We start from the raw sequence: 121,896 nt of genomic DNA on the forward strand, positions 1-121,896 counted from the left end.
GGCCAGGGAGTGTTTAAAAGAATACAGTTTCCGTGTAATTATTTTGGGTGTAAACTAGCCAGAGAGCTGGACAGCAGGAACTCAGCCCGCTGCTCCTTCTACACAGATCTACAAATAAACTAGGCTCCAGAGTTGGTTTACTCCAGTAGATCTGGTCTAGTATCTTCAGTAATGTCCTGGACCTCCCCATCATCCTGTGGCAGCTCGTCCTCACACTGGTGTCGAGAGATGGACAGATACCACACACCATTCATGCTTCTGTCGCTTTCTCTTCTGCTTTCTGAAACAGGAAACTGTTTCCCAAGGATCCGCAGGACAGGTGCTCTTTGTTGCTCTTTAAAAGAGTAGATGCCCCATCTGTGTTCAGAGGAACAGCATGTGCTAACTTACGTATGGTCGTCTGAACAAATCACTGGCAAAGGGGACTATATTGTTAAACTTCGCTTGAAGAAATCATGGGTTACCTTTTGGGATGAGATTAATTTCTGAAACCTTATAGTTATTAAGCAATAGAAAAGGTAGGGACCAGTACGATTGGCTCAGCAGATAAAGGTATTTGCTGCCAAGCCTGATGACCCGAGTTCAATACCCGAGTTCCACTGATGGAAGGGGAGAACCAGCTCTCCAAAATTATCCCCTGATTTCTACAAATGTGCACTCACACGCACACACATATACACACATGTAATTTTAAAATTTTGCAATAGCTCAACAAGAAGTATTTCTTATTATTTTTAGCTAAAGGCTGTGGAAATTTCTCCCTGTGTTCAGAATAGAAATCAGGACTTATTTTCCCAGAACATAAATGTTGATGGAGATCGACAGACTTTGCTTTCCGTGACTGAAACTAAAAATGTTATCTCTGTGAGCCTCACTAGGCTCCTTTGTAGCTAGGGTGAAAACTTGCAACTAGTCTTCCTCCAGACAGTGAATCAAAGAGATTCAAGGAAATAGAGACTAAACAAAATCAGCATTCTCTGGCTGGGCTGATTATAGATATGGCTTCTAGGAGCAACAGCATTAAAGAGCCCACTCACGTCTGATAAACAGACACATGGACTTGGCCACGGGAAGAGACTCTCAATTCCAAACCTAGAATTTGAGTCATAATCCCAGACTTGAATGACATAAGTCATTCAATGACATAATCCTTCTTGAATGACAGAAGGATCCCACAGTAAGATCAAAGTGGATATAATAAATCTTCATCATGATCCTCCCCAAAACAGCTGCCTTCCACTGACCAGGATACATGTGTACCTAGATGTTTGGGGGATTAGGAAGTGGGCCCAGTACCAACACTATTCCCTGTGAAGAGAGAAGGCCAGTTTCCATCAGAGAAAGTATTTACGGTCAGAAGGGTAATAAGCTGTGTTTTGACGAGCATTTGTCTTCATGGGATTCAAAGATCTCACGGACCCATGCTCCTCTCTCCAGCTCCTGAGGGTGTAAAATGGAATACATAAAAAACAGAGACAGCCAATCCCCATAATATCTCTCAGGTCCATGGAGTGAGTAAGGGCCACAATGGGCAACTTATCAATGGTTACCTCAAGGAGCTCTAGATGTTCGGAATGGTACCTCCCAACCAAGTCCTTCTCCAGGAGCGTGTCTGAGATGATGGGCCTGAGTGATGCGCAGGTTGCGGCAGGTAGCACATACCAGTTAAACTCTCTAGTTCGGTTTCTGAATACGATCAGATAGGTTGAGGAGCGACAGTGTGTTATGAATGTCATCAGACCTGCTATTCCGCTTGGCTGACAACAGTAAGTATACAGACTGCCAGACACGTCAATGAACGCACATATCCGCCAAAGACTTGCTTTCCCCATTTCAACACCTAGAACACTGGAAGAACGCTATCTGTCTGTTTGTCTGGGGTAATGGTTAATTTTTCCCCTCCACAGTATGAAGTTACTTCTCTGATGCTGTGCTACAGTTCAGTCTGTGCAAACCCAGATCTTCACACAGGATGTTTAGACAAGGGACTCCAAAAGGTTAAAATGACACTCATCTGGGTGAAATGGTTCACAACTGAGACAAAGACATATCTCAGAAAGCTACAGAAGACTTGGAGAGGAGGTCGGGAGCACATCCTCTTGCCTATCTGCCGCATGCCTGCCTCTCTCTCTGCAGAACAAGTTGCTCTGCCTTTCCTGAAAGCAGTGCAGCCCGTGCCAAGTTTTAGACAGGTAGAAGGCACCTGGATGTGTGTCTGATGGAGGCATGGCCCACCGGCCCTCAGCTTGGAGAACAGAGGTCCAGAGGTAGTCCAGACTTCAGTGCCGGCTACCCTACCACTCAGTCCCTGTCAGTCAGCTGATCCAAGGAAGCCTGACAAGTGTCTGGCCTACCAGGATGTGGTAGGAAATACCCAGTCTTTAGAGGACCAGCTCTTGGGTTTGAGCCTCAAGGCCAGTGGACCCTTCATATCTGTGTGTTCTGCATCCATGGGGTGAATGGCAGATTAAAAACATGGGTTTTTTTTTTTTTGAGACAGGGTTTCTCTGTGGCTTTGGAGCCTGTCCTGGAACTAGCTCTTGTAGACCAGGCTGGCCTCGAACTCAGAGATCCACATGCCTCTGCCTCCCGAGTGCTGGAAAACACGTTTTTAAAATTGCCTCTGGGGCCCAGCATGGTCGTACACACAGTTAATTCCAGCACTCCCATACTGAGAATTGTCCAGAAGCTCTCTGGCCATCCATAAAGTACAACAGCAGAAACAACAAGAGAAATCCTGGGGTTGAGAGAAAGTATCAACTCCTAAAATGTCTCCTAGCCTCCTCAAGCAGGCCATGGCCTCTGTGTGCCCCCTCCCTAAATTAATCAATTTAAATGAAATTGTAGTCATTGCCCACATACTGAAAACGCGCAGGCTTGTTTCACATTTTGTCACCTGTCTGTCCCCACACAGCGCCGCACGACACCTGCACAGCACTGACACTGCATAGGATTACAGTCGTTCTACAAACAATTTAGCGCTTCCGGGAAGAGGTCCCAAGTCACACACAGATATTGGACTCTATTCTGTACGTGGCGGGAGCACCTGTGGGCCTGGTCCATTCCTCAGCGAGTAGAGAGGGGCAAACACGGTGCTTGAGAGTTTGGGATTTGGATCTCATCTCCACCGCTCACAGGCGTGAGGTTCTGGGCTGCCACCTGGCCTGACTTCCCTTCCGTGACGGCCACTTACTATAGGCTGCTCGGGATGTGTTATTTTATGAAAAGTGTGTGGTGTGGCGTGCGGTGCGCGTGAATGCTGCATGAATATTCACTATTGGCTCCAGCATGGAGCACGAGTCATAGCGCCAGCAGGGTCTTCCGTGTTTGCCCTCCCCTTCGGCGTTCAGGTTAGGGTCAATGAGAGGAGGCTTCTCGCGGGTCCTGAGGAAACTCCATCACCACTCGCTGCCTTTCCACTCCCTTCTAGGAAACATATGAGTCACATTAAATCATGAACAGCTTCAGGTATCAACTAGGGCGCTAGCACACCAAAGTTAACAGTGGCAGTTCCTCAACTTTTGCCAAGGAGTCTACGCTGAGGTGTGACGTCACAGTCCTGTGGCCCCTCTCACCCTGCTTATGCCGCTCTCAAATTGCCAACTGGTGGTGCAGACTCACCAGGGTGGGTCAGGAGGGAGTTGGGAAGGGGTAAAGGGTCTAGGTAAGCTCTTCTGGCTGGGAGCTTCTTGCTAGGACTCTGGGCTGCGGTGGCAAGAGCTCACTTTGTCATGGCTGCTCTGAGAGCCCTGTGGGTTTTCTGGGCCCTTTCTTCCTATTTGCTTTAATCATTTCTTTCTGTCATTAGTGCCCCACCTGGGGTGAATAGCATCTGTTCATGTCTTCTCAGGAAAAGCCACACAACACTAACCTAGAGAGTCCCAAGATGGGCATGGTGGGACACACTGGGAATCTCAGTACTCAGGAGGCTGAGTCAGGTGGATCTCAAGGGCCGTCCTCCAGTGGGTGACTCAGCCAAATCCCATAATGTGAAGCCTGGCCACGTCAATAAGGATAATTTCCCCCAATTTAAGTTCAAGTAATTAAAAGGGAAAGCAGGAAAGTTACTGAGTCGACAGAAACGATTGGATATAAAGTCACAAAGGCTAAGTGTGGGGTGGCATTTCCCGTGTAGGCCTTTTCCACTCAACAGTGTCATGCCATGGCCGTTGGGCTAAGGAGGATGGAACTATAGCCATGCAGTGCCGCAACTAGGAACTTAAAGGCAAGAACTCCTAGATTTAAAGGCCGTTCTTTACAAACTCTTTGAATGGAGTTATTTACATATAAATTTTTTTTTAGGCTAACAGATTCATCACATATAGTTTTGAGCAAGTAAGTAGAAGTCAAAGGCACAAACCCAACCAGCTGATCTAGGATTCTCTAATCCTTATGAGGTTTGTATAATAGTTCGCATGATACAATGGGAGAAAAAAAATAATGCAGCAGAGGTAAAAGAGACCTGAGAGGGAAAGAAGAGCTGAAGTAAATGTTTGGGGAGAGAGAGAGAGAGCCTTAGGAAGAAGAGTGGGTCATTTACTTACAGTGACAGGAGAGGAGACTAGGCCACATACCAAGGCTAGGACAGGTGGATGCAGAAATGTTAGTCTGAGGAAGTCCTCCAAGAGACATGGAAGCAACATTATCATTTGAAGGTGAGAACGGGGCAGGCACTGGAAGTATGAGAACAGACCATTCAGGAATGTCAGGTTGGTTTGATGCTCAAAATCAATCTCCATAGGTTGTTATGTTAACAAGATGGGGAGCCAATGGTCATCCCCGTAAACAAGCCAACAGCATCTGAAGAAATTCAATACTCATTTATGATTTCAAAGAATAAAAATACTTGGTGATAGAGCATGTGATAGTATGTGACAAGCTCAACCCGCACCCCTTCTAGTCTGTCTCACCGTTTGGGCAATAACAGCATAAGAACTTGCAGACAGAAGTTGGCACAAAAAGGAGCCAGGCGGAGCCTATCTGGAATAAAACGTTAGAAATAACCATTTGTTCTCGATTCTTTGCCCTATAAATAGTTTCTTGAGCCTTTGGGGGAATGAGATACTTTCTGGCCACATTTTCCACACCTCTTACAAAAATGAGTCAAAGGGTGCAGAATTGACCAGAGGACAACTCCTGTCCATCTTTGTCCTCTGGGTGTTCATTCTGTTTCCTCTCTCAAAAATGCAAGCTTGTTGACCATGGTTTTCTCAACTTCCCATTTTCCCTCCTTCATTTTGAACAAATGAATCTGAATAAATCTAGGCTCCTAGGAAGAAGGCAAGCTTGCAAGTTTGCAATGTCCTGTTTGTTTTTATCATTCACATCTATTTATGATCCTCCGGCACGTTCTAAAGTAGAGTATGTTCTTACTGCTGCAAGGTCAGCCACAAAGGACAGCTTTTGTGAGATTTTGTCATTTGCCCCCCAAAAATTTGTAAACAGAAGATTTGCCTGGTCTGCCTGGAGAGAGGGAGAGAAGTCCAGCAGTAGCTGTGCAAACAGCTGCAGAGGCCCCCTTTCTTCAGAACGGAGGAACGCAAGAAACTGCAGCTGAGGTATCCAAGGTCTAGCTGATAGTACACATCTCTACAGCACCTTTTAAACCTCTCAGGCACTGTCAACATAGAAAACAAACAACCCTTTCCAGTAAGCAACCCCTATCTAAATTATCTACCTCAAACACAAGGAGCTTTAACCTGAAATCTTGTTCCTTATACATGGACCTCTCAAGAGGATGGGTTGCAGAAAATATGCTCGTTTGAGCCGGGCAGTGGTGGCGCATGCCTTTAATCCCAGCACTGGGGAGGCAGAGGCAGGCGGATCTCTGTGAGTTCGAGGCCAGTTTGGTCTACAAGAGCTAGTTCCAGGACAGGCTCCAAAGCTACAGAGAAACCCTGTCTCAAAAAAACCAAAAAAAAAAAAAAAGTGCTCATTTGGGCTGCCATTCTCTCACTGAAAAGAGTTACACTCTTAACCATCCATTGTGCATTGAAAACACCAGTTCAAAGCTGAGCCTGTCATCTTCCCCTTGGTTCCAGCTCAAATTTTCATAATTCCTTACCCAGACCAATTTCCTTGATATCTAAGATAAAATAAATAAATAAATAAGACCTTTCGGTTGAAGAGTAAAAAAATATCTCATTTTGTGAGCATCTTTGGGGTCTTCTGAAGGTCACAGACAGGATTAGTTATGACCTTACAGTCAAGTTCCCTGAAGGCTCATGCTTGAATACTTGGTGCGAGCTGGTGGTAAAATTTAGGAGGGAGGTCCTCGACCTGGGAGGGGGAATACTGAGAGCATACAGAGCAATACAGTTTCTTGCCCAAGCTTTGTGCTTCCTGGCTCCCTCTGCCATGGACCAACCCATTCCAACCACCACATTTTCCCTGCCATGTTGGACCGTACCTTCTAAACTGTGAGCCAAAATGAACCTGTCTTCTCTCAACCTGTGTCTGTCAGCTATTAGGCCACATGAAGAGAAAAGTAACTAATACACAGGTAGAGAGAAGGAAGGAGTAGGCCATGTTGGATTGATGCAGGCTCTCCCACAGATAACAGCAATGCAAGTAGACAAGCGCTGTCCTGGATATACGGAGCAAAAGAGGACTAATAAGGATTTTGTCTTTGCTTTAGCAAACAAGTGAGCACCCTCCTCTCACGTTCATACAAACTTTTCCCTTATCCTAGTGTCCCCTAATGTCTGCAAAACTTGCCTGTAAAATTCTCTTGACCTGCCTTCCTCTTCTGTGATGTGTAGTTCTTGGGCTTTTGCCCTCAACACTCGAGCTGAAGTGTAAGATAAACTTCTGGATACTAAACCAACGTCCCCAGCACTTTCCAATGATTGAATTTTTAAATGATAGTTAATTAATTAGACATATTTACTCGGTAGTGTGGAACAGGTGTACGTGGACACTGAGTAATGGTTAGCTCAGGGTAAATGGTACAGCCCTTAAAGCAGACTTTTATTTATTCATTTAGGTTTTTCTTTTTTAGGGGTGGGGGTTGAGACAGGAATTCTTTGTGTAGCCTGGGCTATCCTGGAACTAGCTCTGAAGACCAGTCTGACCTTGAACTCATAGAGCTCTGCCTGCCTCTGTCTTCAGAGCACTGGGACTAAAAGCATGCGGCACCACCAGCAATCTTACCTCTCTGTGTGTGAGATGTATTTAGAATCCTCTCTAATGCCTATTTTGTTAACCACAGCCATCATACTGAGGTATTTCTCAATCCTTACCCTGCTGGACTAGAACCTTCTCCCTGGACAGGGCTGATCACTCTCCAGAGGTAATTTTTTTTCCTCCCAAACTCTTGTTCTTAAAGTCTGTCTGCTCTGTTTCAGTTCCTTCCAATTGTTTAGGACTGACCCCCAGAAACCCTCACTTACTGTCTCAGGGGCAACTCAAATGGCACAAGTCTCCAAAATAAAACTCGTCCGGCTGTGTGACCTTGGGTATGGCAGTTAATCGAATAAGGCCTCGCTCACTCTCTCCCTCCGTTGTAAAATGAGTGCACTACTGATAGGCACGGACACAGAACCTTGGCACGGAGATTAAATGGCAGACTCACATGTCTTGAGACCCTGGCACACGAAAGTGACCTACAAGTGTTAACCACTACTCCCTCAAACTCATTCCCTTCTGTAATTACCAAGCAGACTTAAACCCACCACCCATGCAAGCTATTCAAGAAGCTTGACACCATCCCTCCTGAATGCCATCCTGTCCCTGCCCCACTTTCTCAGTACGTCCTTCTTCCACTGCTTGATACCTTCAGCCTCATCATCCCTAGGCCCTGAAGCCATGCTATCCCTGATACCACTTGTTTTCACACCCTTCTGAGCGCATACTTTGAACGCTGCCAACCTCCCCTTAGGAACAAAATCCTAACTCTATAGGGCCGGGTCTGGGTAGCGGCGGTTGCTTTCCCTAAGTTCCAGCACGCTGTCCTCCAGGGGGAGGTGATGGTACAATGCGTATGGCCCAGAGGGTCCCTTCTTTCTCTAATTCTGTTTTTATCTCGCTCGTCATTTTCTCCGGAAAGTCTTTCCGAACTTCCAATCCGACAAGTCAGGTCCTCTTGCTTTGATAATCATACGCTCCTGTGCCTCTCTACTAACGTGAGGTTTCTGCAACAGAAAAAAAACAAAAAAAAAACCAAAAACACAACTTTCACTTTTCACACACCCGACCTGACGGGTCAGGCTGTGAGAAGTCGAAGAAAGTGGATCCGAGCAGCGCTTCTACCGAGAACGAAACAACCGGGTTGGGGGAAATTAGCGTCAGGGGTTCGGAAGCCCAGTCCTCGGAGGCCGCACAAGGCTTCCTCCAGGTCCGCATGGGTGTCCTTGCGGGCGCACAGCCGGAACCCAGGCAGTTGGGTGAGCGCCGGCACGGGTGAGGTCGCAGCAGGGAGTTTAGGAAACTGCACACGCTCGCCCTCCGCGCTTTGTTTGCTGTAGCAGCGGGGTGAAGTCCTGCCCGGGCACGATGGCACCACACACATGCACCCGGCGAGCCCTCGTCCAGATCGTGAGCCCTAGAGACCTGCTCTCTCCGCCACCACCACCGGCGGGAAGGCGCCCAGCGTAGCCCCGTCACACGCTGGGTCCCCGGCGCGTGGCGTGGGCCGGGCGTGGGCGGAGCCAAGCGCGAGCGGGGCGGGGCCGTGCGCAGGAAGCGCTTGGAGGCCCGAGCTGTCCCAGGGTGCCCCGCGCGGCGTGCACTCGGGTCGCTGCCGCCATCCTGCTGGCGAAAGAGAGGCGAGAGACAGAGAGGCCCGCCCGCTAGCCGGCCCGGCCAGTGTGGGCCAGTGCGTGAGGGCGCGGGGGGCCGTGTCAGCGCGACGCAGAGCGCAGCCGCCACCGCCAAACGGACATGTTGGAGCCCCGCGCTGCCGCCGCCTCCCTTCCCTCCTCCGGCGCACGGGACTGAGTGGGGGCCCGCCGCTTCTGACTGCGCTCGACCGGCCCGGCCTCGCCGCTTCGGCCGCAGCCCCTTCCTGCTCGGCCTCGGCCTCCGCCGCTCGTCGCCTCCTGTCCTCCTCCTCCCCCCCCACGCCCCAGGCCCTGCCGGCTCCCGGCCCTGCTCCGCCGCGGCGCGAGGTCTATGTGACCGGCGGGCCCGGAGCAGCCGCCGCCGCAACGCGAACATGGACGCCGTCAACGCCTTCAACCAGGAGGTGAGGGGTGCTCGGGGCAGGGCTGCTACGGGCCAAGCGGGCCGCTTCTCCCGCTGCCCGAGGGCTTTTCGAGCACCGACTCGGGGCGGGGACGCTTCCTGCCCGGGGTTCCGGGACGGCGGGCCTGAAGCTGAGGAGAGGTCGCGGTGGGGGGCTGACCCCGCGCCCCTCCCCCGCCATGCCCCCTTCGCCCCCTTCCGGCCTGCGCCGGCCCCGGCTCCTCCAACGTGGCCCTTGTGCTCCCGGTCCGGTTATCGGCTCGGCGGGGCCGAGGTCCCGCCAGGGGTTGCAGCGGAGCGCGGACGGGAGGGCGGGCTTAGGGGCGGGAGTTCCTGCGGGCTTGGGGGCCGGGGTGGCCGCCGCCGCCTGCGCTCTCCTGTTGCTCAGGCCGCCGCGCGTCGGCCGCTGGACTCTGATCCCGGCCGGCTGGCAGAGAGAGAGAGTTAGAGAGGGTATCTACTACCCTCCTCCTGCCTCCTGGCCTGACACGCTCACAAATAAACATAGAGAGGTGATTCCTTAGCCTCTCGAGTCTGGAACGTACCCTTTCTCAACAACGTGACACCTGAAAAGTTGAATGGGAGAGCGGAGTATTTGCCCCGCCTTAGTCGGCGAGAAAGGCTGTGAGATTCTCTGCTTGCTCACCCTCGCACTCTCTCTCCTCCCGGAGTACTTAGTCCTCAGCTCCATTCTTCAGGAACGTTTACACGTGAAAACCTCCAAAACCGGGAACAAAGCTGCCTGCCGCCTTAAAGCTCTCTAGTACTGTCTCCGATCGTCCTAGGTGCTGCTTTGGGAGCATAAAGTCCATACCGTCTTATTTATCTGAATGGGTTTGGGAGGAGGAGACGACCATTGATGCTTTAAAACGCAGTTACAGACTGGAAATATTGTGGGTTGAGTTGGATTATGTTTCCCGTTTCAAATACTAAAGATAAACCAGCACTGAAGAAATCTGATGTCTTAGTTTGACATGTGTTGATGTGGTGTCAGAATTTGCTCCATCGCACGATAAGATTTCTGTGGCTGAACTTGCAATAGGATTGAGGTGTTACTCCCCTTTCGATTTGTAGTGACCTAGTAGGGGACCCTCCAGTTAATCCCGCAGTTGAGAATATTTATTGCTGTACAGACCGCCCTCCCCCCGTACCTCAGCTGATGAGTACACGTCTTCACAGACTGCAGCACTGGCACCTGGTGTTAGAAAGTGAATTGAGGAGGTTCACTAGGGGTGATTTTCAAAAAAGCCAAATAATATTTCTAGAATTTGGGTTGCCAGAAAATTGGTAATAACGCTCCAGATATTCCAGAGTTCAGCGTTGATTTTGTGGCATTGCCTAGGACATTTGTCTCTTGGAGGGCAGTGTTTCAGTTCTTTTTCCCAAATCCCCCCCCCCCCATGGTAGCAGGTGCCTGGCAAACCGTTCTTGAATAGATGGGAGTTTACACAAATGCCAGAGTCGTTAAGATTTCAGGCACACCTCCCAAGATGAAAACTAACTTGTGTTTTTAATGAACAAGGATTTTTTAGTGTGCTTTTAAAGGCCAGGAATATTCAATCCTGATTTAAGGTATTGTGGAAGGTGATACCAAGTACTTTGTTAAGGTAGCAACATTAACCTCTGCATTTAGGCTTTGTAGAATACCAGGAGAGTAGTCAACAGATTAAGACTTAATGGCTGCTAAACCTTCTAAGGATAATAGAGTTTGAGGCTTAGAATGGATATAGCCTGAAACTGCAATAATTGCTTTGAAATACCAAACTTAGGGATGTTTGCACATTGAGAAGGGGAAATGATATTTTGACCTTTTAAATGGCACAATGAGCATTTTCTCATGTTCATTTTCCTTTTATTCCTCGTCTTTATGAACTTGAAGCCCAATTTGTTAGGTGTATGTTTCCAATGCCAATTGTTTCTGCTAAGTTGCAAAATAAAACCTAGTTCTGCCTTTTTGATTTGTAGTACTTCTTTACTATTTCTCCCTGTTCAGAAACTGTTACTGACTGGGTCCTTGTGGTATTGGCTCTCTCAAATCTAATGTTTTCTTAAACATGCTCGGCTGTTTTTTCTTCAGTTGTCTCTTTAACCCTGAGAAAAATCTGTTTTGTCACTTAGGGGTCTATCTGATAGAACTCTAGCTAAGTTTTTCTTTTGGGCTCTGTGTGTGCCGGGTATCCAGTAGGTGTCAGTGAGAACTTAGAAGGAGAAGGAATGGTATCAGTTAGGATTTCAGAGAAAGTGAGAGACAGTTTGAAGGGGCAGCAGGTCTGAGATGTGAGAAGTGGTTTGACTCTGGGAGCTGCCGGAAAGTAAGGATGGTAGTTTAGAGGGTCATGTTTAATGCATTTGAATTTCATGTTTAGGCTGTGGGGAAACATTGAAAGTTTTAAGTAGTACAGTAGCAAGATTGTGTTTAGCTTGTGGTGGTGTGGTGTTTTGTGGGAGAGGCAGGTGTAGTTTGGGAGAGGCATAGAAGGATATGGGCCAAAGGAATTCATGGACCTTGGTGTCTGGTAGTTGTGTAAACACCTTTGTCATTGTGTTCTGTATGCTGTGGTAGTGACGGTACTATCAGTACAAGTCAGTCTTCAAAAGTATGTTTAACGGAGATCAACATGGATTTGGTTTTGAAATAGGTTAAGTTGCTCTTGTGTGGAATAGTCATGGATCTTTTTGGCAAGCAATCGGGCATGTAGTATTTAGAGTGAGAAGTAGCCAAAACAGGGACAGCCTCTCTCAGATGGGTGCTGGCAAAAATTCCAGGGTGCAGGGGAGAGAACGAAAATACCTACTCTAGCATATTTGCCTTGTTACGTACTTTATATATGTCTAGTTTAACAGATACATCTTTCTGCAGCCTTGCACAGACATCCAGCTACATACAGAGAAGCTGGTTTTCTTTCTTTCTTTGGAGACAGGATTTCTCTGTGTAATAGCCCTGGCTGTCCTGGAACTTACTTTGTAGATCAGGCTGTCCTTGGAGAGGCTGATTTTCAAATATGTTGAATAATAATTCATACAAGGGCACATTTCTAAACTAATGGCAGAGCCAGGGTTTGAAGGTAGATCTCTCTGCTAAACTGATAAGCTTTGTAGACTACCAAGGGAGTGGTCAACAGATTAAAGATTTAGACCACTGAACCTTTTAAGGGAAATAGAATTTGAAGTTTAGGGTTGAATGGATAAGGAAATATGAGTCTTTGGTGGTTTGGTTTTAAGCGTTTAGAGGAAACGGCTGCTTTATGGGTGGGAAAGGGAGAGAGGCTAACAGTATATATACTAGAACTGTTGAATGGCAAGCTGTGTGTTTATTATGCATACTACACCATAGGATTTTAGTCTTGATAAGAAGGTAGGCTCTGTCTGAGATTGGGCGGTTGGAGTAGTCCAACGCATATCCTTGTCTCTATTAGATAAAAGGAGGGGCCTCTGGTGCATAGACAGACAGAACATCAGTATTACTTGAAATCAACTGTAAAGGAGAGAATGGAGCATATTCAGGGAAGGTTAAGAAGTAGTAGTTTTAAGGCAGCAAGAGAAGGGAGGTGAGGGTCAAAAGGAAAGGGACAGATTGTGAATGATGTCAAGAGAAGGAGGTGAGGGATAAAAGGACAGGGACAGACTGGGAATGATGTCAAGGAAGTCTGTCTTTATGATGGTGAAGAAGAGAGGTGATGTTACCAAAGGCACTCATGATCTTGGTATTTGGGTGCTTTATTCTCTTGAAGACACACCTCTAAGTCTTGAGAAAAATGAACCAAGGCAGGTCCTCTATAGCCAGTACTTTGTGCTCTACTATGTGCTTTTCCTCAATGTGAAAAGTTAAAATTTTGCTGGTTTCTTTTTTTAAGATTTATTTTTTTTTATTTATTTATTATATATACAGTGTTCTGCCTGCATGTGTGCCTGCAGGCCAGAAGGGGGCACCAGATCTCATTACAGATGGTTGTGAGCCACCATGTGGTGGCTGGGAATTGAACGAAGGACCTCCAGAAGAACAACCAGTGCTCTTAACCTCCAGGCAATCTTTTCAGCTCTCTTGAAGTTTCTAAAATTAATGAAAGTTATAGAAATTCTTAGCCAGGCAGCGATGGCGCATGCTTTTAATCCCAGTACTAAGGAGGTAGGAAGTTACAGGATTTTTTAATCCTTTAATTATAAACTTAGGCTTTAAAAAGTAACATATCCTGGCCTCCCCATTTATCTATAATTTTAAGATCTTTAAGATATAAAAATATAGAAAACAATTTTTAAATGAAAATATGAGTTATTTTCAATTTTAAAAAGTCCCTTTTCTCATTGTCCTCACCCAAGTGTTACTTTCAGCAGAGACAAGCAAATGATGAAATCTGAGACCTGTGAACAATAAAGACAGAGTCTATGTGTGTACTTGTGTTGCTTATTGTGCATATTCGTAAACATGCTCACGAACTAATTCTATAGAGAATCCATGTTTGCTGATAAATTGCAGTAAGCTTTGTTGAGTGTGCTCCTGTGCGCATCCACTCTGGCAGCTGTACTCTTCAGTGTGACTCCTTTAGTAATAAATGTGAAGGACCACAGCAAACTGTGTTTCTGTATGTGTTAGAAATTTAAACTGAGCATACAGCATGGGGACCATTGATGCAGCTGCAGCCAGAAGCTCTGTTGAAAAAGCTCTGAATTAAAAAGGAATACGGATTTGAACTCAGACCGTGGAAAGGGCTTTCTGAGAGTTTTAGCAGCGTACAGTGAGGGAAAAATGAGTAGTTTAGTCCTCATTTTATATTTAAAGTCAGACAAGTTAAGCTGTGAATATTTGTTACGATGTTCTACTGTCGGTCTTAACTCGGCACTTACCTGAGTATCCTGGTAAGTAGGGAGCTTGCTGCTCCTCACTGTAATTGCTGGTCATGATTGTTCAGTGGAATTTAGATCTCTGATGAGGCTATTCCTGTATTTTAACCTGCTATGTGAATCATTCTTTTTTGAGAGATCTGACTTAAAAAAAATTCAAAATGCTTTTATTGTGTGAAGGGATAGAAACTATTAGTTTGTTATTGCATCTGACTGCAGGATGCTGTTATTCTGGGGTGGGGGGGTTGGATCTTTTTACAGTTTTCTTCTGTTCCCTATTCTCCTATTTATCCCTAATGTTTGAGGCAAAAATATGTTCCTCTTTAACATTTTTGTCAAGTATTTTATTCTGGAAAAAGTTACCTACATAAGTAATTGATTTAGAGATAAAGTTAAGAGTAATAGAAATGTTTCAACTGGGTGGTGGTAGTGCATGCCTTTAATCCCAGCACTCAGGAGGCAGAGGCAGGTGGATCTCTGTGAGTTCAAGGCCATCCTGGTCAGCAAGAGCATGTTTCGTGGTAGGTTCCAAAGCAACAGAGGCCCTGTCTTAAAGAACAAAAAAAGAAAGAAAGAAAGAAAGAAAGAAAGAAAGAAAGAAAGAAAGAAAGAGAGAGAAAAAAAAAGGTTTGTTTTCTAAATACAGTGAAATAGAATTGGGGATAATCTATACCTGATCATAGAAAGATGTCAATATTGTGGTTTTGTTTCTTTAAAACCAGAAACAAATTGTAGGTCTGTACACATTTATATCTAATTTTAAATATACCTTGATAACAGTTTATTATATACCCTGAAGCATTTGTGTGGCTTGCAGATTACATTCCTTGCTTTATAGTTAAAGCTCTTACTGGTGTGTTTATTTCCCTTACCATGTAGCGCTCGCTCATTAGTCTGAAAAGCAGTGAAACTCGGGGAAACATTTAAGAATTGAAAAGTAGGGTTGTTTTTATCAGTGATAAGTGATCATCAGGTTCATTAAAATTGTACTATCCATTTACCTCTCGAAAGTTCTCAATTGTGTTTGGATAGTTGGAACATCTTGGTATAATCCATGCGATCACTAATCTCAGCTGGAACAGACCCTAGATGGGCAGAATAGTTGACACTCAATGTAGTTCCCCCCCCCCCCCCCTAAACATCCATTTCCACAGAATCATTTTTCAGACATAATAGATACTTGGATAAAAATGACCAGAGAAGAAATTTGGCTGGGCATGGTAGTACATGCCTTTAATCCCAGAGGCAGGTGGGTCTCTTGAGTTTGAGGCCAGCCCTGTTCTACAAAGTGAATTCCAGGGCACCTAGGATTGCACAGAGAAATCCTGTGTCAAAAAGAAAAAAAAAACACAAAAACTTAGGCTTTTTACACATACCAGTTACAGGTAAGTATCACAGTGGAAAGTATGGTTGGTTAGTACCTGATACGTATTTTTAGAGTAGTAAAACTTGGTGTGTATTGAAGCAGTATATTAAAAATGACTAATGAAAACTCGAGAGAGAAATTGGGGTTCAACCTGAAGATCCAAAAAGCAAAGCAGCCACCTACTGGCTTTTACCTCAATCTCAGTTTGAAATGGCAGTCCTTCTTCCAGGAATCTCAGAATGAGACTGACTGAGAGCTGTCTCCTTGTGGATTTTAATCTTCTCTAGGACTGGGATTAAAGGAGTACACCACCTGGTTTCTATGGCAACTAGTGTGGCTACTGGGAATAAAGGTGTGTGTTACCATTGCCTGGCTATGAGGCTGACCAATGTGTGGCTGTTTTACTCTCTGAACCCCAAGCAAGCTTTATTTATTAAAATACAATTGAAATGCCACAACAGTGTGTTAACTGTTAACAGTGGTTGTTAATAACATAATAGTATACTAATCTCTTCAGGTTTTAAGCTTATTTTATCAGTGGCTACTAAATTTAAGCTTTACATATTTTTGTTCAGTAGACAGTTAAATGACTAGATTTATCTTATCTTTAAAGAAAAAATGAATTACAGAGTTGTCCATAAATGAGTAGGTGAAGAGACAGGAAGTCCCTGCTTGCCGCTAACAATGTGTAAAAAGGCTACGTGACTGTAAGATTGAGAAGTCCTAACGTCATCTATGTGTACAGCATTGATTTTAGTGTCGGTTGTCGTCTTGGTCAAAAAGTTACCCTTACTGGGGTCTGTGGGATGGCTCAGCAAGTGAAAGTACTTGTTCTTGAGTGTCATCTGGGTTTAATCCCTGGAGGCTAAAGTAAATTTGAAAAGAGCGAACCAAGTCCATAAAGTTGTCTGGCCTCCACATACGCTCCACACATCACACACATTTGTTCTTTAATTCACTGATGATTTTCACCCCGAAGGCATATGTCTGCTTCTACTGTGTTTATTAACCACTACACACTTCTACATAAATTCCCGGTTGCTGTTTGTCATTTAGTAATGACTATCTGCATATTTTTGTTTATGAACCTTTAGTTTTAAAGCTTAATATTCACAATATATTTGTTCAAAGCTGGTTCTGGCTCTTTGAAAATATATTAGAAGCATAATCTTGGGGAGGAGGCATTCACATAGCAGCATAGTCTGAATATTGTTCAAGCACACTCAGGTTTATCACAAAACTGGAGACACGGAACCCAAGCAAACCTCAGTTCTCTATCCTCGTACTTTGAAAGTGAATGCATTTGAACTGGCAGCTTGAGGTGGGGAAGTAGGTATTTCCTGATGAATTTGCACTGAGTAGATTCATACTAAAGGCATTGAAGTATTGGTTAATCTTAGCAGTAACCATTGCACTAGTCTGTAAGACTTAGAAGTCTCCATGAACGAGATAACTAGGGTGAGGTGGGGGGTTATTTTATTCCTGATGTTATTATTGCAAATATATAATGGTAAAAGAAAAAAAAACCAAAGCTTTATTGTGTTTAGACCTGATCCGCTATATCCCTTGCTATTCTCCCTGGTGTCATGGTCCCTCTCTAAAGTCTGCTGCTGTGTTAGAGCAGGACTTAGCAACTTTGCAGTCTGTCATTGCCCTCTGAAAGACTTCAAGTCTTTCTGTACTTTATCATGAGGTTTCCATTTTGTCTTTTCCTTGTTCTTGGTCAGCATTAATTTTTAACTGAAGCAAAATTATAAAACCCTACCTGTATAGGGTGTTGTTACTACATTATTATTATACATGTCTTTTAAGTTTTAAGTTTTTTGTATTTATGTGTATAAGTATTTTGCTTGCATGTATGTATGTGCATCATGTGCACAGTACTGGCAGAGACCTGTTAGATTTCCTAGAACTGGAGTTACGGGTGGCTGTGAGTCGCCATGTATGTACTGGAAACTGAACCTGGTTCCTCTGTGAGAGCAGCAAGTGCTCTTAACCATGGAGCTATATAACTCTTAGGAAGCAAGGAATTTTTTAAAAATTAATGTCTGGGCTGGGGAGATGGCTGTCTTGGTAAAGTGTTTGCTATGCAATCATAAGGACTTGAATGTGGCTCCTAGGACCCACATAAAAGCTGGGTTTGGTAGTACATGCCTGTAACCCTAGCACTGGGGTGGTAAGAGCATGAGGATTTCTGAAACTTTGTAGACAGCTAGCCTTGCTGAACTGGTGAGCTCCAGGTTTGGTGAGAGGCAAGCTCTCTCTAGAAGGTGGAAGGCATGTATTGTTGACCTTTGACTTCCACATATATACCCAACATACTTCATTCATTGATTGGTATGGATGATTACCTGCTATGTGAGCTGCATCTGAGACTGGAGTCACAGACAGTTGTGAGCCACCTTGTGGGCACTGAAAACTGCGTACCTTTTTTCCCTTTGCAGTTTTGACTGGCTTGTAACATTGCAGCCTAGACAGTTTTTGAGCTTGTAGCATGCTTGGCTCTGCCTCTGAAGTTCTGGAATAACATGTGTGCCACCATTGTGACTGTCCAGATTTTTATAAAGGCCCACCGTTGTCCAGTATTTTAAAAACCAGTTAATTGTATATTCTTAGAATGTAGTTTTGTTATATAAATTATATTTCAAAACTTTAAAAACTCAAAAATATTACAACGTGCCATTTCACTGTTTTCTTGCTTGATCTGGTTTTCTGTCAGATTGAAAACAATATCTATTAGCCAGCTTCATGACTTTGTAAATCCTTTGATGATTCTGAATCTAAAGTTTATTCAAAGTATATTATAAGAAGTTACCAGAGGAGACACTTCGAGGAAAAACAGGAGTGGAGATACTGTGCTTGCTCATTAAATATCAGCCATGTGCTATAGCCAATGCTATATATCTGTCTAATGCTTTTAAAAACTTTAAAACTTTGTTTTCTTCTAGTAAAATGATTTTATATCCTTAAATCAAATATTTTTCTCTATTGAAGTCTAGGAGGAAATATTTCATGAAAATATTTCTTCATAGGTAATTCTATTGAGAATTATGAGTTCAAGTTCACTAGTGAAGCTAATAATAACCTGATCTTGAAACCTGGTGCCGTGTTAATGAAGTAGAGCAGTGGCATGGGTAAAACACTGACATTTTAAGAAATTATTATGTGTGTATGATGGGGTATGTGCAGGTGCCACAGTGTGCATGTGGAGGGCAGAGGCTTGGCCATAAACACCTTTACTTGCTTACCCATCCTGCCAGCCCCATACATTACTAGGAGCATCTTCTGGCACATTTCTTGAGCAAGTGAAAAGTTTTGGATTGACTGCATTTTGGTGAAAATGGGGGTAAGGAGTGGAAAAGGCCTGGCATTGGAAACTGGGACTGAATGGCTAAAATCTTGGTGAGGGAAGTGCACTTGTTTCTGAAGTGAAAAAAATGAATGCAGGATAGATTTTTGGAAATTGTAAAGGAGGTTCTCCAAAATGAAGCATAAATTGGGGGTATAGTTTAGGGCAGCTCATCGGAAATTACTTTGAAAACTAACTAACTTTTACATTTACATGAGCTTATTTTGTAAAATGTTTCTCTGAGGTCTAGAATTAGGAAATTTGATGCATTTGTGGGAAACTGAGAAGTGGAAAGAAATGTAGGGAGGAGGATTCTGGGCGCTTGGGTTTAGGGAGGAAGGTTCTGGAGAGCATTATGTGTATCTTTACTGTAAAAGTGTCTGGTTTGAAATGTGTGGAAATCTGAGGACTTGGTTTATAAAGAAGTTGGTGGGGAAATGCACTATTTACAGCAAACTAAAGGTCTTGGATTGGAGTGCATCTTGGTGTGAGAATTCTTGCCAAACGTGGAGTCCCAGGGGTGGTCCCTAGTACCAAGAACAGAAGGAAGGGGAGGAAAAGAATTCAAGACGTTGCTCATGGGAACAGTGCAGTAATACAATATCTTTCTCCTAGTTATTTTAAATTTTTTTTTTCTGTTTATGATTGGCCTGTCTACATACCTTGCTCTAAGCAGTTGGAAAAGGATTGGTTTAAACATCTAGGCTTCAAGGGATTTGACACCAGAAAATGGAATTTACACAAAAATAAGATACTAGTACTTAAAAGGATCCTTCCTTTAATACACAGATGTCAATAAAATACACTTAAAACGGTAGTTTCCCATATTTGTGTTCTATATCCGCAAAGCTCTGGTAAGATTTTAAAGAGAATTTTTTTATTGTAGTTTTAAAAAGTATTATTAAAGCTTTCCAAGTATAGCTGGCAATATATAGCTAAGTTCAGTATTGTAGCACTACAACCTTCCAGAATTTCCAAGCAGTTTAAATTGTTAACTTCAAATAAAATTTATTCCGCGGACAAGTCATACCTGATACTAATGAGTCTCTATAGTTGGCCTTTGATTAATTGATTGATTGATTGACCGACTGACTAACTAGTTTTGGGTTTTCAAGATGGATTCTCTCTAACAGCCCTGGCTGTCCTGGAGCTCTTACTTTTAGGTAGATCAGGCTGGCCTTGAATTCACAGAGATCTGCCTACCTCTGCTGGAATTGAAGGCCTGCACACTCATTTAATTACGTTTAAAATACTTTAAAAAACAGACACGGCACATATCTGTAGCTCCAGCACTCAGGCGGAGGCAGGCAGAACTTTAATTTGAGGCTATCTTCAAAGCTAAACCTTACCTCAAAAAGAGAAGTTTTTGTTTGTTTTGTTTGGATTTTCGAGACAGGGTTTCTCTGTAGCTTTGGATGTCTCCTGGAACTAGCTCTTGTAGACCAAACTGGCCTCGAACTCACAGAGATCCACCTGCCTCTGCCTCCCAAATGCTGGAATTAAATGTGGGTGCCACCTCTGCCCTGCTGCCTCTGCTTTGTGTGTGTGTCTTAGACCCAAATTAAAATTAACTTCTGAACCCATTAATGTAACGTTTTTTATTTTGAAACAAGTGCAAATTAGGGAAATTTAAATTAGAAAATGAAAGGGAAATGAAATCCCACTAAATGTTATACCTGTTCATTTTAAGTAAGGTGTTTTAGTATTTCTTTCCCTTCTGCTTACATTGGGATTTTTCCCCTTTGAAGACATAGTCTCAACTGTGTTTCCCTGTGTAACGGGATTGTTTTATTTCTTTTCTGGATAGTAACTGCGAGAACTTTGGGAGCATATCATTATTGCCTTGGGTACATTTCTGGAGGTAGAATTTGTTGAATGTTATGGGGTCTTATTTGTTTTTTCGTTCTGTTATAACTTCATATTTTTCTGAGGAATTGAAAGGCATCAGCTATGTCTCACCACCTTTTGACTTTATGCTGGACTCACCACTATAGATAGATGAAGAATTATAGTTCATTTTAATTTTTATTTTGAGTTTTGCTTGATAGGGTTGCTCGTTTATTTACTGTTCATTGATGTTTCCTTTGTTAATCGAGTTTACTGTAGTAGACAGTTTCACTGTCTCTTGAATCTTTTTTAGTTGTGTTCATGGAAAGAAGGCATGTGCCTACAGCATGTGGAGAGGTCAAAGGACTTATCTGCAGGACCCTTGAGTCTAGGGCATCAGACTCAAATTCAAGGCTTAGCAGCAAGCACTTTTCCTTGGGGGACCTTCTCACCAGCCCTGCTCTTAATAGCTCTGTACACCAGAGTCATCTTTCAGTAGAACAGCATAGTAGTGCTTGTTTTTATTGTGCTTGCCTTCCCCAACATTAGGAAGAGTACTTTCTCAAACATAGCTTTGGTAAATGACATGTTAAAGCCCTAACATGAAACTGTGTCAGAAGGCACTGCACGCTACCCTTCTCCTAATGGTTCTAGCAGTAAGTTTGTGAAATTGTCTTTGGGTCTAATTAGCTGGATAGGCATTTTTCCAGAAATGATTGTTACCTTTTGTTAAGAAATGTCTGTGTCATTTTGTTTGTTATTAAACATCCCAGTTGTGTTGACTTTAGTTTTTGATTTGGTGTGAACTAAAGCATCTGATACACTGAGTCAATGTACAAAAGAGGAGAAAGAGTGGAATTGAATGCTCTTGATGCCTGTACTTACTGAAAAGCTTCAGCAGCTGTCTGTCACTCTGAATGTCTGTGTGGCTCTTTTAGAAGCCTGTGGGGGTTAGAGGACAATTTCCAGGAGTAAGTTCTCGCCTCCATGTGGTTCTGGGGATCCAACTCACTCAGTCTTTGGTGACATGTGCCTTTGCCATCTCACTGGGGTTTCTTTTTTGCTTTTGTTTTTTTTTCCTTAAAATTTATAATTAAATAGAAATAACAGGACTAGAATGAAAAAAATGCTTTGTCATCTTGGAGTTTATATAATAGGAAAGGAGAAGTAAATTTGAGAAAAACAAATATTTTATGTTTAAGGGAAAGAGGTTGGGCTAAGGACCTTTTGAAAGAAACGCAAGAAGGAAAAAGTACTTAAGGAATTTAAGAATTAAAGAAATGTTCAAGGTGCTGGGGAGATGGCTTCATGCTTACAGTGCTTGCTGTGGCAGCACGTCCCTGAAGCACTGTGCAGGAGGGCAGAGGCAGGTCCGTCAGCTAGTCTCCGCATTCAGTGAGAGTGTGTCTCAAACAAGCTGTAAAGGACATTTGACTTTGACTTCTGCCCTCGGTGGCATACACACACATACATGAACATATACACACCTTTCTTTTAAAAATTAAGAGTGGGGCTGAAGAGGTGGTTCAATGTTAAGAGCATTTGTTTTTTTCCAAGGTCCTGGGTTAGTCACAGCACATACATGGTCGTTCACAGATGCCCATAAATCTGGTTCTAGGACACACATGATACATACTAATGATACTCATAAACATTTTAAAAATTAAGACTGCTATGTAATTTCTTGAATGTTGTTGGTTTTTGTTTTGTTTGTTTTTTTAAGACAGGGTTTCTCCGTGAAACAGTCCTAGCTGTTCTGGAGCTCACTCTGTAGACCAGGCTGACCTCGAACTCACAGAGATCCACCTGCCTCTCTGCCTCCTGAGTGCCAGGATTAAAGGTGTGTGTCACCACCACCCAGCAAGACTGTTATACAATACCCTACTTATTTTCATTTTCTTGATGGCTTAATTTTCAGAGTAGAACTTATAGAGTCTGTGCCAGTTCATTTTTATTTTTTCCAGTTCTGTTAGATATCTAGTCAATGCTAGTTACCAACCATCAGAACTTTCTCAGTAGCATTTATTAACATGAAAAAGATGTTTTCTCAAGTGAAGACTGCTTAACAGTTTTTTTTTTTTTTTAAGAAAGACCATTGAGGGCTGGAGAGATGGCTCAGTGGTTAAGAGCTCTGCTTGCTCTTCCAAAGGTCCTGAGTTCAATTCCCAGCAACCACATGGTGGCTCACAACCATCTGTAATGAGATCTGGTGCCCTCTTCTGGCCTGCAGGCAGAGTACTGAAAATACTGTATACATAATAAATAAATAAATCTTTAAAAAAAAAAAGAAAGAAAGACCATTGACTGACTTCATCCTGAATCAGTTAGAAAAATAGAGATCAGATGAAGTTATCAAGTAGTTTTAATAAACAGCATTAGGATTAGGACTATCAGTTGAGGTCATCCTAGAAATAAGCCCCCCCCATATGACTTAGTCTAAGGCATACAAAGTGAGCACATAAAGTGAGATGAAAGTTGACTTAAGTAAAAAGTGATTTCCAAACACCTAAATAGATAGATTGGAGAGACTCCTATAAAAACCCAGCAAATCACCATGAAGATGGGGTTTTGTTGGAGGTGATGGTGGAAAGCAGTCCGGGGAGTAAGTTAATCACAGATGTTAGCAATGTGGATGAACACTGTTTTATTTAAAACAATGAGTACACCTCTCTTGTTTTTATTGTGTGCCAACAGTGTGCGATTCCTTGAACCTGGTGCTGTTACCTTATGTATCAGAAAACTGGGGGTTGAATGGTCTCTACATGGAGTGATTATCCTGGGTTATCTGAGGGGAGCCCTGTATAATCATAAAGGGTCCTTATCCAAGAATGACAGGAGACAGAAAGAAGAAAGGGCAAACAAAGATCAGAGAGGGAGAAGGCACTGTGCTGTGCCTTGAGGGTGGAAAAAGAGGCCATGCACATAGGCATGTGGTCAGCCAGGAGAAGCTGAAGTAGCGAGGAATGAATTCTACTCGAGTCTCCGGGAGTGCAGCCCTTCTACCATTTTGATGTTGGCTAATGAAAGTCTGCCTTCCAAAATTCAGGGCATGGTGGGCAACTTAATACTTTGTCACATGAGAGATCCCCACTCTACCTGAGGCTGAAATCTAGGTCAGTACAAGCAACACTGCTGTAACCCCTGATACTGATTGAAGAAGAGTTACTAACTAAAATCTTGGTACTCCTGTATTTTCACTATAAAGATTTGAGTGTGGCATTTGGGTACTATCACATCAGTATAAAAATAAAAGCACTTGGTTCTGCAAACTTGAGGACCATGTGGAAAGCTGGTAAGATTGTGTAAGCATGATTGTGACGCTATTGCTGTGGTGAGTGGAGAGAGGGGCATCCCTGGAGCTTGGCTGCAGGTTCACTGAGGGATCCTGTTTCAGGGGAATAAGGTAGGGAGTGGCAGAAGAGTGTTCTGTGACCTATGTGCTCTGACTACACACACACATACACACACACACTCACCCACCCCATAGTCACATGCAGGTACACAGACAAAACTAATCATTTTTTAAAAATTGGAAAACAAGATTCTTGGGCCGAAGAGATGGCTCAGCGGTTAAGAGCACTGGCTGCCTTCCAGAGGACTTCAGTTCAATCCCCAGCAATCACATGGTGGTTCACAGCCATTTGTGATGAGATCTGATGCCTTCTTCTGGTATGTAGGCGTACATGCAGGCAGAACACTATACATAATAAATAAATTAACCTTTTAAAAACATACCAAGATTCTCAGGACATTATGTTGCTCATTTACTGAGTGCTTATATGCCAGGAGTTAGGCTTGGGATATATGTACATTGCCTTATTTAGTTTTGACAACCTTAGGAAGCAAAATGAGCACTATTAATATGCTTTTTTCAAATTAAAGAAAAAACTTGTGGTTTGGAATGGTTAGTTAGAATGACATGTATTAAGTTCATGTGTATGGAATTATGTTCATGCTGTTTGTACAAGTACGTTGGGAGATGACGCCTAATTAGATGTGGTTGGGTTACCAGAAAGCTGATGCCATCATCATGAAACAGGTTGTTAAGCTGTTTAGGCTGGTCAGTGGTGGTACACGCCCATCACTTGGGATACAGAGACAGGAGGATCTCTATGAGTTGAGGCCAGCCTGATCTACAGAACTAGTTCCAGAATAGCCAAGGCTACACAAAGAAACCCTATCTCAAAAAACCAAGCACACACACAGCCCTGAGAGAAGAAGAGAAGAAGAAAGCTTGATCCCGTGCTCTCCTCTCTTTGTGCTCTCTCACTGTCTCTCCTTTGCCATGAGATGCCATGGAACAACACCAGAGAGGGACACCTTGAACTATCCAGCTTCTGGAATTGTAAGGAATTTCCTGCAGCTGGAAGATTGCAACATGAGAATTGTCTTCAGTTCGAGTGAGGCCCTGGGTAAAAATAAAAGTTCCTTAAAAATTACACAGTGGGCTGAGAATGTAGTTAGTTGCCCTGCACACCGTTTCAAAAATTGCTTAGTGTGGAGTATTCTGTACAGTTACAGAAAACTAAGACATTTGCCAAGGTTTGTGCAGTTAGTAGAATGCCATTTGCTTTATCTGATCCACAAGTGTGAATGAATTCCAAAAGAAGCATAGTCTAAATTCTTGTGTTCTTTGTCCTAAGTCTATTTACAAGGCAGGGCAAGGAATGAGGCTGAGGAGTGATCTTTGTGTCTCAGGCTAGCATGAGAGAAGACCATGTCACAGGTAGCCTTTCCTAACAGTTGATAGAACAAAGAGTGACTCAGCCTGGTTGGTGCAAACGAACATTAGGAAAGAGAAAGAACCACTCCTCATTCTGGTGCTTTTGAGGTCTGCTGCTAATCAGTGTAAGAGGAGTTCATGGCTCCTCACCCTTCTTCGTGGTTGGCTTTTCCCATTGATAAATGAATGAAAATGCAGGCCTGTAGGGGGAGGAAGCTGTACCAAGTGATCTGTGAACACTCACTGTTCACAGGTAGGTAGCAGTACAGACTACAGATTTAAAGTCCAGTCTTTTAGCTCTTAGTTCCTCAGTGTCTGATGTTTTTCCATATTAGACAATGTTGGAATAACAGTTTTTATAATTTTCACGCTTTGTGTTTAAATTGGTTCATTTTTGTTTTTCCCTTGAGATTTGTTTGCCAAGACTGAATATTGGTTAGAAATAACCAGTCTTGAGTTTCTTTTGTTCTCTCCATTTTAACATTTAGGCTTTATTTTTCTCATTTTAAAATGCCTCACCATCAGTGCTTTCCTATTTTTTAACCACAATCCACAGGAAGACTTATAATTTACTCTTAGAGTTATGTGTTAAGTGCCCACAAGCAAAAGTGCAGATTTTGTGAAACAGGTACATTTGACCCAGTTCTACCTCAGAGTCTATTAGTTTTGCCTTTAAAATCCTGGAGTGAAAACTGTAGACTGTTCCAGAGGGTGAGGCTTCACTTGGCTGTGTGTTGGGCAGTGCTGGGACTCCTGTGAGTGGTGGTATGCAGGCAGCCTGCTCAGGCTGCTCAGTGTTTGAGAATCTCCCGTCCCACCACCAAGTGCTTGAACGTTGTTGATCTCGTATCTCATTTGTAAGACAGGCTTCTTTTTTTCTTGTCATTATTCCCTAAATAGTGCATCTCAACACTTCTTTTTACATAGTACTTGCTATGTATTAGATAGTATAAGTGGTCTAGAAATGCTTGAAAGTACCCCAGAGAAAATGCAGCGTCTATGCCATTTTCTATAAGGGACCTTAGTGCGGAGCCAGTGACACAGGATGCATGCATTAAGTGCATTAGTTGTGACTTCAGCCTGTAGCTTGGAACGCAGCACAGTACGCTGAACTGGTTCCAAGGTGTCCTGGTAGTAAGCTGACCTCCTGAGCATTTGCTTTCCACTACGCGCTGCACTAATGCTTTCATGCTTTCATATTTGCATTCCACACTTAACTTTTCTTAAGTAAGCAGAGCCTGGCATGATTTCCTTTCTCAGCATTAGCCAAACTTCGTGGGCAGTTAGTTGATTATTGGGTCTCTATTCTAACCGAGAATAACAAATTATGAAAAGTCAGTAGCTGTAATCAAAGTTGGGGATTGTCACAAGGCCAGCCTTTTTAAATCTGAGAGATTCCTCAGGCAATACTGGTGACCCTGACAGATTTTTTGTTTAAGATTATTAAATTGCAACTTGACTCTAGATGAGGAGAGGAAGGACTAAGTAATAAGTCATTTACTTTAGATGAGAGAAGCTTCTTGTAAATAGAAAACAGATTAACAATTTGTCACTTATTTTTATCCACTTCCTATCTTGAGACAAGGTCCCACTAAGTTACCTAGGCCGGCCTTGAACTTGTAACCTCTTCCTTAGCTTCTCAAGTAGCTGGCATCATGGACTTTTGTATTGGGCTTGGCATAATTGATTTTAATTAAAGAAAACAAAATTGAGATTGGTACACGTGAGGAAGAGTGGACATAGAAACCGGGAAAAGAAAAAAAAGACAAACTAACAAGGACAATTTTAGATATTTCCATTTAGGAAGTTGAATTCATAATAAAATAACCTTTAAATCTCCAATTTTGAAGCATTCCTAAAGCGTTCTTCCTCCAATTACTTCAAATTCACAACTCTTAAGACTTAAGGAGAGTTGTTAAAGCAGAGTCAGAGTCCCTGGAGACTCTGCTTAACAGTTCTACAGTATAAGCTAGGCATGACGGACACACTTTGATCCCGGCACTGAGAGGCAAAGGCAGGTGGGGCTCTAATTTCAAAGCTAACCTGGTCTACTCATTGAATCCATATCAACCAGAGATACACAGTGGTATCTTGTCTCTAAATAAATAGTTTTGAAGATGGTCTTACTGCCTCTCTCTATGCTGAGTTTAGTGATGTTTGAACTTTTGAGTGAAAAATTAACTCCCCAGTATATTTCTGCTTACATGCAATCCTTACGACTGAAAACTCGTGTCTGGGGTCTTCAAGGTAACTCAGTGGGCAAGGGCTATTTAAAGGCATTAGAGAACCTGAATCTGTCCCTGGTATCAAAAGTAGAAAGAGAAAACTGACTACCTAAAGTCCTCTGTTGTCGGACCTCTTCCCCCACCACCACATGTACCATGACGTGCTCACACCTGTATTCATGCCACATAAAAATGCACACTAATGAGCAAAAGCTTCATGTCCTATATGAAAGAACAAGGTTTGGTTTGTGTTTTAGCCTTAGAGTATCTGATAGTGCTAGGTGCTTTTTTGAGTTTTAAGATTTCACTTTGCTCTGATGTTCCTTTGTGCAGCTCATTGTACTTTGTTGTATTTCTTAACTTTCAGTAGACTCTGGGTTTCCTTTTAGCACAAACTCTTCAGCTTTCTTTGGAAGATACTTGTTTCAGACACGAACCTGTTAGTAGTGTGTTAAAGATCCATTTGCATATCTGCTGGCTGTTGAGTGCACAGACCACATTCTCTTTTGTTGTCAAATGAATGCAACATTCAGGGAGGAGAGTATGCCTGCTTGGCGTAGATTTTTTTGTTGTTGTTGTTGTTTTGTTTGTTTGTTTTTTTGTCTCTTGAACTCCCTATCATGGTCAGTGCTCTCTGCATAAATGTAGTTGATAAACAGCATTGGATGCACCATTAGGAAGTATCGACTTCAGAAAAGACTAGATTTGACCACTTCAGTTCAGATTCACTTCTTGGGCATCACCTAAAATGTGGAACCTTTCTAAGAGTCATGTGTAAACTGATCTTGAAGGCGATGAGGTTACCCTGCTACCTTATGCATGCTAGATGTGGAAGTAATGCTTTTCTTCCTTAGGCACCTCTTGTTACTCATTTGCCCAAATGTTGACTGTTGGTATATGATAGCCTGTGCTTTTAGCTTTAAAATGACAACGATGGTTTGTTTTTGCTTGGAAGAAGTAGCAGTCTTGTACACCCATTGGGCTTTATTTTAAAAGAAAACAGTGATTTGCTTACTGTTGATAAGACTTAATATGTGCAGTGAGATTCATGTATGAACTTTGCTGCAGCCCTTTCCCTATTTTCAGTTACATAGATGGGAGGAATAGTAAATGTGCTGTATGTTTATGAATCAGTTTTAGAGTTTTTAAGTTGAAATACTTAAATTTGTCGTAGTTCGCTGATTTGATTAGCTTCACTCATTACTGTGTGTTTTCTACTTTCCCATTTAGTGTTATTCTCAAGGAGAACATTTTTGAGACGGGGGGGGGGGGGTATTTGCACATGCACACAGCCAGTAGAGGGGGCTGGATCCCCTGTGGCTAGAGTTGTGAGTCCTTTTTTTTTTAAATCTCTTCAGAAAATGAATTTGTATGTGAGATCTTAAGTTATTTCTCCCATTTTCTTAACATTTATAGAAATTTTCTAGCTTTTTCTGCTTAGAGTATCTGAATCCTATATTGGCTATATCCAGCATCCCATGCCTTTTCTATGTGTAGGTACTCACTGTCCCTAGTTTAAAGAGCTATGATATTGTGAGTTTTTAGGACACACCGCCAGGTCGGGCTTAGGAAGAGACTTGTTTTTTAGACTGATGTTTATGTCTAGTCAGCCTGGTATGAGTAGCACAGACACACTTGAAACGTTAGTGGTAGCTGGAAGGAAATGGAGATAGCTCATGGGAGGTTGATGATGCTCACAAAACCCTGAAATGTGCTTGACAGTCATTAGACCGCTCTTCAAGTGAATGTTGTTACCTAAAGAGTGTGTGAGTGAATGTGTGTAGACATGTGTGCAAGAGAGGACAACCTCTCATGTCTTGCACCTTCAGTCTTTCGGCTTCTTTGAGGTTACTCAGTCTTTGTGCTTCAGAACCATCTCCCCAGGCATGGGGACTCTATCCTTGGCTGACCTGGAGCTCATGGGGGTCTGTCTGCCTCTGCCTCCCAAGTATGGAGAAGATTAAAGGCTCACTGTCATACCCAGGCCTCATTTCCTCAGATCTTAAACTGCCTAATCTCAGGGTTTATATTTATAACCCTTTTGGACTCTGATTAACATCTTAGTTGAATTTAATTTATTGAATGTATAGAAATTTAATTTGGGGGGAAGATCAGTGCATGTTTGGGGATCAAGAGGTTACCTGATTTCTGTAATGAGTCATTGGACTGGTCTGACTATGAGTGCTCGGCCAGGTTTCACATGAAGTTTTGATTCTCACAGATACTTGAATCTTTTGTAATGGTGTTTTAAATCTGTTACTTGACTTTTTACGTGTTTGTCTGAATGATCTTAAGGTTATTGAAAGTCCTTCAAAATCTCAATAAAGATTTGGAATTGAAATTACACTAAATATTCATAAAAATCACACTACTGCCAGACTCCGTCCAGAGGAGGTGTATTGTTTCCCTTCACGGATTTTTTGGTTTTTTAAAAGACTAGTTTTGTAACTTTTTAAATGTTTTTGCCTTTGTATTCATACTTTTCTTCTTTTCTTCGTGGTGAATAGTGTATAGAAAAGTTGCTGATGTTGGATATGTAGCCAAAGTGATAAATTGTAGCGACAAAGGCCAGTGGATATAAATATCTTTGTAAAATGGGGGATTGACCCCTGAACTGACCTTTATTTCTTGTTTTTTAAGCTTTTTTCACTGATGGACATGAAACCTCCCATCTCTAGAGCCAAGATGATTCTGATTACTAAAGCTGCTATTAAAGCTATTAAGGTAAGAATATTTAATTTGGAAATACTTTCTAAGTGTTTATTATTGGCAGGGGTGAGGGGCGTGCCAAGTGAAGTGCTTTCTGAAGCCTGTTCTCCTTTTCCACCTTGATGTGGGTTTCAGGGATCCAGCTCAATTTTCTGTAACAAACACCACACCCACTCAGCCATCTTGCCAGCTCCGATTTTGAATTATTTAAAATATTCTTAACATCAGAATTTATCTCATGAGTTAACTTTTGCCAGAGCTTTGTGACTATACTATTTTAGTCCTTACAAAGCAGCTGTGAGAAAAGTCAAAATGTGGGCTTTGGGAAATGAAATAAGTTAGTTACCCGAGTTAGTTTTAAATGTTTTACTCATGTGGCGCTAACCTGGTACTTTGCTTCAGGAAGGTTGGTCAATTAAGAAAGCTCATTCTCTTTGGAATGGAGTATGTTGTTTCTGTTTTGATTAATTCCTTTCTCAAGATTTTTTTTTTTTTTGCAGTTGTTGATTTTGAACTATTTCTAATGGCTCTTTGAGTTAATTGCTAAATTTTTAAATTAAAATTTTTAAGGTTTCGAGTGCTCTCACTAACTGGGGATGTAGAAATGTATAACCTGGCTGTGGTTTCCCCTTTTTCAGCTTTACAAGCATGTTGTTCAGATAGTAGAGAAATTCATCAAAAAGGTAAATATTTCATTACTACCATGTTCATTTTGATATATATTCACATGTTGTATGGATTGAGATTGGATGTGTGCTTCTAAAAACACTCTAGAAAAAAGTAGTTACTGGGGTTGGAGCCATGGCTCAACAAGCTAAGAATACTGAAGGCTCTTCCACAGGACCTGGGTTCGCTCCTCACACCCACATGGGTGCTCACACTCTTCCATAACTCCAGTTTCAGGGAGTCCTATGCATTCTTTTGGCCTCTTCAAGCCCCAGACATGCACATGGTACATAGACAGACGAAACTCTATACACATAAAATGAATATTTTTAAAAAACAGTAATTGAATTCTTAAACACAAAAGTTTTACAAGGTATTTTTTTCATATTCCATTCCTTGAATGTTGTAGAAAAGCTTGGCGCTCAACTTCTGTCAAACCTGGCAACAGAATTTGTTGTCTTTGTGTTGGGACCTTTCCCCAAGCCTAAGGGCCTGCCTATTTCATACCCTTTGGCCTATCCACTCTGTTGACATTTAATTCTCCTGTGAGTTTTTTAGATGAAGTTACTTTTTAATTTAATTTAATAAAGTTACTTTTTTTCCCTGACTTTTCCCTGTTGCCATCACATTAAACTTTTTTAGTTACATGGTTGTGTCTTATCTTAAAGTGTATTTAATTAGCCCATCTTTCTCAGTAGAGAGCTGAGAATGATTTCAGACACCTTAATCAACTGATCTGCCTTGGGGCCATGAAATACAGAGTAGCTGGCTTTGTCAGTTAGAAGCTTCTTGGAGCAGCAGGGCAAGGGGCAAAGAAGTAAATTGGGAGAACATTTGATTGCATGTATGCGTCTGCTTCCAGCTACTACAGTGTGTATCTGAGTTTGCCTAGGTTTTGTGTGTGTGTGCATTTGTAAGGAAAACGGACACAGTACTGGTTGTTGACGTGCCTTTCCTACTGAATATATTATGAACACCGACAAAATAGCCCTCTGTGTGATTATTACTATGATTTACTTAGCCAGTGAATAGTTATCTTTCAATGAAAATGCTTCAATAGCTAACCTTAAAGGAAAACATACATGCATATTTTACTTAGCATAAATTCTTAACGGTCAAAGAAGGCTTTATTTTTGTTGCTGAATTGTTTTCCCAAAAGGCTATACCTTTTCCTACAGGAATGCCTTTAGTGTTTTGTTTTTCCTTCCTTCATCCAGTTTATAGACTCAAATGACCTTTCCTTTTACTTTTTCTTTGTTTTGTTTTGTTTTTGTTCTCTTGTAAACCTAACATGTTTAAAAGTATTTTTTAGTAATTTCAAAAAGTGGAAATCGTTGAATCAGAGATTCATTAATAATAACTGAATTTGTAGGAAAGTGGGATGGTAATGGTCTCTGGAAAGTTTTGGAAAGGAAGCCAAGGATCTGGGGACAAGCCCTTGAAGTCTGAGATAGCAAAGAATGTAACTGTCCATAGACTTGAAGTTTGACAGCTAGTTAGGTGGCTGGAACACTTAAGTAGTTTCTACACAGTAGATGATGGGTGTGTGGAGCTGCTTACTTGTGAGATAATGGGTGTCAGATATGTTTTGGGTCTCCCTTTTGGGAGGTGGGGAGACAGAGTTATATCCCTGGATGGCCTAGAACTCACTAAAGTGGAACACACTGAGTCTCCTAGATCCCTCCTGTCTCTACCTCTGGGGTGCTGGAATTAAAGGTGTGCGCTACCACACTCACTGGTTTTCCTTTTCTTAGACTAACTGTGTACCTTTAACGTTGCAGTGTAAACCAGAATACAAGGTTCCAGGATTATATGTCATTGATTCCATTGTGAGACAGTCTCGTCATCAGTTTGGAACTGATAAAGATGTTTTTGGGCCAAGATTCTCTAAAAATATAACTGCTACATTCCAATATTTATATCTTTGTCCATCTGAAGATAAGGTATGGTTAATCACTTCTAAAATTTTGCATTCTTGTTGGGTTTATTTTATTTTTATGTGTTTAGATTCATGTTATTTAAAGCCTGTTGTGTTATATGGAAATATCTTCATGTAGTAAATTCTTGAGTCTTAAGTTTAATTTCTCTGCAGTGGTCATTTCCTAGTCTGGCTTTCTTGTGAAATGGCAAATTCACATGGTCTTTGCACAAGGACTTTTCTCATGTTGAATTGCAGAATCTGGGAAGAGCAGTAATTGCTGGAAGTGTGGTGTGAAGAGTTGGCTTAGTGGTGGTCTAAAGTTTCAGTTAGGCTAGGTAAAGTTCTAATATCTGCCAAACATGGACTTAAGGAGCAGCTCATTACTGGAGAAGGTGTGGTTGGTATTGGATGTTCTTGCCATAGTGTAAAGAAGCCAAAGGGTTTGTGCAGAAAGCACTGTCTTTAAAGACAATATCACTAGCTGCACAGGATGCCACATATCATAGCAGGTAGCTGCAGGAAGATCTGCTAGGAATGGTAAGCCTGAGCTACTGCGGTGTCCTTGAATGAGAAACAGCCCTGTAGTGGAGAGAATACTCCTCCCAGTTTGCTACTTTATCTAGAAGGCCCAGAATTATTCTTCCCAACATGTAGGAATGTAAGTGATACTAATCTGCAGTAAGACTGTGCGCGCATATGTGCACACAGACAAAGTGAACTGTAGAAAGAAGGAATATGACAGTTACACGTAAGTGCTCTGAATAGGAGGGAATTATAGCAGTTTTATTGAGTACTTACATAACCTCATGCTTTAGCTTCCCTGAATTCTGAAAGAAATTATGAAGCAGATGTAAACATGAATTTGTTTTAAGTTTGATCAAAACACAGAGAAAGAATGCTTACTTCCTCTCTCAGACTTGAGATTCAAAGAAAACCCTAAGGTAAAGGCCAGCAGACACACAGGTTTAGTTAGGAAACAGCCCTTTTCCAAGGCATCTTTTCTGTCTGCCATAACTGTGGCCCACTTTCTCAGCATGGAATCCTGGGTACAATACTTAGTAATGAAAATGGAGACAGTTTACATAAAGAGGAACACTGTGGGTATTAAGAGTCTGTGTGTATATTCTTAGGCTCTTGAAGCATAATTTTATAAAAAGATCTCTTTGAATAGGAGTTAAAACCTGTACCCATGAGTAACAAAATTTTGTTTGGATCTCCTTCATATTTTCTTGGCCATAAAACGTCTTTTTCTTGTTATCAGTCACTTTCTTAAAAACTGGTTTGTTTTCATTGTTTTTGGTGCTGTGGTGTTAGGCCTCAAATTTGCAGTCTTCTTTTTTTGAGTGCTGGCATCACAAGCGTGTGTGACCACATGCAGATATTCTCCTAAATGATTGACTGCCTTGGTCATCCTGCAGAAATTCTTCACTTCATGAACTTTTCTAAGATGATTGAGTTTTGTCAGTGTTATCCTTTTAACTCGTGTAAAGAACAGTGCTATCGAATAGTGTATGTCTTTTTATTTGCTCTGTGTGTAGTCTGTCTGTGTTCTTTCCTTAGAGTATAATACCACGGAGGAAAAGTTAATCTGAGTTCTTTAACTGGAGAGTGATTCTGATGGATTTTTTCCCCCTGATGAAACAGTAATGGTTTCTCTTTACAGTCAGGTATATATGTTTCTATAAATATTTATTGTATGTTCATTTTCTTGCATATAACAGAGTAAAATAGTTCGTGTGCTAAATCTTTGGCAAAAAAATGGAGTATTCAAAATTGAAATTATTCAGCCTCTTTTGGACATGGCAGCAGGAGCCAGTAATGCTGTTCCAGTAGCAGAGAGTGTCACCAACAATGAAGGTACAGTGGGTCTGACTGGAGGAGAGTTCCTGACAGTGCACTGGTGTCTGGCTCTTTCCCTCTGTTTGTTTGTTTTGTCCTATTCTGGTTGGTGGTTGGTTGGTTTTTGTTTTATTGTATTTTATTTTATTCTTTATATGCCTGTCTGTTTTCCAATGAGAGACAAAAAGAGTGTGAATTCAGAGAGGGGAAGTAGGGAAGATCTAGGAAGAATTGGGAAGAAAACCATAATTAGACTGTATTATATAAAAAAGCTTGATTTTTTTTTTAAAAAAAGAAAACTTTAAAAGGAATTGAGTTTCTGTACATGAAAGGTTTCATTTCTGAATTGATAGACCTTTCCCATAGGAAGGAAACTTGAGTTTGCATTTGGAAGGTAGTTTTTCTCCTATAATTCTTTTTTTCAAATGAGAATGTGTACACATACCCCTACCTTACTAACGACAAGTTAAACTGAACAGAATTTTGTTTTAGCAGCAAAACTTGAAAGGTGTTTTAAACCGGGGGGGGGGGGGGGGAGGGTGTTGACTTTTAATCTTGGTTGGTTGGTTGGTTTTGTTTTTTTTTTTTTTGCGGCCTAATGCACTTTGCTTTTTAGGCTCACCTCCACCCCCAGTAAAAGCCTCTTCTGAACTTACACAAGCTCCCACAAACTCCATGCCTGCTGTACCACAGTTGCCCAGCTCTGATGCCTTTGCTGCTGTGGCTCAGCTGTTTCAGACAACTCAAGGCCAGCAGGTAAGCTGCTTAATGCTCCAGTGGCTTGCAGAGCTAGGTTCTGTTGGTGCTGTTTCCCATTGCTCCTTCATATGCTCCTTGATGGGAGAGTATCCTTCGCTAGGGAGCTAATGTGATGAGTTAGAGCTAAGAAGGCAATGCGGATGTGAAAAATATGGATATGGTAGTACTTCTTTGAAAGACCTTGAGCTGTTGAAGTGGCAGTTGTTGTTGCTCACAATTCTAGTATTTCGGATTGATTCAGGATTATATGGAGTGACATTTTCTGTATTTCTAGAAAAGTCGCTATTACAATTTCATGTGTTTTCTCTTTTCTTTGAGCTTTGTTTGTCTCTTTGGGATTATCAGCATACATTTGAACTGTAAGCAGTACCCTGTAATATGTTCATCCACAAATTTAGCCACTAGTGAAAGGTGGATTCTTTGTCCAGTTTACTTACTGCCTATGCAGTCCTCTGAGATTCTTTCCTTTGTAGTAAATTAACTTTGATGATGATGCTTTGTTGTGTGGTTTATCGGTTTTCCCATTCTTTAAGCTGCAGCAGATCCTTCAGACTTTTCAACAGCCTCCAAAACCACAGTCTCCCGCCCTTGACAATGCTGTGATGGCTCAGGTTCAGGCTATCACAGCTCAGTTAAAGACAGCTCCTACACAACCACCTGAGCAAAAAGCTGCTTTCCCCCCACCTGAACAAAAAACTGCATTTGACAAGGTACGCTTCTCACATCACCCCACTTGTCTGTCTTACTCATGTGCATTGTGGGCTCTCTTCTGCAGTTTCTCTGGATTGTTTGTTTTTGTCTGTGGTTTGAGTTTTCTCCTCAATATCAAAATGTTTTTTCCTGATTACACGTGTCATGCAGGCTCACTATAAACAAGTTTAAAGAATAAAGAACAGCAAACAGAAGGAATTTCTTCACTAGCCCCACTTGTCCTTAGCAGTGATGCTATCGGGTTTTGTTGTATTCTTTTCCAGAAGTAATATACTATGAGTCTGTGCTTTTGTTTTGATCTTTATCATTAGGTCTGTGTACATTCTGCGTGAATTAAGACTCCAGTAGATGGAGCCCTCAGATTATCTGTTTTGCTACTGATAGACATTTGCTGTTGCTGCGATAACTGTAGTTGCCATGTCTGTGATGTGAGTCCTGGGGTGACCCCAGCATCTCTCTGCCTACTCGGTGTGCCTTGCCATCCTTAGCTCTGTTTTTGTGTGATTGGTACCAAATATCAAAGAGAACAAATTGAAAGGGAAGATTAATTTTGGTTCCTGGTATCAGAGACTTGAATCCATGGTTTGCAGCAGGACCACATAGCAGATGAGCCTCTTCAACTTAAAGTGGACAGGAAACAGGGGAGGGGGAGAAGGATCCTGGAAAAACATGCCCTTGGTAGCTTTCTTTCAACTAAGTGCCACCTTCCAAATTTTCACTGTCTCTCAAAAAGCCTACCAGCTGGGAACCAAGTGTTGACTTGAGCCCATAGGGAGCATCTCAGAATGAAACTTAATAGGCATGTTTAAAATACTGCCACCAGGGGTGTGGGTAAGCTGTGGGTGAGCTGTGGGGTTCAATCCAGACAGCTCTACTTTTGTCTTGTGTTTTTTGTTGGGGTTACAGTTTAAAATTTCTTTTTCCAGTTTCATAGTTTAAAAATAAAAAGATGGTTTTAAAATCATAGCATTAAATGGCATGTTTGAATTTTATCTGCCAATAATTAGTAATCAGTGTTGTAGGTAAATGCCAGTTTTCATTATTTTAGCTTAATGATTAATAAGTGACTACTGATTGTAAGAAAGACCGGATTAAATTTTGAGTGGAAAAGGAATAAACAGGGCTAGAGAGATGGTGTGGCTAGTAAAGTTTTTCTGTGCCAGCATGGTGACCCAAGTTTCCATCCTAGTATCCATGTAAAAGCTGCATGGAGATTTCTGGTCGCCCAGCTGAGCCTGTGAGACATAGAACAAGACAAAGACCAGGTGATGAAGATACCGAGCACAAACCTGTCTACACACACACACACACACACACACACAGAGAGGAGGAATGTATATTTGTAGGGGAAACAGAATAGAATTGTAAAGCAAAAAGAAGCTGTTCCAGGGTGCTTTGAAAAGATGTTTGTATCTGTGTTTGAAGTTCTATTTCCGTGAATAAATGAACGTAAGTTCCTGTGTGGTTTCTCTTTGGAAATCTCTCTGTTCCTTATTACCACCACCACCACCACCACCACCCACTCCACCCTCAGGAGAAAAGCTCTGTATTCTAATAGTTCTCTACTTCCTGTGTCCTGTATTTGTCTCTCTAGTCCTTCTGGAGTGAAGTCTGTTTTACATTATCATTCAAGGGTTTTTTAAGTGCTTCTATTTTTAAAGTGGCTAATTTACCTCTTTTTTTCCTATAGTCTTACTTGTTTTCATGTCTGATTTTTGTTTTGGGGGGGTTTCTTTTTTGTTTTTGTTGTTGTTTTGTTAACACTGCCTTGTCACACCGGTGTTTATTTCTGCATCCTAACAGTTAAAGAGATGCATATATCTGGTGCTGGGAATTGAACTCAGGGTCTTAGCCAGTGCAGGTACCTGACCACTGAGCATATGTATACATGCTTTACTTCCAAATGTCCCTCTGCTTAATTATTTTTCAGGCTTACTTGGGCTATTCCCGTCTAGGTCCTTCGTATAAATCATAAGTAGTATCTATGATGGCTGAATGATTGGATAGGAAGATTCTTCTTAGATTTATTTTATATGTATAAATGTTTTGCCTCGAAGTATATATGTGATTCGTGTGCATGTCTGGTGCTAGTGGAGGTCAGAGAGGGCATCAGATCCCCTAAAACTGGAGTTACAGATGGTTGTGAGTCACCATGTGGGTGCTGGGAACTTGAACCGGGTCCCCTGGAAGAGCAGTCATAGCTCTCAACTGCTGAGTTGTCTCTACAGCTGTGTGAGATTTTTCTTAAGGAGTTAGTGTAAGAGAACATTCCGAGGAGCAACAGACTAGAAATTGAGGTAGAGTTTTGTGCTGTGGCTCTTGGGAAGCTTCTTCAGGACACCCTAGTTCTTGTTGGGAAGATTGAGTCCAGAGCCCTCTTACTTTTCTTTTGATTAAGTGATAATGTGATCTCAAATATTTTACCTTCACAGTGATAGCCATATCACTTACAGCTGTTCTCTATATTAGATATCTAAGTTTTAACATACATCATCCATCAAAGCCTGCTTATTGGGTGGACATAAATATACCCCTTTAGCTTTGGTATGCACTGCTCCAGAATCTCCATAGTAAACCCCAATGTTTTTCTGGCTTTCTTTATATAGGCCTTACTGCTTTCTTGTTTCATTATCCTTGGATTCCTAGTCTTTTTAATGTTCCTTAGCGCTTTGAATTTGATAATAATGCCATAGAGAAAAGGCTGATGTTTATCCTGTTGTAACTGGTTACAGTATTGAGTGCTTAGTTTTCTAGGTGATTCTCCTGGGATTTCTAGGTAGTGCTGAATCTGATATTCTTCAACATCTGCTCCTGTTACTTTTCTTTTTACACCAGTGGTAGGAAATACTGAGCAAAGACCATGGCTATGGCAATACTTAGCTTGCTGGTTTAACTGAAGTAGTTGTTATAGTTCCATGAGGTTTTCAAAAAGGAATTCCTCTGCTGGGGAGTGGAAGTATGGCTGTGTATGTGTGTTTTCTGTGCTCTTTTATTGAGCTAAAGTCTGTTTTCAGCTAGGCACTGGGAGCACTTTTATTCAGATCTTCCTACATCTTTCATTTCCTCTAAACCATTGAAAATTAATTCTTTTGCTAAACTAGAGATTCTATAATTGATTCAAGTCTTTCCAGATCAGTATGTATGACTATTAAAACTTAAATAATGTATCTTATTGGTACCATAAGATAAGTTAATATAATATACTATAAATTGCAAAGTACCTGAAGTACAGAAAACAACTAGTGTTTTCTGAATAAAGAAATTTGCTGCCGGGTGGCAGTGCACGCCTTTAATCCCATCACTTGGTAGGCAGAGGCAGACAGATCTCTGTGAGTTAGAGGTCAGCCTGTCTACAAGAGCTAGTTAGTTCCAGGACAGTTAGGGCTGTTACACAGAGAAACCCTTGTCCTAAAAAAACAAACAAACAAAACAACAAGAAAAAAATTTCTGTATCATATACTCTTCACACTGGGTTTAGTTCTGTGTACTGTCTTGTCTCAGGAAAGCCCTTCCATTCATGACTTTGAGTATAAAGTATACCATAAATCTGTTCTAGGCAGAACAGTGCAGAAAGCATGAGTTAGGGGGGTGGGGTGGAAGCTATGGGCACAACAGACCCGGCTGGAAAGAAACGTATAAATATAGACAAGGAAACCAAGGCTCAGGAGGTTAAGAAACATAAACCAAACTACAGTTGGTGAATGTTGAATCACGGTGGACACTGATAGATATTTTGTACTTAAAATGCCTGTGCTCAGCTTCCAACATGCAAATATTTTAAAAAATAGATCTATATCACAGGTTTTTTATGATTGCAAAATATAACTGTTCAATGTTGTACATTCCCTGTTTTTAATGAGATTAATTTTTTATATATATGCCTGCCATGGTATACATACATGTGGAGGTCAGAGGACACTTTCTAGGAGTCGTTTCCCCACCCCGCTTGGTTGGGTTCCAAGGATGGCACTTAAAGGTGTCAGGCTTGCATGACAGGCTAACCGTCACACTGGCTCAATAAGTTTTATTTTAAATTACTGTTATTTTTAACTTTTTATCTTAAAATGCTATTATTTTTATTTTTAAATTACTGTTCTAGATTTGTGAATTTCTGGATTATTTGAGTTTGTTTTTAAATAATTATTTTTATTTTATGTGCATTGTGTTTAGCTTGCTTGTATGTCTGTATGCGGGTATCAGATCTTGGATTTACAGACAGTTGTGAACTGCCATGTGGGTCCTGGGATTTGAACCTGGGTTTTCTGGAAGAGCATTTGGTAGTGCTCTTAACCACTGAGCCATTTCTTCAGCCCTTATTTATTGTTTTTAATGAAAGTTTCTGGTAATTGGTATAAACTGTAAAGTTTTGAGAAAGAAACTGTTCTAGTAAACCGCTAAGAGACTTCTTTTGTTCCTGTCCTACACCATAATTTTTTCTTTGATTATATTAGTATATTCTTGACTGTGCAGTCTGTGGATGTAATAGGTCTAGCTGCCTGAAAGCACACACCTGTTGGCATGTACACAGAACTCTAGAAGCTTCAGTAAATAAATATTTAGATACATAAGTGTATAGCTGAATTTATTATGAAATAAGCAGTTAATAATTGGAGAAAGTAGAATTTAAATTGTATTTTTCTAATGTGACATTTGTGTCAAAATTGTCTCTCATTGGACCAAACTTCTCAGGACGTAGAAGAGAAAAAGAAACTGTACATAGTGTGGTAGGGACGTAGCTGATGCAGACATCTGTTACTCTGTAAAGTTTTGGTTTGGTGACTCAGTCTGTATTTTAAGTGGAACATTGCCGTACACATTACAGAAGCTGCTTGATAGATTCGATTATGATGATGAGCCTGAAGCTGTGGAAGATGCAAAGAAAGAGGATGCTACTGTCACCGCTGTAGCCTCTGCTGCTGCTGCTGCTGCCCCTTCTACACCCGCTGTGGCAACACCTGCTATTGCTGCTGCTGTGCCAGTACCCTCTACCACCTCGCCCCCTCCTCCACAGGTGCCATTGTGAGTCTCTTCTTAATTCTTTGATAGTTGGTAACAATTACAAAGCATAATCTAAGTAACAGTTAGGGCTGAAACACATTTCAGTGGGGTCTTTATTTTGTAAACTTATATTAAGACAATTTGTATCCTTTTTAGAGTTAGAATTTTAAATGTGGCTGTTATGTTGGACAATATTTGTTGATTATCTGTGACTCCTGAGTGGCCTTCTGCAATGTAAATGTGACTAAGAATCTTAAATGCTTTTGAATAAGTAACTGAAGTACTCACCTTGTTTTAGTGGCTATCCTGGGGATGGCATGCAGCAGACAGCCTACACACATCAAAGTATGGATCAGTTTCCACCTCGGATGATGGGAATGCAGCAGGATACAGTGCACCATCAGGTACTGTATCCCCTAATCCCCTCGTGGAGGGCCATTTGTCCTATTTTGTGTCCAGGCGGGTCCTGCCCAGCTTATTCGTCCATGCTTGGAGGGAAGCGTGAGGATTAAGAAAGAGACTAGAGACAACTGATAGAGCCAGGAGGGCATCTAGGAAATACTGAGATTCGCCTCGTGTTTATTCCTCATAGACTTTATATACCGTGTTCCAAAGAGGAGGGGGGAGGCAAGAGGCTTCTTTACCAAGACGCAAAGAACAAAGTAATTAACTTTTCAATACCCAAAGCATCAAGCAACCACACCCTAACATCCTGGTAGTAGTAGCCACACCCTGGGTCAGACCTCCTGTTATATAACCTTAAAGGTGCGAGAATAGGTCTGAACTCTCTGACCTTTAGTCAAGGGGAAATGGATCCACTTTTGTGGGCTCCCACAATGTGCAGGCATTTTTCCTGTCTTGAGTTTTATGAATTCAAGATCTGTTTTTGGAGACCTGTTTGTACCTCTGAGCATTGTTATTACTGTGTAATTTGCTAAGGAGAACTGCAGCACCACTGAAAGCTGTGGAATGGCAACAATTTTGAGTTGCTTTTTATCTTAATTACAAGTTTATAAACACAACATGCTCATCTTATAATAATAGATATTTTAGTTAAAATAGTTTAGTGACATTACAGTTCTGGTTCCTTTGCTGTAGTCTCTTTCCTGTGTGCTCTGCTGTAGAGTACTTTAAGCATTGGTGTTGGTAATATAGACCGTTGGTATTATGCAACAAAAACATATAGCACACTGGAGAGTTACAGAAATTAGGGGTTGGGTTATCAAATTTATTTTGCTAAATTCTGTAAGCTCACTTTGCTATAAATCTACATTAGGGGTGGAGTGGGGACTTTAAAGACACAGAGCCCGTACCCACTACCTTATAATCATTTTAGGTAATCTGTGAAATTTGTTTTTTTTTTTTTTTTTAAATACTACAGTGGTTTTTGTGCACAACCAGCCTTGGGAAACATTGCTTTATAGCCTGTGGGAAGGGTGCCTATATACAGCCTTAAACTACCTGCGAATTTTCTTGTCTATTATTTCCAGATCATTCTTTTCATTCGATGACATATGGCTGGTACTATGAGTTTAGTGACTTATTTAGGAGGCCTGTTCAAATAATGAAGAAAACACATGAACATACTGCCAGTTATTTTATTACACATTACCACCAATTTCTGTTTGCTGGTTAGTTGATTAGTGTTTCAAGACAAGGTTTATTTGTGTGACATCCCTGATATTCCTGGAACTCATTTTGTAGATCAGACTGACCTTGATCTCAGAGATCTGCCTGCCTCTGCCTCCTTAGTGCTGGGATTAAAGATGTGTACTATCACTGCCCAACTCTACCAACAATTTCTAAATTCTTATAGAAAGGTATTTTGGGATGTGGTTAGTTGAGTACAGTCAGTTGATGTTGGAATTGTACATGAAGAAACGTCAGCTTGTTCTTTGCTCTTATATTGTGATTTTCACTTGAAATTTTAAATACCCTTTGGTAGATTTTTTTAAATTGCACACATAGTCAGGAATGACATTAACACACAGTCCCAGGATTTGAGGTACTGAGACAGGAGAATTGTATGTTTCAGGCCAGCCTGGGTTATACTGTAAGACCATTTAATTTGTTGTTTTGTTTTGAACTTGTTTCTGAGACAGAAACTTGTTTCTGTGTAGTTCTGTCTGTCCTAGAATTCCATTTTAAACAAGCTTGGTCTCTAACATATGACACTCAGGTGTATGCCATCATGCCTAGCAAACAAAATATTTTTTTCCCAGGAATCTAGAAATTGCAGCCATTTTTTTTCTTCTGTTATAAAAGCTTACTTACTGTTAAAAAGTTGAAGGAAGACAATTGGTAATCGAGTACCTCTTTGGCTAAGGGCTAGCCTGTCACACTGCTACCTTGGGTAAATAAGACAGTATCTTGAATCACTGTTGAGAATTGTGAGTCTTAGAACCTGTTATCAATATCATATTTGAATATGTAACAGTGGTTTTGAGAAAAGTTAGACATAGAGAAATTAAGTTGCTTTTCTTAATTAAAATTTAATGAAGTTTTATATAAAATAACTTCAAGGTTATTTTTGGTTGCTGTTACTTAAAATAGATTTAACTCTTCTTTAAAATGAAAGGTTCCCCTTCCTCCTAATGGACAGATGCCAGGATTTGGACTTCTCTCTGCACCTCCATTTCCTCCCATGCCACAGCCTGGGATGGCCCAACCTGGGATGCCGCAACCTGGGATGCCACAGCCTGGGATGGCCCAACCTGGGATGCCGCAGCCTGGGATGGCCCAACCTGGGATGCCTCAGCCTGGAATTCCCCTAACTCCACCAGTACAACCAACTTTCCAACCTACTTTTCAGCCACAGAATGAACCCCTTTCACAAAAACCACATCAGCAGGTAATAGTTTCTTAGGTTGATTTATATGCACATTCCTTCTTCTTTGTCTGCTGTTTTGATTTTTCAATATGTTGAAGATATTTGGGCACTCATTAACTCTTTGTTCTAAAAGTTGAGTGGAAGTCGCACACCACAGTACTATCAACTGTGAGTGCTGAAGCTAGTGTGTGTTAGGCGCCTAGTTCACAGTGTTTTATGGTGTTCTGTTACAGTGTCGTTTGTACAGAGTAACTTCCCCCTCGGTTTGCATAACATCAAAAGGTTTTGTTTTTCCCTCAGTGGTGGCTAGTTAGTATTTGGTCTGACTAGAAAATTAGTATTTCTAAGATTTTTGGCCTCTTGCCCTTATGATTTCCAGATTTCTCATTTTCTGATTTTTTTTTTTTTTTTTAAAGGAAATGGAAGTAGAACAGCCTTGTATCCCAGAGGTTAAGCGGCACGTGCCAGAGAGCAGAAAGTCAAGATCTAGGTCAGCATCCAGGTAACTTACAGGAAGCTGCAGCTGTGTGTCAGGAGACAGAAGAGTCAGTTATACTGCTTTCTTTGGTTCTGTGTTAAGATAGATAGGGTCTCACTCACTGTGTAGAGCAGGCTGGCTTAAACTCCGAGCAATTCACCTACCTTACCTTCTGTGTCCTGGGATTAAAGATATGTCCACCATGCCTAGCTTGAGGTTTTTCTGGTATTCACGGTGTTAACCCTTGGTCCATAAGCAGAAGGCGTCAAAAGTAATGTTGTTTTTTATTTTTTTAGTTCCATGTCGAGTTGTAGTTAGTTGGTAGAGTGCTTGCCTAGTGTGCTTAAAGCCCTGGACTCCATCATTAGCACTTCAGATCTGGTGGTATGTACCTATAATCCCAGCCTTTGGGCATCAGAAGTTGGAGGCCAGCTTGGGATATATGAGACTCTGTCTAAAAAGACTCAATAAAGTAAAAATGTCTTTAGATCCAAAACTCTTCACCTGCATTTCATTTGAGTTGATTTAGTACCTGTGAGTATATGGTTTTGTAGGAGTTGTATGTTCAGTGTTGCCAACAAAAGTGGAAATGTCACAGTAGTCACAGTTCAAGTGTTGTTTTCAATTGCTAAAGAGAAGACATTTGTAGAAGAAGATAATAGTAGCAGCCATGTTTCCAATCCTGAGGACTGGCTTCTTAATTGTGCAGATGGAATTGTGGGCAATGTTGGAGATGTTCAACAGAGTACAGTCACAAGTGGTCTAGCCATGTTTACTTTTGTTTAGCTTATATCCACGCAGTCCCTGTTACTGAGTTCTTGTAGAGTCAAACATTCACTCACCTGGTGTGTTTTATTTTTCAACTTAGTATGTGCATCTTTACCTTTTTTCTTTGTGCTTCCATCTCATTAATGAAAATGTATTAGGTCACCAAAAAGAAGAAGATCTAGATCTGGCTCTAGGTCTCGGAGATCCCGTCACCGACGTTCTCGGTCCCGGTCCAGGGACAGGCGCCGGCACTCACCTCGGTCTCGATCTCAAGAAAGACGGGATCGAGAAAAAGAGAGGGAACGGCGACAAAAAGGCCTCCCTCAGATCAAATCAGAAACTGCAAGTGGTAAGTAATGAACCTTTCTGCGCACTTAACTTCTTTGTCTTTTCATGGTGTGGGTTAAGATGTTTTATGACTTAGCAAAGCCATAAATCAAACTTTATCATTATGATTGAGTTTTATTCTGAATAGTGTTTCCTCATGTCTTCCTTGTGTACTGCATAGTCTTAGTGCTTCTTTATACGGGAAGGTGTCTTTCCACTGGCATACCTATGTCCCTCTTTGATAAAGATTTAGCCGTTTATAGATTATGTTAGCTGTGTTACCTCTTGATTTTCACCATTTTTCAAATATGAATAGTAGAAATACTCTTTTTGTAAATCATTAACTATTACGATTTAATTGATAATATTGATCAGTACGTATTTACAATGAGACTCATATGTAGGAAACACCATAAAAGGAAACTCAGGTTAGGAGTGGGTGCCTGTACATGTTAATGGCTGGGTTGCTTGGTAATAGAGACTTAGATTCAAGTCATGAGTGACAAATCTTCACAGTGTACAAGAACATTCTGTTCTTTGCCGGCAGATAGTGACAGGCAAGTCACTGCTCTTAAGACCTGGGTTTTCATGAGCATTTTAGGTCTAGTCACAAAGTAACCATTGTTTTTCCAATTTAATGTCCTGGTTTAATTTCTAAATACCTAATTTTCTAAACTCTTTAAGTGTCTATAATTTATAAATGGATATTCCTATTTATATTTTGGCATTGTAGTGTCACGTAGAAATGACATATAATGAAATGCTGTGCTGCTTGGGATAAAATGACTGTTTTCATCACTGATTTATTTTTAGTTTGTAGTACCACACTGTGGGTGGGACAGCTGGACAAAAGGACTACTCAGCAAGACGTTGCCAGTCTCTTAGAAGAGTTTGGTCCTATTGAATCAATTAATGTGAGTACTACTCCCTTAAGGGTGCTGATTAAGATGTGCCCAGTTGTTGAGACTCTTGCACTCTTAGGTGGAATGTGCATAGGCTTGTAGGAGGCAGCTGCAGGCTGGGCTGCTCCTATTCACTTTAACATCCTCTGTAGTTGTTGTTTCTTGCACAGCCATGTTTAAATTAAAATGTCTTTCTAGAAAAGTATGTAACAAAATTTGCACAACTCAATTAAAACCAAAATTGAATGAGTTTAACCCTCCAGGTCTGTCTCTGAGGGTGGGAAGTCCACCTTTGTTCGTCCAGCTTTGTTCGCACTTGGCAGACCTTGAATTCGTGCGCACTGTTGGGGGGGGGGAGGCTACGGCTGGGGTCTGTGCCGGGGTCTTTGTCTCTGTCACTGCCTTGTGTAATGCTGAAATGTTTTGGACAGATGATTCCTCCCAGAGGTTGTGCCTATATCGTAATGGTTCACAGGCAGGATGCATACCGTGCCCTGCAGAAACTGAGCCGGGGAAACTATAAAGTGAACCAGAAATCTATAAAGGTACATTTTTATCATTTATAAAAGGGTTTAATGCAGAATTATATGAAGTTTTGGGGGGGTTGTTTTAACTATAATTTTGCTGCTTTGAAATGGCTTGAAACATAAAAACCTCCTTAAAAATCCTCCTAAAAGCAGTTGCACATTAGTTGACATACAATTTTATGTGACAATTTTCTTAGTTTCTTTTTGATAAGAAAGTTTTTTTTTCATGCAGTGTATTCTGATCAAGCTTTTCTCCTCCCAGATCCTACCCCACCCCCAATTCCATATCCTCTCTCTTTAAAAAAACAAGCAACGACCCAAAGGGGAAGCACAGAAAACACGATACACTCCACAGATGCCGAATCCAGAACACAAAAGCAAAAGATCAGTGAGACAGAAATGCCCAACAAAGCAGCTGAACACCAAGTTCCCCCAAAATAAACCCAAACTTGTTTGGTGTTGGCATCCACTGCTGGTCTTGTGGCCTACCCTGAAGTTACTATACCTAGGGAGACTCCCTTGGAAAGGGGTTTTTCCTTTGTAAGAAGATTTCAATTGCAGATGATTTCTGGATTAGAGGTGGGAGCCACGTCCGCTTCCCTCTCTCATTGCTGGCACCCTGTCTGGCTTGAACTAGAGTCTCTAACATCCTTCCTCCTTCTCTTCCGCATAGTTCCCTGAACCCTGAGGGAGTATTGATGAAGCTTCCCATTTAGGGCTTCTGGGTCTCTGTGTTATCTCCCATCAATTGCAAGAAGCTTCTCTGGTGATGGCTGAGAAAGGCACTGATCTATGGATATACAAGAATACCATTAGGAGTCATTTTATTGTTAAGCTAACATAACTCTTTTTCTTTGGATTGTCAAGACGGGGTTTCTCTAGCATTGGAGCCTGTTCTGGAACTCGCTCTTGTAGACCAGGCTGGCCTTGAACTGACAGAGATCCACCTGCCTCTTTCTTCCAGGTGCTGGAATTAAAAGGTGTGCACTACCACCACCTGATGCTAACATAAAATTCTTAATAAGATTTTTTTTCTTAATAATGTGCTAGGAATTTAACCAAGATCTTAATGTAGGCTAGATAGATAAGCACTCTGTCACTGCCTCCAGCCAGCTTACTTATTTACTTGTGTATTCATTTAGAAACAGGTCTCAAACTGGCCTTGAACTCAGCTCCTGATCATATCCACTTCCTAAGTACTGGGATTACAGCATGCAATACCACATCTATCTAGTTTTAACTGGAGCTTTAAAGATAATATTTTCTAGTAAAATTTTTTATATAAAAATATGAATGTTCCACAACTTAAGGTTTGCCACCTCTTCTTTGAATTAACTGTTAAGAATATCAACAAACATAAAGAAAAATACAAGCACACAAACAACCATCTCTGAGGGGTCCAATTCAGTGTTGCCCTCTATTAGCACCTTCGTCTACCCTGGTGTATACTGTAAAAAGATGTTGCCATATCTGTAGACCTTGAGTGGTATCCAGTGCAGTGGGCTTCTTCTTGATGAACTTTTTCTTTATTGTATGCCGGCTATGCTGGGTGTGAAGAGATTTCTATCCTGAGGCAAAATGAGAAGACAGAAGAGCCACTAACCTGTGTCAAGGAGTCTATAAGTGCTATACGGGGACAGCAGTTCAGAGTGCTCACTGCCTGCCTTGTTCAGATGAGTAGAGTGATGGGGATGGTGAACTCTGAAGACTTCTGACCCACTTTTCTTCTCCTTTCTTTGTATATTTTCACTGGTTATAGATTGCCTGGGCCTTAAACAAAGGAATAAAGGCAGATTATAAGCAGTATTGGGATGTTGAATTGGGTGTTACTTATGTCCCGTGGGACAAAGTCAAACCTGAGGAGCTGGAGAGTTTTTGTGAAGGAGGAATGTTGGACAGTGACACACTTAACCCAGGTAAAACAATGTTTAACTTCTTTCACAGTTCATGGTTATGTGACAACTTTATTCTTTGCACTAGGAAGAATTTTGGGTGATCTTAAAGTTCCAGGTATAAGCTAGTCTCTCTGCTGTTAATTAAAGATATAGTGACTGTTATCTAAGATCTTAGCAGGAGAAATACAGACCCTGGTAAAATTCTGACTGTTAGACTTAATAATTAGAACTTTGCATTAAAAATGGACTACTTAGACTTCAGTTGCACATCAGTGGTATAGACTGAGAATTAGGAGATACCTGTAAATCCAGAGCCCTTTGAGTACTAGAAGCGTTTCAGGGTGCAGACACTGATTAGAGATGCTTACCAGTAAGATACAAGTGTTTAAAGCCCCGCTTTGATCCCAGATATTTGTGGTGATGCTCAACTCTGCGTTATGTTTTAATTCATGCTTTATAATAGTGTCCTTGGAGAAATTTAAGCATCCCAAGAAAACACACACTCACACACATGTATTAGACCAGGAAGTTGAGTTGCTTGTGGATAGTAATATTATAAGTGCCAGGTTATTAGTAAGATTGTGGTGGAGATAATGGATGTTTAAGAAGTGTTAACTTGTCAACCAGAGGGAGGGAAAGTGGTATGATGATGCTGAGATGCCCACCCCCTTGGATAATGCATGCTTTCACATAGGAGGAGCTAGATTTCTCTTCAGGCAGATGAGCCTACCATGCCCAGGTATGCGCTCTTGGCCAGGATGAAAAGAATAAGAAGATGGGATCCTGGAAGTCAGATCCTAGGAAGTTTCATTGATGAGACAGAAAGTTACTAATCACAGTTAAACCCCAGAATGCAAAATGGTTTTTCTTGCCTAGAAGATAGTTAAAGAGGTGGAAGGGTGTTGTAAGAAGGCTGCTAGCTTATTTTCCTGGCTGCCCGGCTGCTTGGCCCATTAGCTCCAGCTTCTTATTGGTTAAGTCTTACATCTTAATTTAACCCATCTCCATTAATCTGCATCATCATGAGGTCATGGCCTACCAGCAAAGTTCCCGCACATCTGTCTCTGGTGGCTCCATGGCTTCTCCCTGACTCCGCCTTCTTCCTCCCAGCATTCAGTTTAGTTTTGCCCACCTTGCTAAGTTGTACTCTGCTATAGGTTCAAAGCAGTTTCTTTATTCATTAATGGTAATCACAGCACACAAAGGGGGAATCCCATATCAGAAGGGTGTCTTCAGTACTTTTTTAGTGTTAGGGAGTGACTGAAAAGACAGGTGTTAGAAGTGAATGTGTATGGATCCATCCATTCTGCTTACATATTTCTGTTGTCAGTTTGAAAAATTACTGGAAATTAGTGTAGGGATTTCTTTAACAAAACTATTATTTTCTAATTTTCAATTTTCATTTCTATATTTAAAGTTGTAAGTGAAAATGCTAAACATTTCTTGTTACATTCCTATAATTCATTCATAGATTGGAAAGGCATCCCTAAGAAGTCTGAAAATGAAGTTGCTCAAAATGGAGGTGCAGAAGCCTCCCACACAGATCCAGTGTCACCCGTACCTAAGCCTTTGCCTGTGCCTGTCCCTCCTATTCCTGTTCCTGCGCCTATAACAGTGCCACCTCCACAGGTAGGGCTGTCGAGAACATGATTTAAAGCTTCAAGGGTCTGGAGGGGTTGCTTTTTAAATCTTACTGTTCTGTCTAAAAGTGAATACTAGTTTTTCATATTTTGATATATCACCTCTATTTTTGAACAACTTTTTCCCATGAATGTCAATAAAACAAGAATTAATTTAGATTGTTTCACAAGTGTTATTTGGATGACTCAGCACTCTGACTTAGAGTGTCTTAGATATTGAAATCCAGAACCTCTAGTAATTTGTGTTGTTTTTGTTTCTTATTAGACTTTCATTCTTTAGGGAGTTGGAGTTGTGGTATATTCTAAACTCAGATATCCATACCCAAGTCCCAGCTGCTTTGTGGAAAAAGGATTTTTTTTTTTCTGTTTGTTTGTTGGTTGTTTGGGTGGTTGGTTTTCAAGATAGGTCTTACCATGTAGCCTAGGCTGCTCTCAAACTTGAGATTCTCAAGTGCTAGGACTACATGAGCCACTGTATCTGCCTTACTGATAGTTTTTAAACTAGAGTTCACATTTGTTAGGTATTTGGTGTCACTGGATGCGTATTAACTCATTTAACCTCATGCTTATTTTATGTTGGCATGTTCTCAGTTTAGAACATGTAAAAACCAGGAAGGGAGTACAGATAATTAGATTTGAGCATTGTTTATCTTAGCCTACTACATAAGTTGCCAGCTGTTCTTTCTTAGACTTGTATTTCCCAATTTTTAAACAATTCTGCCTTAGAATATTTTTAAATCTCTCTTATGCTGTCAGAACACCGATAGAACCCAGTGAAATGCAGTGCAAATGGCCAACTTACAGGAAAAATCAGAGCTTAGATTTATAGCATTTAGGTAGGCACAGGTTACCTATCATCTTTTTAATAAATGTAGTGGTATAATAAAATTTTTAAAATACCTGCTTTTCTTTTCTTGGTGCACATACACTGTATTTGAGAGTAGCTAGATACGTATTTGGCTTTTCTTTCCAGGTCCCACCTCATCAACCGGGCCCTCCTGTAGTTGGTGCTCTCCAGCCTCCTGCTTTCACACCTCCCTTAGGAATCCCCCCTCCAGGCTTTGGCCCTGGTGTTCCTCCTCCTCCACCACCATTTTTGCGCCCAGGATTCAACCCGATGCATTTACCACCAGGTACACTGACCCAGCTGAGAATACCGACAGTTTTGGGCTCTGATAAATGATGCAGAAGGCATTGACCTGATTTCTCTTATTCTAGGTTTTCTTCCTCCTGGACCCCCACCTCCTATAACTCCACCAGTATCCATTCCTCCTCCTCACACTCCACCAATAAGCATCCCAAACTGTAAGCATGTCTTTCCTCTGTGTTGGCTTAATGTCTTGGAGTTGGGGTAGGAGGGAAAGTGAGCACATAGTAGGGTTTGTAGTCTGATTAAAGGTTGTTGACCGGAAACATACCTAATTACTCAGCTTCACATGTCAATGTAATTATATTCCTTAGCTGCTATCGCTGGTATAAGTGAAGACACTACAAAAGACTTATCTATTGGAAATCCCATTCCAACAGTGGTGTCTGGGGCTAGAGGAAACGCCGAGTCTGGTGACAGTGCGAAAATGTATGGCTCTGCTGTGCCACCTGCTGCACCCACGAATCTGCCTACCCCTCCTGTAACCCAGCCTGTTTCACTTCTTGGTAAGTTATTATTTTTTTGTTGTTAGTTTTTTTTGCCCCTTCAAGTTTGGCTTGGAAGATCTTAAATGGTTTGTGCAGTTGCACTTCACCAGGAGACGTCTTCATGGGTGCCATTATGACCCAGTTGTCTTCAGCAAAACATTTTCATCTACACATGTTAATTTGATACAAAATAATCAATTAAAGTAATTTCTGTGAAAGAAATGGTTACATGTTTTTAACATGATTCTAGACTTCCAGCTCCGAGCAGCTGGTTTCTCATATATAATTCTCTGTTCTTATTCCTCTAAAAATCCTGGGAAAAAAATTTTAATATATAGACTGGCAAGTCCATAATCTATGATAATCTTAACAGACTGGTGTTGTTTTCTGTGTGAGGGTTGTACAGTGAGGTTAGAACTGAGGCCATTCTCACCGGCTCCTGGGTTTCCTTCTGCTGGAGCTGCTCCTTTCCACAGCCGCATCGCTGCAGTCAAAGGAGGTACAGCCTGGAGGTTTCCCAGTTACACTTGTGAGGGTGTACTCTAGTTTGCTTCAGTTACATTAAGTACATGAATAGTTTTTATAATAACTATCTTTTAAGTTAAAAATTGTATTTGGAGTGATATCTCCAAGTATAGTTCATATTTGATTCTCCTAATGGGAAGTTAATGCTTCTGAATGAGTCCTTTTTATTTTCAGAGTGTAAGTGTGTGCACATTTGTTTTCAGAATCTTAGATTGCTTTAGGAAAGACTCTGTTGCTGACCTGAGGTGTAGTGGTTTCAGGTAGAGCACTTTACTTTATACCAAAATCTTTTGGATTGAAGTTTTTACTTTGTACCCCATAAATAGTGAAAATGCCAATTTCTTTTTAAGATGAAGTTTGGACTGCTCTTTAGTGTACATAATGAATTTACTTTTAATTTCCTTAGTATACAGAGGAAGGACTGTTTATTAGAGGAGGATTTGGGGAGATGAATTGTTTAATGAAGGATTGGTTCAAAACTTGCACTGTATGGGGATGGCATGGAAGGAGGCACCACTGGACTGGGAAAGAAGGGAAACCTACATTGCCAGACCTCACTAGGTTACAGCTATTTTTTGTATTTATAGTGTAGTTGCACAAGTATCTCATGTAGTTTTCTGATTGGCCCTTTCCTACACACCCTCTCCTCCCATACATGTCTCTGCCTTGGAACAGAATCCTGTTACAAAATTGTGTGTATTTGTCATTTTCTTTGGACTTCATAACTTCACTGAATAAGTAGAAAGATTTCATGGTCTCCAAGAGTTTGCTAGCTACTGCTTGTAAGTAGTCCTGTTTGGAGCGAGTACCTGCTTCTATTTATTTCTTACTACCACCCAACAGACACTTTAACCTTTGCAACCAACGTGAAAAAAATCAAAAGTTGGTAAACTTAAAAGATTAATTTGGCATGTGCAACTTTGCTGAGGAGCACTGAAGTGTTCTCATTACCTCACACACCTTTCTGTGTATTCTTCGCTCACAGGAGAGTTCTTTGATTCCATAAGTGAGGTGGGATAGGTAAATGGGAGACTTTTAATGTGGGCTCTTTGATTTTGGTTATCTTTGTCTATAACTTTTAAAACAAAATTGGAAAATGAAGTGTTATTCAAATCCTGGAAGGTTTAAAATCTGAATTAAGGTAAAAACGGAAACTATTTTATTAAAATCAATACTTAATAAACTAACATGGACTAGTCTAGTTCCAGTCAACAGAAGGAAACATCTGGAAACGTGCTGGGCCTTGTGGTACTGTATTCCCAGAACTCGGGAGGCTGAGGTCCATGGATCTTGAGTTGGATGCCAGCCTGAGCTACGTAGCAAGCCCCCTGTCTCTGAGAAAGAAATCTTGAAAAAAAAAAAAAAAGATAGTCACATAAATCTTGACCTTTGAGAGAAATGAGTTTTGGTTTTCTTATTAATACAAAGGTCTAATATGAAAATATTTTTGACCTGATTTTTACATTGTAGTAAAGCAAGCCCTTTGAAGAGGTGAATGGGTTTCTTGAAACCCTGAGCTGCCATTGTGCTCATTCCAAGGCTTCTGGCATGGTGACCCTAGTCCCTCACAGTCCCACCATTCCAGCATTCTTCTCTTGCCTTTAGTTGCCATCTCACACTGTCATCTGTCACAAGAGTCAAAAAGGAATCTGATTCCTGCAATATTCCTTGAACATACCTGTCACCAGTAAATTTCAATACGTTCTCACCCATACCTCTGCCTGCTTGAGAGGGTGAGCTTTTTTCAAGTGAGGTGTTTTTCCTTTTTTGTTGTTGTCGTTTTGTTTTTGTGTGTGTGCAAAGAAAGGAGAATTTGTTCAAAAGAATCACAATTCTACCACTTGGGAACACAAGAATCACATTATGGTATCACAGTGGACTGGGAGCTGGTTGCCAGTGTAGTCCTCCTGTGGGAGCACTGAGATTAGGTGCTCCCTCTCTTATTGGTGCTCTAATTTGTACTGTAAGTCTGTAGAAGGAGATGCTGTGTTGACCAGAACACCTTAAACCTCTAGAGGCTAATGCTGAAGTCCCATTTCTTCGTCTGTAAAGGGGATACGATGGCATCGACACACCAGGGTGTGGTGGTGATTCAGTGGCTAACATACAAAACCGCCACCTAGGAGGCATTTAGTGAACAGTGGGTGCTATCACAGGTAAGAAATGCCATAGGTGTGCTTAGGACATCTAGAAACAAGTATTTGTACTTCAGTCTGTGCTGACACGGCTGAGCTCTGACCCATTATAACCTCTGGTTTGCTCTCAAGGAGAAAGCAAGATTTTTGGAACAATAGTCTTTGTATAGTTAGTTGCTTGTGCGTTTGAAGGAAGATAAGACTAGATCACAAGCAATCAAATTCCATTGTTTGATTCATTCAGAAAATATGTTAAATCATAGCAGCGTTTTACTTAATAGCACAACTCAGTATTGAAGGTCTCTACATAGTAGATACCAAATAGTTTCCTTGCAGTGTGTCACAGACAGTGTTTTTCCAATGTGTGCCAGTATTTTTGAAGTGACACACAAGTCTGTCAAATGTTAAGCCGATCAAAATTTCACACTGAGGACTGATTGTACTGGGAAGACGATGAAGTGCCTGGTGCTGCTGTTGATTTCTGTCATCAGATTGGAGTTTAGGAGTTTGTAGGTAACTCACTAGTGCTGAGCTGAGGTCACACACACCCCCCAGTAAATTGAATTTGTAAGAACACAAGCTTCCATCATATTTTTAAAAATATTTTGATTCTTTGAATAATGATCATCATTTGAAAATATAAATGACTAGGCATACAACAAGTATTCATTATTACTTGATTTTAAAGGACACTGTATTTAGTTAGCATCTCATGGGCCAAAGTAACTGAAACAGTAGTGGTTTTGTCAAAGCTAAAGATGACATCTACAGTTGTCAGTCATCTAGGAGAGAAGATGGTGACAAGTGGCAGTTCAGTTCATCCTTTTGATTGTATGAACGTTTATGTTTGCCTTTCAAATCCGTTGTATGATATGTATTGCTAATATTATGTACAGCGTATTTATTAAAAAGTTAATTGTAAATGTAAAGTTTGGGTTACTTTGGTGTTCCAAACAATAAAAAAGTACACAAAAAAAATGTTTGTTTGTGTTACCTATCTGTCCTGTGTTACAAGGATATCCAGGGTATGCTTCAGACACAAACTGCCAGGTGGCGTGAATTCCTCTGTGGAAAGTGAAGCCACTTCCTGACACGTGCACTTACTTGTTAATTCTCAATATGAAGATATTGTCACCTTCTCACCTTCCCTGCTTTTGTCACACTACTGCAGATGGTGAAGTTTGTAAATAAAATTTGACTTCTGAGAATAATCTTACAAATGGGGGTTACTTTTTCTCTGCTGTAGGTCACAGTGGTTTGGAAGCCAGACTCAAATGTTGATGGCCCATTAGTGGAGTTGTTGGTCCGTGGGTTGGTACACTTGAGTCCCTACCTAGCTACAGCAGGCATTTAAACTGATCTCGGGCACCACAAGAAAAACTAAAAATTAAATTGTTTAGTAAATTATACTAAAATGTCTTTGATTTTATATTATTAAGTTAGGAGCCCTAAAATGTGCCTAGAAGTCTTCCCTACGTTTTGCTGATTATTTCAACATGGGTATTTGATTTCTGATGGTTTAGCTTTGGATTTCTCTACTCAGTCACTGTCTTGAAGTTTATAATTTTTATAGCTAATAATTTAAATTAGAGCATTATAGCACCAATCTACTAGTTGCATACTAGTTATAATATTAAATAACAATAGAAAATTAGAGGAATTACATGGGTTTTCTTCTTTTTTTGAGAGTAATGCCTGATTTATAAAAACAGTGCATTTTGATACTTTTATACTGAACTTTTGTATGGTTACATTAAATTACAAGCTGGAAGGATATGCCAGAAGGCCTCTTGACATTGTCTTCTAAGAGTGTTCTTTTCAGAGCATTAGAAGTACCTAAATTGGTGTTCTAAACACTGTAATATGTTGTTCCTCTAGTCACTAGTATCACATAGAAATGACTTTGAAATATTCCTTACAGTGCCTTCATCTTTATATATAATATTATTCAGTGGATGGACTGGATAATACAAAAGTAATGGTTAAATCTGTAGCAGAAATTTGCCTAGGATATGAATTTATGCATGAATACAATATGTTATTGCAAAAGATGAAGCTCTTCAAACAGAAAGTGAGAAAAATAGTATGTGAAACCTCCAAGGGCTTGCACATTGTCTCCATGTCTTCTGAGGCTGTCACTAGGAAGTCCAAGGTGTTGTTCACTAGCCTGAAGAGAACCTGTCATCTTGTTTCTGAGGGACGTTTTCAGTAGAGTAGGAGGGCAGAAACTTGGGAATCTAGATAGGTTTTGATAGACACAGATATTGCTGTGAAGAGTTTCAGGTAAGACTTGTCTGGCTAACACTAAAAGACTGTCTACAGAAAATTATGTTGAATACTAGCCAGTAGTGTAATTCTCCATTAAAAGTCATAGATGTGTCTATTGGTTACCATAAAGTAGTTAGCAAGTAGCACACGAATTATTTTAAAAAGTAATAAACTGTGCAAACTAATAGCTATACAAAGTCTATTGTCTATTTACACAAAATATTTTGTGTAAAACAAAAAAATCCAAGCCGTCTTTAAATGATTACTGTCTGATCAGATTTCATTTAAAATTCTTGAGTCCATATTGACAAGACTTCTGAGTATACCTTCTTCCTTAGATACTCTTAAAAAAAGTCTCCCATTTCTCCGAAAGATTTCTGGTGACATATTAAGGTCCTCTTTGTAACAGTAAATGGAATGTGCTTTCTCTTACTCTTGACAATGACCTTCAGTTTTCAACAGCTTCCAACATGGTCCACTGTGAGCATTTCCTGGGAGTGTTCTCAAAGTAAATGTTCATAAATATGAATTGTTGAATCTAGGAGGGAGGAAACCCATATTTTGGTTGTATTGTTGTGTCAGGGTTTTGAAGGTAGGATATCAAAAATAAAATGCCTTTTGTTGGTTGATTAAATAAATACTTATTTGTATATTTGCCTTCAGATAAGGCATTGGTTGAGAAGTTAAGGGTTGTTGGTAGTGAGCTGGAGAGAGATGTAGTTCAGTACACTTGACTTGTGTGTACTAGTTCTTTGGTTAGATTCCCAACAGTACACATAAAGATGAATGAGTGGCCGATAGATGTTTTCCTCAGGTGTAAAAAACCCCCTCCGTGTGGAAAATACTACAGTGACCATTCTCTGGGTTAAATTAAAGCACAAGTAGCAATTTCAACTAAGAAAAAACTTAAAAAGTGCCGTAGTTTTCAAAGTTCAGGATCTCCCAGATTTATTATGTTGAAAAGATTCTCACCATTTTGGGACCCATAGCCTGTTCTCATCAGCAGTATCTTCTTGATGAGATTTCTCATCACCTCTGCGACCACCATTCAAGTGTCAGTGTTACTCCTGGGTCCGTGTCTTACTCTTGAGAACCTACTCTATATCGAGTATCCCTTCAGGTGCTAAAGATAGCAGAATGAACAAAATGAGATCTGTCTCTCTGGTGTTTATTCCTTTGGATAATAAGTAAACTAATATTATCACATGGAGTCATCCAATGAAGAGAGAAGAAAAGTAGAGGTGTGTTAGGGGTGAAAACATTGAAGATACTGAAATGTGTCATTTGTTATAAGTAAGATGGCCAGAGTGGGCATTTGGAGGAAGTAACATTGAGAAAGAAACCCAAGTAGAGGAGAGAGAAAAATAAGCCACGTAAGTACTGAGATTTGGCATTTCAGGCACACCAACAAAAGAGAGAACCTGGACTAAGAAGCAACTTTACCTGGAGGAGCCACGAGGAACTGGTAGAGCTGGAAGAGAGCAATCTCAGGCTGACCGATGAGTGTAGGGGAGTTGTGGGAGTCAGGGCACGCAGGGCAAAGCAGTGCTAGGTTTTAAAACAGGCTTTTTTTTTTTTTTTTTTTTTTAAAGGAACAGTCTGGGAGCTGATACAGTAGTTTGTGATCTGAATGCATTTTAAAGGTAGGCCATTCAGGACTGCCCACTTTTTAAGTATGTGCTATTAAAAGCATCAAAAGTGTACGCTTGTCACATGTACATGAGCAGTTGGCACTATGACTTTGTCATTCTTGAGATGCACAAATCTCAGGGGTGCTGGCTATTTTAGAGTGTGAAGGTCATGTTTACATGCTCTTTTAATTTTGTCCAGGTGCAAGTGCCAAGTACACTGAATAAATTATGAAGGGGAACACTCATACACCATTAGATATGGGCAGTATTTAATGTCACAGAGGCCTGTAAGTTTCAGAAACAGTTGGTATATGGACGTAGCCCTAGAATCCTTAAAACATTTCACAGTTGAGACTGTGAGGCTAAAGAACATAGATTGTACTTTAGCTGAGGCTAAAGAACATAGATTGTACTTGGCAGAATCTCTAAGCAATTGGTGCACATTAATGAGTTGCTGGAGAAGCAAAGGGAGGAAAAAGCTCCCGGGGTCTCAGTGGCAACAGATGATGGAATTAAAGTCATAGTAACCTTGCTGCACTGGGAGCCTGGCATTTAGCCACTTCATGTACTGTTTTATCCAGCAGAGGGTAGAGAAGGCGTAGCCAGTGGACTAGAACATGGAGAAGTAATCTGGAGGCCATGCAAGGGCAAAGGGGGAAAAGATAAGCTCCCAAATGCCATCACTGTTGGCTTTTTTTTTTTTTTTAAAAAAAAAAAAAGCTTGGTATGGTGACCTCATGGCTGTAATCCCCAAACCCAGGAAGTAGGAGAATCAAAAGAATCCTAAATCGGAAGTCAGTCTGGAGCATGAAAGCTGTCTCAAAACTAAGTGCTGAGTCTTGGCAGCAAGCATTAACAAAACGAAGGCTCTTCGTGACTTGAGAAAAGTTCACTGAAATAAAGGATTTAGAATCCTGATGTAGGAACAGGAGAGAGAATGGGAGTGAAGAAATAGAGATATGATTTTTTTTTTTAAATCCCTGGGGAGAGTTGCTTTATAGGAACATATGGTAGATGAATGCTGAAAGATGGCAAAGAAAGTGAGTTTCTTCATTTTTATTCCTAAGTAGTGGGTGAATCTGGAGAAGCTAGTATGAGAGAGAAGCAAAGGGTAGTGTAGGGTAGCTTAGTAGAGAAGTGAGAGTGGGGCCAGCATGGAGCAAGGGGCTTTGATGTGGCACAGATAGGCATAAAACTGACACAGGGGCAGGTGGGAAAGTAACAAAAGGTGGTTTTACAAAAAAACAAAAAATACAATAAAACAAAATGGTGTGTTCATACAATGGAAGAATATTTGGTATTAAGTACTTGTTCGTGCTACAGAACTTGGATGAGCCTTGGAAAAATGCCAAGTGGAAGGAGCCACTCACAAAGGACTACGTATTGTATGACGTATGATTTCTTTTCTTTTTCTTTCTTTCTTTTTTCTTTTTTTTGAAAATGCTGGTTAACAGCCAAATTCACAGAAATAAAAAAATGCCTGGGTGGGCTGGGGAGGGGGAGATGATTCATAGAGTGGGCTTTCTTCTAAGGATAATGAAAGTACTCTGAATGTGCAAAGGCTTGAAGTTTCTGTGTGAGCACATTTAGAATGTGGAAAAGTTAACCACAAAGCAAACCAGCTATAGTTATAGTTAACCTATGAAATAGATTCCCTGGATATGGGACTATGAATTGACTGGGAAAATGGAGAGTTGTTGATGAAAGAAAAAATGTGTTCTTTAATTTAATTTGAGTCTTTCTTTAATTTGAGTCAGTTGGCTTGGGGTGAGAAGGACTTGACTGACTTCCATGCTTAGGCCCAAATTTAAATTAGTATTGGGGGTGAAGGCGTAGCTGTGTGAGGTTCTGTGATCAGTCTCCAGCATCACAAATTTTTTTAAAAAAATACCAGTGTTGGGAATTTTCTAGGAATTTATGATGGGAGAGAATTGAGGACTAAGAGGAAGGAGATAATTGAGGAAATCTCAGAGAGGAGCCTGGACAGGTTGGTTGGGATTTGGATTGAGTGACAAAGCTTCCATTACCTGCTAGAGGTGAGACGGTGGCTGCAGTGGAATAGAAGGCCATGTTAGCCAAGTAGAGATTGAGGGACAGATTTTTGGCTGTGTACACTTGCGCTTCTGGTTCTCACCTCTGCACATGGGAGATCCGTCTGCTCTTTAAAGATCCATTTATGTTTCATGCCCTCTGTGGAACTCTGCTGAAAGCCCGTGTGTGTGTGTGTGTATCCTTTTCACATCAAGTGTTGAGAGCAACCTCCTGATATCTGTCCCTTAGTCATAGATCTCTTCTGCCATTGTGGTGGTGTCTCTGTCTTCATTTAATCATGAAGCAGCCATTTGGGGGATCATTAGGAAATTGGTCAGTTTGGTGGTATGTTTTAAGTTAAACAGACTACAGAGAGATTGTGTTTGTTTTCCCACCACCACCACGTTAACCCACATTGCTGTAGAGCCCTGGCTAGTCTGGAGTCCAGCATCGTTATGCCTCTACAGTCTGAGTTCTGGAATTACAGGCAGGCAGTTCAATGTTTTGTTTCCAACCTGCTCCCAAGCTTTGTTTTACTAGGAATTTGTGAGTGTGATATGTTAGCTCCCCAGGTCTGAGCTTTTTGTTTAATGTTGGCCAATATTAATGCTGTGACTCTGCTCTGCCTGCTGAACCCTAATCTACCTATTAGGGTAGGGTCTGGACGGCCGGAAAACAAACGAGTAGTCTCCTGACAACGCCTATGTGTATACATGACTTTCTGCCTACACATGCAGCAAGGTGCTCTGTTAAAATAGGACATTCCTCACTGATCTCCTAAAATTGTTCTTTCTGCATTCTTGATCTTGCATTGACACCTTCATCCATGCAGAGATCTGTGTTTCTTAATTCCAGAACTCAGTCCTGCCCACTAGCTGCCCTCAGTGTGTCTCCTACCCTAGTTCCTGTCTTTTGTTATTCTTGGAGGGTAAGAACCTAATAGCCCGGCCCTCTTTGCTTTCTGTATACCACTTACCAGAAAGTTATCAAAACCAACGGGATCATCCTCTGCTCATGATCCCTCTTTGGTTTCCTCCGTTAAATAGGCAAAGACCAGATTCTTTATTATGGCATTCAAGGCCCCTACATTGCCTTGGCTGACCCGGTCAGCTTCACAAGCCTTGTCTATGGGTAGGATCTCCTTCTTTTGCATCTGAGGTCGTCCTGCTACCGTGCACCCTCTGCCTCATGGGAGTACTGAGCTGTTGTGAAAGCTCCCAACCCCCTCTCCTACCCACACTGGTTTTGTATTTTGTCTACCTGTCCAACCCAGGCACCCAGGAATCTTATGTGATTCCTATTCAGGTCCGCATTGTTGGTTAGCCCAACCCTCTCTATGTCATTTGTAGCAATTGAAATGTAAAGTTTTTAATCCTCAAACTTGAGTTAATAGTAAAGTTTTGGTTTATTAGTTTTTTTTAATTTATAACTACAAAACTTACCTATTCTAGATAACCCTAATTAAACATAATTATGGCCAGCATCTTTTTTACTTCATGAATCTATATTGCACTAGTGTGTAATGCCAGCCTAGATTCCCTAGCGAAAGTTAACATCACCTGTGTGCCTACTAAAAGATTCACCGTATACATTTTAATAATATCCTTTATTACAGAAGCAGTACAATTTTATTGCAAAAATAGCAAAAGGAGCTGCAGTTAAAGGGGTAGGGAGCTGAGTTTACCCAGTGTCTGAGGGCCAGTGGTGTATGTGATCTATAAATGTTACTTCTTCCCTGTACCCCACGAGGACATCCTTTCTGACACATCTTCCCAGCTGATAAAATAAAAAGGATTTGGTTGTTTACTATTTAGAATAAATACCAAAAAGAAAGATCCGTGTGTAGAAAGTAGCTTGGGCAGGTGTTTTGTGTCTTTTTTAATTGTACTTTATGGGAGGTTTAAATACATAATTACTGCAGACATTGGCCCAATTTATTCCTGCATCTTCAAATCCACCCTATTAAAGACTTGTAAGTGGTCCTAGGGACAGTCACTTATATTTAATAAAGACTCTCATTTTATCCTCTGTGGTAGGGAGTTGGCCTTCCACCCACTGTGCTTGGTGCTTAAGGACTCTCCGTTGTGCGGCATGAGGTCTAACTTTGATTTCTCAGACTTGTCTGAGTACTTAGAGCATTTTGAGATTGTCCCTGTGAGCCTATAGATGAGCACGGGAAGATGCCACAGCAACCTAGCAGTATGCATTGGTTCTCTTAGTTCTTGAGAACAAACTTTTTCTAATAACTGTACTGCAAGCACTCGCTGCGTTTGCCACTTGAATATTTTAGTCTTAGTCTAGTTGATAGTCTGTCTTATTTTTATTGTCTAGGATTTTCTGGTGGCATTCTGAAAGTCCTGCCAAATTTACCCATTTTACAGGGCTTCTCAACTTACAACCTTACATTGGATGTGTTATTGGCCTAAAATTCTTCTCAGCTACTAAACTTGACTTTAAATTATAATTGATATTGGAAGAACACGCATTTAAAATATGCTTGGGCTGGAGAGATGGCTCAGTGGTTAAGAGAATTGCCTGCTCTTCCAAAAGTCCTGAGTTCAATTCTCAGCAACAACATGGTGGCTCACAACCATCTGTAATGAGGTCTGGTGCTCTCTTCTGGCCTGCAGGCATACAAGCAGACAGAATACTATACAATAAATAAATAAATAAATAAAATAATCTGCTTGCTGGGTGGTCGTGGCGCACACCTTTAATCCCAGTACTCAGGAAGCGGGGGCAGGCAGGCAGATCTCTGAGGCCAGCCTGGTGGTGATCTCTGAGCAGCAATTTCCAGGACTGGCTCTAAAGCTACTGGGAGACCCTGTCTCGAAAAACAAACAACAACAACAACAAAATTAAAATGTGTTTAGTCACTAAGTAAAATGTGTCGAGTGATAGTATCTGCAGTTAACCTCAGCTGGCCCTGAACTCTAACATATTTTAAGTGACAGGTACAGGTCAAAAGTAACTCCAAGCGTGGTGATTCACCATATTTAACTCCAGCACTGGGGAGGCAGAGACAGGCAGATCTCTTTAATTTGAGGTCAACCTGATCTACAGAGCAGCAAATTCCAGGACAGCCAGGGTCACATAGTAAAAAACCGTGTCTTGAAACTCCCCCCCCCCAAAAAAAAAGCAACTCCTGACTAGATCATCTTTGTGTACTCAGAGGACTATGTTGTTTAAGTAAATATGTGGCTGAGTTAAAATATTGGAAGCTGATGTTCATGCATCGAATGGGCTCGTACATGGTTTACAGCTGAAGTAGGAGTTTTGGTTCCTTCTTAATACTGGTGCATACAGAAAACAGAGGCACTTGCAGGACTTGCTAGTTTTCTACAATACTGACTCAAGTTACACACCTAAAATTAACAGTGTATTTCTGTCACAAAGGCATTTATGACCATCGTCAGCTGATGGTCATAACCCCAGTCTTCCTCAGAGACTTCGATACATGGGCAGATGATGTGACTGCTACCTGTTACTATCTGGAGCCTTTTATTTTTTTCTTTCTTTTTTTTTTTTTTTTAAAGATTTATTTATTATGTGTACAGTATTTTCAGTGTTCTGCCTGCAGATGTGCCTGCAGGCCAGAAGAGGGCATCAGATCTCTTTACAGATGGTTGTGAGCCACCATGTGGTTGCTGGGAATTGAACTCAGGACCTTTGGAAGAGCAGGCAGTGCTCTTAACCGTTGAACCACCTCTCCAGCCCCTCTGGGGCCTTTTCTAATGGCTTTTTGATCATAGTGACTTGCTCTTTGTATTTGAAAAGAAATAGATGTGGCATCTGTTTATCAGGACCCGAAGAAATCCTTGTTTTTCCCTCCTGTAAATGCTGGGTTGAACTTACATAATTACAGGGCCAGGATGAGCAGGCTCCCTACAAACCAGAAACTGGCAGCAAGCTAGTGACTCTAATCAGTATCAGCATGTCAGTCTCACTGACTTTGGGAAAAGAGTAGAAGGTATATGGCCAAGGATCGATTCCAGCCCTCATGTTGACCTAGTAGATGACACTTTGAGCAGGGCCTAGGAAAAAAAACAACTAAGCTTTCTGTTCGTATGGATCTTTATCATAGGCCCTGGAGTGATGGTGGGTACTGCATGATAACTACATAAAGTAGTCTAACAGAGTGGGCACATTAAGACGTGGGATCAGGTTGTACACTTGAGAGAACACACCCCGCTGTCGTGACATGCTGACAGTGAATATAGACTTTTATCTCATTGAGACCCAGGACTGTTAGATGTCACAACTTCTGAGAGAAGACTGACAAGAACTGCAATACTACAATTTCCTCGTTCAGTATTTCTTGTTTTCTGCCTGAACTGGGTACCCAAACAATGAGTCTACCATTGCTGACCTTGGTTTTCACTAATGTGACGTTAGTTCAGCATGAATTCAGAGCGAAACCAATTCAGGACTAAATTGTGTTTTTCTTTACACAAGAGACAGCTAAAAATAGTAACATTTTTTGTGTTATTTTTCAGGCACTCAAGGAGTTGCACCTGGTCCTGTAATTGGGCTCCAGGCACCATCTTCTGGTCTTCTTGGTGCCAGACCTGGCATGATCCCACTCCAGCGCCCCCCAGGGATGCCTCCACCTCACTTGCAACGGTTTCCTATGATGCCACCTCGCCCCATGCCACCGCACATGATGCACAGAGGTCCGCCTCCAGGACCAGGGGGCTTTGCTATGCCCCCACCTCATGGAATGAAAGGGCCCTTTCCACCACATAGCCCTTTTGTTAGGCCTGGTGGAATGCCAGGGCTTGGGGGCCCAGGCCCAGGCCCAGGAGGACCAGAAGATAGAGATGGAAGGCAGCAACAGCCTCAGCAACAACAGCAGCAGCAGCCACAGCCGCAGCCGCCACCACAACAGTCACAGCCACAGCAGCCACCACCGTCACAGCAGCCAGCACCAGCTCAGCAGCAGCCACAGCAGTTTAGAAATGATAACAGGCAGCAGTTCAATTCAGGTAGAGACCAAGAAAGGTTTGGAAGAAGATCTTTTGGAAATAGGGTGGAAAATGACCGGGAACGTTATGGCAACCGTAATGATGATAGAGATAATAGTAACCGTGAAAGGAGAGAGTGGGGAAGAAGAAGCCCTGACCGGGACAGACACAGAGACTTGGAAGAGAGAAATAGGCGCTCTAGTGGGCATCGGGACCGAGACAGGGATTCTAGAGACAGAGAATCTCGTAGAGAGAAGGAAGAGAATCGAAAAGAGAAGCACGAGCTAACAGACAGGGCAGGTGGTAGCAAAGCCAGTGAACCTCCCCTTAGCCAAGTGGGAAACGTAGACACTGTTTCAGAACTTGATAAGGGGGAGGCTGTGGCCACAGTGGTAAAATCTGAAGAGTCACCTGCTGAGGCTACCTCATCCGTTGAACCCGAAAAGGATTCTGGCTCAGCAGCAGAGGCTCCTCGCTAGAGACTGGATATGACAGAATGTGGCAGTGACACTTGGGTGTAGAGCTGAGGTGTACAGATGCTGTATAATATTTGCTCCTGCTACATTACCCCACAGTAGTTGATGGGGACTGTAAGCAATTTGATTGCTTCCCTTCTATTTAAAAATAGCCACAAAATAACAAAAAATACTGAAAATATATTACCCTTTTTTGCTGTAACTTTTTAAAAGTTTTGACTTTTAAAAGTTTACAAATCCTAATTAGAAGTGCTCTCTATTTTTTTTTTTAATTTAAGACAAGGTAACGGTGAAAGCTCCTCAAACAATAGGGATGTTTTTAATAAACTCTATTTTCGTAACAAACTTTAATGTGTGCTATTCTTCATACACTGCATTAAGGTGGAAAAGGTTGTTAACAAAGTTTGAGCTGTTGATAATGTATTAGAGTCTAGACTTTTGGGGAAAAAAGACACATGAATTCTATTTTAATATTTTAATCATAGTTTGATTATAAGGTAAAAATTAGTGAACTTAAATGTTAAACTAAGAAACCTGTGTTCTTTTTTTCCCGTTGGCTTTGTGGTAATGTTATCATAATTAATTTGTAAAGAGAGATTTGCTATGAGAAATAATTGGATTCCCAACATTACACATTACACTACAAATTACCTGATTGCCTGGGCATCACTTATTTAGAAAGTTGAGTGTGTTGTTTATAATCATTCTGTTCAAATTTCTAAGGTATAAGACGAGGTTAATGTATGCAACCAGAAAGCATTTTTATAGACTAGGTATAGTGTAACATCTCTTGTAAGCTTTGTTTCCTTCATCTTCAACAACACAAGAGTACACAGAGCTTTTTGCTACTACATACTGAGACTCTAATAGTATTGAAAAGTGCTGACGTAGAAGTCAAGGACTTAATGTTAGTCAGGTATTACACTTCTCAACCTTCCTAATGCTGTGACCCCTTATGTTTTGGTGACCCCAACCACAGCATTATTTTTTTGCTACCTCATAACTGTAGTTTTGTTACTGTTTTGAATTGTAAATATCGGATGTGGAACCCACCCCCCAAGGGGGCTCTGACCCACAGGTTGAGAACCACTGATTTACATTCTGAATGTACTTTTTCCTAAACTTAAGTTAAGGACAAGCACAATGACTCAGCCAGTAAAGACACTTTCTGCCACCCTTGATGGCCTCAGTTTGATCCCTGGGACCCAAGTAGCGGAAGAACTTGTTTTCCTCTTGTACACATACCCTAAATATTGGTATGTGTGCTAAATTTACCTAAAAATAGGTAAATGTGATTTTAAAACAGCAAGGTCCTATGAAACATTCCTTTTTGTATGATCTCACTTGAATTTTAAATGCAAGATTTTTGTGATAATGGGGAGACTTATGTCTGCAGCTGTTCCGGGTTTAGTTTTATGCTGACCCTACTTAGATTTTTTAAGTTTTTGCTCTAGAATACTTCTGAAAAAATATCCGATTATCCAGTGCCCAGATTTCAAGAATAGGCTTGCATTTCCAAGTAAAAATACTGAGAAATGACCCCTAAGCAGAGCTTTTGTGACTACACCAGATGCTTACTATCTGCATTTGAGTCACCCCACTCAGCACCACTTGAGAAATCTGACAGTTACCTCGAACTTCAGCAGAGCCACCTAGGAGCACATTCCAGTTTTCAAGCTTGGAAACACCAAAATTAGTACTTTCCCAATTTAACAGTCTCCCAACGACTTGTATTTTAAAAAGTATGTGATTGTGAATGAATAGGACTATGACTTACACCTGACTGTCAAAAGTATTTCAGTTGAATGAACTATTCCAGATTGCCACTTTTTCCTTTAAAAAGTTTTTAAGGAAGGCTTCCTTTAAGCCAGTTTTTCCTTTAAAAGGAAGTCTTGCTTGGGTACGCATGTATACAAGACACTCAATTTCGTTAACTTGTGTAGTAAAGTCGGATTTAGGCAGAACCTCCAATTTGGTTTCCTCTCCCTCCCCCAGTGCTGCTGATTTTTCCAGAGCACCAAAGCTTGGCACCAGCTTCGCCTGGAAATTAGAGTAGGTAATTGCCTTTACAATTTCAATGCACGTTATTAAAGGGCTTTTTCTTAAATTATAATTTCTAAATATTTTTATTTTAAATAGCTATTTTGAATCTAAATGAAGAGCTTTAGGTAATTTCTCTGAAGCTACTAATGAAGGGCAACATATTTTCTAAGACCAAGTTTGGTTTGTGCTACCACAGTGAAGGCCAGCCATACATTGACAGTACCATACAAAACACTTTCAAAACGAAGTACTATGAAAGTTAGCATCACTCACTCTTGATGATGCTTAATATATGTAAAGCACTAACTGCAAGTTTATATTTGTGTACATTAATAGGCTCAAAATAAGTGTCACACATGTTGTTTACTCACAGGTTTAAATGAGAATTAACTTGAGTTTCATACCCATGCGTAACTAAGTTCAGAAAATAGACAGGAGACCAGCTTCAGTTTAGTGAGTTATAGAACTGCACACATATCCAGAGCATCATCAATCAGTTCTCATTACAAGTTCAGCAATCAAAGAAGAGTCACACAGTTACACTTTTAATATTACAGTTTAATGTTCTGGGTTTTTTTTTCTACAGTTTAGCAGGATAGCAGATGAGTTTGAGACTCAGCCACATAGGGAATGTTTACTGGGCAATTCCAATCACACCACAGGCCAAACGGCTTCCGGCATTTCCAGTCTTTGTACTCTCATCATTTCCACCTTTGCCCAAGTCATCTTCTTTCTCATGGACCTTTGAAAAGAATAGGAACATTTAGCTTTGGGCAATCAAGTAATTAATTAGCACTTCTTTCTGGCAATACCACAGACTTAAAATTGTCACTGACATTACAAAATGTTCAAATCTATTAGTAAATTAAGCTAATATTTATACTAGTATTTAAGAGCAAAGAACTAAGTTTTTCCTTGCTAGTGGCAAAGACATGTTACCTTTAAATAATAAGTATATGTTACTGTTTCTAAATGAAATACTGAAGACTCAAGTGACTGTACCAAGCCACATGGTGTTATCCTCACACATATGTACCCCAAAATTTCTTGCTATCAGAATCTCATATCAATGAACTACAGGCCTACAAATAAGAAGCAATTCTAAATATCTTCATTTAGCAACAAAATTTTAAATCTTATTTTTTAGAACATTTATAAATGACTGTTCTGCTTCACCAATAGGGCTGAAGAAAATTCTAAGGATAAAGGGTCAGCTGAAAGGAAGTGCCTACTGAAAAGGTAGCTGCCTGAGCTGGGCAAGAGCCTTTACTGCTTGTTCTGCATGAACCAGATTCAGCTCCCGAGGGTAACTTGGGAAGACGGCTCCCATATGGTAACCAAGCGATGATAACCTACAGACCTGAATATTGACATCCATCGCAGATCTTACACTCAACGAAATGTCTTAACTGTAAGGGGGCAATCATGGCAAGAAAATTTGGCTGTTTCTTCAACTTAGACTCAGTCTGATCAAATGTAACCTGCTTTCTACTACATCTCAGCAGAACAGTGTTAATGGACCTAGGCAAATTGACTTCACTATCATATCCAATAAAACCTTTTTCCTATTCTGAACTCTTAACAATTTATGTGATTCTTTAGAAACGAGTCTACCATCATGAAGTAATGGAAAGGTATATAAGCACGTTAGAAGAAATCCTACATATGTTCTTAATACGAAAACTTACCACCATTGTTCGGCCAATGACGGAATGGTCTCCTGAGAGTGAGATCACACGATCTTCAATGGACACATTGGCCACACCATCCTTTCCAGCAGTCACATTGCCCAGGTCTCCCACATGCCTAACATGAAAACAGTATCATGGGTAAGCACTGCTCCTACTTCTTTCACATCAGCAGAGTTCAGGAGCTAAATTACTAAGAAGTGCACAATACATAACCAACATGACCACTTTTCCAGATTGACAGCAGTCTGGAAACAAATTTTAAAGCATGAAATCTTACACTCAACGAAATGTTTAACTGTAAAGGGGGCAATCATGGACACCCTAAACACAGCGATCAAGTTTAAAAGTATGCTCTGGGAAGAGCCATGATCTGGGACATACTTCTCATTTCAGGGATTGAAGCAAAGGATGAACTCACCTGAGTTAAGTTAGAATACTTAAGCAAAGCTTTGCTCCCTCCCAGGCCTCCAGTTTAAAAGCAAGCCAGTCCTTTAAATTAGGACTTTCCTGAGAGGTTTCACATATAAATGGAGTCTCAACTAGCTTCTGCATTAGTGTCCTGTTACACAGTGACTTGACTAGTGGCTGACAGTACTGTTACCCTTGACATTTTCTGTATTAGTTCATCTTCAATAAATGCTGCAAAACTAAGTCATATTCAGAGACTCCATTTGTCAAGACCTTTACCCAAAACAAACCATTCCAGCACTTGGGGAAGTTGGATGAGTGCAAACAAATACAAAAGCGGAGGTAGGGAGACCACTCGGTTGTCTCACAGGTGGCCTCTCCACTATCGTGCACATGGAGCATGCTGCTCACCTCTCTTGATCCGCTGGTCCGCCATGTTTCTTGGAGTGAGGATTAAAATGAGGCCCTGCACTGGTACAGCCTATCCACCAGAAACCAGCAGTTAGATTATGAAGCGAACGCCTGTATGTAACAATATAGGTATTTTCACCACTTCCAACACAGAAAACATGGGCCTGGTGTGTGCTGGGTGATAGAAACAGGAAGCAACCCTGGTATAAACAGGGCTGTATAGCCTTACACACATTCTCAAGCTACCTTCCTTCATCTAGGCTGCCACATTTTCCTCCTCATCCCCTTTTGGTTTTAGACAGGGCCTCACTCTTACAGCCCAGGATATCTGCAGCCTATGATCCTCCTGCCTCAGCCTTCCAAGAGTGTCACACCATGCTGGCTCTCACACCTTCCTTTTAAGTGGAGCAGATGTGATCTTCAATGGCTCTTCTGAAGTTAAAAGTCCCACATCTAAAGATCCTGGCTTTTAAGAAGGTGGCATACCTTTATGATAAAAGCACTTGTCTTTAAAGACCATGTGCCACCAAGCAGCTCACCTATCTGGCCTTTACTTGGGGCAGGCAGATTCCTAAATAAAACCCTATGCCCAGGGGCTGGAGAGATGGCTCAGTGGTTAAGAGCATTGCGTGATCTTCCAAAAGTCCTGAGTTCAATTCTCGGCAACCACATGGTGGCTCACAACCATCTGTAATGAGGTCTGATGCCCTCTTCTGGCCTGCAGACATACAGACAGAATATTATATACATAATAAAACTTAAAAATAAAAAACCCTATGTCCAACGGCCAAGGCTGCTGCCCTACATAGCTCAAGGGGTGTAACCAGTATTACAGGTACTCACTTGGGCCAAGAGATGCCATTCACAAGGAACACACTGATAACAATGCAGGAAGTCCTTTCATGCAGGCTTTCCATTGTTTACAACTTCCACCCAGGCCCAGAGAATAAGTACAGGGCAGCATTCAGAAAGGAGTTTAGAAATAAAAGCTATCAGAGCTGAGGCAAAGCAACTTGGGGAATTTTAATAAGTATCAAAATGGATAAAACATGATCACAACTGTGGACCAAATTATGTCACATTACACACAGGTTCTTCTGATGCATGCCATAACCCAGCACACACAAGACTAAAGGAAGATGGTACAAGTTCCGGGCTAACCTGGGCTATATGAAAAAGGGAAGGAAGCAGGAAGGGAGAGGTGAGGGGAGAGAAGGAAAAAGCTCTAGCAACATGAATGAGGCTCACACATTTGTGAACAAAATGCAAATTATTCCTTCAATATGGCAAAAAAAACCCACTAAATTCAATTTAACTCATCTCTTTTTACTGACTTGAGAAAATACACCTCATTCTGAGCATCAGTGCCGCATCTCAGCTCTCATCGCTTCTGTCCCACTGTGCCTCTCATGCCAAACACCTTGTCTAAAACCTACACTCAATCCACAGCTCCAAACACCTTAAAGACTTATCCAAAATAAGAGAGAGCTTGGTTTGTTTTTTGTTTGTTTCTGTGCTTTCAACTCAAGCCATTATCACAATCAAAAAACATCAACTCCTTCACCTTCTCACACTTAAGGAATCAAACATTACTTCCTCAAGGTGGTTATTTTAACTTAAATCTGAAAGAAAGAAAGAAAGAAAGAAAGAAAGAAAGAAAGAAAGAAAGAAAGAAAGAAAGAAAGAAAGGGAAGTTTACTCTTTTTTAATCATTAGCAATTGAGTCTTGACTCAGTCCCATTTGTTTTCCTGGTCAGCCAGGTACAGATGGTCACTACCCAGCATAAGACCTACCTTGTGTATTATCTCCAAACTGATGAACGTGGAACCCATGTTGGCCTTCAGTCAATCCTGTAATTTGTCCTGACACCAAAACTGGTTCACCACTTGCCTTTATTTAAAAAGAAAGAAAGAAATTAGGGCATCAAGTTTGAGTGCAAATGCCTCCAAACAAAGGGAATCGCTGGTCACACCTTTGCCCTTCACAGTAAAGGCACAAGAGTACCCCCCCCCCAAAACAAACCAAACTAGACAACACTATGCCTGAGTGCACCCACTCCAGCAGCTTAGCTCCAGGCCTCTCTCCCTAGCAATCTTCTCAGCGCTTGCTGTGACGCCAGGTCGGCAGTCTCCGGGACTGCACATTTAAAAAGCACCTAGCAGAAGAACAAAACTAAGGGGGCTACTAAATGTCAGGCCTAGGGAGTAGCTGGGCACTGCACTGACTTGTGAGACTCTGACTTGACTCTCACAGAAATGCACACTGGCTACACCAGGACCCTTGTTTTTCACTCAGCACTCAGGAGTGTTTATCGCGTCCATCTGGGTCTAACCAGAGCTACTTAAAAAAAAAATCTTATTAGGCATTCAAATCTAGAGAACATCCGACTTAACAAAAAGAAAAGACAGCAACACTAGAGTAGAGAAACCATCCCCACCATCCAGGCGGCTTGTGGTGATGGTTAACTGAGCTGTAATGTTACGTTCAAAATTCAAATTAGTATAACTCCAGAGAGATTGTAACAAGGAGGAAATGCAAGAAGCAACTGCATTTCTAAAACACACATGCTGAAATCTTTATCTTTTTTTAAATCGCCAACTTTTTTGACAAAATAATGGACGGCAATTTTGATTTTGGTAAAGTTGTTAACAGGTTAAATCAAACAGCGATGATAGCCAAGTTATTACAAGTGCCAAACTGGAATGTGTAACTATCCAAGGGTCTTTTTCGGGTACAAAGGGCACCGGGACTATGCAGCTCCTCTGGGAAGGAGGAAGAAGACAGGACCCCTAGCTTTCTCAGAGCGGTGGATTACATGTGAAGGAGAAAAAAGGCAAAAACCAACCAAACAAACAATTTATACAGAAAAAGAGCAAAATGCATTAAAATGCCAAAGGAAGTGCTGACATCAAGCCAGGTGAAGAACTAAATTTCACATTGTTCTCCCTCGCATAAGGGAGACACTTGCATTCACTACAGAGTCCGGCTTCTCACGTTTATGTAAAACATTCTAGAGCGCACAACCACACTCCATTTATCAAATATTCTCTCGGGATTAAGCTAGGTCTAAGAAACGCCTCCTGCAGACGGCAATCTCCCTGGGGCTCTGGACACAATCTTACCACAACACCAGCCCTGTGATGCATGTGTTTCTGCAGTATTACAGTAGTTTTCGAAAATATCTCGCCATACTTTTCTTCAAAATGTCCTCAGACACTCGCTGCCCTAAACAACACCCAGTCGGGCGTCTCTCTGGAGCTTTGTGCGCAGAAAAGCACTGAACGACAGTCCAAGGCCATGTTTCTCCCACCCTTGGGCCCGACCCTGACCTAGCGCGCAACAGCCCGCGACGTTGTTTTTAACTGCCAGAAACGCCTCCTGCTGCGTTACTCCAGGTCCTCACCACCACGACAGAGTATCTGAAAAACCCACTCAGCCGGTGGCCACAGAGCCCTGAGCCCGTGGACAGGGACACCGGAAAAGCAGCAGCCCCAAAGAAATAACGGACGCCAAGAGGGCTCTGTCGGGCGGGCCCGAGAGCTCCGGGGCGCGGAAAGGGACCCGCCCGGAAGGCCCCGCGAACCCCGGCCTCCTCCCTCCTCCCCCGGGCCCAGCCCCTGCCCGAGGCCGCGGTGACTCAGCACCTAGCGGGGCGCAGGCCGCGGCGGGGGCGTGGACCGCTCCCTCCGTCCCAGGTGCGCGGCCTGCGCCCCGCGCCCGGTTCCGCTCCCCCGGCTCCGCGCCCCCGAGCCTTGCCTTCTGCTCGAAGTGGATGGTGCCCCGCACAGGACCGTCGCCCTTCAGCACGCACACGGCCTTCATCGCCATGCTTTGCGAGGAGACGCGCTGCGGCCTTGGAAAGCCAGACAACAAGAAAAGACGCCGCAGGAAAGGCCGGCGCTAACCGAGGCCCGGCCGCCGCCGATCTTTTATACAGCCGAGCCTGGCCACGCCCACCCTGGCACGGAACCAATCGTCACTCGCGGGCTCCGCCCACCCAAAGTGGCGCTCCGTGGCCGCAGGGCACGCTGGGGGCGGGGCCGAGGGGAGCGCCGCCTTCTGGAGCGCGGTGGCCGAGAAAGTTCCAGGGGAGGAAACGCGCGAAAGCCGCTATTGTCGCCTCCTCACGGAGACCGCCGCGTTGTCGCCGCGGAAACCGAGAACGCGAGGCCGGCCTGGCGCGCCTTGGAGGTCAGAAGCACCCCGCCTAGAAATGCCGCTTGTGGGCGACTTTGGGGAGCGCGCCGCAGTGGCGCGTTGAAGGCTGGGGTGCGCCATGGCGCTCGATGTATTAGCAGTTTTCTCGTCTGCCTGTATTCTCCTCATGAGGTTAAGCTTGTAAAGCCCATGCCCTTTCTCTGCAGCTTTCTGTTCCACAGCACATAGCTTCTTTTGTTTTTGTTTCTTTTCCTGGTGCTGGGGATTGGACTGACGACCTCCCACGTGATACAAAAATGCTCAACCACTCAGCCATCTTTTTAAAGGCAAGATCTCACTGTGCATCCCTGACTGCCCTGGAACTCACTCTGTAGACCAGGCTGGCCTCGAACTCACAGAGATCCGCCTGCCACAGCCACGTGACTTGCACCACCATCACCCGGAGTCTTTTTTATTTTTGAGATAGAGAGTGAACTTGAATTTGAGATCCTGCTGCCTCAGTATCAGAATAACGAGAATTGCTTGTCTGCCCCACCATTCCAAACAGTTAAGTTCTATATGTTCTATTCTTCCCTGTTTGATAGGTCTCTACTTAAGACACCAGAATGGCAACCGAGTGACTCTCAGGAATAGCCTGTGCTTTAGGGGCTTAAGCCATGACTGGAGGTCAGGATACCTGATGAAGTCCTCAATACCTCCATACAACAGGTGAAACACAGTCTTTCAAGAGACAGATTTCTAAGTGCTATAGAGTGAGCACATGGTACAACTTCTGAACTGTCTAGAAAGACCTACAGAAGTCGCTGTAGCTAAGAAGAGACCTCAAGAAGAGAGATGGAATTCTTTTTTTTTTTGCCTTAAATATTTTTTATTGTTTTTATTGAGCTATATCTTTTTCTCTGCCCCTTTCTTCCCCCTCCCTTTCTGCCCTCTCCCATGATCCTCATGCTCCCAATTTACTCAGGAGATCTTGTCTTTTTCTACTTCCCATGTAGATTAGATCCATGTATGTCTCTCTTGGGGTCCTCATTGTAGTTTAGGTTCTCTAGGATTGTGAATTATAGGCTGGTTTTTTCTTTATGTCTAAAAGTCATTTATGAGTGAATACCCATTATATTTGTCTTTCTGGGTCTGGGTTACCTCACTCAATGTGATATTTTCTAGATCCATCCATTTGCCCGCAAATTTCAAGATATCATTATTTTTTTCCACTGTGTAATACTCTATTGTGTAAATGTACCACATCTTCTTTATCCTTTCTTTGGTTGAGGGGCATTTAGGTTGTTTCCAGGTTCTGGCTATAACAAATAATGCTGCTTTGAACATAGTTGAGCACATGTCCTTTTGGTATTGTTGAGCATTTTTTGGTATTGTGGTATTGCTGGGTCTAGAGGTAGGTTGTTTCCAAATAATTCTGAGAAATCTCCACACTGATATCCAAAGGGGCTGTGCCAGTTTCTACTCCCACCAGCAATGGAGTGTTCCCTTTACCCCACAACCTCTCCAGCATAAGTTGTCATCAGTGTTTTTGATTTTGGCCATTCTACAGGTGTAAGATGGAATCTCAGAGTTGTTTTGATTTGCATTTCTCTGATGGGCTAAGGATGTTGAACATTTCTTTAAGTGTCTTTCATCCATTTTAGATTCCTCTGTTGAGAGTTCTCTGTTTAGCTCTCTTTCTCTGGGGCCCGTGGCGTCGGCAAGATGGGCAAGTGTCGTGGTCTCCGTACTGCCAGGAAGCTCCGCAGCCACCGACGGGACCAGAAGTGGCATGATAAACAATACAAGAAAGCCCACTTGGGCACAGCCCTGAAGGCCAATCCTTTTGGAGGTGCCTCTCATGCCAAGGGAATCGTGCTGGAAAAAGTAGGAGTTGAAGCCAAACAGCCAAATTCTGCTATCAGGAAGTGTGTCAGGGTGCAGCTCATAAAGAACGGCAAGAAGATCACAGCTTTCGTGCCCAATGATGGTTGCTTGAACTTCATTGAGGAAAACGATGAAGTTCTGGTTGCTGGATTTGGTCGAAAGGGTCATGCTGTAGGTGATATCCCTGGAGTCCGCTTTTGAAGGCCTAAGTCACAGACAATCCCACACCAGTTTGGAATTATGATTAATATAATGGTTATTTATTCAAAGGGGAAAAAACTTACAGATTACCGTCCCAGACAACAGCCCCTCCGCGCGAACAGGAAAGGAGTCCAGGGGCCGGAAACGGAGCCGGAAGACAAAGAGAGAGTGGAGGACAGCCGCTGCTTTTTTTAAAGGGAGAGACCACGCCCCAATGGGCTGGTAACTCAGCGGCGATTGGCTGAAGGAGCTGAAGGAACTCCCACAGCATCTCCCTCTTTTGTTTAAGTAAGAGAGTTCTAAGCCTACTACGCAATTATATACAATAAGTACAAACCTACGAAATTATATACAATAAATACAAATATCCTATTCTAACTAGCTTAAGTCTTGTATAACAAATAACTTGGCCAAGTCATGAAAGGAAAGTAACTACATTTATATAATCTTCAATCCCATCGAAGATCTGAGAAGGGAAATAATGTTATCTGAGTAATTAGGAAGTGCAATCAAACAACTTCCAGAACATGTAACAAATCGCAGAGACAACTGGCTACCTGGACAAACACCCAAAGTCACATTTGCAGCGTTGAAGCAACCAACTTTGGCTAAGGCCTGATGTAACTGACATACCATTTTCAAAGGCAAGAAACTTCAAAACTATCTTACCCTGTCTTGGCAGGATATGACAGTCTTGTTTTATCCATTTACGGATATTCTGTAACTCTGTCAGTAGTTGAGGTATGAGCATTTCTTTACCCAAAGGCCAGTTCTGCCAAGAAGAAAGGCTCCAGGTGGAGTGTCTTTGGTGCTCAACATTCTCTCGGGCATAGATCAGTGTTGCCAGGAGTGATTGTGTCTCCCTACCATAGAACTCTGAATTAGATTAAAGGCCATTTTCTACAGCTCTTTGAAGAGGTTGAAGATTATCTATCTATACTGAATATAATCTCTATATATCTAAAGAACCTGATTAGTCTAATTATAAATGACAAACTTAGATGACTGTTGATCTATATAATTCTCAATATCTATCTAACTTAAAGACTGAGATAATAAACAAGTGTGCAATAAATGAGGACAATGAGACCTCCAAATATAAACAATGTGCAAGTATACATTGCAATATGGTAAATATATATCAATACATAAACAATATATAAGTATCTTAATCAGAGGTAGAAGTGTACAATGCAATATGGTAAATATACATATATCAATACAATATATATATACAAATACATAAAAATGTTTTAAACAGAGGTAGAAGCATGAAGCATGCATGCATAAAATAGTCAACATAATTTAACTTTGTATCAATATATAAGAATCGATACCAATATGTTTGTCTAAAAGCAATAACTCACAAGTACAAATCTATTTATCCCATAATCCAATTATCCCTCCTTTTTTTTTTTTTTTTAGGATTCCTGTGCTTATAAAATTCCTCCCCCAACCCTCAACCGTATACTAATTATAACCAACCCCTAAATGATGTCCCTAAACCCAAGGACAAACTTTATTGGGAGAGGGGACGTCGTTCTCTAGAATTACTTTCAGCTGTCATGGGGGCGACGTTCTTTCTGGGGGATCCTGTGAAAGTAAAATGATGGTTAAATTTCAAGATCAATGTCTTTTAAAATTGTAAATAGTCTCTGAGTATTTTGTGGAGGTCTGGCCAGAATGTTGTACAAGATGTGCACCATTTTAGCACGTTGGAACCGTCTTGTGCAGCTGGTACCCAAAACAGGTCTTGTAGTAGCGCTATCAGTATCATGACGTCATATCAACCAGGTGGAGTTGTTGTTATGGGGCCCCATCTTCTTCCTGGAAACTTCAAATGTCACTGTAGGAAAAACTCATTGTTTATTGTGGAAAACTTAAACATTAATTATATAGACATATACATGAATACCTATATTCAATGAGAGACATGATAGATATATTTAATGAAGGTATGATAGATATGAAGAAAAGTAAAGATGTTTTCTAAACTCATATTTCTTTCTGTCCCATATCATGGCTCTTGACATGAGACAGAAACTCCAGAAACTCTGGGTTTTTCTTTAAACAACAGGCTTGGAATTAGAGAGGGACTGAGCCAGAGTCCAACTCTAAAACCAGCTCTATAAATTTAGAAATATGATTTAGTATATGGTACTTACAGAACCTATTCAGTTTTCTTGATAGTCCCTATTGGGCCGTTATTTTCCATCTGTCAGTATTCAAATATCCAGGGTCCCTTGAACTTTTCAAAGATCAGTGTTTTCCTGTGGAGATAAGAACAGAACCCTGCCCCCATTCTATATGCTTTTCTTACCACCTGTATGGTTATCATCATTGTAGATGCTTCTCAGTTTCAGGAGGTCCCATTTATTAATTGTTTCTCTCAGTGTCTATGCTTCTGGGGTTATATTTAGGAAGTGGTTCCCTGTGCCAATGTGTTCAAGTGTACTTCCCACTTTCTCTTCTTTGAGATTCAATGTGGTTGGCATTATGTTGAGGTCTTTGATCCATTTAGACTTGAGTTTTGTGCGTGGTGATAGATATGGATCTATTTTCATTCTCCTACATGTTGATATCCAGTTATGCCAGCACCAGTTGCTGAATATGCCTTTTTTTTCCATTTTATGTTTTTTGCTTCTTTGTCAAAAATCAGGTGTTGGTAGGCATGTGGTTTGATATCTGGGTCTTCTATTTGGTTCCATTGGTCCTCCTGTCTGTTCTTTTGCCAATACCAGACTGTTTTCAGTACTGTAGCTCTTTAGTAGAATTTGAGGTCAGGGACTGTGATGCCTCCAGAAGGAGAGCCTTAATTTCTAAGAGTTCTCTATTGCTCTGGAGCTTCTGTTCCCTTTCTATAGGAGCTTGGTCCCCCCCCCCCCCCCCGTGGGTACACTACTCTCTTTCAACTCTTCAAGAATAACCGTACTGTAGTGTATCCTGTTTGTAAGTGACTTCATGTGAGTTCCAGGCCCTCCTTATTTACTTTGTTTAGCTCCTCTCAGGCTTTTCTGAAGTCTGGTAGTCTAAGGAATGTTCTCATAGATGAATGAGGTACACCAGATGTTTTGTACAAGAAACAAGGCCCTTGTGCGGCAGATGTCATTGTGATGTGCTCTGGTGGGGAGACTCTCCAGACATCAGTATTTGAGTATCTGGAAGTCCCTTGGCTTCTTCGATGAATAATTGTCAAACCTGCCCAAAATGTTTGTTTGCCTGCAAATATTCTAGGAGCTGAGAGGCACACATGGTAGCCATTTCCCACTTCTGTATGCAGGCCTGCATGAATTTCAACTTTCCAGGACAGAGTAGACAAGATAGAGGACGGAACTAAGGATCGTTACAGAATTTCAACCTTCCTCTTCCTCCTACCTCACCTCCACGTATACACACACACACACACACACACACACACACACACACACACACTCGAGGACTGCCTGTAGCTCTGTAGTAGAGTTTGAAGTCAGGGATTGTGATGCCTCCAGAAGTTCAGAAGTTCCTTTATTGTACAGGATTGTTTTGGCTATCCTGAGTTTTTTGCTTTTCCATATGAAGTTGAATATCGTTCTTTTGAGGTCTGTGAAGAATTTTGCTGGAATTTTGGTGGGCATTGCATTGAATCTGTAGGTTGCTTTTGATAAGATTGCCATTTTTACTAGGTTAATTCTACCTACCCAAGAACATGGGAGGTCTTTTCATTTTTTGGTGTCTTCTTCAATTTCTTTATTCTAAGATTTAAGGTTCTTGTCATACAGATCTTCTACTTATTTGGTTAGAGTTACTCCAAAATACTTTTAAGTTATTTGTGGCTATTGTGAAGGGTGATATTTTTCTGATTTCTTTCTCAACCCATTCATCTGTATAAGGAGGGCTACTAATTTTTTTGAGTTAATCTTATATCCTGCTACATTACTGAAAATATTTATGAGTTGTAGAAGTTTCTTGGTAGAGTTTTGGGGTCACTTATGTAAACTATCGTATCATCAGCAAATAGTGAGAGTTTGACTTCTTCTTTTCCAATTTGTATCCCCTTGATCTCCTTTTGTTATCTTATTGTTCTAGCTAGACCCTCAAATACTGTATTGACTAGATATGGAGAGAGTGGACAACCTTGTCTTGTTCCTGATTTCATTGGGATTGCTTTGAGTTTCTCCCCATTTAGTTTGATGTTGGCTGTTGGCTTGCTGTACATTACTTTTATCATGTTCCTTGTATCTCTGCTCTTTCCAAGACCTTTATCCTGAAGGGATGTTGTATTTTGTCAAAGGCTTTTTCAGCATCTAATGAAATGGTCATGTGGTTTTTATTTTCAGCTTGTTTATATGGTGGATTATATTGACAGATTTTTGTATGTTAAACCATCCCTGCATCGCTGGGGTGAAGCCTACTAGTTCATGGTGGATGATTTTTCTAATATGTTCTTGGATTTGGTTTGCCAGTGTTTTACTGAGTACTTTTGCATCAATGTTCATGAGTGAGATTGGTCTGTAATTTGTTCTTAATAATGTTGTTGTGTGGTTTGGGTATCAGGGTAATTGTAGCCTCATAAAAAAAAATTGGCAATGTTCCTTCTGTTTCTATTGTATGGAATATTTTGAGGAGTATTGGTATTAGTTCTTTGAAAATCTAGTGGAATTCTGAGCTGAAACCATCTGGTCCTGGGCTTTTTTTTTGATTGGGAGACTTTTGATGACTGTTTCTATTTCTATTTTTTCACAGTTATAGGTTTATTTAATTTGCTTATCTGGTGTTGATTTAATTTTGGTAAGTGATATTTATCCAGAAAATCCTTTAAGTTTTCCAATTATGTGAAGTACAGGCTTTTGAAGTATGACCTGATGTTCTCTGTATTTCCTCCTTGTCTGTCTTATATCCTCCTTTTCGTTTCTGATTTTGTTAATTTGCATATTCTCTCTCTGCCTTTTGGTTAGTTTGAATAAAGGTTTCTCTAATTTGTTTATTTTCTTGAAGAACCAACTCTTTTTCTCATTGATTCTTTGCATTGTTTTTGTTTGTTTGTTTGTTTCTATTTTGTTGATTTCAGGTCTCAATTTGATTATTTTCTGCCGTCTACTCCTCCTGGAGGGGTTGTCTATTTTTGTTCTAGAGCTTCCAGGTGTTCAGTTAACTCACTGGTGTGGGATTTTTCCAGCTTCTTTATGTAGACATTTAGTGCTGTGAACTTTCCTCTTAACACTGTTTTCATTGTATCCCATAAATTTGGGTATATTGTGTGGTCATTTTCGTTGCATTTTAGGAAGTCTTTAACTTCTTTCTTTATTTCTTTCTTGACCCACGGGTGATTCATGTGAACATTATTTAACTTCCAGCAGACCCTGATGTGAGAGACTCACAGCTCACATTCTCTCTTGAGCCACTCCATGCATGCTTTATCATCCTTCAGCTCACTTCCTGCCCTTAATGCTTAAAACTTTATTAAAACCATTGTTTAAGGAGTCTGTGTAAGATAAAAGGATGGTGTACATGTCTGTGATTTCGATTGTTATTAGCGTTCTCCAGATAACTTGCATGTATACTGAAGAGTTACATAAACACAAATCCCAGCCAAAGGGCCTTTGCCCAAAGCCAGACTTCCTTTGGGTTCCAGGATGTCAGAGTTGGGTTTCAGTTCATTGTAAACTTGCCGAGAAAGCAGGCCATGGGTTCAAAGGGCCTCCCTGGAACAATGATCACCACTTTTGAAACACTCAGTGAAGCTGGAGTGGTCTTATTTGGCTCCTGGGAAGCCAGGCAAGGGCTTCCCATTCCACGTGATTAGAGGAGTTGGACCTGCCTCCCCAGGACCTGCACAGAGGGGTCCCCAGCAGAGGTGGAGAGAGAACTGCACTTTTCCTCAGGCAGCATCTCCCAGGTGAAGCCAAGAAGGAACCCTCACCTAGAGCCTCACCTCTCCTTATAAAACAGGATTACAGAATTTTAGTGGTTAGATATTTATTAGTATTTGTGTTCTATAACCTTCGCACTGTTGACATTTTTAGCTACATAATTTGGCAGCAGTCCTGTATGCTGTATGCTTAGTTACATCCCTGGCCTCTTCTCACTACGTACAAGAAACATCTTTCCCCTTGTTCACAAGCTGTGACAAACAGAAGTGTCCCCAGACATTCCAGCTCTTCCTTATCAGAGCAGGGTGTCTAGAGGTTAGACACAGGTCCTTCCACGTACATAGGAGACATGGACTCTACCAGGCTGAGAACTCCTGTCCTACAACACCAGCTGAATGCTCACGATCTTGGCAGCCCCTACTCAAATTGCCCTGTGCTTTTCCAGGACCTAAAGAGACTGTCGCTGAAGGTACACAGCTGAGCTGGCTATAGCGCTCGCTCGCGCTCTCTCTCTCTTAGTGTGATTTCCAGGGGTAGGGGAAGAGGAAATGCCAAGGGCAGGCAGGCAGCTGTACCTGCCCTTCTCCGACACAGAACTCAAAAGTCCAAGAATTCCAAATTTGAACTTGCTCTTTGGAGTTTATAAAATATATTTGTTAAGGTAGGATAGGATGAGAAAGTGTAAATTTGACATAAGACATCTGTTGGGGGTCATATTTCATCTAAATGTTTCATGCATTCTTATGCCAGTCAGTTTCTTCCAGCTTTGATATTCCAGGGTCCTCTGACTTTGAGATATTCCTGACTCTTAATCTCATCAGAATCCAATAATTCTGGCTGGAGCTGGGAAGCAGTGTGGGACTCCGACACAGGGGTTTGAAATGATGGCTCTTACTCCAAGCTGCTTCCACTGAGAACCGTGGAAAGTGACAGGATCCTGCACTGTCCGTTGCATGCTGGAGAGGGGCTAGAGTCTTTCAGGATGGGGGTGGTCCAGCCGCAGACTCTGGTTTCCTCAGGAATGATGGAGAGGTACGATTCTTCTTCTCCACCGCAACTGAGTGGAGCTTTGGTTTTCGTGGTACTAGGATCGATCCAAAGGCCAGGCACCCGCTAGGCACCTGCTTCCCTCCGAGACATCCTCAACTCTATTTTCACTTCTTACTGACTTACCTGCTCTAGCCCTGAACTCTCTCTGTCGCCCAAGCGGATCTTTTTCTGTGCTGCTTCTCCTTGGCCTGCAGAATGGCTGGATTACTGGCCTGCACCTGGCATGACACAGCAGAATTTAGCTCACCCTGAGAACTGCGTTTGCTGACCTCTGTGAGTAAGAGGTGAGAACAAAGTAGACTAGAAATTCATACTTGCGGATCCAGTTTTTCCTCCTCCTTTTCAGAAACAGTTCTCCCACTTCTCCTTTTATTTCCTCTTTCTTTTCCCCTGAAATACTTTCCTTCTGCGACCCAAAACATTTTCCTTAAAACCAGCATTCTCAGTCACTTGTAGATTTTGTGTAGCTCTGCAGATCACAAAGCACAGAGGGGTTGCCGTCAAGGCCTTTGCTCCAGCTCCTGAGGAAGGATCTCCTTTTCTGAGAATGTAGAACTCAGTAAAACTCCAAAGACGGAATGGACAAAGATGTTATTGTTTAATGCCAAGGAACAAATGTACTCAGTGAAGGTGGATCCCCTCTCACTGCCCCTGACTCCACACGCAGTGGGGACTCCCTCCCGGACCCAGGATTAGACACAGACCACACCCAACACCTGTTTTCACAGAGAACTCCTTCACTAAGCAGGGGAAGAAAAGTTAAAGCGTCTGCTTTCTGACTCGGGCAGAAAACAGCAAATGACCTTGCAGGTGTAGTTTTTAAGAGGAGGAAAAGGGGAGGTCTGTGTTCGAATGGGCTGGGATGAGGTGGCAAAGGAGTTAGGGGATGAGGGAGAAGGGGAGGGGACAAAGGACTGCCACTAGATAGAGGGGAGACAGACGTGGCACGTAGGTAAATGGTAAAGGGAAACCGTGTGTTAGTTCTGTTAAGTGTTTTTCCTTGAGCGACAAACCTCTCCGCCAATGCAATAATCCAGATCAAACCAGATCAGACCGAATTAGAAAAGAGCCCAGGTGTAATGAATGGCAGTGCTCCAGGTGCCACCAACCACCCCCCCACCCCCCCTCCCCGTGCCCCAGGAAACACGGAGAGATCGGAAAGACCACGTGCTCATTCTGGGGCGGGGGCAGTTGAAATAGCCTGTGGGAGTGCTCTTGATCCTCCCGGGAGGGGTCACCCTTTGGTGGGCTTTCTGGGAGTCTGGACTGGGGCAACTCCTAGGGGCTGAGGTGATGCTTTTAACTAAACATTTTTTAGATTTCTTGTAACTATGGATGCCAGGGTCCTGGGGTGAAGCCACCAGACAAACAGGGAAGAGGGGCTTAATCCCCCACCTCCCCACCGAGTCAGGGTTTCTCAGTGTAGCCTTGACCATCCTGGAACTCACACTGTAGACCAGGCTGGTCTCAAACTCACAGAGATTCACCTGCCTCTGCCTCCTGAGTGCTGGGATTAAAAAGACCTGAGGTGCCTGCAGCCACCCGGTGAGGTGTTTGCGTGGGCAGGTTAATTAGCTGAGCCAAAGGGGTTTTCTGATTGCTAGACTTCAGTTCTTCCACAGCTGGACCTTGGTAGTCAGCCTCAGAAGGAGGAAGTGACCAAATAAGGGAATAGGCCTTGGTGGCCAGCTTTGGGACATAATCTAACAGTTTTTAGCAAGGCAGAGGGAATGGGGAAAAGGGCAAGGCCTTGCTTGCTATGCTCAAACTGGCTAGAGTCCCTTCACTCAGAACTAGAGCATAAACTAGACAGTCAGAAGTGGCATTAGTCCTACGTGTATACATTTCAATGTGTTTGAAAAAACAAACCTTAACAACTGAAAATAAGCATAAACTCTAAGATTAGACCAAAGAGACTTGACGTATCTGAGACAGATTTGAAAGTTGGCAATGGGGAAAAAAATGATTTTACATTTGTTAAGCAGGAATAAACAGCCTGAATTAGCACTTTACAAATGAATTTTGAGTTAGATGTGTAGTTGGGCATCTTGGCAATGAAACGCATCCAAGCCCTTTGCTGTGATGTCCCAGATGGGCTTCAGATTCTCAGCCTTCTCATCATTCTTACCATCCTGGAACAAGCTGTTGGTCAAAGACACCTGGCTGGAGTAGTTGCCAGACTGCACATGAGAGTCACCTTAGAACTTAGGCCTCACTAAATTAAAAGCTGGCTCTGTGTATTTGTATTATAAATGTACATTACATTGCTATGAGATAGGTAAGAGGTTATCAATGGAAAAAACAACAAAAGTTACCAATAGTTATCGCTAGAAATGGACCGCCACTCTTGGCACCTTTTTTGCCTATGTAGGTGTGTAGGTTGCACATATGCCACACCTTGGGTGTGGAGGACACAGGGCAGCTTTGTAGAGAGAGTTCTACCTTTACATGGGTTGTGGGATAGAACTCACGTCAACAGGCATTGCTCATCACACATGAAAAGTAAACTTTGATATGATTAAGCAAACATAATGCAATATTTATTTATTTATCTATTTATTTATTTATTGGTTTTTTTGAGACAGGGTTTCTCTGTGTAACAGTCCTGGCTGTCCTGGAACTCATTTTGTAGACCAGGCTGGCCTCGAACTCACACATCTGCCTGCCTCTGCTTCCCAAGTGCTGGGATTAAAGGCATGCACCACCACGGTGCCCGGCTCACATAATGCGGTTTCTGTCACAAGTGCTCAAAGACAGCTTCTTACTAACAGGTAAAGTCACCTTGGGCAGTTAGCAGGGACAGCGTGATTATGTTTACCTGTGAGGATGGTGACTCCATATCTTGTGTGGGTAGGAAGAGATGGGGTGAGGCTGACGGCAGAGAAGCCTTTGAGGACACATGATAAGTTAGGGCCTGTCCTGAAACCGTTACCAGGAGAAGGCAGAGATAATGCCACTGGAGCCTCAAGCTAACAACCTGTGGACTTACTGGGCGAGCGAGACAGGTGCTGTTTACTAAGGAGAATGGATTAAGCTCAGAGGTTTAATTGATAATGTGCACATATGGTGTGTAAGATATCTACGATCACCAAGCTAGGAGGCTCCATCTGGACACCTGTCAGACCCCATGTCGTTTCTAAGTCTGGGCTGTAGATCCGACATACTATGTCTACCATCCCCTTTAGGGGACATAATTTGCTTCACTATCTACCACATCAGTATTAGGAGCCAGCTGAATGCCAATTATGTCACTGTGTTTTCATAGTTTAGTGGTCTCTCTAGAGCAGTGACTCACCAACTTTAGTGTGCTTCGGAGTCCAGGTGGGGGGCCAGGAAGATGGCTCAGTGGGTAAAGGGGCTTGCAGTCAAGACGGACAGCCGGAGTTCAGTCGCTGGAACTCATGTAATGTCATGCAAGTTGTCCTCTGGCCCTCACACACATGCGCTGGTGTATGTACCCACACATATATACACATGTAACAAGTCTTTCTCTGTACCTCCAGCTCCCAAATAAGGACACGAAGACTTATTATGAATTATGAAAGCTTGACCTAATTTAGGCTTGATTCTAACTAGTTCTTATAACTTAACCCATTTTTTTTTTTTTTTGAGTTTTGGTTTTTTGAGTCAGGGTTTCTTTGTATAGCTGTCCTGGAACTCTCTCTGTAAACCAGGCTGACCTCAAACTCACAGAGATCCACCTGCCTCTGCCTCCTGAGTGCTGGGATTAAAGGTGTGCGCCACCAACCACCTGGCATCCCATATTTTTTTTAATCTATGATTTTTCATGAGGCTCTTTACCTCATCTTCGTACTGGTCTTCCTGCTTCCTCTGCATCTGGCTCTCGACTCCACTTTTTTTCTTTCCAGAGTTCTCTCTCTGTCTAGAAGTCCCACCTATACTTTCCTGCCTAGCTATTGGCCGTTCAGCTTTTTATTACACCAATCACAACATTACATCTTCACACAGTGTACAAATAACCCACAACACACACACACACACACACTTTTTAACCTAGCTGGAAGGCTTGTGAAAATACAACTTGTATAACCAGTAATCATCAGGAGATGCAAGTCAATCCACAATGAGCAAGTCCCTCATAGCTGTTAGGATGGTTGTTCTCGAAGGGCCAAGAACTCTCCTATATTTTTGGTGGGAATGATTATAGAAAATAGTATTAATTCTCTGAGTTTGAGGCTGGTCTCTGAGTTCCATGACAGTCAGATCTACTTAGAGTTAGTTTGTCAGATATCTGTGCTCCCAGGCTTGTTGCTCAATAGCAAAGATATTGAAGCAGCCTGCATGTCCACTGGGGGATAAAGAACTTCCGGTAGAGGTCTCCCTCTCCCGACCCGCTCACCTAGGATGCTGCTCCATTACGGGAAAGAAAATGCTACAATAATAAATAGTGCAGCTGTGCGAAATGCAAGTGGCTGCACAGCCAAAGAAGAGCAAGTTCCTGGTCTGTCTTAGGGTTCCTCCTGCTGGGCGAGACACCATTGCCATGGCAACTCTATAAAGGAGACCATTTCATTGAGGCTGGCTTGCAGTTTCAGAGGTTTAGTCTATTATCAGCATGGCAGGAAACATGACAGCATGCAGCCAGACATGGTGCTTGATCTGCAGGCAACAGAAGGAGAATCTATGTGCCCCACTGGGCGTAGCTTGAGCATATATGAGACTCTAAGGCCACCCCTACAGTAACACACTTCCTCCAATAGGAATTCCTCCAATTAGGTCATACCTCCTAATACTGCCATTCCTGTGGGCCAAGCATTCAAACATGAGTCTATGGGGGCCATATCTATTCAAACCACCACATGGTCTTAGGCATATGTGCAATCTAAAAATAAAGTCAATATGGACATGGTCGTACATTTGTAATCCCAGCACTTAAGAGACTGAGGCAGGAGGATGGAAGTTCTAGGCTGGCCTTGACCAAGACTAAGTCTGTCTTAAGAAAGCAAAAGTAAAATGTTAATAAGTAAGTACTCAGAGAGTAGAACAGTGGTTACTGGATGTGGCCAACATTCTAACTTTCCTGACGGCCCCATCCCCCCCAACAATATGCTGTCAATGTCATAGAGAAGATCACATTGTCCCTTATCATTTATTATCAACAAGATGGCAGGGATGTTAGGTTTCAAACCCAGGGACCAATGACTGAGGTGCCTATTTAATATATCAAAGCCAACCTGGCAGCCAGGTTCTCCTGCACCTCTCAGTCCCTGCCTGTTACAGGGCTCTGCTGTCTGGCATACCCTGCCTCTTACCCTAGACTTCTTCAGCACGGGTTGGGCTTCCCTTTATAATCAACCATTTTATTTCCGTCTCACCTTTGGGCCTCTCGGCTGCTGTACTTGGCTCCCTCTTTCCCCTTTCCTCCTCCTCTCCCCTCTTTCCCCGTGGCTCAGGGTCATGTCCACTCTGGCCGCTGGCTATAAACCACCTCCTCCGCCGTGCCTAGGCTAAACCACCTCCTCCGCCATGCCTAGGCTAAACCTTCTCCTCCGCCGTGCCTAGGATAAACCTTCTCCTCCGCCGTGCCTAGGATAAACCTTCTCCTCTGCCGTGCCTAGGATAAACCTTCTCCTCCGCCGTGCCTAGGAGCAGTCGTGTTCCATTCTTTTTTATTTCCGTTTTCCATTCAATGGCGAGTCAGGGAAGAGATGCAGGCTAAAGGGCACATCTTGGGCTTGCAGTCTAACAGGCCTGTCATTAAGATAAGACCGATAACAGCCTAAGTACGGGGATTAATGCTTTCCTGAAAACTGCTGGTCAGGTTGAGACAAAGGGCATAAACAGAAACTGTGGTGTTTGAACGAGGAATGCCTCACTGCAGACTCGGGCATTGAAATCCTTGGTTTCCAGTTAGTGGAACCGTTTGGGGAGATTTAGGTGGTGCAGCCGTGTGGGGCAGTGGCAGGTGAACTTTGAGATTGGATAGCCGTGTCCTGTCTCTAGTTAGTGCTGTCCTGCTGCCATGCCTGCTGCTTGCTGCCAAGCCTCCCCCACCACCAGGAACTCTTATTTGTCTAGAACCATAAGCCAAGTATCTTATCACGTGGTATTTTATCACGGCAAAGGAAATTTAAATTTTAATACAGATACATTCTGTTTGGTATCATTACATTAGCAAGGTTAATCAGGCCACAGGCCTTTTCAAATACAGTGGTCCCCTCTTACCCACCAGAACTACACTCCAAGCCCCTCACTGGATGGATGCTTGAAATTATGGATAATACTACTCCCTTGTTTTTGCTATACATACATATAATAAGATTTAGTTTATAAACTAGGCACAGAAAGAGATTAACAATTACTAATAACAAATATAATAAATGTTATGTGAATAAGGCTTTTCTTTTTTCAGAATATCTTGCGCTTTCTTCTTTTTGCCTAAGGATCACTTTGTGGCTTCTTCTGTTTACTTTTTTTCCTCCAGGACTTGGGCTCAAACCCTGGCCTTGCACATCCTTGGCCTCTATCCCGATCCCACCCTAGCACACTTTGTGCCTTCTCTTCGACACTTCCAGGTTTCCAGCTTCACTGTTCTCACAGCTTGGGTCCAGTTCCGTAATAGTTCATTGTAAACAGTCGCTAGGAGAGCTTGACGGTGGCTCTGTAAGCCATGCCCGCTACTAAGTGACTCTCACCACTTATACAACACACGTGGGCTGGGCAGAGGGATGAGTCGTGTCCTTGTCGGGCAGAATGAGGCATAGACTTTAATACTGAAGAATGATTATTTCTGGAATTTTCCATTTAGTATTCCAGACTTCACTTGACCAACGGTAACTGGAGCCTTGAAAAGCAAAACTACAGGGGCTGGAGAGATGGCTCAGAGGTTAAGAGCAATGTCTGCTCTTCCAAAAGTCATGAGTTCAATTCCCAGCAACCACATGGTGGCTCACAACCATCTGTAATGGGATCTGGTGCCCTCTTCTAGCCTTCAGGCATACAGAGAGAATATTGTATACATAATAAATAAAGATTTAAAAAAAAGAAAAAGAAAAAAGAAAAGAAAAACTACAAATAAGGGCAACTAACCTAGTCAGATCTCTGTCACAGGATGATCCTGCTGGCAGGTGATGCGGCTCAGGGGTGGAGTGGACGGTCGGCAAGAGGGAGGCCCTGAGTTCTGCCCCTAACACAAAAGTTTCTAATGACACTGCTTCATAAGAAAGATAAATTCATTTGATTGGACAAGTGTAACTAGATTTCCATTATATGTGGTCAAAAGCAGCTTCTTAGTAACCAAGAGGACAAGCACCAAAAGAGGTTTAGCAGAGAGTGTGTGATGATAACTGCTGCTCTGTTTATAGAGAAGGGTTTTGTTGATTTTACACACGCACGCACACGCACGCACACGCACATATAATTACATATATATGTGTGTGTGAGGTTCCACCTCCAGAGGGTCATTCATGTTTTAGAAGTTTTATTAACATATAATTTACTTATCATAAATTCACCATTGCTAAGTGTAGGGTTTTGGGTTTTTTTGTTGTTTTTTTCGGGGGAGTTTGGTTTTTTCGTTTTGGGTTTTTTGGGGGGTTTTTTGTTTGTTTGTTTTGAGTAAATTCAGATGCTGTCTTCTACTAAAAGGGTACTTTAAAACATGTTCCCCAGCACAACAAGTTTCTTCATGCTTAATCCTTTCTCCCTTCCCAAGCCCCAGGCAATTCCTGATCTGCACCTTCAAAAGATCCTCCTGGTTTGTCTTGTCCTGTTGTCCTGGCAAACTCTCCACCCTATGACTGGGGATGGTGGATACAGTTAACAACAAGAACCTCAAACACCTTTCTCATGATGACTATTTTGAGTGTGTTGTTTGCTTTTAGAAACAGGGTCTCTACATAGACCCGGCTGTCCTCACAGAGATCTACCTACCTCAACCTCCTGAGTGCCAGGGTTAAAGACTTGTGCCAATATGCCCAGCTTGTGTTGTTGAGTTTTGTTTTGTTTTGTTTTTTGTTTGTTTGTTTTCTGGGCTTTTTCTTGTGTTTTTGTTTTGTTTTCTTCTTTCTTTTTTAAAAAATTAATTAATTTACTTTTTATTATTTCACTGTTACTTGTTTAAATGACCTATTGAAGATGGCTGACTGAGCTGGCCAAACCTGACTTTTTAGGGTTTCCAGGACCCAGGCTCTGGTCTTAACAGCTCCAGTAACAAGGAGAGCTAAGCACCCGTGCTCACAGTATCACTAGAAACATTTCTGAGGAGGCAGCAGATGGAGTTCAAGGCCTTTCTCCCCAATGCTGTCCTCCCGTGGACAGTTCTCTGTCCACCACTACCTGCTGCTTTCTCCTTTCCCACGGCTGCAGAGGCCCACAGGGGACAGCTGTGTCCTTGGCATGCGGTTCTGCTGCAGAGCAGCTGGCCCAGCTCCCATCTCAGAGTGCTGGCCCCAGGGAGACTGGTCCTACACTGTCACCTGAGGTTCCGACCGTTTGCCTCCCATCACCAAGTCCCACCTCTTTGCTCTACCGCAGCTCTACCAGTACACAGAGCATTTTCATATCCTCACAGGGGCCCTCAAAATGTTAGGGTGGTTGGCACAGGCCAGAATGCTCCAGCCTTGCCTGTCTTCACACCTTCTCCACACCCACCTGCCCTGTCACCGGTTACAGTGCTCCCGGATCTTTGCTGCTTTCCTCTGCTGTATACGTCTCATGGGTGCCCCTAAAGTTCTCAAGATCTCTGTTATTGTGTCTCTTGCTCCCAAAACTCTGCTCAGGCCGCATGCTTCCTCTACAGCTCTCTTCTTTAAGGTGTTCACTTTTTCTATCCCGGGGACCAAATGTACCTGCTTTAGAATGCCCAGGGGATGATTCAGCGATCCCCACAGCTTCTGCCTGGGTAGGCCCAGGAGAGAACTGAAATGTGTGCATTTCCAGCAGTTTCTAGCAGCTCTGCTCTGACCTCTTTGTTATCTTGTAAGTTTTTTTTTTCACTCTGACTTCGTGATGGCCCCGGTTTTTAGTCAAGTTCCTTTTCCCTCTCCTTTCTTTTCATCTTTCCTCTCTCCACGGTTGAGGTTTAGCTCAGTCTCTGCTGTCCAAGTCTTGACTCTTCCAGTGGGCAATAACCCCAGCCCCACTGGGGTTTAGTGATCCCTTTTAAAAGAAAACTAACTCTGGATTTTGAATCCTAAAGGGATTTAGAAAGCCTTTGATCAATAAGAGATAGGGTGTGGTGATTTGAATGAGAAACGCCCCTCACAGATCCAGATGCTTCTACTTCACCGTGATGGACTCTTACCCTCTAGAGCCAAAGCCAAAATAAACTCCTTCTTATAGAAGTCGCCTTGTTCATGGGGTTTTATCACAGCCAGAGAAGTGACTACTTAGATAGGGTGGCTCCACAATTCCTTATCCAAACTGGGACTTTGGAGGGTCAAACGGGTTGCTATTGACGGTATGATACTATTCATGTTCGCCACAAGTGTGGATGGCACTGTCCCAGGTTAAACAAGCTGTCTGGCCACCTCATGGGGGTGAGTATTCCTTTCTTGCAACACAAATTAAATCTGGAAGTGGAAACTGGGTTATGGTGGCACATGCCTTTAATCCCAGCACTTAGGAGGCAATGGCAGGTGGATCTCTGTAAATTCAAGGCCAGCCTGGTCTACAGAGTGAGCTCCAGGACAGCCGTGTTGTATGATGTTTTACTTTTGACTATTTTGGAGGGGAGGGGGCCACCACCCAACTCCCAAATAAATCACACACAAGGAGGGAGGCTTATTTTTAGCCTGGCCTTAGCTTGGCTTCTTTGTTGCCAGCTTTTCTTAATTTATGTTATCCTAACTACCTTTAGGGCTTTTATCTTTCTCTATTCTGTGTACCTTTCTTTACGTCTTTCTTTGTGGCACGCTGTGTAGCTGAGTGGCGGCCCCGATATCCTCCTCTCCTTCTCTTGTTGTTGCTCTTTTTCTCCCCTCTTTCTGCTTATCCTCTCTGTCTGCTAGCCCTGCCTATCCTAGCTCCTGCCTCGCTACTGAACTCTTTATTAGGATAATCGGGTGTTTTATTTATTTTTATTTTTTATTTTCTTTTAAAGATTTATTTATTTATTGTGTGTACCGTATTCTCGGACATTCTGTCTGAATGTCTGCCTGCAGGCCAGAAGAGGGCATTACAGATCTCATTACAGAGGGTTGTGAGCCACCATGCTGGGAATTGAACTCAGGACCTTTGGAAGAGCAGGCAGTGCTCTTAACCGCTGAGCCATCTCTCCAGCCCCCATTGGGTGTTTTAGACAGGCATAGTAACACAGCTTCATAAAGTTAAATAAATGCTGCGTAAACAAAAGTCACACCTGAAAATACTATTCCCCCATCCAGTCAGGACTGTTACATAGAGAAACCCTGTGTCAAAAACCAAACCAAACCAAAACCTTGGGAATGGAAAGTTACATTTAAAAAGCACAATAGTTTAATATTGTTATAACATTATTCTCATTGTACACATTTGGAGTTGCCCATCTATTGTCCAGAGACTCTTAACACCAGGAAACACAGAGTAAAGCCAGTCTGCATTCTTCTGGCATAGGCCCCCACCATCTCTACTGGAAATTAGCCTGCACTACGTCCCCTAGGGTCTTTCTGGGCATCCCCACAGCAGCTATTCTCTCGCGCCCACAAACCAGATGTCAGCTGCAGCGTCGCAAGGCATCTGTGTTGCTCCCATCTGCCTTGTTCTCTCACATCTGTCTGGCTCCTTGATTCATGCGTCATCCATGGAGCTGCATGAAGTCCATTCCTTGTCCTTGCCCATTATGAGGACAGCCAATCCCATGCCATAGGGCTGCATCCAGATGTCCTCCACTGCTCTGTTACTGGAATACTGCTGGTTTTACGGTAATGCAGGGAGACCAGCCATCTTCTCCGCAGCTTGACACAGTCTTCTGGGCTCGAATGTGGGTGTATTTTAGGAGCACCATGGACAGGGTTGGCTGGTGATTTAGGATGTAGGATTCAAGAAGAAAGGAGTCTGTAATGACTCCGGAATGTTGGCACAGTAGAAGGGGTTGTTAATAATTAAGGTGGTTGGGAAGGCGTAGGTAGAACAAGTTTGAGAAAAGGATGAGTTGATTTTGGAGATGGTGAAGCTCTTAGTGTCTCTGACGAGGTCGTGGAGGGCCTTCACTTTGAATGTCAGCACGTTTCCCACAGACCCTGGAGGTATAAAGGGGCCTTCCTGGTCCAGCAGGCACTGCTGTTCACTTCTCCGGCATCCCTTTCTGTTTAGTCCACGCTGGCAGAGCTTGGGTTTTGTCCTGTTGTCTGTCCTCCTCTCCCTGACTGGAGATCTGGTCCATCATTCTGATCACCAGCAAGAGCTCGACTGTGAACTGGTGCCCCACCCAATTCTGATCCTCAAGACAGAAGCAGAACTATCTGGAAACTTCTAGGAAATGTTTTTCTTAAGTGAGTATAGGTGAAATGAAGAGTTAGACTGACTTCCCCATCCCTAGGGCAGTGCTCTGACAGACAAGATAGAAATTAACTTCAGGAAAATGAGCCAAGACTGTTGCCGCCGAAAGACACTCTCTTTCCAGCCCATTAATTAGCTGAGGTGAAGCCAGCCCTTGTATTGATGCTTTTAGGAGATAGCCCAGCCTACATCGGTTAAGCCACTTTGAGATAAGGTTTCTTCACTTGCTTATAAAAGCATCCCAGTTGGTACATAAAGTAAGAGATGGGGGAATAACCATTGCTTGCCTGTTCTTGAGTATTTTAACTAGATGGACTGAAGAGGGGGTCACCCATCACAGACTGGGCAGCAGATACCAGTGTCTAACTCGTCAGGGCATGAGAAGGACGGTTCCTGGAGTCAGGGCCTGACTGGATGTGAGGACTTGCGTACGGAACTGCGTGTGTGGGACAGAGGTCTCTCATGTTTGCTTTGCCAGAGAAGATGGGCACATCACACTGCTGGCCACTATCCTGGTGTCTCTTTCCTGCTACCGTCTCCTTCACATACCCGGTTTTTCCGTGACTTTCACCCATGCGTTGTCTTCACGCTCTTCATGTTATTTTTACACGCACAGGTCAGACAGATGTCGTTAGGTGTCATTGTAAGCTGGGGATTTAAAATGACAGATTCACAAAAATCATCACAATCTAGAAATGGGATGTGAACCTGAGTCAGGTTTCCTGGCCTTTTTTGGGGGGAGGGCAGGGGTTGTTTTGTTTTTCGAGACAGGGTTTCTCTGTGTGGCCCTGGTTGTCCTGGAACTCACTTTGTAGACTAGGCTGACCTCAAACTCACAGAGATCCGCCTGTCTCTGCCTCCCAAGTGCTGGGATTAAAGGCATACTCTACCACTACCTGGCCTACTGGACTCTTTGATGGCTTTTGTTTCAGCCCAGAATAAGCACTAATCATTGTTCATACTTCTTACTCTTACTTTGTGTAGGTCCAAGTAAATTAATTAGACATTATGTCTCCCGAGGGTCTTGATTCAACAAGAGGCCATGCTGTTACCTAGGTTTTTAGAGTATGTCGGCTTTTTTGTTTTGTTTTGTTTTTTCGAGACAGAGTTTCTCTGTGTCTTTGGAACCTGTCCTGGAACTAGCTCTTGTAGACCAGGCTGGTCTCGAACTCACAGAGATCCACCTGCCTCTGCCTCCCGAGTGCTGGGATTAAAGGCGTGCTCCACCACCGCCCTGCCACCTTTCTTATATTAGCCAAAATGTTTCTTTCCATGCCACTTGGTTGGGATTGCCTTTCCTTTTCCGGTTTCTTCCATGGTCTTTCAGTTAATCTTCTGCTGTATTGTAGCATAGGGTCCCACCTTAGACCGCATCACGTGTGAGTGAGTGTGATCAGCTGTAATTCCTGACAGTGACTATAGTCATCCTCTGCCATTTGCATTAACTTCTCATGGAACAGAGTGATCTACAGCTTTGCCTTTTGGGGAAATTCCTTGTTTATTTTCGTGGGAATAAAAACTCGGAGTGAGGCTGAAGTGAGAGCGCAGGTTCAGTTGTAGCACAGGAGACAAGTCTGACCAGTCCGACAGGCGAGAAAGTGGCTCCAAAGGAGCTGCTTCAAGAGAAAGGATAGAGTGGCACCTTGCTTGCTTCTCAAAGCAAGAAATGCTCCAGAAATGTTGTTAATAAGCTGTTGTTTTTTAAACAGTGGAGCATATTTTAAATGTGCCAAGAGTCTTGGCTATAACAGATGTATGTATTTGAGGGAGAAAGTGGTTTATCTTCTAATTCTTTGTATACACATTTAAGATTGAAAAGAAAGCCTTGTGGTAGACCAGAAACTCTGCAATCCAGCATCAACTTCCCCGCTTTCTGATGTTCTTGGCTTTCAGTTGTTTCCTCTTTAAGATGGTAAATTAACTTGGTGTTTGGGTCTCCTAGTCCTGTCCTGAGAAATGACCATGTATTGTGCCGGTGAGATGGCTCAGCTGGTGAAGGCACTTGCCACCACATCTGACGATCCGAGTTTACCCTGGGACCCGTGTGTTGGAGGAGTGAACTGACTCCCAAGTTTTTCTCTGAGCTCTACCCAAGTCCTGTGGCATGTGTGCACAGAGAGAGAGAGAGAGAGAGAGAGAGAGAGAGAGAGAGAGAGAGAGAGAGAGAGAGAGAAATAAATGTGTACGAACAATCACTTTTAAAAAGAAACATTCACACACGGTGTTTGAAGTAATGTAAGTTTATTGTCTCACCTTCTGGAGGTCAGGAGTCTGGTGTGGATCTCACTAAGCTAAAGCCAAGGTGTTGTCCTGCCCATGCTCACATGAAGTCTTAGAGAGGTTCTGTTTCCTTTCCTTCCCAGTGTTGTGGCCTGTGCTGTGTCTTCCAGGCCAGCACAGCTGACTCTTCTTTACATCGAGTTACTCTAAACTGACTTTACTGACTCCTCCCCTTCTGCTGCTCCTTCTCTGGTAGTGAAGTTGAGCTCACAGGCCTTACACATGGTAGCAAGTGCTATATGCTGACCGGCATCCGTGGTCCTTTCCTGTCCACTTTCTTTTTAGGGCATGTGTATGTGCATACCCAGGTTTATACACTCGAGTCTGCAGGCCAGAGAGTAACTGAGGGAATCATATTTAAAAATGCCATCCACCTTCTTTGAGACGGGGTTTCTTCAGGCCTGGAGCTTGCCAAATAGCATAGACTGGTTAGCCAGAAAACCCCAGGGATCTTCCTATCGCTGCCTCCCCAATTGTTGGGATTAAAAAGGGTATCCCATCATGTCTGCCATTTTCACATGGGTGCTTGAGATTAAGGTCAGGTCCTCAGCTGTGAGGCAGGCACTTCGCAGATGGAGCCAACTCCCCAGCACCACCTCTACTTTTTATTTAAAGCCATCTGGTTAGCAGCCACCTTCTACTCTAATGGCCCTTTGTCACACACTGTGGTGGTCTGAAAACATTGGCCCCCAAAGGGAGCGGCACTGTTACTGTTACATCTACACATGGCCTTGATGAAGGAAGTGTGTCGCTGTGGAGGCGGGCTTTGAGGTCTCTTTTGCTCAAGCCTCCCTCAGTGTGACAGTCGGTTGACTTCCTGTTGCCTGAGTCAATATGTAGCAATCAGCTCCAGCGCCACAGCTGCCTGCATGCCGCCATGTTCCTGGCCATGATGATAATGGACCGAACCTCTGAAACTGTAAGTGAACCCCTCAATTAAATATTTTTAAATGTTTTCCTTTATAAGAGTTGCTGTGGTCATGGCGTCTTCACAGCAATAAAAACATAACTAAGACACATACCCTAAGAAACTCATAGAGTCTGGGAAATGAGTTGCGGACACAGTTGGGACCCACTATTTTGTATGTCAGACTAGGTAATTTCTTACATTTCTTTCAATGTAAGTATACGATAAACAATATAATAGGTTTTTTTTTTTGCCCAGGTTTCTCTATGTAGTTTTGGAGCCTGTCCTAGAACTCGCTTTGTGGACCAGGCTGTCCTCGAGCTCACAGAGATCCTCCTGCTTCTGCCTCCCTAGTGCTGGGATTAAAGACATGTGCCACCTGGCTGTCCTTCAAAATATTTGTGTTCATTGTCAGTCTTCTCTTCATTCCCATTTCCTTACCAATCTGAGAGCTTCATTTTCAGTTTCCACGTCTTTGATTATTGATTTGCTAATGATCAAACACAGGTCATCATGTTTGTGAGGCAGACACTTTACTAATGAAGCACCTTTTAGTTTGTTCACTGTTGGTGCTTCGGTTGTTTGCTAGCTCCTTGTTTGAGTGGCTGTCTGTTCTATGGAGTCCATTTCAGGGGCTTACCTGTGCGTGTCTGCACTCTCCACTGCTGTTCTTCCCTTACTTGGCTGGAACTTGACCTTCACATCAGCTTGAAGAGACAGATTATGAGAAATTATATCTGTAAAGAGAAGGGTATTCGGTCCAGGGCATGGAAAGTCTGTGATGGAGGAGTGCTTCCAGTCTGGGAAGTGCTCAATGTCCGTGATTAGCACAGCACAGGAGTGTGGATGGCAGTGTGTGTGTGTGTGTGTGTGTGTGTGAGAGAGAGAGAGAGAGAGAGAGAGAGAGAGAGAGAGAGAGAGAGAGAGAGAGAAGTGTGACAGGAGAGGACTTTATAGCAAAATCTGTGAGGACATAAAACTCTCTTGTCCTGATTTGTTCTGGTTGTTTGGTTGTTTTTGAGACAGGGTCTCGATGTGTAGTCTTGACTAGCCTGGGACTCACTGTGTAAACAAGACTGGTCTTGAATTCTTAGATTTGCCTTCTTTGGCCACCCTCCCCTACCCGCCGTCCTCTTGCTAAATAAGACGACTTCATTTAAATTGCCAAGCCAGTGACACAAATCCAATAGACTGCCTGTCCATCTGTCTTTCTCAACACAGAGTCCTTTACTTTAAGTTAAGGATCCCAGGGGGAACAACCCTGCTTCTGGCTATCTGCGTCCCACAGAACGTGAGTAGGTGGGCATGTATATGCTCACAGCAACATTATTCCCAAAAGCCAAAGGATGAGAGGAAGTCATGTGAGCCAATGCTCTGTTTTCTTATGAGTTTGTATATGTTTCTATGCACTTGTGTATATATTCTTTTTCTTGTTTCTCTTTTTTTAATAAAGGAATCTTATTTAGCCTAGACAGACATTACCATGCACAATTATTCACGATGCTGAATATCAAACTAAAGACTTTGAATATATTAGGTAAGCAATCTACCAAGAGGGCCACATCTCAAGCCCATTGTGCTTATTACTGTGAAACACTATTGAAATAAAGATGAATGGGGCTGGAGAGATGGCTCAGTGGTTAAGAGCACTGACTGTTCTTCCAGAGGTCCTGAGTTCAAATCTCAGCAACCACATGGCCTGCAGGCATTTATGCAGGCAGAACAACACTGTATACATAATAAATAAATATTTTTTTAAAAAAAAATAAAGATGACTGAATAAACAAAATTTTGGCATATTTGTACACTGGAATATTATTCAAATCTTAAAAGGAAGGGAATTCTGACACAGGCTACAAATAGATAAAATTTAAGGAGTTTATGGTAGGTAAAATATGATAGACATTAAAAAGAAAAAAAATTGTATGGTCCCATGTAGATGAGGTATTTAGAATAGTCAAATCCACATGGAAGAGAGCAGTTTATGGTTGTCAGGGTCTAATAAAAGATGGGAAATGGGAAGTAATTGCTTAATGGATACAGAATTTTAAATTTACAAGATTAAAAAAGGTTTAGGGATTGATTCCACCACAATGAGAATATACTGAATACTGCTGAATTATATGCTTAATGTGTAAGAGAACCTTATAAGATTCTGAGTGAATTTCTAATGGAAACTTTACAGAACACTTGAGTGTGAGCTAGACAGTCAAAGTAATGGAAGGAAGAAGAAGAAGGAGGAAGGGAGGGAGAGAGGGAGGAAGGAAGGAAGGAAGGAAGGAAGGAAGGAAGGAAGGAAGGAAGAAAGAAGGGCTGATAATCAAAAATAACATACCTGGGAAAAGAACCCTTCAAAAATGGCAGAGAGTCAGGTGGTGGAGACACACCTTTAATCCCAGCACTCAGAAGGCAGAGGTAGATCAGTCTCTCAGGCCAGCCTAGTCTATAAAGCATGTTCCAGTACAACCAGGGAGACCCTGTCTCAAAAAAACAAAACTGGTGGAGGGTTGGTCACATGCCTATAATCCTAGCACACAGGAGACTGAGGCAAGAGATTAAAAATTCAAGAATATCTTGGGCTACACAGTTCAAGGTCATTCTGAAGTACATAATAAAACTGTCTCAAAAGCAGTATAGTCTTTGTTCTGAAAACACAAGTGAAAATGGTCATCACCATTAGAACTGTCTCACCAAAGAGAGAAACAAAAGTACTCTAAATATATGACCAAGAGGTAGATGAATGGGCCTACAATGTAAAAATACATGCAAATCATGCCACGGACATACATGTGTGGATAGTGGAGTAAAACGTTAAGCTTTCCCATATTTCTGAATTTAAGTTATTTAACAATCAACCATCATATTTGTGGTAAGCTCTGTGGTAACAATAGAGAAAATACTTGTAGGAGTTAAAAGAGATAAAAATAACCCACAATATATCACGAATAATAAAAATCCAGAGACTGATATAGGGATTAAATCTGAGGACCAGAAAAGCAGAGCAGTAAGCCACTAGAGAGACCTTTTACCTCTACCAATGCTCAGACAGAAGGGGTGATCCTCAGACTGCTTAGACTGTACTATGTCTCCACCAAACCTCAGACTCCACACTCCAGTGAGTTTCTGTGTATTGCATAGAGGGTTCCGCTTGTTGGTTCCTGGCCACCCAGCTAGTTTAAACCTGAAATAATCACACAGAAACTGTATTAATTAAATCACTGTTTGGCCCATTAGCACTAGCTTCTTACTGGCTAACTATTACGTATTAATTTAACCCATTTCTAGTAATCTGTATATTGCCGTATGGCTGTGGCTTACTGGGTAATATTCTCAGCATCTGACTCCAGCATCTCCAAGGTGTCTCTCTGACTCTGCCTTCCTCCTCCCATGCTATAGGCCAAGCCAGTTCTTTATTCATTAACCAATAAAAGCAACACACAGACAAAAGAATCTCCTACACCACCTGTCTCTTCCCCTTTATATTACTCTCTCTGCCCAGCCATATCACTCCTGTCTCCACCTTCCTAGTGCTGGGATTAAAGGTGTGTGACTCCCAAACCCTGGGATTAAAGGTGTGTGCCAACACTCCTTGGCCTCTAGTGGATTAGCTTTACACTCTGTTCTTCAGGCAAGTTTTATTTATTAAAATACAAATACAATGAATAAAATACTACCACAGTCAGCCAGCCATATTTGTGGTAAGCTCTGTGATAAAGACTGAGAGAATACTTGTAGGAGTTAAAAGAGAAAAAGATTATCCGCAGTATATCAATACAAAAACAAAGAGAATATGTATAGAAGAGCTGTGAGAAAAGAGAAACAGTTATTAAAAGTACAACAGCAGAGCAGCCGGGCAGTAGTGGTGCACACCTTTAATTCCAGCACTCAGGGAGACAGAGGCAGACGAATCTCTGTGAGTTCAAGGCCAGCCTTGAGTTTCAGGACAGCCAAGGCTACACAGAGAAACCCTGTCTTGAAAAAAAAAAAAAAAGAAAAAAGAAAGTGCAACAGCAAAACCTTCCCGATCCTTGATTATTTTAAAAGTAAAAGGATTAAATTTATCAATCCAAGGACATATAATAGCTTAATGGATTTGAAAATAAAAAGCTAAATTATATGCTCTCTGTAAGAAGCTCACTTTGGATTTAATGGCATAAGTAAGCTAAAGAGACAGGAAAAGATATCACCAAATAGAGCAGAGGTAGTTATACTTACATCAGCAAGATAGACCTTAGGTCAGAAACTTGATGTTGAAGATGCTAGTATATGAGAAAGACACGACAGTTGTGCATCTGTTTGTTCCTCACCTCAGAACACCGAAATGGAAACACTGACAGAACTGAAGGAAGAGAGGCAGCTCCACAGAAATCCTACCAGACCTCAGCATCCTGCTTTCGGTAGCAGGACATTCACACAGATGTCTGGTGAGGAACCAGGTGGTCTGAAGACCACTGGGGAGTACATGGACCTAAGAAATGTCTTAGTTACTTTCCTGTTTCTGTGACAGGCTGCTATAACCAAGGCAACGTATAAAAGGGAGCATTTAATTGGGTTTATGGTTTCAGAGTTCATGATGACAGACCACAGGCATGGTGGCAAGAACTCTCTGGACCCATCAGATATAAGACTCTCTGGACCCGTCCTCATCCAAGCTTCCACAGATGCGCACAGCGTATTCCACCCAATAACATCGGAAGTTATCTTCTTAAAGATGTGTGGAAAATTCTCCAGGATAGATCCCAGTATTAGGTCATGGTCTCAATCTGTTTCTATAACAGAACACTTGGGAACGTGTAATAAACAGAAATGTCTGCCTCACAGTTTAGGAGGCTTGGAAACCCAAGATCAAGGCTCCCATGCCAGTAAGAGCCTTGCGTCTGCCTGCAAGGTGATCTTTCAAACACTCCATTTCCGGAGGGAAGAGCGTTGTTCCTCACATGATGGGCCAGAAGGGTGGATGTGAGCAAAGCCGCTCACCAGGCCCTTTTTATTACAGCAATTATCTGTTCTTGAGGGTAGAGCTGTACCTTCACCCCTGTTACTCTGGTAATTATGTTTCCAATGAACGTGTCCTAGAGGGACCAACACTCCAAGCCATCGCGCTCACCAACCTTAAATCCTAAAGCGTAAGGCATTTAGGATTCTCCAAGTACCTTTTCCTACTACAGTGAAATGAAGAGGGGTAAAGCCTTGAAAAGCCGCCGATATGTGCAAACTAACTGAACTCTTGAACACAGTGAGTCGAGAGCTCACAAAGGAAATTTTAAAATATCTTGAGGTTAGTGAAGATGAAAATACCACACACCAGGATTTGTGGAATGAATCAAGAGGGTTCCTCTACTAAGTGATTTTTATATACACAGCAAATGCCAATGTTAAAAAGATAAGGCTGTCCAGGCTCAGTGGATAAGAGCACTGGCTGCTCCCGCAGAGGACTGGGGTTCAATTCCCAGCACACATGTGGTGGCTCATGGCCGTGTGTAACTCCAGTTCCAGGGGTAAGACATCCTCTTCTGGCCTCTGGGCTCCCGTCACACAAAGTGGTGCACAGACATACAGTCAGGCAAAATATATATAAACAGAAAATAATAATTTTTAAAAAAACTAAGAAGAAAAACTCACAAGGAAGTTCTCTAAATTTATATCACATGTAACTCGAAAAAGGAGAAGTGTCCAGAGTTAACAGAAGAAAGAAAAATAATCACTAAAGTCGAAATAAAAGATTTACAAATTTAAGAGTTGATTTCTGAAAAGGTCAACAAAGGTAACTTTAGATTGATTTACTGGAGGGAAAGAGAATAAGATGAAATGAGAGATAAAGGAACAGACATTACAGATGGTATCACAGAAGTAAATCGGATGACATGGTGATAGAGACCTGGGGTCCCAGCACTGGAGAAACAGGTGGTGAGGAGTACAAGGTCATGACTGACTACACAGCTGCAGAGCAAATTCAAGACCAGCGTTTAGAAGTTTAAAAAACCTAACACCATACTAGTTTATCTGTAGACTAGGAATGCTAGTCTGTAGATATTTTTTTTTTTCAGATACCTTTGACTTTGGTTCTGGGTAATGTTGGCCACGTGAAAGGAGTTTGAAATTTTTTCTTTGTGTTTCTGGAAGAGGTTGAGAAGGGTTAGCATTAGTAATGTTGTAAGTATGTGGGAGTGTTCACCAGTGACATCATCTGGCTCTGGTCGCTAATCCTATTAACCCAGTAGCCGTGTTAGTTACGGCTGTTCAGACTTCCTTTCTTTTTCTCTTTTTTTAATTTTTGCAAAATACAAAAAAAAAAAATTGCCTGGTGTAATCCTTTAAAAATCATCTGCAAAAGTTCCAGGCCAAATACAACTGCATGTAAGGAGGCCACACACCATAGCCAAGAAGGGCAACTCTCTGGCCTATCAGGTGAGTCAGCACACGAAGATGATAAGACATACATATACATGACAAAATTAACATATAATAGAAGATGACATAACATGATCATACCAATGTATGCAGGAAAAGTATTTTACAAAGCCAATCTTCCAAGATCAAACGCTTTCAAGAGGTTAAGAACGGTAGGGAAGTACTCAGCCCATACAGTACACTCAGTGGTGAACACCAGATGGGAACAAGGTAGGTACTATCTCGAGTGACTCCTCTTCTAGCCTACTCTATACTGGGAGCCGTTCACTACTTTATTTAAGACGAGGTCACACTATACAGCCCAAGCTGGCCTTGAACTTGGATAGTCTTGCCTTGTTCTCCTGAGTGCTGGGATTACAGACCTGGGCCACCATGGAAACTGGAATATTGAAGAGTTGTCCACACTTCCATGTTCATGGCTGCATTGCTCAGAATAACCAGGACATTAAGTCTATCAGAAAACAAGGAGATGGAATATACGGGATGAACGCATACAGAGGGATGTCACTCAGCTTTCTGAAAGAATTGGGGACCAGTGAGATGCTCGGGGGTAAAGGCACTTGTGTCACTATCTGACAAACTGGTTCTTCCCTAGATCCCATAAGGGGGCAGGAGAGAATATATTGAGTAGACTCCAGAGAGGTGTCCTCTGTTTCCACACATGTACCGCGGTGTGTGTGTGTGTGTGTGTGTGTGTGTGTGTGTGCACAAATAAGTTTTCAGAAAGTTAAAACTACAATATACAGCAGCATAAATGAACGCTGTGGACTTGACCAAGAGAACACGTCTGTCACAGAGGTATTGGGGTTCCCATTTTAAGTCTGTGAAATTGACAGATTCACTGAGTCAGGTGCAGGGGCTTTGTCCTCTTTTAGGGATGGTGTCTAAAGTCACAGGATGTATCCCAGTATTCTGACAGCCATGAGTTTCCTTACAACATAACTGCCAACAAAACAAAGCCGTTCTGATCCCTAGTTGGACATACAGGATCACAATGGTGCTCGCCTACAATCCCATCCGAAAGGCAGAGGCACGAGCTTAGCATGTATGATGAAAGTCTGTTCCCCCAAAACACAACCGAAAACCATGCTTACCTTCCTGCCAAGTTACCTCTGAATGCATAGCAGTCTTGTAAGACTTTAGTGCCTTGTTGTGTTTATGTCAAATGGCTTTGGCCCCTAATTTAGGAAGGAAAGCAGGGATGTCATCAGTACTCAAACCCGCATGCATACAATCACCGGAGTTCTGTCAACAGTGCAGGGGGCTGCCGCACACCTGGAGTGTGCTCGCGGGTAGGGGGACCTCCAGCAGGCTCCAGGGGTGGCGATGGGGGTGCCAGGGCATGTTGTGAGCGCACGAGCCAAGTGAGAGGCCAGTGGTTTCCCTCTGGATGACAGCAGACCGCTGTTGAATCTCAGCCCTCAAGTGGAGTTAACTTCCCCAGAGTGCTTATGTAACCTGTTGTGTAACATCTAAGACCTGCACATTTGCCACAAGATATGCTTGGAAAACAGCTCTTGAGGTACACAAGCTTTCCTCCTCCCTCTCTGGGGCCACCACAGGTATGCCCTGTGCAGAGGCTGCCTCTCATTTCCCCAGCAACTCTCTTGTGCTGGGATCCTAAGCCACACTCCGCATGCATCATTGTATTTAACCCTCACTATCCCCTAAAAGGCTGGTTTCTTTTCTTTTTCTTTTTTCTTTTTTTTTTTTTTGAGTTTTTATTATCATCATCATTATAACTACATTACTCTTATTGTTTGTGTGTGTGGTGTGTGTGTCCCTGCAAACGCAGAGGCAGAGAAGTCAGGAGTCAGCCCCCATTTCTCTATGGATTCAGGATCAGACTGCAGTGTTAGGCTGGTGTGGCGAATGCTTTGATCCTTTGAGCCACTGCATCTGCCCAATGGTTGAAGGGAAAGATTCTTACAACTCCTTTTATAGCTGAGGAAACTGAGGCTCCAACTCGTTAAGTGTTCGCCTGAGGTCACACCTAGAACCCAAGAGCTCTGTGTGAGAAGGAGGACACTTGTGGAGCCTGTTTGTTGGGTTTCAGGGTTGTAGCCAATGGCCCTGATTTCATTGTTTGTTTTCCTCCCCAGCACTCTGTTTACTTGGGCGCTGGAGAGCCAAACTGATGTCCTCAAGCCACAGCCAGTGCCTTGCCAGCTGAGCCAGCTGCCCAGTTGAGGGTCACAGCTTACTTAAGTTTTGTGTAACTGAAATTGATCTCTATATCAAATATTCATTCTGCCGGGGGTGAAACTCTCTCTCAGGCAGCATAGACTCTCTTCCTTGACTCCATAGCATCTAGGACAAGGCGGCCTTCCTTAGTTCGTTCAAACCCAGTCCTCTCTCTGTAGGCCACGTCTGTCTCACAGACATCTGCCTAAAGAAGGACAGACTGTCGCAAATGTGTGTTCTGAAGTACCACTCAAGGACCTGAGAACCATTCTTAGGAAAGAAGGCCTCAGTCTCCAGGACCCTGCAAGGTTAAAATCCTAACTTTGATAATTACCCAGCAAGCATAACTGCCCACCCTCTCCTTTCTTTATTTACTTATTTAACCTTTTCTCACCCCTCTGCTTCCATATCACCCGGTTCACGATTCCACTGCCTCCGTCCTCACCTCTCACTCCTATACCTTACAGCTCCCTCCTTTCTTTCTGGCCTCCACAGACATCCCATCAAGTTAAACACAGAAATCTGCAAACTTGAATCTATGATCTGCAATCGAGAGAGAACATACAACATCTGTCTCTCAGACCCGGGTTACCGCACTCAGTAGAATGTTGTCCAGTCCCGTCCAGTTCCTGCAGATTTTATCATTTTTCTTTACAACTGAATAAACCTCGATCGTGTTTCTGCACCATATTTCCATTATCCCGTCACCAGTGGATGAATATCTAGGCTGACCGCATTTCCTGGACATCGTGGACGTGGATGGCAGCAGTGAGCACGGGTGTGCAGAGCACGGGTGCGCAGGGCAAGGGTGCGCAGGGCACGGGTGCGCAAAGCACGGGTGTGCAGGTAACTCTGTCACAGGATATGCTGTCCTTTCGAGACATGCCCAGGGGTATGGCTGGCTCGTATCATAGTTTGGGCTTTAGCTTTTTGAGCAACCTCCACGCCGATTCTCATCCACTGATAGTGAATTTGGCCTCTTTGCTCCCCCATCCTTACCAGTATCTTTGTCCTTTGTTTTCTTTCTTGCTATTCTTACTACTTTGAGATGGAGTCTCAAAGTAGTTTTGGTTTGTATTTACCTGATGGCGAAGGATGCTAAACACTTTAAAAATATATTCACCATTTGTATTTCTTTTGAGAACTCTTTGTTAAGTCCAAACAAACTGAGGTATTTGTTTTCTTGCTATTCAGTTTTTTTGCTTTGTTTGTTTTCTTTTCTTTCTTTCTTTTTTTTTAGTTCTTTGTATATTTTAAGTATTTGTGTATCAGATGTATACTGGGAAAGGTTTTCTCCCATTCTGCAGGCTGTCTTTTCACTAGGTTGACTATTGCCTTTGCTTTGCAAAAGCTTTTTAATATCATAGTCTGGACCTCTTGATCCTCCTGCATCTGTTTCCTAAGTACTGAAATCACAGGCATGAACCACTGTGCCCAGTAGCCTGGTGTTCTTCCTATTAACCAGCCCTCTGTTGTGCTTGTGCTTCGTGCATGCTGGCAAAATGTTCTACCTCCGAACCACATCCCAGCCATTCTTTGGACTCCTTACTAATTTTTTTTTGACTCTGAACCCCATCCTCCCCACCCCCAGTTACTTGCTTTTCATTGGCTCTAGAAGTCACTCATTCTGGAGGTTAATGCTTACATTTTATGAGTCACCCACTAACTTTGCTGCAGATGAGTTCCCTGAAACGTGGCTTGAGACGGTGGTGAAGCCCAAGTTACTTCTCAGGAACTTGAAGGGCTTTTATTGGAACTGCTGGCTCTCATTTGTATCTGTCCAGGTACCTGATGGCTGACCTTTTGATGTCAGAGACTGAAAAGTCTATCCTTAGGTTATAATAATACTGTAGTTTTCTCCTCTCTCCTCCCCTCGCCCTCCTCTTTCTTTCCCTTCCCTCTCTTTCCTTTTTGCTCCTGATTCCCCTGTCCGCTTCCCAGGGGCTAGAACTGTTGATGTGTACCGTCATGTTGGACTCTTCTCCAGTTGTGCGTCTCATGACAAACCGCAAAGCTCCTTTACAGCATCACAGAGCACGGACTGATACCCTCTGGACCCCCGTTCCTTAGGTGGACATGCTGCTTTGCCCTGTCACAGCCTAAGCTCTGCCATGAGTCTCCCTTCGAAATTTTCTACAGCCTCCCAACTGCGCCACCCTCTGGACACCAGCTGTCAACGCGGGAGCCTTTGAGGTGCAGTTCTGATCCCCACTATTTTCCTTGGAAGACTGGAGGAGAAGTGAAATACTAAAGGGGGCAGAGAGTGGACCTAGAACTGGGGAGAAGAGAAATGTGCTAGGTCCTCCCTGAAGTCAGCTCAGCTGTGGGGTAAAGTGAGAAAGCCTCCGGTTCCTCCAGCTCTCCATGCTGCCCCAGCATTTCCGCCACTCCACGCCTCCCCCAAATGCCCTACTCTCCCCTTTCCCAGGTCTTCTGCCTAAAGTCCTGGTCTTCTGAGCTATCAGCACTCCGAATCTGCCTTCCTTCCCGCTCCGCCACCTCTAAATGACGTGCCTTGGCTTCCTTCCTATTGAACTTTGTCCTCGTGGTGGTGGAGTCCTTTTTCCAACTGCCAATAGCGAAGATAAAAAGTGAGCACAGAGGTGAGCCTACACCGATTGCACAAGCTGCAAGCCAACCGTCGTCGTCGTAACATTACCTCACGGGAATGCAACTTGATAGAAGAAAGAATTTGGTTGGCTTTTCAGAGTCTTCACCCTCAGTTGAACTTGGACTAGATATCCTCAATGTAATCAACCAAAGGATAGGATTGGAGCTAGCAACAAAAAGATTCCAGCTAGCACGTTCCTTCTACATTTGAAGCATAGAGAAAAACACTAGATATGACTTCTCTATGCTTAAAACTTACTCTGTTTTCTTCTTCACAGAATTCACCAATGTGTTTCCTTCTGCCTCTCCTTTTCCTTCTGGGATGCTCAGTTTCTTTTTCCCAATTATGTTTTGCCATCAAATTGACTCTTTCTTTCTTAGAGTTGTGTGGTTACAGAAACCACAGAAACCCACATAAATCCAATGCGATGGCCCACAAGGCATCCATAACATCGGTGGATTGCAGAGAAAGTAGGTTGTGCAATAAAGAATTTTAAACCTTTGTCCTCTGCTCCTGGGAGGCCTTCTCTAAACTCTTGGGATGACCTTCTGATAAGAGTGCTGTCTGCTGAAAGGACTTGGGTAATGGCAGATCGTCTAACTAACTGTGGGAGATTTGACCCCTGAAGTGATCACAGACGAAGCTCAGTATCCGAGGAGCCAGCCATTCTTACAACCTGCGGTTACAGCATTCTTATGTAACTTGAGGCACTAATACTCCCAGGCACCCCTTATCTTTTGATACATTGTACTGTCACACATTATTTTAAAAACCATTTTATCATCCAAGACTTAACTGTCAAAGGATGTTGCTGTGGGAACTGCTTCAGCCAATAGCCTTTAAGATACCAGCCCACTTTGGGCATGGTTTCATGTACTATCTCAGGCTCCTTCCAAGAAAGACTTCAAAATCCACAGTCTTGAGAATCTGCTGTCCCAGTTCCTTCAGCCTGCTATGCCTAACTCCTGCCTTTTTATTATAAGAAAAAGATGGAAATGTAATCTGCTGGCCTGGCCTGTCACCTGGGTATCCTGTCCCTTTATGAGACAAGCCCCACCCACTCCCAACCTCCCACTTCCACCAAGGCAAGTGGATCTCCTACTCTCTCTTTCCCTCTCTTCCTCTCTGCCTCTCTCTCTCTCTCTCTCTCTCTCTCTCTCCTCTTCTTCTGGAGAGGCAGCTTCTGCCTCTCTCTTCTCCCTCCATCTCCCCTTCCTCCTCTTCTCTTTCCTCTACATAACCCATTAAATAAATTCTATACTCCAGCTCTGTCTGCATGGTGAATCTATCTGTCTGTCTCCTGCCGAGGCCTCAGGCCACCTGCCGGGGGACCCACTGAGGCCACCAGGGACCAGTCCCTCATCACCTCTTTATAAATGATAACACTGCAGATCGCTGCTACCCTTTCTGTGAGTTTACCCCTAGATAAATAAACCTTTGTTATACTCCATTCCTGGCTATTATGGTATGCCTACAAATGGCACCAGCATGGGGCAGCTACATCCACATAAAAACTGAGAGAGCTTGGGAAGGAATTCTAAAAGAACAGAGTTAAGCGCAGCTTCTTGGTAGCCAATTTTTTTTTTTTTCAGATAGGCTCTGTTTGCTGGCAGTGAGCAGAGGTGCGGCTTCTTGACTCAGCATTAGCAGGAAAAAACTGTGCGGCTTCTTTGAAAAATGGTGGCTTCCTGGTTCGTGCTGGTAGAACGAACTCTGGCTCTTTCAGGAGCTCCTACACTTAAATGGGGTTTGTAAGCAGAGTGCTACAAGTTGCTTAATGGTAGCAGTATAGACCCACTGTGTTCCTGGAGCTGCAGTGGTTAACATGGCTCTCAGAGCTGGCGATAAACGTACCTCTGCCACATTGAAAGGCTGAGAGAGACAGCCAGCATCCAGGGCTGCCGCAACCACACTGCTTACCATTTTAAAAAATGCTTCTGGTCAGAAAGGATTTCAGATACACAATAGGACAGATTCAGACATAAAAGATCTCTAAATGAAACACAGTCTGTTTAAAAAATGTACGTAGACTTGAGAGAGAGAGGGAAAAAAGTATAGACAGTTCAAAGTAATATGAAAGAGTACAGAGAGACATAGATTAAGGGAGAAAGATAATAAATATTAAAAAGTAATAGAGAGAAAAAGCCACGTAAAGATGGAAAATACGTAGAGTCTGGATTATGTATACTATTGTGTTTCCTTTGAATTTTTCTAACTGTGAGTGAGCTAACTTGTTGAGGACCGGCCTTGACAATATCACCTCTTACCCAGATAGGGACATGGGGATTTTAGAAATATAAGTAAAGAATATGAAGACACATAATGATAATAAGGCAGAAACTATAGAATAATACTGGGATGGTATTTTATATCAATATAAATGGGGGGGATGGGGAGAGAAGGTAGCAGAAGACTTTATTAACATGATGCAAAGGATAAGTCACACAGTCAGCTGCTTTATCACTCTGAGACATCAAATCATTAGCATTCTGATGTCTAGGTAGCAAAGCTGTTCTAGACCACATATCCTTAAGCTCCCCCTTTCCCAGTGGCCTCGTAGTTACTAAAGAAGGAGCAGAAGTACATTTGCATATCCTGACCACCTGTCAGGATGGCATGGTCATACTAGAATGAGCTATTTTAGTCTTAAAGAACCAACCAATCACATTCTGAGTTGGGGCATGCAACTACGCTTGTTGATCATTTGAGAAACCTCCAAACTCTCTGACTGCCAGACAAGGTGGAACTAGGCTCACATTTTTGGGCCTCCACACTAACTACAAAGAGACATTTCATTGTATGGGCTGCTAAACCAACATACTTTTTTTTTTTAAGTATCTTGACTTCAAATTTTAAGTCTAAGGATATGTTGCTTTGGAAAAGAGGTTCTGCTTCTGTTTCCACAGAAGATGAGGACATGTGAATTCCTTCCAGACTAATGTGGTCTGATGGAATAAGACCCCCCCCAAAGGTCTCTGTGAACCCTAAAAAATACTTCATCCAACAAAAGCAGGAAGCAGTTCAGAGAGAACTACACCCAATTCCCAAAATGATTGTTTATAAATGCTTATTTTTACTTTAAAAGGGTTGATTATAAGTGATTAATGGTCATAGAAAATTTCTGAAAAAAATGAGGATATAATATAGAGATGGATACTTTGCTTTGGTATGGATCTTGGTCTACTGATACAAATTTAAAGTTAATTTTGCTGTATGTATTTCTGCTCTTGTTCAAGATATTTTATTTTATTTACTTATTTTTAAATAGTTATTTATTTATTTTGTATACAACATTCTGTCTGCGTGTATGACTGCAGGCCAGAAGAGGGCACCAGACCTCATTACAGATGGTTGTGAGCCACCGTGTGGTTGCCAGGAATTGAACTTTGGAATAGGACCTTTGGAAGAGCAGGCAATGCTCTTAACCACTGAGCCATCTCTCCAGCCCCCTGTTTAAGGTATTTTAGAGAACTCATTTAAAAATGTAATATATAGGGCTGGAGAGATGGCTCAGTGGTTAAGATCACTGGCTGCTCTTCAAGAGGACCCAGATTCAATCCCCAGCACCCACATGGTCACTTACAGCTGTCTGTAACTCCAGTTCCTGTGGATCTGACTCTCTTATACATACATGCAGGTAAAACACCAATGCACATAAAGTACAAATAAAAATGTAATGTAAACATGACAGTATGCTGGCAGACATGGTACTGGAGAGGGGCTGAGAGTTTTACATCTTGATCTGCAGGCAACTGAAGGAACCTACCTCACTGGGTATGGCTTGAGCATATGAGACCTCGAAGCCCACCTCACAGTGGCACACTTCCTTCAACAAGGCCACACCTCCTAATATGGCCACTCTCTTTGGGCCAAGCACTCAAAGTCTATGGGGGTCATTCCTTTTCAAACCAGCACACCAGGGGAATTGCTAAACCCACAGAACAGGTACAGGAGCTTTGGTGGGCACTTCCCCACAGCAGCTCCCGACCCAGGTAGAAAGAACAAGAGGGCAAAAGCCTCTCCAGAGGCCGCCGAAGTGAGGGAGCCTTCCTGGAAGGGAACTTCCAGAGTTACACTGCATGAATTTCTCCATGAATGAGTGGAGGAAAGAAGAAGAAAATGCCTGTGAGGATCGCAGTCTCCCTCCAAACTCACTTTTTATTTTGGTAAAATTTGCTCACACTGACAATATTAACAAATAAATCAAAGACAGATCTGTGATCTTCTAGTCCTTGTCCATGGTCAGAACTTTTCCTGTGTGACCCTAATTCTGGTTTCTCTACAGGGTAAAGTGTCAAGCAAGTCAGTGAAAGTGGCATCAGGTCAAATTCTGTGAAGAATTTACAAAGCTAGGTAGGATGGGCAGATACAACCAGGGCTAGCGAGGCCTCTAGAGACCATAATGATTGGGGAGGAAGGAAGAAATAATCAGGGCCACAACCAGAACCACAGCCAGGGCCTCAGCCAGGGCCCCTGGAAAGAAACCCCCACCTCTCCTCTGATTTCTTCTCACTGCCTCTCATGAGAAGCCAAAGGGAAGGGACTCTCTCACAGAGGTTGCTTATTTTATGGCTTTGCAAGGCTGGGGTCAGCCCAGGATGGCAGGTGGGCCCAGACTGAGTGGTGAGAACAGTCTGAACCCTGAGCCCATGACCCTTCCTCCATCTCCTCCTCCTGCAATCAGGAGGGCACAGCCGCACGTGCCATTCAGGTCTTAGATGCCTCTGTCCTTTTTCTCGATGAAATCAATGCATGAGTTCATCTCCATGTTTTACATCCTATCTATTTGAATGCTTGGATGATGCATGGCCGTGCAGGTGAGTTGGCTGTCAGTAATTTTCTACTCTAAACTTGTAGTTTGGGAACATTTTAGCAGAGCTTGAGGGGAAATAGCTGAACTAGTAGGCATTGGTAGGGAAAGTGTTTTCTGTTCGTTTGTAGCTGGACTGGAGATGGCCCAAGGCACCTTGGAAACTGAACCGTCAGATTTCAGTTCATATACTTAACCAGTGCAACTTCACAAGTTAGTGTCCTTAAAGGGATAGCGTGTGGGTTGGGGTTCAAGGGAGAGAAATTGAGTGACAACAGGTCTCTCTCTCTCTCTCTCTCTCTCTCTCTCTCTCACACACACACACACACACACACACACACACACACACACACACACATACACACTGAACAGGGATGACCCCACACCCTGAGCACATGGCCGAGATGAGTGGAGTTGACCTCGAGCAAAGGGCACGCGGGAAAACTCGGTCGCTCCCGGCTCAGTAGCTCCTTTGACTGCCTGATGGATGGTGCTGCTGCTTTTCTACGGGATGCCTGGGACTTGAGAACAGCCGCGTGGGCAGGGGACAGAGTTAACTAACCAAGTACCTCCTGTTTGTTTGAAAGGTTTCAGTTGGGGTTCGAGAGGGACACTGAGATGGCTTACTGGGGTACAGAGTTTCTTAGAAGAGGTATTAATGCCATGGACAGACAGAAAAACAGTGTTGGGGAGGAGCCAGAAACCAGCCGGACACCTCACTATAGATAGGTTCTTAAGTGGGGGGGGGGGGCAATGGAGGTCGGGGGTGTGCTGCCTTTAAGCACGTTGGAAAGTCTCCAAGACTCTCTCCAAGGCTCCTGAGCATCCACAGTGTCTGAAGACCCAGTGAGCAGCTGTTTCAAAGCCGAGAAAAGCGAGGCTAAGAGCAGTGACGTCATCGACAAAGGTCATCCGGTCGGTGACAAAGCTGGGATTCGGACTCTGGGAACACACGTGAGCACCCACTTTCTTCAATCGCTGTCTTCTGATAACAGTTTTGTTGGGTTCCCTAGGACCACTCTAGACCAAATGTAAAACTAGTGGTTTGTCATAAGAAATCACATATTTTTATTGACAGCTGCCAATAAAGCTCAGATAACCGGCAGAGCATAAAAATGCGAAGACCCTCCATCCAAAAACACCAGGAAAGCTAGCTCCCGATCCTCAAACGTCACAGAACGGAGGCTTAGTGGAACGACGGCTTAGCGGCCAGCAGGTGGCGGTAAGGCTTCACCGTTGTCTTGGTGATGGGCTCTGAGTTGTTGGTTCGTTCTTAACAACTAAGGTGAAATGGACACAGCCTGCTTCCCTCCTCCCTCGCATTCCAGCCTTTTTTCCTGTGATCTCCAGGTGAGGAGCCCTCATATCTGCCTCTAAATGTGTGGTTTCCTTGACTTTTATATCTTGTAACACCAAAAAAATTAGCTGTTGCTGTGTGTAGTGTCACAGACTTTTAATCTTAGGAGACTGAGGCAGGCAGATCTCTGAGTTCAAGGCCAGCCTGGTCTATGTAATGAATTCCAGGACAGCCAGACTCTGTAGAGAGACTCTATCTCATTTAAAAAAAAAAAAAAAAGGTGTGTGTGTGTGTGTGTGTGTGTGTGTGTGTGTGTGTTTTCACCATGTGAGGGTTTCTTTACTGAAGGGTCACTGTACACTGAGCACTTGGCTGGGATTAATTCATTTAATCCTTACAATATGAAAGACAGGAGGCAGAGGCAGAGGCAGGGGCATCTCTGTGAGTTAGAGGCTAGCCCTGTCTATATAACAAGTTCTAGACCAGCCAGAGCTACATAATGAGACCCTGTTTAAAAAGGAAAAGCCTACAGGTTGGTCTTCTTTTGACAATAGTGAGGGTCTGGGCTGTCTGGATTCTGTTGTATTATTTCCTTCTTCAGTTACTGACCAGCAGTTTTCTGGAATGTTAGTGATCAATAGCATTCAGGTTTTTTTTTTTCCCCAATCAGGAGCTTGTTATTGACAAAATATGTAGTCTATTCTGGGTGTCTAATAAAATGTGATAAAATACAACTGATTCAGATATATATTTGCCACTTTAATATATGCCTATTATACGCATGTGTGTATACGTATTATCAGAGTGGGAAGATTTAGCAAAGCAATAGGTACCAATTCTAACCCAGTCACCTGGTCCTACAGCCCCTGCAGGCTTTAAGGAAGGGACACTTCTCTTCCATAACACTGTGTGGTAAGAAGGTTCCCGGGGTGCTGGCGATGGAACTCAAGGTCTCACGCATGTTGACAAGTATTGCACCCACAGGACTGCATCCACAGCCCTGCCGTGATGCTTTAAATTGGCTACCATAAGTGTCTTCCAGATAAACTTTCTTTAGTACACTCTTAATTTTAGTTTAGCTTACAGAGACATCGTACCTTATGCTTTCTGCAACCAATGACTCACTAGCCTAGTAATTATGTCAAATCAGAAATCTAATCTTTTTACATGACTGTTTCATACATGTGTGCAGTGTATTGTGAGCGTCCCCTTTACCCTGTATTGTCCCACTGCCTCTGGTAGGTCCCTGCCATCTTCCTACCGTGTCTCCCCACTGCTTTCATGTACACGCGGTCATTGCTGCCATTTGTTCATGACTGCATTGCTAGCGTCACGACTAGAAGACAGCATTTTCCAGGACTCCTCCCATCCATCCTCCGGGCCTTATGTCTTTCGGTGATGTTCTCTGGGGCTCAGAGGGAGTCATACAGCAGTCCTCGTGAGGGCTGGGCACTCGTCAGTCATTTGGAGGTATTTTAACCAGCGATGAGCCTTTTTATTGTGCCCGGAATAAGACAGAGAAACTTCCCTAGCTGGCAGACGGCTTCTCTAGTCCTGGCTCCACTGGTTTCAGACGTCAAACCTTTTGGACTGTGTTCCAGCGGAAGCCGTGCTGACCGCCCGCGTCACCACTTTACTTGCAACGCTTGGGCTATCAGTTTTATAAGATCCCGGGCTCTTTTCTCCATCATAATTCGGGTGTATAATTTCTGGATGCTTCCATGTTTCTTTCTGGAAAATTAGCACAAGCTGTGTTTAAGCCTTTAATTATGTCATATAGCACACATGTAAAAGTGTAAGGTAATACCTGTGAGCCAGACATCTCTGGAATTCTCCCACAGTTAACAGCAGGTGCTGAGAGTGTTCCAGAAGTTCACGTGTGTCTCATCCTCTTCCGATCGGCAGGTGGTCTCCTGCCTTTCACTGCTCTGCTATTCAGTTTTCCAGTCCCTGGGACGAAACGTCTGAGCTGGGTCAACATAAAGAAAGACCGGTGTCTTTTGCTCATGCTTCCAAAGTTTTCAGTCCCTGGTCAGCTGACTCCATTGCTTCTGAGGCTGAGGAGGGAAGCACAAAGCTGCTTACCTCATGGCAGTCAGGAAAAAGGAGAAGGGGAAAAGCGGGGCAGATGGAGCAAAGTGCATTTGGATATATGCCTCACAGGCTCACCTCTGCCGCCGACCTTCCTCCAACAAGCCCGACCCTACATTTTCCACCTGAGCTTTTCGGGGTTGTCTAAGAGCCAAGCCACAGCCATGGTGTTTGCTCTCCTTTTCTTCACAGTTGAGGTAATTTTGTGTGAACTCAAGTCACATGGTTAGCTGAACTCTAAGTGCTGTGTGTGAAGCGGGAACAAACGGCCTGACTCTGACCTTGGAGTGTGGCTTTCCTTCTCCACAGTTTCTCAGAGATTAACAAGATGGATGCACGGTCATTGCTGTAAAATCGTGCAGACAGTTTTAGACCCAAACCTCCTAAATCTTTCATGTAGCATCATGAGATCTCATCTGTCTTCGTCAAAATGTTGTGTTTTCAGGGAATGGAAAATTGAAAGTTTAAATGTGGGTCTTACTGGACTGGACCTGAAGCAGCTTAGCAGCTTTTGCTGCTGCTGCTTCTTCTTCTTCTTCTTCTTCTTCTTCTTCTTCTTCTTCTTCTTCTTCTTCTTCTTCTTCTTCTTCTTCTTCTTCTTCTTCTCTTCTTCTCCTCCTCCTTCTTCTCCTCCTCCCCCTCCTCCTTCTTCCCCTTCCCCTTCTCCTTCTGATCTTCCTAAATATTGGAATTATAGGTGTATCGCCAAGCCCACCTCATGCAGTGCCAGGGACTGAAGTCGGGGCTTCATTTGGGCTGGGTAAGCACTCTACCAGCTGCTCTTCACCCCTACTGTATGGGTGGTGGTGGCACACGCCTTTACCCCAGCACTCAGGAGGCAGAGGCAGGTGGATCTCTGTGAGTTCGAGGCCAACCTGGCCTACAGAGCGAGTTCCAGGACAGCCAGAGCCACACAGAGAAACCCTGTCTCAAAAAAAAAAGAAAGAAAGAAAAAGAGGGTTGACTGATATTTCTTTCTGTTGTTTCTTCCTGTGTGTAGTGTGTGTGAGTGTGTGTGTGTGTGTGTGTATGTTTGTGTATGTGGGTACCATGTATGTGGGAACCATGCATGAGCATGTGGAAGTCTGACTTTGATGTCAGCTGTCCTCAGTGGCCAGTCCACTTTATTTGTTGTGGTAAGGAATCGAACCCAGGGCTTCCTGGTATGGCTAGCATGCTAGTGTGCTCTGTGGGGTCTCTGTCTTCCAGCGCTGGTGTTGCTGTTGGGCTGTCAGTGTCTGAGGCCCAAACTCTGGTCGTCACGCTCGTAGGACAGGTACTTTAACCAGCAAGGCCTCACCCAGCCTCGTCTCTTTCCTTTACTGCAAGATAAGGAAAACTTGGTATCTTCACCTTTTTTAAATTCTCTGCAACACCTGACGCAGCACCATGTATGAGACAGAGCCTCAGCAGTGGTCTGTGTAGAGAAGGGACTTTATTTTCTGGGTGCCGTCTGAGCATGGCAGTGCCGGACGCTGTAGCATACACAGGAGACGGTCTGACGATGCCAGTGGTTAAAAGGCCTTATTCTTACTCTCTGCTGGGCAGATGGAGCTGAGCGCCAGTTTGTCCCTGCAAGCTTCTGTCTACCGTCTACAAAGCAGGAAACCCCAGAGCGCCTACCTATCGCAGTGATTGCCAGGGAGCGAGTGCGCGGCTTGCACAAGCGCTTCCTGAGTACTGTCTGTGGTCAGTCAGGACTGTGTGTCGACTTGCATCACCACCGTGTCCCATTCCAGAAATGTGCTATTTACCTTTCATTCCTTTAATGGGTAGGGAAGACCACTGGGCAGTGCCTGGGTTTTCTTTGGTGTATTCAGCTGACAGGCTTGCCCAGTCATGGCATGCATCTGATACTTTCCCAGGTGGCTGCCAGTCACCAGCAGAGGCGCTTTCTTGGCTCTGTGAGTCCGGGTTCTGTGGCCACTGAAGCATGGTGGTTCCTTCCCAAGGTTACGACTTTGCTATGGCATGCTTGACCTTAGGTTTGATCTTCTTAGTGAGTTTGTTCAACAATTTGGTGCAGCTAGGATGAAAATCTCCACAAGAGAGAGCTGTTTCACATTCCAGAGCCAAGGCAGAGTGGGTTAGACAGGGAGAGGCACTGTTACCTAATCCTGCAGAGAGGGTGGAGGACCTCTGTTCCCTCGCCCTCCAGGAGCTTGTCAGAACATGGGAGTGACGTCGCTCGGCAGTTGGTGGCAGGTTTCCACTGGCCACGGTAAACTAAGAGGGAAAGGAGTTGCCTAGATAAGGTATTTACACGACCAACTGAATGTGCCAACTTTTCACCTGGCCTCAATCCCTGGGCAGACTCGGCCTGATTTCACAGAGAGCCTGCAGAGGAATTGTAAGGTGAGCCCGAGATCAAAGCGAACGCTCCTTCAAAGCCAAGAAAATAAAGATGTGAGTGGCCTGTGACGGCAGGCAATGCGGTGGGCTTGGCCAGGGAGCGGAAAGGGTTTGTATAACATAAAACCTGTGGGTGTGGACTGCCCACACCCTGTGCTAACCTCCACCTGCCAGAAAATGGGTGGAGCTCATGAAGGCAGATCTTTGTTACAGTGGGTTGACCATGGTGTCCTAAAGCGCGAGGGACAGTAGGAAGAGAGGGCAAGCCATCCGGCCAAGACTAATCATGATCCTTTCATCTTCCTTGGAATTGTGATAGTTATTATTATTTTTGTTATGGGAGAAACGGGGGCTTTCTTAGGATTCGTCATCTCGTTCATAAAAGAATTTAAACCGAGCAGTGGTGGCACACACCTTTAATCTCCGCACTCAGGAGGCAGAAGCAGGCTGACCTCGGTGAGTTCAAGGCCAGCCTGGTCTACCAAGAGAGTTCCAGGAAAGCCAGGACTGTTACACAGAGAAACCCTGTCTCAAAAAAAAAAAAAAAAAAAAAAAAAAAAAAAAAAAAAAAGGATAAAAAAGAGAGTAAAAGACCCAGATAAATCCAGACCCCTCTAGCAGGAAGAGAAGAGCCAAAAATCTAGGATTAGCCAGTTCAGTGTCTCTGTTTCAGGAACTAGCTGAAGATAAAGTTAGATTGTAATCTTGAGAATAATCTTGAGAAACAGGGAGTTAGCCCCTTATGATTATCACTGGTATTTTAGGTATTTTATTTTCAGAATTTTCAATGATCACTGGTATTCTCGGAATTTTCCAATGACACCCACCCTACCCCCTTTGGATTACTGGGTTGTGGTTTCTTCCCTTAAATACCCCTTCTCCCAGCTACTCCAGATCAAACTCCTCCCCTGCATGGGTTATGAGTCTCGGCTGCAGCGCTGGTACCTGTCAATAAACCTCGTGTGATTGCTGCAAGGACGGTCTCTCATGAGTTACTGTGTGTGGGGGGTGGTGTTATCCCGAGACTTGAGTGAGAGTCTCCCTACACCACCGGGAGTCTTTCAAGAGAAGAATTTAAAGACAGACTCTAAGACTCCAAAGAAAGGTTGAGGAGAATTTTATTAGGGTTTCAGAGAAAAACCTCAGAGTGGCAAGCTATAAATCTTGGCTGAAACACAGAGGAAAGATGGTGAAGAGAAAGAAAAAGTTCTGTCATTTGAGTTTAGCTGGCGTGGAGTCAACCACAGGGTGGACAAGCAGCCACAGAGCGGACGGAGAGCACTGGAGAAACTCAGAATTCAGAGAGGTGGGCAGCAAAACCCAACAAAACCTCAGCAGGCTCTGGGGCAGCTGTGCAGATTCCAGGAAGGAATGGACGTCTCATTTAAGGGATAATTAGCCCTTATCTCTTTAGCATAGCTTAAAGTGAACTCCCCCTTCTTGAGAGGTACCTTGGCCAGGTGACTGCCAGCCCAGCTGGGTTAACTCAGGATTTGATAGCTTGTAACGTTAGGTCTCCATTCAAGCGGGAGAAAGAGTTTACCCTGTTGGTCTCTGCAGACCCCTGGTGGAGGCCACTGTAATGACCGCTGAGACTTTAGGCATCAGATTTTGTGGTTTCCATGTCTCACCTCTGCTCCTTACACCTCTTAGGGTAGACTTTTTCTCCTATTTACCAATTTCTCT

General features: G+C 42.6%; 2 protein-coding genes, 1 long non-coding RNA gene and 1 pseudogene across 10 annotated transcripts; 3 read left to right on the top strand and 1 right to left on the bottom strand.

Annotated features, from left to right (window-relative positions):
• The first annotated feature begins 8,726 nt into the window (after positions 1 to 8,726).
• On the top strand, positions 8,727 to 66,492 carry Scaf4 (SR-related CTD associated factor 4). Of its 8 annotated transcripts, none has more exons than XM_087899376.1 (20): positions 8,727 to 9,184; positions 30,153 to 30,236; positions 30,860 to 30,904; positions 32,669 to 32,830; positions 34,530 to 34,665; positions 35,264 to 35,403; positions 35,940 to 36,116; positions 40,940 to 41,136; positions 41,414 to 41,519; positions 43,718 to 43,966; positions 44,362 to 44,447; positions 45,350 to 45,540; positions 46,332 to 46,432; positions 46,852 to 46,965; positions 48,707 to 48,863; positions 50,314 to 50,471; positions 51,456 to 51,615; positions 51,701 to 51,787; positions 51,944 to 52,135; positions 65,204 to 66,492. In XM_087899376.1, exons 1-20 carry the CDS (start codon positions 9,155 to 9,157, stop codon positions 66,148 to 66,150), a joined length of 3,519 nt encoding a protein of 1,172 aa, XP_087755502.1. In that variant the 5' UTR covers positions 8,727 to 9,154; the 3' UTR covers positions 66,151 to 66,492. The 8 variants fall into 8 exon arrangements, with proteins under 8 accessions (XP_087755502.1, XP_087755492.1, XP_087755497.1 ...); XM_087899366.1 differs by having other exon boundaries at positions 35,946 to 36,116; positions 43,694 to 43,966; XM_087899371.1 differs by having other exon boundaries at positions 35,946 to 36,116; positions 43,694 to 43,966; positions 44,362 to 44,435.
• Positions 66,493 to 68,727: 2,235 nt separating this feature from the next.
• Positions 68,728 to 74,613, bottom strand: Sod1 (superoxide dismutase 1). The gene is made up of 5 exons (XM_087899381.1): positions 74,453 to 74,613; positions 72,495 to 72,586; positions 70,701 to 70,770; positions 69,879 to 69,996; positions 68,728 to 68,932 (listed from the first exon to the last, which is right to left on the bottom strand). Exons 1-5 carry the CDS (start codon positions 74,527 to 74,529, stop codon positions 68,825 to 68,827), a joined length of 465 nt encoding a protein of 154 aa, XP_087755507.1. The 5' UTR covers positions 74,530 to 74,613; the 3' UTR covers positions 68,728 to 68,824.
• A 1,907-nt stretch (positions 74,614 to 76,520) lies between these two features.
• Positions 76,521 to 77,298, top strand: LOC148122905 (small ribosomal subunit protein uS12 pseudogene; annotated as a pseudogene).
• Positions 77,299 to 107,182: 29,884 nt separating this feature from the next.
• On the top strand, positions 107,183 to 110,161 carry LOC125392657 (uncharacterized). Its single transcript, XR_007229593.3, has 2 exons — positions 107,183 to 108,833; positions 108,991 to 110,161. It is a non-coding gene; the product is annotated as an uncharacterized LOC125392657 (long non-coding RNA).
• Positions 110,162 to 121,896: the final 11,735 nt, after the last annotated feature.

This window comes from Myodes glareolus, chromosome 2 (genome assembly GCF_982192425.1).
Source record: "Myodes glareolus chromosome 2, mMyoGla1.1, whole genome shotgun sequence".
NCBI classification, from domain to species: Eukaryota; Metazoa; Chordata; class Mammalia; order Rodentia; family Cricetidae; genus Myodes; species Myodes glareolus.

Coding starts and splice junctions, on each gene's coding strand:
- Scaf4 (XM_085685739.2), top strand. CDS start 9,155: ATGGACGCCGTCAACGCCTTCAACCAGGAG. Junction 36,117..40,939: donor AAAAAACTGCATTTGACAAG/GTACGCTTCTCA, acceptor TACACATTACAG/AAGCTGCTTGATAGATTCGA. Junction 45,541..46,331: donor CAAATCAGAAACTGCAAGTG/GTAAGTAATGAA, acceptor ATTTATTTTTAG/TTTGTAGTACCACACTGTGG.
- Sod1 (XM_087899381.1), bottom strand. CDS start 74,529: ATGGCGATGAAGGCCGTGTGCGTGCTGAAGGGCGACGGTCCTGTGCGG. Junction 69,997..70,700: donor GGACCAGCGGATCAAGAGAG/GTGAGCAGCATG, acceptor TTTTCATGTTAG/GCATGTGGGAGACCTGGGCA. Junction 68,933..69,878: donor TCATTGGCCGAACAATGGTG/GTAAGTTTTCGT, acceptor TTCTTTTCAAAG/GTCCATGAGAAAGAAGATGA.